The sequence below is a fragment of the Eleginops maclovinus genome, chromosome 9 (assembly GCF_036324505.1).
Source record: "Eleginops maclovinus isolate JMC-PN-2008 ecotype Puerto Natales chromosome 9, JC_Emac_rtc_rv5, whole genome shotgun sequence".
Lineage (NCBI taxonomy): Eukaryota > Metazoa > Chordata > Actinopteri > Perciformes > Eleginopidae > Eleginops > Eleginops maclovinus.
In genome coordinates, this window is record NC_086357.1 from 17,721,947 (window position 1) to 17,853,792 (window position 131,846).

General features: G+C 40.7%; 5 protein-coding genes across 18 annotated transcripts; 1 reads left to right on the top strand and 4 right to left on the bottom strand.

Annotated features, from left to right (window-relative positions):
• Positions 1-28,844: 28,844 nt before the first annotated feature.
• Positions 28,845-64,667, bottom strand: opa1 (OPA1 mitochondrial dynamin like GTPase). 6 transcript variants are annotated; one of them, XM_063891532.1, is made up of 31 exons: positions 64,465-64,667; positions 63,015-63,339; positions 62,712-62,808; positions 62,388-62,495; positions 61,239-61,292; positions 59,497-59,579; positions 57,539-57,694; positions 55,513-55,566; positions 55,225-55,329; positions 54,904-54,990; positions 54,664-54,777; positions 54,418-54,498; positions 54,247-54,321; positions 54,073-54,144; positions 53,794-53,893; positions 53,462-53,592; positions 52,982-53,054; positions 52,631-52,703; positions 52,430-52,545; positions 51,509-51,573; positions 51,273-51,349; positions 50,154-50,319; positions 49,809-49,961; positions 49,006-49,114; positions 48,348-48,427; positions 47,963-48,103; positions 47,614-47,730; positions 47,411-47,504; positions 46,791-46,901; positions 31,191-31,264; positions 28,845-30,988 (listed from the first exon to the last, which is right to left on the bottom strand). In XM_063891532.1, exons 1-30 carry the CDS (start codon positions 64,557-64,559, stop codon positions 31,200-31,202), a joined length of 3,177 nt encoding a protein of 1,058 aa, XP_063747602.1. In that variant the 5' UTR covers positions 64,560-64,667; the 3' UTR covers positions 28,845-30,988; positions 31,191-31,199. The 6 variants fall into 6 exon arrangements, with proteins under 6 accessions (XP_063747602.1, XP_063747603.1, XP_063747604.1 ...); XM_063891533.1 differs by lacking the exon at positions 61,239-61,292; XM_063891534.1 differs by lacking the exon at positions 57,539-57,694.
• Positions 64,668-65,628: 961 nt separating this feature from the next.
• Positions 65,629-95,406, bottom strand: atp13a3 (ATPase 13A3). 2 transcript variants are annotated; one of them, XM_063890912.1, is made up of 34 exons: positions 95,122-95,402; positions 87,726-87,806; positions 84,186-84,272; positions 83,915-84,088; positions 82,880-83,095; positions 82,575-82,645; positions 82,222-82,305; positions 81,973-82,042; positions 81,320-81,454; positions 80,946-81,018; positions 80,045-80,176; positions 79,716-79,898; positions 79,206-79,363; positions 78,465-78,653; positions 78,192-78,253; positions 77,875-78,025; positions 77,546-77,665; positions 77,235-77,252; positions 76,896-77,049; positions 76,659-76,779; positions 76,442-76,566; positions 75,766-75,926; positions 75,438-75,566; positions 75,060-75,139; positions 74,814-74,856; positions 74,619-74,728; positions 74,110-74,206; positions 73,951-74,023; positions 73,644-73,821; positions 73,341-73,519; positions 73,155-73,243; positions 72,877-72,957; positions 72,118-72,210; positions 65,629-70,554 (listed from the first exon to the last, which is right to left on the bottom strand). In XM_063890912.1, the coding sequence occupies exons 3-34, from the start codon at positions 84,234-84,236 to the stop codon at positions 70,357-70,359; spliced, it is 3,798 nt and encodes a 1,265-aa protein (XP_063746982.1). In that variant the 5' UTR covers positions 84,237-84,272; positions 87,726-87,806; positions 95,122-95,402; the 3' UTR covers positions 65,629-70,356. The 2 variants fall into 2 exon arrangements, with proteins under 2 accessions (XP_063746982.1, XP_063746983.1); XM_063890913.1 differs by lacking the exon at positions 72,118-72,210 and having other exon boundaries at positions 95,122-95,406.
• Positions 95,407-98,096: 2,690 nt separating this feature from the next.
• On the bottom strand, positions 98,097-104,729 carry tmem44 (transmembrane protein 44). Of its 7 annotated transcripts, none has more exons than XM_063890917.1 (11): positions 104,456-104,729; positions 104,252-104,378; positions 104,081-104,171; positions 103,686-103,840; positions 103,161-103,247; positions 102,895-103,065; positions 102,154-102,315; positions 101,851-101,919; positions 101,650-101,743; positions 98,464-98,517; positions 98,216-98,364 (listed from the first exon to the last, which is right to left on the bottom strand). In XM_063890917.1, exons 1-10 carry the CDS (start codon positions 104,638-104,640, stop codon positions 98,492-98,494), a joined length of 1,167 nt encoding a protein of 388 aa, XP_063746987.1. In that variant the 5' UTR covers positions 104,641-104,729; the 3' UTR covers positions 98,216-98,364; positions 98,464-98,491. The 7 variants fall into 7 exon arrangements, 6 of the variants coding, with proteins under 6 accessions (XP_063746984.1, XP_063746989.1, XP_063746987.1 ...); XM_063890916.1 differs by having other exon boundaries at positions 101,609-101,743; XR_010166409.1 differs by having other exon boundaries at positions 98,275-98,364; positions 101,580-101,743.
• Positions 104,730-105,369: 640 nt separating this feature from the next.
• On the bottom strand, positions 105,370-113,837 carry lsg1 (large 60S subunit nuclear export GTPase 1). Its single transcript, XM_063891344.1, has 14 exons — positions 113,595-113,837; positions 113,043-113,169; positions 112,522-112,642; positions 112,351-112,437; positions 112,068-112,154; positions 111,897-111,957; positions 109,833-110,009; positions 109,047-109,416; positions 108,454-108,554; positions 108,204-108,351; positions 107,493-107,612; positions 107,124-107,203; positions 106,421-106,594; positions 105,370-106,312 (listed from the first exon to the last, which is right to left on the bottom strand). The coding sequence occupies exons 1-14, from the start codon at positions 113,691-113,693 to the stop codon at positions 106,133-106,135; spliced, it is 1,932 nt and encodes a 643-aa protein (XP_063747414.1). The 5' UTR covers positions 113,694-113,837; the 3' UTR covers positions 105,370-106,132.
• Positions 113,838-114,834: 997 nt separating this feature from the next.
• fam43a (family with sequence similarity 43 member A) lies at positions 114,835-116,804 on the top strand. 2 transcript variants are annotated; one of them, XM_063891341.1, is made up of 2 exons: positions 114,835-114,926; positions 115,025-116,804. In XM_063891341.1, exon 2 carries the CDS (start codon positions 115,061-115,063, stop codon positions 116,099-116,101), a length of 1,041 nt encoding a protein of 346 aa, XP_063747411.1. In that variant the 5' UTR covers positions 114,835-114,926; positions 115,025-115,060; the 3' UTR covers positions 116,102-116,804. The 2 variants fall into 2 exon arrangements, with proteins under 2 accessions (XP_063747411.1, XP_063747413.1); XM_063891343.1 differs by having other exon boundaries at positions 114,854-114,926; positions 115,028-116,804.
• The last annotated feature ends 15,042 nt before the right edge of the window (positions 116,805-131,846 follow it).

The following is a 131,846-nucleotide window of genomic DNA, read 5'->3' on the forward strand; positions in this document are numbered from 1 at the left end:
ATGAAAAGCGCCGCAGCGGTGGTGGCCCCAGTCCTCAGGAGCAATGCCTGGCTGGAGCTTATTTTGGTTGGGCTTGCCCAAATAAACAAACCAGGACCTCGAAGCCGCAGCTGTGGGCCTCTCCCTGGCTGACCTCCTCTCCTGTGACTCTTCCACTCACAGAGAGAGAAAACAAGTGAGGGAGAAAGAGACAGCTAGCCCCAGCCAAAGCCTGCAGAGGTTAGAAGGGCCAAACGCTGCTTATTATCAGAGTCAGGTCTTTCCCACGCCTGCAGGCCTCGTGTGTGCAGCCGGCGGCATGCCTTCTTGCCAGAAAGTGTTTAGCTAACTCATCTCCAGTCATCCCACTGAGGGCGGGGGGGTGAGGTTTGGTTTCTCACTGTTTGACAGAGAGGAAGGTTTATTCAGCAAGTTTCTGAGCGAAGACTGTGAGGTTTAAATCCAAGAGGCTGATAGGAATGCAGATCCCCTTTCTTCTTTTAACCTGCTGCTCTCAGAAAGGATGAGAGTGTGAATTTGGAGTTTGACAGTTGAGTAAATTGGACTAATGGTCTGAGCATGCTGGGATGAAGGTCACATTGTGCCTGTTCCTATAGCCCTGCTTATGGGAAAAAGAGTACAAACTGCTCCCTTGTTATAAGAAAGGGCGACATGCTCTTAAGAAAATAAACCCACAAGTTGGCGTGACATTTTTAGGAGGTGACCAAAGTATACCAGTTCAATATTTATTGAACTCTGGTCCAATTACATTAAAAAATGGCATTCATACAAATCACAGAAATGTAGCTATTAGGTTTGACAAACAACAAAACAAAAACACTGTATATTGTTTTATCAAAGGTTTGCATCTATACTCTTCTTTATTTTGATGGCAACTGCTTAAACAAATCTGCTGATGACAGTACAAAGATACAGCCAAAAGTTTCTAAACAAGTAAGTTTGTTGACCTTGTAACATTTTTTATATAGAAGAAGCTCCAAATATTTGGATGCAACAGCTGTTGTATTGTAGTTTTTTGAAATGAATTGTGCTACTAGTGTCCCACCCACAATTCAAAACACCCACGGGCACCCCATGAATTCCTCCTACATACAAACCCTCTACCTCCTACAAGTGTGTCCGTCCACACAAACGCCCACACAAACACATCCATCAACTCCAATGAATGCTCAATCACCCACCTAGTACCTCCTACACGCACAAACACACACACCGACTCATTTTCCAACAAATACAACCGCAGCCCAGACCCTCCTACACACAGACACATACACTCACACACTCTTTACCCCCTGCGTTGCTCTGTTTGCACGGTCAGCTTAATGCAGGGCTGAGTCAGCAATTGCCCATTGGTTTGAGTATGGGGGGGCCTGCAGCCTCTCCAGGAGCACAGTGGAGAAGGAGGGAAGAGGAGGGCAGCCTCTGGAGGGGACAGATGGGCAGAGAGTTCCTGGGCAGGTAGTCATCCCCAGAATGTGGGGGCGTCTTAGGGGGGTCTTGCTAGGAGCTGAATGGCCTTTAAATGCCCCCCACCAACACCCACGGAGAGCATCTAGAGGGGGGCTATTGTCACTAAAGACTCAGCCTCACTCCTCCTCCTGCTCCCCTTCCCCCTCTTTATGCTGAGTGGGTGCATCATGGGGAGATCACCGCCCACAAACACACCTGCAGGAATGCACAGAAATGAATATGTAGTGTGTCAGCAAATGGACATCTGTTATGAGGAGACACACGGCTGTCCTCAGTGAATATGAATGACATTGCTCAAATATTCCAACCGAATTAAATGGATTTAGTAGTTTTTCACTAAAACACAACATATTGTGTTTATTACCTGCCAGGCCCAGATCCAGCTCCATAACTGACACTATAGAGCTGGTTTTAATTCATACCAGACTCCCAGCGACCTGAGCCACCGCAGAATTTAAGAAAATAATTGAAGCCAGAAATGAAAAGGTTCAGCAATGAAGCAGAAAGAGAGCGTCAGAAGCTTGGGAGAAAGTTGTGAATGGGCATTAAATCTTCAGTCCCTTATTCTGTCAACACCGCCACAACCAAAAAGCCACGTCAAAAATTGCACACAAGCTTCAGCTAGCAGGCAATTACAGAGTGGGGTCTATGAGTGACGCCTGTGTAGGACTGGCTGGCACTCCTCACTTCACAGAGGTACCTACAATTTACAGCACAGGGTTTATTTAAAGATGAACCACAGTCCAAGAGCCGGTATCACTCCCAGGGCCTGCTTTTTCCCGCTTGTCATTTAAATAAATATAATAATTCAGGCTCAAATTGCTGTAGTCTTATTAACCAATGAGTGATAGACTGAGAGAGCAAAAGCAAGCAACTGAACCGCTGAGAGGTTGAGAGGACTCCACAGAGGAGGAGAAGGTAGATAAAGGTTGTGTTTGCCAGGGACTCTGTCTGGGCTCAGTGGCGGGCCTGATGGCATCGTGTCAGTGTCATTACGTGGGTGTGTGTTGAGGAGCGGTTTCAGCCCAGACGGACGAGACACACACATTCAAACGCTTGTCAGAAGGCCACCCACGCCTGACATCGGGAGAGTGCCAGGCCCTGACACACGGAGCGTGGTGAGGTGACAAGTTCATCAAGACGGATGGAGGCCTCCTTGCCACATGTCAGTCACCATCTCTCACAATCTTATCTCACCGAACCCCCCCCCCCCCCTCTCTCCCCATCTCATCTGAATATGCTAAACCAATCGTTTGTGTCTGATGAACACAGTGTAACCTCAGGACTAATGTATCTTCTAAAGAATGTATAGCGGTTTTTAAACTGCATTAATGATGAATAGATGACCTCCCTGGAGTATTTTATCTAATCGAGATGATGATAGAAAGATCTTATGGGTATAATTTTATTCTGTATTATTTACCGTAACATCAGCAAGACTCATTTTTCATGTTTAAGAAACTTCAAGCGAAGCCCAGATGTGGATACAGTGCCAGTGGTTTATATTGCCAAGTGTTGGTAATTTATTCCCCCCCAGACCCCTCTTCTCATCAGAAGCAACAACTGTGGACTGACAGGTCTCCCTCCAAATGTTCCTTGTGGTTTCTCTTGGGGTCTAAGACCCCATGCAAATGCTTAATCACCTAACTTTACTGTGTGTCCCAAATGGCAAAGTAAACAAAACACACACTTGAGCAGGCGTCTTAAACAAGCTGAGGAGTGTAGGAGGTTTCCAGAAATAAACCAGAGCATGCAGTAAAATTGCAGCTGAGGGAGGGTCAAGTGTGCCAGATTTCAAAGGCAACCCATAAAAAGACACAATCTGGTTTTCACATTTAAAAAAAGGAGGCAAATGTGGCTGAGATATCATGCCACCGACATTTCCAGGGAGGGGTGCTTTTGCCAGGCTCACTGTAACTCAATCTCTGTTCATGCGTGGGGGATTTATAGCTGTTGTTAAATCAGCAGTTCCTAATCCTGTGCCAGTGAAACTAAAATGATAAAGGTTTCCATTCCCAGGACTAACTAGAGCATCTGATTTTGATGAATTTCATATTTCAAAAGGGGAGAAATGTGAGCAATCATTTGTTGACATGGTGACATTTTATTTGGGTCTTGATGTCTGAGAGTTTACGAACCACGCACAGCCATCTATAGCACTCATATCATGTTCTAACATATTATTTCCCAAGTAACCATCTGTGCCTTCACATCATCAGTTCCTTTCCCTCACATCAGTGTAAGGACTCAGGACACCTCACATCGTTGTCCAGTGCTCGTACACTTGCCATCCATCTCACTGGCCGTCTATGAGACAAAGCAACACACCAAACGGGATAATCCCTTGTCAACATGTTGCTGATCCTAGGATTGGGCTGCCCTTGGGCCCTGATCTCCCCTCTGCCTCCCACCTTCCTTCATCACTGGGTCCCTCAGGCCGACATGGGCCCTGACAAAGCCCTAATCCATCACCTCCTGTCAGGGAAGGCAGCACCGCAACACCCCCCCTCATGGGCCAGCATTAGCCTAATCCACTGGGCCGAGGATCCATGAGAATGGAGCACCCACATGGCTTCACCCCGGTTCTGTTTACTCGTCCCATCTGAGTCAACACACACCCCAAGAGCCACAGAAAAGAGGGGCACACCATGAAGCCCCTGCACCTATCCTGAACTGCCCACTACATCCTGAGGAGGCCTTACCTTTGGTGGTGGTGCAGTGTGTCTGTCTGGAAGGCCTCTGGTGTGGTAATGTAATCCCTGGAGCAAACACAGGCCTCCTCACATCTGAAGGGTGTAGCTTGATGTGGATGCCTCCATCAAGGGGACAAGCACACTTTAAAGAGGACTGTACATGCCTGTGAATTGACAGCAAAGGGTTCATAGGCTTGAGGGTGCACTTCACACTGTATACATTTGAATAGCACACACAGCTAATGGTAGTTGCAGGGCAGAGACATCAGAGTGAAAGGGAAATTACATTTGTACTATCAAAGCGGTGTGTCAGCAGCAAATAGCTAAAATGCCTCAGCGTTTGCAAACAGACTTTTGCAGAGAGCTGTTCAACAAATGTTTGCTACAAAGAAGTTCTACTTTTGTTTTTCTCTTTGTGGCAGCTTTCCGTCCCAAAACAAGGTACAACTCACACATTAATGTAAGCGTGCAAGATAACAACTCACAACGATGCTTTTATTTTGAGCTGAAACTCCGACACTCTCAACTTACTGGTTGTGATTACTTTTGAACCAAACTTTACATCAACCGTGTTTGCTGAATGTTTGTTCTGATGTTGTTCTCTTTACATTCATGCATACATGGTGTTACTTGCTGACCGCCCCCACACAGCTCTGTTTGGGAGGGCTACTTCCATTCATCGGTGCCGGGCTGCTTCCGCTCAGTTTATGCAGAGTTTCAGTGAAGATGCAGAGCCAACACTTCCCTCTTGTGGTGGAGGATTGAACAGCAGGATCAATTCTACAGGCTCTAGTGGGAGGATCACTTTTAGACGACTCTCCATATTACATACTCACTCCGTGTAACAAAATGATATTGTTCTGAACGTATACCAATTCATAGATGCCCAGATATATAAACTATCATCTTAATTAAGTTATTGTGTCACTTTGTGAATTACAAATAAAATCATCTCCACTTGTTGAACCTTTCCATTTCTATGCCATGTCATGCTCTTTTTGCTTTTGCAGCAGTTAATTCATTAGGTGAAACAATATCTTGTTGCCTCTGTTGAAACATGTATACGTTTAATGAACTTTTGACATATCAAATTAAAGTTGCAAAAAGAAGATCACACAAAAATGTCCATAGTGTTGGTTGGAGTTTAAAGTTATTGCTCTCATATAGAAAACACCCTATAAGTTCAACACATAAAGTTAAATAAAAGAAAAAGAATAATATTTGTGGGAAATATAGTAATGTTACTCCAAAAGACAATTAATCTGTTAAAGGACTTCAAATATTCGGACTAGACTTGATCTTTTTAAAATAGTTCAGTTTTATGAGACTTTCTCAAGAACTATTTAGATTCAAGTTCTGAGGAAAACCCATATGTTGAGGATTCTGGGGTGATTTTTTGAGCATTAATTGATGAATCACTTGTTTCTTAAAATGGTGATAACATATAAGTCATGGAAGAACTTAACACATCTGAAGACTTAACAAAATGTGTGCTGTTTTGTTGAACTTTTACCAAAATCCAATCTGAATCGACCACAGTTCCTGGTGAAAGCTGGGCCTGATGCACTCAGTAAACATTCCAGGTGAAGAGGAAAAACACCACTGAGCCCGGAGGTGTGGGAGCCACGTGCGGAGAGACCTGCATGACTCGTCCCTTCTCTCCTTCCATGCTTGAGTTACCTCCTCTGTCTCCAGTTATCCCAAACCTATGTGATGAGCGCATGTCCCTGAGGGCCAGAGTTTCAGATTCTCTGCCTCATATATTGTCTGGCCTGAGATGAACAGACAAGGAATTCTGGCAGGCGATAGAGTTATTCTTCCTAAAGGGGAGAGGGAGCTGCTATTGGGATATTTCAGGATCTCCTAGGGCTTTGTTGGCATCCCGTACGGCTTTGTTATATGCTCCAGTGGGGAATTAGGGGATATTCGAGGGGAATCCTGTGCTGCGGGTGGGGTGGGATATACTTGGCAGTAAAATATACAAGGAAATGTGCATTTGATTTGTGTTGAGAGTACAAGGTTGTTTTAGTTTTATGGTTAAGTTCAGGGGTTTCTTTTTTATATAATTTTGAAATATGCTTTTCATTCCAAGAATATTTTAACAACGTAGGTTTGTTATCATCAGCCTGACGGTGTACCTAAAAAGCCAATGTTAACAAGTGTAATTAAATTCATTGAAGTTCATGAAATTAACAAAAAGACTCAAAAACAGCATTGTGAAATAATTTAGATAGATTTAAATTGACATACTGAAAGAAAGTAGAAGCATTGGGCTGTATTAAAACTTTCAATAACAGTTTCTACTCCAAAGCTTTTACGACTCAGTCACCCTACCCTTCAGGGAGCTGCAGGCTGAATACACAACTTGGCCTTAGTGTGCTTCCTCTGCAGAGCCTTTTTTATTTGTGATGCAGCAGGCCGCTCAAACCTTCTGCCTCTCAGCTGCTCCCTGCACCCTGCACCACCTCGGCTGGTGAACAGACAGCAGCTACATTAAGCCCCTCTGCCCCAAAGCACTTTCACCTGCCGAGTAAAGGCTGGCCGGATAATACGGGATCACCTTGCACCGCCTGCAGCTCCACTGAACACACGGCCCACAGATGAGCTGCTGCCTGACAGACAGTCAGAGAGACAGAGTGTGTGAGGCGTGTTTGAATGATATGTGAGAATACTCTCATAGTTATTTCTTAGTTTCTTAGTGCCAGCTTGATGGATGGAGTCCAGTGTCCTTTTCACTGTGGTTCAATGTTCGCAGGAATTTTCCTATTAAGTAACCTGCTCAACTGCCCTAAATTACTTCATAGACTAAGCTGCCCTTGTCTTCACTTTAATCTAGCCTTTAAAGTCTCTAATCATTATTATGGCACTCCCAGGCTCAATGAAAGCAATAGAAACATAAAGCCGCTCTCAGCAAGCTAGCACAACACTCTAGGCCAGCGCCACTCTGGCCTTTGTGGGCTTTTGGATTATAGATTCATTTTTGCAGGACGTGTGGTCAAATTCGTCCCTGGGAAAAGTCCTCAGTATTCCTTCCTTTCATCTCAGTCTCATTTTCAGGGTATCTAATGGTCATAATCGAGGCGGCCATGCTGGGTATGTGTTTGAAGGAGCGGTCAAGGAGCCCCTAATCCCCTCATACACAGTTTGTAGTGGCGGCCCCCAATACAAGAGCTGATTTTGTTGCCTAACGCCAAGAGAGAGCCATGTGGATTTGAGTTTTTTGGTCTTATGAATACACACACCCACCCACTTACACACACATACACACAAAGGCACAATTACTCTGGTGGGAATCCTGGGATTCCTGGCAGACGGACATTTCAATGCAGAATTGAATTCATAGAAACAAAACCTCATCGAGAAGGACGGGAGACATTTTCAAGCAAGTTGATAGTTTCATCTATTCTTTGTTAGACAATTTAGTGTCAACTGTTATAGCACAAAACAGACAAGCGATAAGAGGTCAGTATTCAAAGAATTCCAAAACAAATTTGAAGTACAAATTATTTTTGGAAACCATCACAACAAGTTGGTACACTTTAATTTGTGCGTCATTATACCTTCACTCCATTTTGCATAGTTATTACTTTTATTTTCTAACACTTAAAGTACATCCTGTTGCAAAGACCTAAGTACCTTTATTTAACGTAAAATATCTAAATGCTTCCTCTTCTGTTGTGCATGAAAAACCCAATTACATACGCTTTGAAATGTAAATCAGTTCAGCTACATTTGACTTTTTTTCTGTGTAATAAATCAGCAAAGGCAGTAACTGAAACTGACGAGCCTCAGCAAAGTTTTGTCAACCAGTTATTATTTGTCTCCCTCAACGCATGCCTTTACTCTCCCCTGACACTAATGAAATGTTTCAGGCATATAATACTCATTGAAAACAACAACAGTTATGCTCTCCTTTACGATCAACAGAGGCTCTTTAGCTGTTCAGCAGATTACCGAAGTCAAGTGTGTTATAGTTCTCAGCCCCAATGACCACTCCTCTCCCAGTGAGAGAGACGCACAAAACAGGAGTGAAGATGCTCTCTCAAGCTGCCGGTAGGACCCTCACTGCTAAATGCTGGGGCCCCTCTTCAGACAGATAGCAGCAGGATGTCTGTCTCCAAACCCCCCCTGTGATCAAGTTCATTCTCTCACCAGCACCTGACCCCTCGGCTGGACGGCCTGTCACTCACAGCGAGTGAAAAAAGATGGAATTCTTGGGGGTATTGTGTCAACCAGGAGAGGTGAGGATAGAGAAGGAATATTTTGAGAATGTAAATGGAGTGGATGCTGGATGAACAGATTGTTTACATTTGTAAATGTAACAATCAGAATTAGAAAACCTTTATTCGTCCCAGAGCAGAAAAATGTTCATCATTAGAGCAAAGGGGAGAGTAGAGATAAAGACAAATCAAAATTATAATATAACAAAGAGACAAGTGCAGCTTAATTAAATCAAAATCAAATGAGTACACATCCAAGGTAGAAAGAAAAGAGGTAGAAGCATTCTAAAAAGTAAGTGGAACATGTGAATGTGGTGATGTAGCAGCCAAGCTCAGTCTTCTCTCCAATTTGGAGACCAAAAATGCACTTGTCGAAACCTCTGGGGTAGGATCCTGCACCCCAACAACCCCCTAAACCCTCCTCAGCTTCACATGTTTCTCCCACTTCCCGTGTCCCCATGTCTGAGCGTCCTGTGGGGCTGCAGGTTTCTGGTCCAGCAGCCTAGGACAAGGCCACCATTAACTGCAGGGCTGTGCAGAGGGCACGTGGGACAAAAGGCCCAACACGCTGTCCCTGCCCTCAAACAAGGCCTGAAACAAATGTTACAGGGCTGCTGCAGAAGGGAATCATCCGGCCGGTGTCACTGAATACATTTACCTACCTCAGAGCCCATTCAGCCCCGTGCTTTGTTTTAGCCCTGGAAGAAGGGAGGGCGTGAATGAAGGGGCGGGGACGGGGGGATCTCAGTGTGTGCAATGCGAGAAAAACGCAAGGAGGGAGGAAGGGAAGTGGACGAATGAAATGAACGAAAGAGACTCCAGGTTTCCACAGTGACCGACTGAGCCCTGAAAACACCACAGTGTTTGTGAGGGATGAGAGGAGGTCGTGTGTGTGTGTGTGTGTGTGTGTGTGTGTGTGTGTGTGTGTGTGTGTGTGTGTGTGTGTGTGTGTGTGTGTGTGTGTGTGTGTGTGTGTGTGTGTGTGTGTGTGTGTGTGTTCTCCCCCCACAAGGACGCCAGGAGGTCTTGTTGATTGTTGTGTTTTGTTTTTCTTTTGGCCTCCTGCTCCCTTTTCTATTCTTTTGTCTCTGCTATCCTTCCTGGGGTCTTTTTAGACTAATTGGAGACCTGGAGAGCAGAGCAAACTCCAGACAAGACATTTTCTAAGCTCCTCGACTCCAGTTTGGTCAAATAATTAACAGCAAGAGAGATGCATTCGGTCAACAGGAGTGGAAGTCACTAAGTCGGATTGCGGGTCTGAGTGGCTTGCTGTTGTCTTTTTAAAGTGTTTGACTTCAATTTAAATTCCTCACAAACACAACAGGAAAGACCGGAGTGTTCCAGAAGATAAGACCATGAATTAGTATCAACTGCACATTCAAAGCTTTGCTATGTTTGAGTTGGTTTTAGGAGGCTTGTAGATTATAAATGGTTAAAACAAGATGCAAAGTTTGGGTTCCAAAATACTGAGCAGAAGAATCACTGTGGTTGTTCAAAATGCAGCCAGCCTCATTAAATAAATCACTTCTTCATTTTCAAAGGTTTTTACTTTTCTGGATCTTTGTAAGATGGTATTACTTGTGAAGCAGTGAGTATGTGTTATATTTCAAGTGGGCGATATTTTTCTAAATACACTTCATTGAAAGTCTTGACTATAGCTCAATACCAGAATGTGTATTGTCAATGACGTAACACAAAAACAAAACTGAATATTTTCAAACTTTTTTTATTATATGTTTTCCAGGATGCACAAGATTATTATAATTGATTAATAATCTGATTTTTTCTCAATTAATTGATGAACCAATTGCGTTTAAATGTCAGAAAGTAATGGAGAATCTAGTCAGTGTACTAAGGCCAACTTGTAAATGGGGATTTTTTACCTAACCGACAGTCTAAAATGAATTTAGACTAATTTTAATCAAAATTATATAAAACCCAGAAAAGTGAATGATCTCGTGTCTAGAATTTAGTTTGAAAGATAACATAAACATGTTTGCTATTGATTTTCTCTGAATTGATATTTCATCAACTAATCAAATTATCTTATATCCTCCTCAATCTCTAATATTTTATAGGTACATTTTCAATTTCACAAAGGTGGGTACAGTTTCTGTACAATCTGGACTACAGTACATTGACATTTGAAGAAAAATGAATAAATTGTACTAAAAGTTATTCACAAATGTCCACTGTGTGCACACCTCCCTCTAATATAAAACTTTGAAACTCATCCCCCCAACAAAAAGTAATTAGTGTGTAATTTCTCCCATAATCCCTTCAACTAATCTCCTCCAATCCACTGGGTTTGATTCAGTCATCTTTTCTCTCATATTCTAATCCATTTTGCCTTTGAGTTTTTGTGTGAGTTTCAGCCACCCCACTCACAAAGAGCAGTCACCGAGCTATGACATTAAAGGTATTGTTGAGCAGGCCTCGGCCCAACAGCCCCTTATATGGGCTCACTGTGCAAGGAAGTGCATGTTTCCAACCATGTTGTCAAGGGGATGAACACACACACACACACACACACACACACACACACACACACACACACACACACACACACACACACACACACACACACACACACACACACACACACACACACACACACACACACACACACACACACACAAGCACACAGCTGCCTCCCCCTTCATCAGCCTCCCCTTGTACTGATTTTAGCTGACATAAATTCATTCTTTTGTGAGGGACATGCTGGTTTGTCTCCCACCATGTAGCTGCTTTCATCACCTGAACGTTAAAATATGAACCAGGAAACTCTGTGTTTGTAATATAAGGGAATGGCCTGGGGATGAGGAGAAAGACTCGTGTGTAACTCAGGCCGTGCCACCACAAACTGCCAGCGCTATTCATCAGGACTTTCTTGGGAGTGACAGATGAGAAGCAGAGCTAACTGCAGCGTAGGCCTAAACATGACCTCGGGAAATCCCCGACTGTAACCTCACATACACATATACTGTATATTATCTGGTAACTGTTCATGGGAACATGTATACACGGTGCAACATGTTCAAGCACTCAGTGAGAACCCACACAAGCATGTGTGCAAATTAAGTCAAGTTATTAAAGCACTATGCCTGACTAAATGTTGTTCTTTTTATTATTTTTTTCCATACCACTATGATAAGAAACTTTTTATTGAAAATAACAGAAGTTTTTTCTACAAAATGGTAGCAATTAGAAACATGGTTTGTACTGCGAAAATATGTTCACTGTGCAACCCATACTCATTCCCAGGTCGTCAATGCAGACCCTTCACATCAAACCAGCTGGCATTTCAATAGACAGGCAAAAGGCCCTCTTTGTGCTGGGGGGATTTTAAAGTCCACATTGGTAGAAATATCAAAACCTTGTCACATAAAGCTATGGGTAGGTGGAGTAAGTGGGACAATTCCTATTGTTATTTAGGTAAACAGAACCTTTAATGTCAGATGACATCATATACAGAAACTCTTCCAAGTTCATGACTCTTATTTGAAACTGTGGTATGTATCAATCTGTCTCTCTGGCTGTCACTGTTAATATCGCTTCCTTTCCAACTCTGGTTTTCTCTCCATCTCTGTCTCCCAGTCTCAGTCTGCATCTAACCTGTCTGCCACTGCCTCAGATCAACAAAGCGATAAGTTTGCCATACATTCATCACAGGGATATGTTAAAATAGGAGTCCTATTGTTGCACGAGCCGACTTCAAATCTCCATGCTGGCTAATTGAGTTTGTCTATGAAGCGTTTATTCACTGTCAGACGTATGACAAGAGAAGAGAGCCAAGTCCTCCCTCGTCAATCTTTCCCCAAAGTCAACACTGAGCCAGACATGCACGCACACGCACAGAAACACACTACACACTACAATACAGCGCCGAGGGGTCTGGGACATCCCGCAGACAGCATCCTGTTCCTAGTGAATGGCTCTTGTGTCACAAAGGACAATTTGGCCAGCTACCTGCGTGGGATCTGAATGGCTCCCTGACTGACTTGTAGCCTCAGGTTTTTGTGTTTTGTTTTGGGAACGTCTCCCTTATTCCCTCTCCTCCTCCCTCACTCGCTCTCTTTTCTTTCTCCTCATCTCAAGTGGTCTGCAGAGGGTGTCCTGGGAACCTGGCTGGCTGCCCTGCTGTCAACTCGCCCCCCTAACACTGCACCACCACCATCCCCTCAGGATGGACCCCAAGAATTAGCCCTTATTAGCCCACTGTCTGACACCCAGTCAGGACCGTCACTGACATGCACACAATGACATATAGAGCACACACATTAACACACGGGCAACTGACATGCAAATACACATTGAAATTAAGACACACACACACACACACACACACACACACACACACACACACACACACACACACACACACACACACACACACACACACACACACACACACACATACACGGATAAACACACACTGCAGACAATGCAGAGCCGCAACAACAAGTATGCCAGAGAAAGGCCAAGAGGCATGTGAAAAGAACAATTTACCAGTTCTCAACTGCACAATCAGAAAGAAAGACACATACACAAAGGCTCAAATTAAAAAGCACCATTTAGTCAGATAAAGCTATTGTGAATGTTGGTATCTATTTATCTAAAAAAACAAAACAGGAAATGATAAAAGGATGATACAAAATGAAAAGCATTACATAAGGGTATTGCAGACCGTGACACACTCCCCACTAGCTCTCTGTCCTGTGTGTGTGATGATAAAGAATCTGGTGTTCATCGACAGCCCTGACTCTATATATAGGAAGCAAACAAATTCCAGCCAAAGGCAGTGGAAGAGGCAGACAGTAATTCTGGGATATGCTAACTATATTAAGGAGCACTGACAGGAGCTATGTATTTGTTTTGATGTTGAGTTACAATATCAACAAACCTTCTGAAAAAAAAACCCTCCACCAAACTGAAACACAATGGCATGTGTTTCTGTGGTCGTTTGTATTTATATATCCAATGAACTGCACACAATTGGTGGCTTGTGGGTTAGCTTAATCACTTAAAACTTGCATGCAGTATTATGAAAGAAAGAAACACAGTCAATACGTTTTGTTGTGTTATATTTAGGGTTAGGTTTTGTGTGTGTGTGTGTGTGTGTGTGTGTGTGTGTGTGTGTGTGTGTGTGTGTGTGTGTGTGTGTGTGTGTGTGTGTGTGTGTGTGTGTGTGTGTGTGGTGGCAGGCAGCAATTCCCCCCTGAGGATCCTCGCTCATTACCCAGAGGTCACAGCCCACGCTTGGCCACTTCCTGCCTGACCTCACTCCAGAGAGCAGAGCATGCTGGGCTGTGGATCACACGTGCTGGTCACAAACAATCCTACTTCCTGTCCCAGTTTGGGTTAGAGACACATGCAGAGAAATAGTGGGGAGAGAGAGTCCTGGCTTGTATCTGCCACTTGCTGTGCTCACTTCCTCCATTCTCACGCTCCCTCTCTGTCTCTGTCTCTTACTCATTAGCCTCCTGACTATTCACCCCAGCCCAGCCCCAGCACTGGGAACAAAATACTCACAGGCCATCTTGTTCCAAACTTCCTCCCACACTACTCTGCATAAAGACATGAGTCATGTGGGCTTGAATCAAGTTTGAAAAAATAGATTTTTGGGACCTTCTCAGTGTATTGGGGGAACATTTGAACTGAGGACAATAATAAAGCCTTTGTTCTGTTATTGTTTGATCTAGAGGTAGCAACTTTTCTTATGATCACCACCAAACATGAAAAGAGGGGCTGCCATATTACAATAAACTGACCTCCTTAGGACACAATGGTCATCAAGCAATGTACCAGAAAACATATAAAGCTATATAAAGAAATCAATGTGTGTATGCTTGTATAACAGTCTGACTAATACTGGATTTCAGGCCAATACCAATTTTGGTACATGAAAGAAATACACTATCAGCTTATTTATTTATTGTAACAATTGTGACTATTATATGTGATAAGCCAGAGAATAAATGTGTCAGTGCTCTCTGGTGAAAAAGTACAGCAACACAATTTATGAATAACTCCTCATACTTGCGGATGATGAGGAAGAAAAGCCAAAATATCAGCCACATTCTGAAATGAAGGAACTGTAAGACAAGCACGCTTTAAGAGATGAAACACTGATATTGAGCTCTTTCCACCTATTAATTTATTTCAAAAGTGTCCTGATCTTTATTATAGCTTTCTTCTCTGGTATGAATCACCTTAAAGCCAATGAATTTCATGTCTAAATCAAGAATCTTGCCTCATAAACATTGTCTTCTTACTCTCCCTTGCATTAAATCTTGACTTTAAAAACATATAGATCTCCCATACACTCACTTCACCTCCAAAACTTTAGATCTATAGCATCTGTCACTTTATAAGTGTTAGCCGACCTGTGTATTGAGCATCCAGAAAGGACCTCAGCTGAAAAGCCGGGTAAAATGAAGACTGATGTGCTGAATAGCATCTCAGGACATCTTATTGATGCCAGATGGGCTGTGTGAGCTCTAGATTGGCCCCAAGAAAGAGACCTTGCACAAACATTATTGTTTACTAGAGCTGAGCCATTGTTGGTCGGGCGTCTGTCGCTAACATACCAGCAGCCTGCCAAATTAAATGCAGCGCCAGGGGTGCTGCTATACCCTCAGTTTCATGGCTCCTTAGCTTGACCACAAGCCTTTTTACCATTGGTCAGTGGCCGCCACAATGACTCTCCAGGAGACTGACCCCCTGACTCACCACAGGGAGCCCAGCCAGACCTGAGCGGGGTCATGGCAGTAGAGGCTTGTGGTCGGGGGGCACCATGCTGCTGTGGAGGCTTGTCCAGGGGTGTTGACTCTGGGTTCTGACCCTGTCCCGCTCCCCTCCTGTGGGGTCAGGCCCAGACCTCAGAAGACCGAGGTCTCCTGCAGAGAACAGGGGATGAGCAGCTATTCACTGGAGCTGAACCAGGAGCTGTGTCCGGCTCAGCCCTGACCACCGGGGACCGAGCAGGTCAGCGGGCCAGACTCCTGCTGCTGGCCACAGATCAGAGAATGAAAGTAACCACGCTCATTAGGGAAGGCATTCTGCTCTGGAGATATGTGTGAAAAGTCCCAATTAGCTGGAATTAGGTTGCATGCTGCAGTGACGCCCTAATTTATCATATTGATCAGACTCCTGGTGTTCAATCCAATTATGTATGCTCATCAAGGCGCGATGATGAGGAGAAGCATAACCCATGCAGCACTAACGCTAAAAATATCACAGATTGTGATTCCCCCTGAGATTACACATGCAACTATATCACACGATTTGAAGTGGATGCTGCAAACATTTACATGTAAAAAAAAAACAGGTACACTTATGCACAAACACAAATCCCCCTGAGGACCTCCAGTGAGGCGGCATGTAGGGTCAGGTCTGATACAATCTCTCAGGGTGATGGATGAGACCACCCCCTCTATCTGTTTGTTGTCTCAGATCACACCTTGGGCCTGATTTTATTTCCTGAGGATGACATTGTATACTGGTTGGGTATTTTATGAGGTTTTCCAGTTTAGAAAGTGACCCAAACTGTGACAAAACCTGTTGCTTTTATCATTACACTGGAGGAATTAGTGTCGGTGCTTCTAATATAATGATATTATGCATCAGCTATGATTCTACAATATTGGTGAAAATCCCAGTGTCATCTACACAAATCAAATTGCGATCTACATTTATGCTATGACTTAATAAACAAGACAAGGAGTCCATAGCCATGCTAGTGGCTATGCTACTGTAAATGCTAAGATCAGCAGGCTATATAACATACAGGTAAGGTTCAACATTCTCAACATCTTAGTTTAAGGTTTTCACATGCTGCTATTCCTTTGCTTTACTTTTATGCAGCTATTAGTAAAAGTAAAAACAAAGCATTTGACAGATAAAACAGTCTTGATGAAGCTGCTAGACAGAAAATAAGGGGATCCACAAAGGGAGTGAAATTCATTCTGTGTTACTCATTGAACTCCATCAAACAGATGCAATGACGTTTTACTCAGAATCATTCATGTCATTGCAATCAATTGTACAGTTGTTGAGATATTTCGCAAAGTGGTGAACTGATCTTACAACAGATCCATATTACCATCCCTAGAGTACACAACAAAAAACAATACCTAGCCAACAAAGGGCCCAAGCCAAGCAGTACCCACATCATGCACCTCTTGTTTTCAATGCTGAACTGAGAGAAAAAGTGCAGAGGTCAGAAGGTGAAATGATAACATACACCGACAGGTTGCGCCTTGTCCGAAAAGACACCCCACAATGTCTGTCTCCCCCTCATCCATCCACCTATCCATCCACCAAACCACACATCCATCTCTCTCTGTCGACAGTTTGTGACGGAGCTCTGGCTTAGAGAGGAAACCCCTGTCAAGATAGGGTCCTTATCACGACCAGGTCGGCCCCTCCTGTTCCTATCATCCATCAGACGGGCAGCCACCTGGATGACTGCTGACCCTCGCTACAACCTGATTGGACAGCCAGGAAGAGAGGACACACAGGAGTGGAAGAGATAAGATAACAAGTCTGAGCACATTCTTGTAATTCAGCATGTTTTCTTCATGACGAAGCGAGAATCTATGCTTTTCCTATCCTTCATAATAATTCCTTCATATTACTCCATAAATAACATTAAAAAGGGAGGAATGATTACCAACCAACCAGAAAGCAAATTCTCCTCTTAAGTTCAAGTCAATCTGGCCTCTTAAAGCCGCCCTGAACTGTGGTTATATGACCAGTAGATGTGTGGAAAGCCATTAGACCTCTTCAGTGACACAACCCCATTCTCTTACCCTACTCCTCTTCACCTCCTCCTCCTATTCTGTTTGTTTTGCTTGTATTAGTACCCCAGAGGACCGAATTATGGATCAACGGAGGAACATCCATCTCCATCTCGCTTAGCCTCCCGCTCGTGCTAAAATAAGTGGCCAATTAACTTAGCGGCGACTGTGTGTGAGTGTCCCCATTTGACTGTAGATTAATGACCGGCCTGCGCTTTCCCTCCCCAGGCCCATCTATCAGAACCAGCAACTAGGTCACATGATGATTAAACGTCCAGACCGCCACCACGTCCTCCTGGGGAACAGGTCCCAGCATGGCTGTGGGCAATTGGATTTAATTGCTCGCCTTCCTCTTGACTGTGAGAGGAAAAAAGACAACTCCATTGGCAGGTCCTATTAGCCTGTGAGGCAACAAGAGCTGAGGAGTCTGGGATGTCACACATCCTGTGAGTATAGGTTTGAAGAGGACTTGACGTCCACTTCATTTAAAGATACCCACTTAGTTGCCATTGGACTTTTCTAAGACACACTGCAGTCTCTTCTTATGATGATATAGGATATTTGACAACCTATGAGGAGTTCATACCGAGAGTGAGGATGACTTTTTCCAATTTGGGGGTCATTTTTTAATGATTTTGGCCATAATTTCTGTTTAAAGACAGGAAGTTAGTTGCTAGTATCCTAGAATATTGCTAAAGAAGTTAAACACCCATGTTAACCAACCTTAAACAAAAAGGAAAAGTTACCTAAACTGTCTGTTAGAAACATCCACCACAGTTAAGACACTGATTCCATTGTGTTTGGTGTCATTTTGACCAATCATACCATAGATGGAATCACTTTTGACCCTCTAGAGAAAAGTACCGTTGGTAATCTGGCTAAACTTTTGTTTTTTTAGGACCTAGTCTGTTTCTCTGACTACCATTGTTGTGGTGGCATTTTAGCAATGTCACCACTCCTGATGTCAGTAATTACTTTAGGGAGGAGAGTGTTATGGCAAAAGGTGGGCCAAAACTGTGTGAATAAATCATTTGACATTATATTAAATCTCAAGGATCACTTATTTTCTACAAAGCTTTCATCTCACACGCTCAATGTCTTTATCATTTGAAGGAGTTGGCTAACTTCAATTCAATAAATATGGTACTTCAGTCACATTATAACAGGTGGTTGTTCAATGGGTTGAGATTACTCACTTTCAAGATCCAAATAATTTATGAGCTTCATATTCCTGTTAGAAATAATGGTATTGTCAGTATTCATTGCCTTATAATGTTGATTCTTGGGAACAAACCCCTACTATCAGCTCTCTTTTCTTCCATGAAGCCACCAAATGTATTTAAAAATGTTAATACCACAAGCTTATCAACAGAGAATTATACGCTCCTCAGTAATACGATCATCTTTGCTGAAGTGTCTTAGAGGGTAGTACTTCCGTGGCCCTGCTTGCTCCCACACCACTTCATCCCCCTGACCACTTCATTGATCAGTATTAGTTTGGATGCAAATGTGATTAGTGCTTGTAGGTTAGTGAGCAATGCTTGATGAAATTAGTCTGGCAGACGGTTGTAATGGAATTAGCGAGTTTGGATCAGTCTCTAAAAGCGGCCCGAGGACATTAGCTGCTTTGAAAGATGAAGTGAATCAGGAGTCTGGCATCGTCCTTTCTATCAGCCACTAATTGACCCCTGAGTCAACAAGTGGAGCTGTTTGGAGTGTGTGTATGTGTGTGTGTGTGTGTGTGTGTGTGTGTGTGTGTGTGTGTGTGTGTGTGTGTGTGTGTGTGTGTGTGTGTGTGTGTGTGTGTGTGTGTGTGTGTGTGTGTGTGTGTGTGTGTGTGTGTGATGGCTAACCTGGAGGGCACGTTGGACTCCTGAAATACAACTGAAATTATTTCAATCACCACCCACACATTTTTGGGACATTTACAGCAAATGTATTTAGAGGTGGAATTGAACTTGAATTGATCTGATTTCGAGGGGATTTTGGTTCTTTTGAACTATGAAAGACCAATAATGCTGTTTATTAACAAATTAATTCCTAATCTGTACCATCAAGCATAGCTTTTAACTCGTTTTTTTGCCACGGAAATCAGCAAACGTAGCAGTACAAATGAAGATGAGACAGGTTTTATACGGGAGAAGTTTCTTGCATTTCCCTCTGTTGCTGTTTGAATTACACCAAAAGAGTCCACAGCATTTTACTCCATTTGAACCGCTTGCAAGTTCATACAAGAACTCAGAGAACACAAAGAAAGTAAGTAAAGTGAATGAGTGATGGGAAAAGTTATGAAGATGCAAAACACGTGTTGGACTATTGGTAAAGCTGGCAAAATGGCATCACCATATCAGTTCTGTGGACGGTAAGGAAACAAGAAAGCACTTTCAGGTAAAACGGATGCCCTTGTAAATCCACAGAATATGATTGATAACAAGATAAGGCTCCTGCTATGTAATCTTAAGGTTGGTAAGAGGTTCAATAGACCAAAAACAAAACTGTCTGATATATTTTTAAATGTGACATTCTAAATGATCAGTTGATGCTTTTATTCAGACCAATGTCATCCTTTGCCGATCACCTCAGAAGATCTTGAAGCGACTGAGTGCTCGCCATGCAGAGCTTGCCCGAGTGAAGGAGGGTATCGATGGCATTTGAAAGGCAACAGAGCGCTGCGGCCAGTCTGACCCTGTCCTGCCCTGGCCTTTCAGCGCCGGGCCTTTCAGACGCAGCTGGACAATACCGACTGTTCTCCGGCCTTCAACTGGCCTCTGAGCCGATTAGGAACCGGACCTGCCACGGAGAAAACAGACCACTGGCCTGACACCACCCACATCCAATAACACCCACCCCTTACTGCGCTCCTAAAGGGGCCAAGGTCAGCGGCCAAGCTGACCTCTGATCTCCCGCCATGTTTGGACACGTCCACAAACAATGCGAGGCCCAAGGCAGCTGATTAGAATATGGAGGGGATCAAAGAGGGCAAGAGGGCTACGGACTGTTGCAGGCAGTCGTTTGTGTGTGCATACATGTGTGTGTGTGTGTGTGCATGTATGTTGTTGGCATGGCGACCTGGTCAGTGACTGTCAGACCACCGGACCTTCCCTGAAACCCCCAGCCCTCCCCCAGATGTGCAGCTCTTGTCCCAGGTCTCTTTGTTGGGAGCCAGGAGGGAGGAATTACACCAGGGATGATCCCGCATTACTGGGCCGGCCTGCCTTTCAGGTTGGGCTTAGTTTTGTTAGCTGGGTCTGGTCTTATCCTCCTCCCAGTGTTGCCATCACAGAGCTGATCCCTTTGATGTCCTCATACACTGACCACCACAACGCAACATGACACATTTTGTCCCTTATAAAAAAAAGTGGGCAACACAGAGGATGAAACAACTGTGGTTATAAGATGAGGCATTCCAATGTTATATGAGGATAAACATGACCACTGCATATACTGTGAATAAAACAATGCTGATTAGAGAAAAATGCACGTCTTTATATTATTTGTTATAAAAATCTATTTTCCAAATGATGTATAAGATGATCTTTAGAGCAGTGTGTCAAAACAAATGAAGCTGAACCTATTACAGAAGGGTTGGTTCACAGTGTAAAGGTTCTTCAGTCTTAAGTAGCTCCAATGACACTGGTTCTGTTAAGACGTGTTTTTGTGTGACATATTTTCAAGAAGAAAGCAGAAAATCCAAGAGGAATTATATATTTTTTTTTAGTCTTACTTTAACTACTTTTTTATTTTCAGACCTCAGTTAATATTTATGCTTTCTGATCTGTGATTTTTGATTGAACTAGTAAAGCATTTTCAATGTAATTGTATTTATAATGGCTTTAATACTAGATAGCATAAACATTTACTTATATGCTGCGTACCCCATGTCATCAGTCCATAAGCGTTTCAAGTTTGTTATGTTATCCAAGCAATAATGGCTTTACGCTTGTTTTATCCCAATTAACCTGTGCTCACTTGATTTTTTGGGTGATAAATTGTCAAAGTGTTGAATCATGCCTTAACACCTTGAATTATGTCCTTTTCTCCTTCCAATACCACATCTGCTTATCCCCGTCTCTCTTCTTTTACTTCAATAAATCTACATTACTGAGATGTGCTTTTAAAGCTCCTATACAGCTTTATTTATTTTGTGACCTTCCCTGTAGCCCACCATAAAACAGCACACTTTAAGGAGCTAAATGAACAGAGATGCTGCTGCTCGTCTTTAGCTCCCCCTGCATCCTGCAGCTGTTCTGCCCATTTGGACTGTATTAACCTGCGACCCACAACTAACCCCTCACCTCCCAGCTGCGTGTGTGCGTGTGTGTGTGTGTGTGTGTGTGTGTGTGTGTGTGTGTGTGTAGTGAGAAGCCTTGTGTATGACCAGTGGTCCATACCTATTCCACTGTGCACAGCCGTAGGGTTTGTGGATGTGTATGTTGCTATGTGTGTTTGTGTGTGTGTCTTGGCGGTGCAGGAATGGCCGGGGGTCTCGCTCTGACGCCCCTGTGTGTACTCATTCAGCACAGAGGTTGTGTGTCAGGGGTCGAAGGGTCTTCGGGGGGGGGAAGATAGTGATGACTCAGGGGGGAGCGAGGGGGTCGGAGGTGGGGTGGTGCACATGCCCCAAAGGTAGGTAGACCGACTTAATTGGCCTCTGGAGACTTCAGGGACTTCAGGGGTGTGTGTCTGCCGCGAGTGTGTTAACCTATGTGAGTGTGTCTGTATGTGAAAATACATTTGCTGTATTTTTATGTGATGAGGATGAGGATGATGATGATCATGATGATGATGATGATGATGATGATTTAAGAAAGAAGGATGATAACACACCCAAAGTCGTGAATTTCACACAAAAATTAAATATGACGCTTTGTTGTTTAGTTTTTTGAGACATGAGTTTTACATTCAACACGGTTAAAAGATTTATTTTATATTAATAGTTTTTACAAATATTTAAATCTAAACATTAAAGTCTGTCTTCTTGAAATGTGTGTTAGCATGTGTGTGTTTTTTGGCGCCACCCTTGTGAAATTGCTTTTATATGTTGTATGTCTTCTGTCTCATTTGTCACTCAGAATGGGCGATCAAACTAGATTCTACCCTGGGGATTGATAAAGTTATATAAACTAATCTAATATAAGTCTGAAAAACTTGAAAGGGACACAGGCAAATGAGAACAAAAAAAACCAGTTCTGAAGTAAATAAAGATCACACACTTTTCAGTCACTTGTAACTTGGCAAAAGAAATAAAAAACATGAAGAGGAAATTATAGAGCAAGGTGATTCATTTGTAAGAGCGTGTCTCCACTTCCTTATCCTCAAATAGCAATGGAAGCTGGCCTGTGCTCGTGTGTGAGAGATAAAAGACTCAACGTATACATTTCTTCTTTACGTTCTTTATCTCTTCTGTTTGGGAGAGCTATTGGCCCGTGTCTGTTTGTCTGTGTGTCTGTGTGTGTGTGTGTGTGTACGTAGGTTGCCATGAGCCTATTTGCTCAGGGACAGTCAGTCTTGTGCCCTGTGACCAGATTATTCACCAATAAAGTCCTGCCATTATTTATCTTCCTCCTCTTAAAGGGACGAGCCACGTCTGCCTGATGAAAGGCTGCAGAGTGCCTGTTTCACTCGAAGCTGGAGAGACGACTACGACTACAGTCACTGAGTGTTGGCAGAGCAAACATTCCTGAGCACCCAGGATCAAACACACACACACACACACACACACACACACACACACACACACACACACACACACACACACACACACACACACACACACACACACACACACACACACACACACACACACACACACACACACACACACACACACACACACACACACACACACACACACACACACACACACACACACACAATGTGGAGGGAAGACACACACATATAGCCAGGCCATAGTTCTGAGAGGCACTTAAACACACACAAACACCACCAATGGGAATTAAAGATAATTATTGATAAAAGAGACACATCTAATTGTATTTAGTATGTGCTGTATACTCATTTTCACATATAGCATAGTTTCTTTTTTCAGACCCTTAACAAGACATGAACATAGTTAGTTAGTCAACCTGACTGATTTATAAACTGAAATAAGTTAACCAGTGATGACTGTTATAGTGTTATTAAAAGTTTGATACAATACACACACACACACACACACACACACACACACACACACACACACACACACACACACACACACACACACACACACACACACACACACACACACACACACACACACACACACACACACACACACACACACACACACACACTCCTCACAAACGGTGGTGAATCTGTTCTCCGGCAACAGCCAAACACTCAGTGGGCAGCAGAGGAACCTTGACTGACTGCTTCAATATTTGCTGGTCCAGAGAGAAGGCGTGTGGAGGCTGCAGGGGTCAGAGGTCAGCGGGGCGAAGCGGTGTCCTTTCAGGCCGGCACGACTGACCAGCAGGTGAACAAACAGAGAGACTGCAGCAGGGGAGGAGCACCATGATGATATGATAGGATGGCAGAGATGGATTTAGCTTTTGAAGTCTGGCTTAGTTTTAAAATATGTACGGATGAACAAAAAGGAAAAAAAGCTTACGATCTGAGGTTTTTAGAAAGACAGCTGGCAAAAGTCTGTGACCATTGACACTGGGGGACAGAAACATAGTTTAACTAATTTCATGGCTGTTCATTCATGTTCACTTCTCTGTCTGATAGATTTCTTCATCAGTAATCAGTACAAGAGATTTTTTTACATAACTTGTATTGGGCAATTTTCCTAAACTTGTTCATGTTCGTCTTTTAGTTCTTATTGAATTAACATCTTCTTATCTTATTTTCAACTCCTATTTGTGCAAAGGTCATGTGAAAGAATAAAAATGGTTTTGTGAAGCAAATGTGCAAGAATTCCTGACGACACTGAATATGTAACGTGGCAATTCCCTTGTCTCAATCTGATGTGGTTTCAAGCGGGTTGAAATGGATTTATTCTGGGAAAACACCAAGCTATTCATTTAGATAAGCCTGTTTTACTATTTGAGTCCAAAAACACATGTAAAACAGGCATGTTAGAAAATGCAAATCAAATTAAGAATATAAGCTCAGTGAAAATGAGATCAGGACTTCCTGAAAAGAGACAAAGCTCACAACTTGATCACTTTACCAGGCTCGTTGTCATTTCTGCAACACTCATTGCCCCCTAATGCGACACCGCCTCGTCTCAAACATTCACACTCAGGCTCTCTGTGTTTGCTTTTGGTTTTAACGCCTGCTAAGATACTATTGACGGTCAGTCAAGTAATGTCACCAGACCGTTTTTGGTCCAGCCTCACTACAGCACTTAGGCGATGAAAGCCCGGTCCTCAGCGTCCCCCATCCTGCAACAAGTGCAGCCCCCTGTCAGCACCACTCTGCAGCAGCAGATCAGCCTGACTGACGTAAGTAGTGTGGACAGATACAATTTCAGCCTGGCAACACAGCCAGGATCTGGCAACCCATCTCTGTGTTTACCTAAAGGCTAAGGCAGCTGAGCCCAGACCTCACCTGCTGGCCTCACTGGTTGCCATGAATGCTCACATAATCCCACTAAGTCCATGCAAACCCAAAGCCACTTCTTGTGCTAAAAACTGAGAGACCCTCCCACTCACTAATACTTTCACTCGATTAAGAAACAGTTTGTGCGACGATCAGTTTTTCCATGGCAACTTTGCACAACTCCATTCTGCAGAGAACATTTCCCACCCCTCAGTTGTTACACACACATCCCTTTTCCTTTATTCACCCTCTGTTACAGCATATTATTACTCAAGTCACACTTTACCCGTCATCTTGGGGAGGCCGGAATGCCTCATATTGAGTTGCTCTGAGTGTTACAGTCCTCGTGATAGTGTGCGCACAAGGGCTCAATTCTTTTAGCAGGCTACACTGTTCTTGCAGGTTTACAAAACATTTAAGTGGCCGTGTTTCTGACGACATTTAACTGTTAAACCAAGTCAGAGTGAACCAGCTTTTGTTGTTTTGTGCTTTTATTTTTCTTTGTGCTAAACTCTGTATGCTACCACATGTTTAACTGAGCTGTTGTGAGGGAAAATAAGGGGAGAGGGAGGGAAAAGGCTCTTCTTTTTGGTATAAAAGTCTTGAAGGAGAGTTGGTTAAAAAAAAAGAAAAGCCATATAATAGGACCAAATATATTATATATAGCCCAGAACGACACTATTTTACTGACAAGCGGACCAAATATTGTCAAAAGGCTAAAATATTGTCTGTTTTGACATTAAAATGTTGTAGTTATAATCTGTAGTCAGTGGCCTTTCCTCGTGTGTAAAAACGATATATGTAGGGATACATTTAGTAGTCTAGTTTGGTATTTGGGAGAAATACGTTTTTACAGCTTCACAATTATACAAACAGTGATTCTGATATAAGGCAAATCCTTTAATGTGCTATTTTAACAAGCAGTATGATGAAAGTCAAGCTCTTGTGATTTCTGTTGTGTTGGGGGCGACCCCATGTGTGAGCAGACACCCTGAACCATGTGGGATTAGTAAGAATATCTAGATCCACCATCAGGGATTTATTAATGGGGCCTGTTTTCTTTTTACAATGGGATGATTCATTTATGACGTCCCGTGCCGTGAGACGGTGAGGTCATATTCTGGATTCCTTCAGGGTGAACGTCACTTGAATGGTGAGAACATGCAGTGGGCCACCCCTGTGGAAACACACACACACACACACACACACACACACACACACACACACACACACACACACACACACACACACACACACACACACACACACACACACACACACACACACACACACACACACACACACACACACACACACACACACACACACAAACAGATACAGGACCACCACAGGATTCACACGGTCGAGCCTCCTTCAATTCCTGAAATTGAAGCACTAAGTACTGCCATAATTTATAGCTCACACAGAATAAGAAGAGGGGTGTGTGTGTGTGTGTGTGTGTGTGTGTGTGTGTGTGTGTGTGTGTGTGTGTGTGTGTGTGTGTGTTGGGACTGTGACAAGAAAGGTCAGTGACCTCTGTGACTTGGCTAAAATCCCCATGGGCCTAATTCAGCGTTGGAATGGACCCCACAGTGCAATGGGAAGATGCCTCTAACATAATGAACACAAAGGCCAATTGTGACTCTATTCTCTACAGGGCAGAAAGCAGCGGGCCCCGGGGACAGTAGAAGGTTTTGTTGGATGAAACGGAGAAGGAAGCCTGTTGCTCCAACAAGCTTCTGATAAGATTCATCAGCAATGACTCAACGCTGGCAGTTTGTCTCCCAGGGCGCACAGTGTTAGATTTACATCCACTGTTTCTGTACTGGTTGACTGAAGGGCTGATAAGTGACTCTCAGAGGCCAAATAAGTGTCTTTTATGTGTTTTAGTGTCTCCTTAAAGAATATCATTCCTGTAATGTCAATATTTGTTAAGGTCCGTGAAACTGGTCCACTCTGGGATCAAGTGCCCTTTCTTTAACTGTCATAAATAAAAACAGCCCAATGCATCATGGTCCTTCAGTGGTCGTTTCAACAACAAGGAGTGTGTTTACTGCCACGGCATGCAAAATAATAATTAGAAAGCAAAGCAGGACAAAAGTCTTCAAAGCTCCGTAAACGAGCTTCTCAGCTTAAGTGTGTTTGATGAAATAGAAAAGGTATGCAAAGGTAAACACTTAAAAAGGAAGACACTGTTTAATCAGAACCGTTTAAAATAACAGGGTTTCAGTGAAAATGCATTTAGTTAGCATACAATCAAATTTTGAAAAAGAAAACTAAATTCACTTCAATCCATCAAGGCTTTTCTGGGTTTCTGCATTTTTTGCAACAACATTAGAAAATCAAAATATTCTTCATAAATTCAATGTAACAGGGGGGAGATATTGATTGAAAAATGATTATTTTGGCAGATTCAGATTTTCTGCAATGTTGCACATAGGTGTGCTTTCACCAATTTAGAGGTATATATATTAACCCATTTTTTAAAAATTACATTGTTATTACTTTGTGATTTATTAACTGATCTTTAAAGTGCACTTTAAACTGTGATAATTGCCCACCTGGAGATGCTTTAAAGCTCCTCTGCAGTGACAACCAGCCAATGTGTCGCCGTCAGCTAATGAACACGAACATTAATATGGTTGCCATAATCTCGGCCTCTCCCACAGCCTCAGCAAACAGCTCGATAACAGAGGAGACAGAAAGATGAGAACAAAGGCAGTGTCGCCAACAAGAAGGCAAACAAATGCTAACACTGCTGCTACCGCCGAAAAACGCCCATCCCACAATTTATTGCCCCTTTCTAACACTTATTCAACGTTTTCATCATATACCGACCAGCCACACCCCCTGCCAAAAGACCCAGAATGTGTCTGTGTGATGAGGTGGGGGATTAAAAAAACGAAGCAACAAGATCGACCCTTTCTTTTTCTCAAGAAAGACTAGAAATGAAGCTTTGTGCACGTCCGCTGCTGTGGCACATTTGAAAAGTCTGGCCTGGCAGCTTTTGTGTCACCGACATAATGGGGATTGAGGGAAAACACAAACTGAACCACTGTGCCGTTGTGGCGCTGGCTATTAGTCAACGTGATGGCCTTTGCAGATGCTAATGGTGTATAGTGTGTCCTGGCCGGCCTCCCTCCTCCCAGAACGTGGCTATCTGATAGCACAAAGGCCTTCTGCTGGAGGTTGACTTTTCCCCCTTTCTTTTGACGGCTGCTACAGAGTCATTAGGTCTTTTTTCACTCCCCTTCCCTTATTTTTGAGAAACCAGGGGATATAATAGCCGCAGAGAAAGTTGACGTGAGGCAGTTATCTCCATGTGTAAAGCCTCAGGTGATGGTAGTAAGGTTGAGGCCTCTATAACCACCCCTCCCCACTGTGCTTTGCTTGGAGCAATGTGGAGATGTAGTAACAACCAGGCTCTTGTGAAAGAAGAGAGGATGCCTAGGAGTGTAGGACCTCTGGACTCTGACTTATTAATCAGTCAGGCCCTCAGCTGCCTCTCCATCGCTGCTGCCTCGGGCTGCGACGTGTCTTCAGCCTGCTTGGGCTGGAGATAACTGCCTGCAGAGTCAAATACTCTGAGGGTTTTCCCAGACCTCGGGCAGAGGCCTCATCACATGAGCACACAGGTCACTGCATCCAGCTGAAGGAGCAGAGCACAACACAACTCTCAAAGGATGCTGCAAAGGTGATAGCCCTTTAACTTTTGTATTCATTTAACTAAACATTTATTGAATCCATTGCCTTTACTTTGCACAGAAATCCATCATTCCCAAAGGATGATCTGCAATATTTGAAGATCTCTTAATCGTTATTCTACACAGGGATACTCAACCTGCTTTGCCTGGGGGATACTTCAGCAACATGACAGGAGGCCAGGGAGAACACAAGTAACATTAAGGGATTAGCAAAGATTATGATGTCCAAATTTGATAACCAATTACTAAATACATCCCATCAGCTTGAGCTCTTTATTTAGTGCCAATTAGCAACGGTTAGCATACCGATACAATATTTTTTTACTGAGCTGGAAACAATGATTCGTAAGGTCAATAAAGATCACTACCGTGGATAGAAGCTTGAAAAGAACTAATAAATAAACTTAATGAAATTGTTTAGTGATCTTCATGTCAACATTTTATTTGAGTGTTCTCAGAGGGTAAAGGTGAGTGGACAAAATTAAACTGAGAGCAACTTCAAATGTGCAAATACATCCAACACTGATGGAACATGAAAAAGCTCATTTTTATTTATGTCAACTTTATTTTTAAACACAAATTTAATAAATAAAGCACATCTGATGGGGTACACCATGCAAACATTACTTTCTACAACATAAAACTTTTTTTTTGAACCAACTCACTGTTTCTGTTACACAAGTTGCTCACTCCGCATACACGTGCTGTACATGATAGTAGCTCCAAGACTCTCCATTAGCTTTTCCTGTACAGAATGCATGGCCTATTATATAATATATATACCCATATACACATGAATGAGTGGATAGGGTTAACACAGTCCCTCACCCTTTTTTCAATCAAACTTCAGATACGTTTTCAAGCTAGGAGGAGTGAGTGGATGCCAAGGTGGGAGATGGAAAGAGTCAGGATAGACCTAATGATGGAGGAACATGGGAGAAAAGGGGTTTCAGGTGAGAAAGAAGCAGATACTTCTGGCCCTGGACAATGACTGGAAGAATAAATGAGCATTTACTTTCAGTTTATAATTACCCAACAGCAGGTTAGATAATTTCCTTGTCCTAACGTTGAGTACAATTCCAGTTCATTTACAAATGGAGACAATTATTTCCCTTGGTTTTGAGGTGTTTGAGCTTATCCATGAAGCAGCTATGGGAATAAGATCCTAATGACCATTCAGTCACAGTCAGGAGAGAATAAGTGGATAAATACAAGTGCACCTGCACTGTGTACATGATCATAGGCATAACTGCTCTGAATATAAACAAAGGAAATCAAACCTGGTGGAGATTGGAAACCATTGAGACACCCAAACTTCCCCTGCGTAACTCGACTGACTAATGATGATATAGTGGAAAGAGTAAAGCCCAGGTCAAACGTTCGGACGTAAAAACTGACAGATAATGCCATAGCTTCTGAAAGTCCAATTGAATGTACCTCTAAACTGGATCAGAATTTATTTTGTATGACATCTTTAACCAATGATGCAATGACTCTTTTTAGTATTGATGTCTGCAGCACCTAAGTTAACTAACTGGAAGCATCCACTATTGAATGGTGGATTATACTTTAATCCTTTACGAGTGTTTACTAATTTCCTTGTTTTGGAAAATGAAGTATGAGCTGACAGTTGCAACATAGGAAGAATGTTAATGTACAATGATGGAAACACCACACACACACTGCGACAAGGACAGAAATAAAAGGTGGCATGAAGGGAGGATTGTGTGTATTTGGCAGACATATATACATAGTAATGTCAAATAAACCCCATCAATTCAAAATAATAAGAAACATATCTACACATTATATTGTTTCCAACACCTGTAGAGTTGGTAGTATCCTGTTTGTTGTTGTGGTGTTACAATGGAGAGTTTTGGCGGAAGGGAAACTAAATATTTAACCAATAATGACTTTTATTTTATTTTGAGAATATGTGCTGAAACTTAACACCGTCTCATTGAGGGGAGAGATGGAGCATAAATGTGGAGCATAGCTGCAGCTTGGAGGGATAAATTAAGTGCTATGGATCAGTGCAACTAAACAATACTTGTAAATGCTAAATAGGCGAATTCTTTTGTACCAGGAAGGGATCTTGTGCATCACTGGTGTTTCTTTGAAGATAGATCAGTGAAGACATGAACACAGACACGTTCAGCTAAAGAAAACTGGGGAGATTAACACGTACACAATCCTCATTTATTGAAAATGAGAGGTCTGATGTCTGATAACACTGTGCATGCTTCTCACTTTCCTCCTGATCTGACTCTGTTTGGGGCTCCTGTGCAGAGCCCCCCCCCCCTTTTCACCCAGGACAGTTTGCAAGAGATCAAGAAAATGGAAAATCAAGGTGAAAGCTCGAAAACGGTTTCCTTTAGTTCAGGTCCATCTTTCAATCAGCATCAAAGGGGAACAGCACGCCAAAGATGGGGAATTAAAATCAGGTGAGTGGTGTGGTCAGGCTCGGCGGGTGATGACGGTCATTTACACATTTAGTTGTCTTCATTCAGTGCATTTATCTGCTGTGATCAAATCCAGAACTTTGAATAGTTCTGCAAGAGAAAAAGAGAGGTGGAAAAATAGATCAGATTGACACAAAAAATACAGTCACCATTTTACCAATGACAGTGTTGATTTAGGATCTTTATAAAAATACCTTTAATATTTACTATTACTTTACCATTGTTCAATTCATTACTGATCATTACTTATCTATTTTTAGGTACGTTTTTCTCTACAGCCCGAGACAAATACCTGGTTCTCTTATTTTTCCTTGTGAAGAGCTTCGATGAAGGCTTCAAGTTTCTCCTGGATCTCACGGACTTTCTCTGCAGAAAAACACACAAAGTATATGGTTAGTCAAACCCTGGATAAATAAACACACCAAATACAAAAGGTTATGAGAATAGAAACAACGTCAATGAATGAATGCATCCTACATAAATTGGCTATCATTTTAACAATGAGTATAATGTTAATGGAATCCAGCTTAACTTGTGAAAGAAGGAAAAGGAGTGTTCATTTGTACTATTATCTGATGTTAAATAGTCTAAACAAAGTGATTGATTAACTGAAAAAGAAGTTATATACACATCAACTATAACTGACAGATACAAACAGAAAATGAATCGACACAAAAACAACGTCTGACATCCTGTAAGCTATTTTTCAAGATTACAAAGTACTAATTATTAATAAAAAGGAAAACAATTGACAGATTAATGGTTAATTGGTATGATTGATAGTTGCAGGTCTAACCATTTCCAATGATTTATCAAGCATCAACTCATTTCTTTCAAACAATCAGCAATTTTTTTTTTCTTTAGGCAAGTCACTCAATAAAGTACTAAATAAAGCAAGGTGGGCAGCAGGTTATACATCTGCTCTTTAAACTCAAAACAATACTCCCTTCCCTAGGCTATTGTACTGCAGGCAGAAATTCCGTCACACTTTTCACCAAAACAGCAGATGGTCCCTTCTGACAGTGACAGCCAAACCTCAAGGCGGACCACCTTCACACATCTGATGATGAAGGCCTGTGTACCCTTTCCAAGTTAGCATAGACCACATCAAAGCTCACCCTCCCCTCCTCATGGTATGTACCTCACGGGCACATTGCTAATGGACACAGGGAGATACCATAACAACATCTCACATGAAAGGGGGGAATCTACTGGAAAAACAATCATTCACTTCTTTTCTTGACTTCACTCCCATTGTCCGGAGACTACCAAAGACGAGCAGTCCATCCACCCAACGTGTACTATCACACGAGATGAGCGAGCCATCTAAAGCAGTCTTAATCGCTGATTAAACAGTGGCTGGAGGAAGTCTGTGGGCCCACACAGAGAAAAGGCTTGCAGTGCCAGCTGCACCTCTAGGCCTGGCTGGCTCTGCAGCTTCCCCGTCACCCGCACTAATCTGTCTGGATCTCCCCCAAGCACAAACTCAAACACCGACTCTGAAAAACAAACTAGCACTTCTCTATCTTGATCAATCAGCCACACGAGATCCATAGGCGACCTATTGTTAGTTATTGAGGAGGCCCAATGAAAACACAGCTTTAAAATAGACTGGCCCGTTTTCAGCGAGATAAATCATTGTGGTTTGGACCTCAGCGCTACAGTGTCCTAAGTGTCCATTTCAGGTCGGCACAAAGGTGATAACTGTGAGCGTGCTTGAGAGTGAAACTAAATATGGTACTGAGGGGCTTGTGTGCAGCCCTCTTTTGATGGAACACGGCTGCTGAGGTATCCTTTTCCTGATGGATGAAAAGCACACGGTTGTTCGGAGGGATGCAGGCACACCCCCACACACGTCCTGAAACACTAGTGGAGCTGGACACAGGCACACAGATATATCCTCTCACAGGTAGGCCGAACTGCCAGAAAAGCTCTGAAACACACGCAGACAAAAATGCCAATGTCTCCAAAAGCAGCTCGAGCTGTGCAGTCAAGCCACCTCCACCTCTTTTCACCTTGCTACACACTCAACGCTGGCAGGTGGCAAGAAAAAAAATCCCCCGCCTTTGATACTCGGTTAACACGCTCAGGCGAAATGGCAGGGCGTCAGGTGGAGATTACAACACCTAATGGAGGCATTAAGGGGGCCTGTCGAGGGGCATGCTGACAAGTCACTGCAGCAGGTGTGGGGTTGAATGAAACATAACCCTGCAGTGTGCCATTCCAACACTCAGCCCACCGCAGGGCACGGCTCAAAGGAAGCTGACAGAGTTCAGCCGTGTGGGCTGCGTGCCCTGACCACAGAACAACACAGCTCAATCCAAGCCAATCAGAGCAGGATTACCAACATCTGTCCGACCTGAAGAGAAAGAGTTGTGTGGTACGGGGGCAGGTGTGGATTTTTGGTTGGTGTGGGGAAAGGAGGGTACTGACTGTCAGATCATCAAAACACGGGAAATCCCCAGTCTCAGGCTTCAAAGCTTCTGAGTGGGTTTAGATGTGGCTGGTGATAAGGTGCTCTATGCAGCCGCAGTACTTCACATGCAGACCGCTTAACCAGGGTCAAACATTAAGGACCCTGCCAACATTTGGGCAGAGACACCAAGCTCTGCTTAATCACCTGGGGCAGCAGCAGTTAGATCAGAGGGATTTTGATAAGAAAGATACCATTTTAAATTCCCCAGATTGGCTGGGATAGTGTACCGCGGGAACCTGAAAATCACTCTATTCAGCAAACCATTCAATCTGAGTTGTGCTGGCAGCTATTGTAAAGAAAGGTAAAAACTAATTGTATATGCCCTAAAATCAAATGTCACTCATGTCTCTCAGAAGGCATTACACTGCACAATGTATGACAGCTTTTAAACATCTTGAGCCATCAGGTTGACTGAAGTACTGCAGGAAAAAACATGTACATTTCAATGATTTCTTTGGAAGGGAGAAGCCAAAGAAAGGCCAACAGAATGAAAATATACTGGAGTTATGATTACCATTTTTACAACATTTTAGTGTAACTTCAAAAGTGTAATATTATAAAAACAGTCATTAAAAAGCAAAGACAATCAATTATAATAAAACAAGGTAATATATAAAAGACATTAATAGAAATTACAGTGCGGTGTAATACTTGAACTAAAAGCTGCGGCAAAAAGAAACACGTTTTGAGCTTGCATTTAAAAGTTATGTTATGTTTCTGGTAAGAAAGGTATTAACAAGAAGCGCAGCCATATTTCCTGATACGCAATTAAGCTTGAGTTCAACATGCCGCTGGCTACCTGTGTCATCAGAGTTTCAGCAGGATGTTCTGAATAGAGAAGATAAACCTAGCTTAGGACAGAAAAAGCCTTCCCGTACAGCGGGATGCTTAATGACTTTGAAATGAGCCCTCACTGGCTTCCAGGAGCCCAGGGGGCCAGTGAATGTGAATGGTGTCTTTCAGAAAAGCCAATATTCTCTGGATGAAAACTGTGAGAAACAGATATTTATTTCCCCCACACCATCTGTTTGTCACCAAAAGACAGCAGCCAGAGGAAGAAAAGGCCACAACAAGGCTTTCTTTTCTCTGTCCTGTGGAAAAGCAACAAAAAAACAGTGGACAGAGTCACCATTGCCTGTTGCTCACTGAGCAGTGGGAGTAGCAATCTAAAACTCCATTTAGGCTCCTGTTTACCTAAGAGATGAGCCCCAAAACACAGTCATTCAACCGCTCACCCCTTTATCTGGTCATGAATATTCCCATAATCCTCTGGCCTCTATCCCAGAGGCCCCTTCTTTAAGATGCTGGGTGATTTGGGGTTGGCGAGGATGGAGGGACTCTTGCCCATTGAGAGGAAGAGAGGGGAGCTTTCCCCCCCAAATTCCCTCTTTCAGGGCCTTCTCTCGGCTGATCTCCACATGAAATGATATCTCATTCACTCTCACTCTGTCGAGTCTCCTAAGCTTGCTGCGGCCGAAGCACTGGCAGAAGGAGGGCTGAGCCACAAAGCCTTTAATTGACCTGTAATTACACTGTGAAACTGCGTGGCCCTGCTGGACGAGTAGCCAGCACAGAGGAGAGAGGGAACAGAGGAGAGGAAGAAAGAAAGAAAGAGAGATAGAAGAAAACTAATCCTCTTACTTTGGGAGATAGCCACTCTCCTGTAGAGAAAGGATAGGTGTTATGAAAAAGTGGCAACAGAAAGGTTTTAGCGGGTGAAGTCTGGTCCCAAGGTTGAGGCTACTTTTGCACGCCGACCTCAAAGTTTTCTACTAAAAAACGAGCAGCGCCTCCCAGCATGGTCACCTGAGAGAGCGAGGCTGAAGGCTTGGGACCTGTCATCATTCAGGAACAAACATTCGTATATTTAATGACTACAGGATCACAGTGTAGGTGGGGACACTGAACATTTTTTAAGGCTCTGCTGTTTCCCCCTTTGAAAGCCAATCTCTTAATGTAACAAACAGAAAAGCCTATTTCCTCAGCGTGCTGCTTGATTTGTCACTAAATCTGGATTGCAATGCTATAAAACTAGGCCACGGGAGACATGGAAGTCGACGGCCCAAACGCCATGTCAGTGACAGAGCAATGAATCAGCCCTCGCACTCACGGCTCTTATCTAGAAAACAGATGCCTGGAGTGAGCAGCCCGACCTGGGGAGAGACATGCGTTGGTCTGAACAGGTCAAAGTCTGGGGTCAGTCAGAGGGCAAGCGAAACAAAAAACAGCAAAATGCAGAGAAGAATCCTTTGAAAGAGCCAGGTGACGACTGCCATTAGGCTACGTGGCGCGGGTGTTATTGATAAGCACTGCTTGTGGCTTTGAAGGGTCAGACGAAGATTTTAGTACAGGGGTAATAAAGCTAAAGATAGTGCTGACTTCATTTGGGAGACGATTGCCTTAATTTAAGGAAGGAGCTCTAACAGTGAGTGTAAATAATGATGAATCCACTCTGAAACATCATCCCAACACAGCAGCAAATACTTCCAGTACGCATTCATAAAATTGAACAGGTCTGGGATGGTAAGTCCCCTTTGACTCTTGGTGTAACTCAGGGGCCTGAAGTTTTCCAAGACTCACTTTGAACAGTGAAATGGATCCCTGTGCTGCGGCTAAGTGGCAATCAATCTCAAGTAGTCACATGGGCCTGGGGATGAGAGTCTGACAAGTCTGGTTTAAAACTGAGATCCTTCCATAATCTCTCAGACATACTTCCCTTTGCTGAATCTACCACAGGTGTGTTGACCGAGCGAGAGAGAACAAAACAAACACACTCAAGTTAGGAAGGGCACGCACACATCCAGCCAGTGTTGATACCTGGGCCTTAATGAAAAGGATCCGATTTTAATCACCTTCTCCCAGTCCCTTCTTGACATGGCACTGACCCCTAAACCAGCCGATCAAACGAGACGACAGAGAGAGATAAGACAGGCTGGCTCTCCTCTTCCCTCTGCTGCCCTCAGGTAAATACATGTTCCCAGCTGCCCTGGACCCCACACACCGTCACAACCATATAACGCTGAAGAGACAGCAAACGCACCTGGAACTCCTTTGAGCCTTTAGCAGAGGCCTGTTCAGGCCCATAGGCTCGAATCACCGGACCACAGGCGTTTTACTCGTAAAAGGCCACAAAGTAGGTCTCACGCTTCAAAAATTGCTATGGTATCTTATAAAGCTCACACCAGAGAATGAATTCTTTTTCGTGATCTTAAAGCTCAAATATGCCAACATAAAGAAAATGTAATAACCTACACACGCTCTGCTTTTTTACTTGTAGTGGCTTATTTATTTCTGATTCATTTAATGTTTCAACATTCCCTCAGTAGAGACCTTTGACTTTGACAATTTTGCTTTGAGAGGCATACAGGAAATATATTTAATGGAAAAAAAAGGTAATTAAAAGTAAAATGTGTCCTCTGAGTATATTCTTAGCCACAGAAATCAATAAACAAGATTTAAAATACTATATGTTAATGAGACTACTATACATCAGAATGAGGGTTAAACTAACCACCTAGGGCAGTATCGTCATGACAAAAATATTCCAACCTACAGTTACATTTTTCCCCCACCTGTCACAGAAAGCAGGTTTTACTATTACCTCATCTTAAGCAGCATCTGATGTCAGACCTGTGCATGTGTGAGAGTGACAGGAGGATGAGTGGGAATGGGTCCCCGGTGGCCACACTGTGCTGGAAAGATGAACAGAAGCACACAGCTTTTCCTCTTTTCTATTTTCCCACACTCGGTTTTTCTTTCTCTCTCTCCCTGAGGAGAGTGAAATATTGCTTCACATTATTCTTTATAGTTTACTTCTTTATCACTTCCATTATTGCCTGTTGCTTGGTTGTCATCTAAAAACACAAACCTCTCTCTCCTGAGTTTGTAAAGAGGGGATTCAGCTGCAGATGGATTTCAGCCAACTAAACCTGACTGCGACCACTGGTAATGTTGTCTAAGTGTTATCAGCTTTAATGTTAGGCATTAGCTGGATGTTTGAAGGAGTTGGGGACCCTGATGTACAAACACAGTGTGTGTCAAACACAGTTTTATTACTGTACTATGGTTTCTCAAATGTAACTACTATACAAAAAAAACCCTTAATACTTCACTAAGCCTACTGGATAGCTGTGGACATGTCCCTGTTCCTGACATGACAGGAAGACGGATGTACAGGAGTGACAAAAGGAAGCGAAACAGACGGGAGGGATTAAGGTGGGAGAGATGGATGATGGGAAAGTGGAAAGAGACGAGGGTCAGGACTTTTTTAAACGAGGCCAGGTGTCTTGGTTGGAGCATTGATGGAGTGAGGAAGGAGGAAGACAAGCAGAGGTGATAACAGTTGTTTTTTGTTTCAACAGTTTAAATGAAAAATTGACATTATATAAAAAAGTGCAAAATACATTAAGAAAGGGGAGCTAAAAGGGACACAAAGAAGAGTGAAACAACGAAGGGTCACTCTTTTTTCTTTGTCTCACTCTTCTGCCACATGCTTAACATCAGTCATTCCTTCTCGTGAGTTGAGAGAGGGACAAAGTTAAAAATAAGAGATGCTCAGAAATGTGAGGCACTACGCAAAGGTGGAGAGAAGAGCCAGCATGACTTGTGTGAAAACAGAAACAAGCAGACAGCTGGAGCAAGACAGGGTCAAAAGCTAGATGTTGAAGCTAAATGGTTAATTGGTCAAAATTGAATGCAGTTTTTAAAGGAAAACACCCTGGATGATCAAATTAGAACCTAATTGAGACTATATGTGCAGTACCAAAACATGGGCAGCCAGAAATATTAAGCATCCTACTGTAGTGAACCAGATACAATTAGTAGTTGACGCAGTGCAAAGCTGTCATGGGATGCTGTGTGAAATTATCAAAAGACATTTACAGATGTTGTGGGGTGCCTTGTGACAGAAATGCCTGTGAACTTCGGAAGTCACTTTCACAGAACATTAACGGATAAGATTAGATAGAACGCCGCTTCAAATATGATAGTGTTATGACAACTGTGGATCTACTGTCTGTGTACTTGATGCTCCCGGGGAGAAAGGGATCGTTTGGCAGCAACTCTTCAGCCGGAGATTTCCTCCACCGTGAGAAAAAAACAAACCAAAGTTGTACCAAGAATAAGGCTCCCTGGTTAACAGAGAGCGGCACTGTTTGTGTCTATTTAAGTCAGAGACAAAAAGAAGGGGATTTAGTGTTCTAGAAAAAGCAAGAAAGGTAAGAAGACAAATAGACAAAAATGAGATATAGAAGCAAGTGCAAGCATTAGAGAGTGATGTGGAGTAGTAACAACAGACAAAAGTGCAAATGGACAAACAAAACAACTACAGGAAGTAATACAAATTTATAAAAGGTCAAAAGAGATCAGCAAGGGCAAAACTCCCAATGTGCCAAAGAGCAGACAGTATGCCCACTATCTCCCTGCACATATCCACCCCCTCAGTCCAGGGTGCAGACCAGTTGACTCAGGGAGAGGCTACAATGATACACACTTTGTTCACTTGTGGCTCTCAATCAGTACCAAGGTGGCATTTTGATCCCTGGAAAGGAAAAAAAACATTGCTTTGGATGGTGAAATGTATGCTTTCAAAAATGCTGATGTGTGTGTTTCAAGCTACAGACACACAAACATAGGATGATAACACCCAACAGAAATGTTAAAAGCTAAGTAAAGTCTATATGGCTAAATGGCTGATTAAAAGTACAACGGTATTAAATAGCTGCTCAGATTTGAGGGTCCCTGGCTTTGGGGAGTAACAATAATAATTTACATATTGTGACCACGCAGGCAAATGTGCACACAACACCTTAGGAGGATACGTCATCCGTCAGAGAGGAGCACTTCTCATTGAGCGCTCACTAATCACTGTGGAGGAAGCTGCTCAGAGCAGGAGGGGAGGGGGGTAGATGAAAGAGAGAGAAGTGAGCGTGAGGCTGAGAGGGCATTCCGGGGAGCAAGCCCAGGCAACCAGAGCTTTATAGATTTCTGCTTCCACACAAGTGAAAGAACCGGGAGAAAGTGACTGCATGTGCAAACATGCAAACACTTCACACTTTACCAGTGTTCTCGAGACCACCTTCTGTTGACTACTCCTAAATCCTAAACACTAAAACAAAAAGCTAAAAATCCTTCCTTTCTACAATCTCTGATATATCAGGGTCACTACATTTGATTAGGGTGTTTGGGTCTTAGTTTAAAATATGGTCTTCCAGAAACCAGCAAAGAGTGAAACTGAAGGATTGGATTGTAAAATGCTTTCATTCTGGCATACTGGAGGAAATGTACTTTCCAGGATGTTTCAATAGTAATACAACACTTACTCAGTCACAACCATCCACAAACCTCTCTCTGAATAAACTGTCATACACATCTTTAAGTGGACAAAAATATTCGTGCTTCTCGTTCTCTTCGATTGGCCAGTTTCTAGCTCTGTAAAAAATACCTAGTGCCAGGTAAATGGAAATCAGTTCACAAACCTAATCTTAAAATGCCATGATTTATTTGATCACAGATAGAAACCTTCAGAAACAAATTAACAAATAGGTAAAAATGTCTCACTTGCATGCTTAAAAAAACATTTCCCCTCAAAAGATTAAAAGTACAACACCATACACAAGTACATGCACATGTAGAAACACACACACACACAATATATACTATGTATTTACTCTGCTAATGTCTCTGTTAACCTCTTTCCCATGACTAAACTACTGAGCCCACTTTACAATGAACGAATGTGTCAATAAGAGCCATAGTGTGTGTGTGTGTGAGTGTGTGTGTGTGTGTGTGTGTGTGTGTGTGTGTGTGTGTGTGTGTGTGTGTGTGTGTGTGTGTGTGTGTGTGTGTGTCAGCCAGTGCACTGTACACACGCTCTTTATCAAGCTGACATGACGGATATAAAAAGCCACCATGAGTGGAGTGACAGCCGGGAACCACTTCTTACCCTTCATGGGCGGCAATTAAAGTGTCAGAGGAGAAGGTGGAGCGGAGGAAAGAAAGTATTACTGCAGTTTCATAGCACATTTTCAAAAACTGTAACCAAAGTCAAAGGATGTAGATCACTGAGAAATATGGCCAGTATTAAATAATAAGGGGAGAATTAAAAATGAAATACTGAAAGTACCAAATTGCTTTAAATACCATGAGCCTTATGTCTTAATACCAGCTCATTTAAAGGGGATCTGAACGTTAGAAATGACAAATGCTGTGTATTACATAAGCAACACCGTGCAGTCATGATTTATTTTAAGAGTAAGTTGTCTCAAAACTCACATTATCAAATATGAAATCCAACACTTCATAACAAAGTAGTAATTCTGGAGACACACTGTGAACTTTCTCAAATCAGATATCTCAGTACTTTTTTCCACTACACACACAACAATTTCTATGAAGTGCAATAGAGCAGCCAGGAGACATCCCAGTGGACTCCTTTGCTTGAACATTAGGACTGGGCTTTGCTCCAGAGACGGCACTGTGCCATACAGCTGGTCTGGCACACGCTGGCTGACGCACGCAAACACACACACACACACACACACACACACACACACACACACACACACACACACACACACACACACACACACACACACACACACACACACACACACACACACACACACACACACACACACACACACACACACACACACACACACACACACACACACACACACACACACACACACACACACACACACACACACACACACACACACACACACACACACACACACACACACACACACACACACACACACACACACACACACACACACACACACACACACACACACACACACACACACACACACACACACACACACACACACACACACACACACACACACACAGTGCTTTCACGCTCTCACTGAGGCCCACACCTGACCTGTGTTTGTAACCTGAGCAATGCTGAGCCTGCCTGCGAGTCAGGGCAAATACAGCTTAACAACCAACAGCCCCTGGGAGCACATTTCTGCCTTTGTTAAGTGTGTTTATCCTTTCTCCTACCTCGTATCTACCCCTCTTTTCCCTCCTCTCTTCCCCCCTTTTCCTTTAGTACAGGTTGTGAGGTGAAGGTGGGGTATTAACTCTGTTTCTCATTGGGTTTTTTTGTTTCCTCTATCAGAGAGATGGGGTCAGTCGGACAGAATTTGACAGCGAAAAAAGTGAAAGAGATCCTGAGAGATGGAGAGGTGGAAGAGAAAGCTGGCTAGATCAAGTAGCCTGTGGTATTAGCTGGCTGACCTGTAGGGTCAGGCCACAGTTTGGGCCTGAGGCAATCTGACCCGCTGCCTTTTAACAGGATGGAGAATGAGGGTGGAACAGGAGCTCTGAGGAATGATGATGATTTCATAATGCATCGAGTAAGGTTGCTTCATGGACAGACACAAATTCCTTTTTCCTGAAAAACATCGCAAGGCTGGAAACAGGTGTGTGGATCCCATCATGTGACCTAAACACCCAACACCAATATCATTTTACTCACTAATTTAATATGCATATTTTTAACAGGTTGGTACTGACGTTGATAACATATTTATTTTAACTGAAATTAATTAAGATTAGGAATAAACGTTATGGATCATTTTCAGCCATCAAGGCTAATTATTTTTCACTTCACAAAGATCTTAAGACGAGCTAAGATCTTTTGAGCAAATATGGATTATTTAATAATGCACAGCTCCAATCTTACTAAATCTGACAGGCTATAAACTGACATAAAAAAATACAACAATGACGTTTTAAATGTTCTTTTTTTTTACAGTAAATTTAATTGTGTTGTCTTTTTCTATCTAATAATTAGATAGAAAAAGACAACACAGAGCAGATCAATTAGATTCCCCCCCCCCATATTGATCTTGCTTCCCTCGGTTGAATGCTTGCTGACAGACAAAATGTGTTTTAGAAAACTATCTAGTTTATAAACTATCAATTCCTGATAATACATAATGCACACAATGCTTATTATCCTTCCAGACACCTTTAATCAGAGTAGCTAAAACATGCGTGTCAATGCATTTTAACAAATGAGGATTAACCCTGCAAGAAGTCTTTGAGAGACGTTTTAAGAGCACCACAAGTGAATACGTTTCTGCGGATAAAACATTTGGGTATGAACTTGTTAGTTCACAAGACTTTTGGCCCTCAGAAACTAGGAAAGCTTTGTGCTTTGAGGCGTGTCACTGAGTCAGCCCATCAGCCATGCAGTTCAGTCTAGACTGACGGACCCATAGACCCACGCCCACACACATGGGTCGAGGCTGCATTACTCAGTAAGGTCTGCTTTAAGTGTCAGACAGTTAACGAACCATATCCTATACTCACCCACTAACTCGCCTCGACAGATTGACAAAGCTAAAACTCTTGACATGTATTTTTCTTGGTAAAACGAATAAAAAAAAACTGCCATAAGCATAAAATTAGGGCTTAGTGATGCAGGAAAGCTTGGGGGCATATTAGCAGGCTATATTGCAGGTATACGTTACAACAAAATAATACAATTTTGTATTTTTCGGGGCATTTTCATGCAGTTGCTGAAGAATAAACAGTAGAGACAGAGAGGAAATGAGGGGAGGGAGACAGATGGAAAAACATGCAACAAATGTCCCGAGCCCAGGGCGATCCAGGAAGGTTGTGGTTCAGCGCCTTAAACCCCTAGAGCACCAGGGCGCCTAGAATCATTAGGTTAGTTTTACCATTGCTACACTTTACATATTACATATTTTCTTAAGCTCTGATTTCAGTTCCTTAGAGTTTTAAATCACGCAACCATTGTAGAGGAACAGGAATATTTCTAAACGGCCATGACAGGATGCAGATGCAGAACCCAAAAGGCTCTTTCTGCTGCATAAACAATGGAATTGGTCAAACAAATAACATGAGACAGTACATCAGCGCTTTAGAGGGAATTGTCCACTGCCAAAATTGGGTCAAACCAGCTTTAAATGAATTATTGCAGCCTATATCACAAATGTTTTGGGATTGGCTTGTGTTTGCAAGGCCAGGCAGGTCTTGGCATTTCTAGAAGTGTGTGGACTGGACAGATTATTTGTGTGTGTGTGTTGTCCCCTCTGCCATAGGTGGGTGTCACAGAAAACATGACTCCACTGCAGCAGAAATGAATACAGTCCCAAAAATGTGTGTTTGAATCTCTTTTTCTTGTTTCTCTCCATGTAGTTTGATGCATGTGTATAGGTATGGTTGGGGAAATGCGCGCGTGCGTGCGTGCGTCTGGGAATGCTTGTCTACTTGATCAAACAATACGGTTTGTATCCTGTTCCTACATGATCAGGAAACACTTGTGTTTTTACTGGTAATAATGTAGGGAAAAGTCAATGAAGGTGTGTGTGTGTGTGTGTTTTCTCAAGGTGATAACTGAATCTTGGTCAACCAAACCGAACACAGATTGACCAACCATTGTCATTCATTTGTGTGTGTTTTTATAACATTAGTCCCCTATCAGCAGTAAGTCCTCGTAGCGACAGGAAACAAAAGGCATTGTGTGCACGTGTTAAAGTTTAGATAAATGTAGAGCACTCTTAAAGGGTTAATGTTTGATTGGTGTTACTGGGGCCTCAAACACTTCAAGTAGACTCTTTATAGAGAAGCCAAGAATATCTGACAGCAGCAAACAGCACAATGAGGTTTTTAAAGCCAGAGGGCAGAACACCTTGAACTAATGTCTGCCACTTCATCCACAGGATCAGTAATATCACTGATATAGTCATAAGGTCAGGATACATGGAAGAAGCAAGAACCGTCATTTAAAAATGTTTTAAGCACTTACTATGTCATTTGAAATAAAATGTAACATTAAAATCAAGTGACTTTTGCTGATTGACATATCTAATGAAACGTCTTAAAGATTTGGTTAAAGGAAACTTTCATAGGTTAGTAATTTTTGTCTGTAAAAAGACACAGTAATTCTAGCCGAGTCCAAAACAGACCAGAGTTTATTTTTTCTAGAATCATGCGTAATATATATATATTTTTTAAAACAGCATTAATCTGCATCTTTATTTCAAGGCACTCACAATCTTTTACATAAGATGAATTAACACAAATAAGATTACGTTCAGGAAAGGTGATCAAACACTACTGGTAAAAATCTGTTTTTCTGTAAAATCCTTTTTGTGTGCAATTGAGGTTGACGGATTTGCACCTAAATAATATAAAAAACAATACATATTCATAAATCATATTTTTAGTGAACCCTTATTAGTGTATTTAAGACTTTTCTATATTCTTTATTCCATAACATTTTGCTCATGCAGTCATTTAATCTTACAATACCACCCTTTGTTGGTGTAAGTGACGGAGTAGTGTTGTGTGCAACATTCCGGTAGGTGTGTGTAAATATTGCTTGCCAGTGTGTATGCCTTTGTGGTAACAGGAACTATTATAATTCAAGTGTGTGTGTGTCATACAGAAAGTTCAGGAAAGGCTGAAAGACTTGCATGCTCCTTTGTAAATACAGAGTTTGCTTAGCAAGCAAAAGTTTTTCTGAAAAATACGAAAGATGACTCAACCCCCCATTGTACTGTTAACACAAGCCCTTAGCAAGCAGACGGGTAAAAAATTAACAGAGGGCCTACCACCAGGAAATGTTCTTCCAAAAAACCTACCAACAGTGTGGAAATAGTTAATGCACACAGTATAGATTAGATTAGATGCTGAGGATTTCACCCTCTTTAATTGTCACACATACATGCACACAGCACACTGTGACAGTTGGTCTCTGCTTTTAACCCGTCCCAGTATTAGGAGCAGTGGGCAGCTATTGTACAGCGCCTCACAATTGTACCAACGCTACATTCATTGCATACCTAAATACATTCTTTTCAATGTAAATGAGCCACACTTCTGCACATTTACAGTCGCTAGAAACACAAGTTTACCAAAGATCATGGTCAGGGGTAAGAAGAAGATGAAATATCTGGTTCAACAGCCTCTCCACAGAGAGTTTTGTCTGGAATCATGCACCAACTGGGAAGATAAGGCAAGAAATGACCATGGGTAGCACTCCCAACCACTGCTATAAGGGGGTGCAAACCAGCAGTGGGCCTCAATCAACCCCCTGTGGATAAATCAAGATTTCCAGATCCACAGAAACACCAGCCACAGGTCTGTTTGTGAGCTGGCTGCACAGCACAAGACATGACTAATAGTCAACAACCAAAGGGGTAGTTACTGATGCCAACAAAAAGAAAACTCTTCTCCATCCGTCTCTGGTTAACATTAACGGCAGAGTGGAGGTCTGACTCATGAGCATGCATGCATGCATCTGCAGTATTGTGTGCCTGGGTCTGCTCCATGACATTTGAAAAGACGAGTATTTTCCAAATTACGATTCATTTTCAACAAAAGTGCTTTCTAAGAAGTTTAATAAAACAAACCTAATTCATGTTGCCAAAACAACAACAAATAAGGGGGAGCCAGCAGGCCCTTATTTGAAAAATAACTGTCACTCATTTAAAGTTGGGTATCTGATTTTCAAAAGGATCAGAGATTTTTGTCTTGCAAAATCAAGAAAGTATAATTATATTCACATCTGCATTGTGTATGCGTTTCAGAAAGGAAGTTTGATGGACAACTCAGAGACAGAGAGCAGGTCTGGGCTTGCTCTTAGGCATGTGGGCACTTGTGCTGCTTTTAATCAGCAGGGTTGTGTTAACAGAGCAGCCGATGGCTCAACCTGACAGGCCGACAGCCAGCACACTGCTGCTACCGTTGAGGCTGACACACTCCTCCTCACTCACACACCCCAATTTAGGGCTCAAAATATTAAGTGAGATCATATATTTTCGTGTAAAAATGATTTCATCACAAAGACGCATCTCAAGGATAAGCATATAGGGATAAACATGTTGGGGTTAGGCTTTAATATAGCAGGAGAAAGATAAATAAAGGTCAACATTGTTACACCGCTCCTTCGCCTTAATGAAACCAGTGTCGACCAGTTTACCCAACCCCGTTCACAAAGCGGCAGCATTACTGCTTTTATCATACGGTTTTCCCAAGTGTCTGAGAGAAGGGCAACTGTAAATCCACCCTAAAAAGAAGCTTAAAAAGGTAAATAGTCAGTTCAAGCTATTTTAACTTGCCTGCCCTGTATCAGTTAGCTGCTTTAACTGATCAAATACAGCTACATCAGACTGGAAAATGCATTACCTTTAGCACTACTGCCACCTACTGACCTCTTTAGGATTCAACCAAACAGGAGTACAGAGCTATTTTTACTAAACCACCCACAAGTTGAGGTAGTCAAGCATTTCCGATGCACTGGGGTCTAGTAGTGTGGGTCACTGTTATGATCCCTTCAATAACCAAGAGAACCAACTAAAAGTGATAAACAGCCTCCTTACTCAACTGTACGCTTTTGTTATTATTTAACAATCATATGTGTCTTACTGAGATCCTCGGCCAGCTGGACTCTGCGGCCGGTGATGAGGTGTGTCTTCCTCTCCTGGTCTTCTCCAAAGTCATCCAGAACTTCCTTCACATTTTTCTCCAATCGACGCACTGAGAAGGACACACACACACACACACACACACACACACACACACACACACACACACACACACACACACACACACACACACACATCAATATTTAATCAATGAGCATCAACCATGCATCCAATTTTTCAAACTATTGTTGAGTTATACAATCAAAACATTTTACGATCGTTAAAATGGTTGCGAGATGAATTGTCTATTCCAACTTTAGTTTTTTATTTTTATGGAATGGTTATCAGAGAATTGTTATGGATCCTGGGTCCTAGATCCTACAATATATCACAAAGATCAGGCTAGCTGTAAGACCATATTTGAATCAGTTAAAATGATATGTATTTTACTGAAAAACATCAAGAAATGTAGCAATGACTTGAAAGCATTTTGGAACTGCTCAGGAGAAAAGTACTGGTAGCCAAAGTCAACTACATGAAGATTACCCACAGTTTATCCAAAATAATACAGATTTTCCGCTTTAAATTATGGATATCTTATTTTCAATTCCCAATCGTTACCCTCAGTGTTGGTGAGCTGCTGTCGGAGAGTGTTGCCTGTGATGACCAGCATTCTCTGGATCCTCCAGAACAGAACCACATCATTGCACTCCAACTGGGGAAAATAAACATGCAGGCACAGAGTTAAGCTTTTTTACACATTGACATTAAATATATCTGAGGGTCAGTAGGAAAAAAAAGGCTAAGTTAAACTCTTTCCTTACCTCAGAGTCAACAAAGTGTCTCTGGTAGTAGTAGAACCCTCTCTTGCAGAGGTTACAGTGAGACAGCGCCTTCTGCAGGAAGTGTCGGCGATACAGCTGATGCCACGTGTCTTTGATCTGAACAGGTCAGAAGATCAGTAATTAAGCAGTTAATGGATGCTAATTAAAAGGGGCACAACACTATTCATGCTACAGCTAGAAAGATATCAACCTGTGTGGAAATTAGCAAAGACAAAGTCGCAAACAAACCCCAATAAACGGAGGAATAACAACAAGCCTTAATATTTCTGCTAACCAGCTCAACATTAACATATTCGCCCACTATCTTATTTAAACGTTTTGATCTCACCAGCACAGGGTCGACTTCAACAGATCGTGCCTCCAGGTTCTTCCTCACTGTGGTGACCTCGTCGTTGGCCAAATACGCTGTGTGTTCATCGTGCAGCTTCAGCAGGCGCTCCAGCTCGTTTTTCGTTTCATTACGAATGTGCTGCGAAGTTGAACGAAAAAGGAAGTGAGCGCCGTCCTTGAGATGGTGAATGGGTTTTAAGATATTGATGATTATTTCCTGTACTGTGTGTAAATAAGGAACAGCTCACGAAAAAGGAATACTTGAATTTAACTACTATTATACCAATTTTACAAATGCTTCAGAATCTTTCCAATTTAAGGTTTTTGTGGTGCCTCTTAAAATTAGTTAACCAGGAATTTGGGGAGACCCCTCGGACTCTGACCTGATCTGGAGTGCGATTCGTCCAGTTCAACCATCTCTGCCTCCAGCCTGGACCCACCATATCTCTGATTACTGAATCAGCTACAAGAAGAGAGGGGAAGAAAAGAGAAAGAAAAGACATATTAAAAGAGATATCATGTATGTTTTGATTATGCTCCTTACCCTAGCAGCCCCTTTCTACCCACAGTATTTCAAACAACCATGGGATCGTCTGTCATGAGTATATGTGGCACCACAGAAGCAAAGCTCTAACTGTGAGAGAGTAGAGCAGACTAGACAAGATATCACATAAGCATGAACACTTCTCACAAGCTGTACTCTTCCTAATGTGTGTCGGCTACTTGTTTAATTCTTTAATACAATGTTTCACAACAAGCGTAAGAATTTGTGCTGTAATATAAATGGATCTGGCATGACTGTTTGAACGCTAACCTTGTATTGTATTTGGGAGGAAAATGTATAAAAAAGGGCCAGCCAGGCGGAGAAGGCGCTGAACGTGGCTGCTACTTCAGCAGTTCCACTCACTGATGTGAAACTGTGTTATACTTAGTCAACTGATCTTCAAAACAACATAAGGCAGGTTATGAGTTGTTTAAGACAATGATGGGAGTCAGATGTTGGCTAAGTGACACTGTATGAAGTCCTCATGGCTAACGTACTGTCTTTGAGGCGTGACTGCAGGGTTTCCTCCATGAACTGGATGGCTGCATCCCACTGGGGCTTGTCTGTGATGGAGCGGTCTTCGAGGGCATTGTGCTGGATCACCCTCTGACACACATACAAAAGGAAAACACATGTTGAGCTTCAAAGTAATTACTGATGCATATTAAGTGTGTTTTGTTTTATGGTGTCTTAGTCCAATGTCAAATGTCTTAATTAGTCTTTTATCGTATTTCGTTTGGTGATTTTAGTATCACCTTAGTCAAAGACACCGTCACTCTTTTGGTGCAGCTTTAGTCATTCAAAACTGTTGAAATTTTAGTCTTAATTCATCAGATTACTTTGTAGATTTCAATAAATGTCATTTAGCCCAAAAGTCACTTCATTTGATATCCTAAGCCTTTGATTTTGTTAACTTTAATTAAATTAGGTTAGTACTCCTAACATAACACAAATGTGCTGCATTGAAAAAAACACTATCATATTTAGTCTCATCTTTTTTTGTCCATGAAAATAAAAAGAGATTTTGGTAAAGTTTACATTTTTTAAAATACATTTCAGAATGTCTTTCCATCTAAAGCATATATATTGTTTTGTAGATGAGAATATGTAGTCATATTACACATAAACTAAATGAACACAGGTATTATTATGTCCTATACCAGATGTGCAAATTGGGTATTGGCATCCTTTTTGCACGATCTATTTCTTCATTTTATTGAGCATGAGGATGAAATTGTGTCTGCTTTAGGAAGTGTAAGATCGACCTGCGTGCGCTCTGAGTGGATAACGGTGTGTTTACCAGGCTGTCCATGGCCCTCTCATTCCACTTGTGCCTCTTGATGCTCTCGTCTTTCACAGCTTCCTTCAACTTGTCAAAGATGTCGTCTTGGTCTTTGCCTTTGTATTCAGCCATAAAGCGGGCAAACTCTTCCTGCAGGGTCTCCCAGGCAACCTAACGGAAGTCCAAGTATAGAGGGGAAAGAGAAGGCTCATATTACCAGAAAGCCATTGCCTGGTTGAATATTTCTTACATTTCTGATCTCTGTGGTTAGTAGATGGAACCAATATTCATAGGTACATTTCAATGCTTATATTACAATATTATGATCAGTAAAATGCCGAAGGATCAGACTGAAGACGTTACCTCCAGTGCTTTGTATGGAAGCTGCTTGTCGGTCCACTGCTTGAGCTTGATGTCGACGGTGGTGTTAAAGGTACCTGAGTCCATCGTTTGGGCTGCAGGCAGGTAGATGTTCTCAATCACATGAGTGGAGACACGTTCCCACAGCTTCTTCTGCAAGATGGCCTCCCTGGGAGAGAAGTGCACATTTTGAGCAACTGGAGGGAACCAGATATCTCTTCATTGGCATCTCTAGCTATTCTGACTCTGGTTCTCCGTGTTCTGCCTTCTGGTGACATGCTTAAGGTGCCACAACCATACCGTAGAATCATGATTCTTTTCAGATTTAGATTTGAGAAGAATCTAACAAGCAGGTGTGTCTGTAACAAAATTGCTTCCAGGTGTCCTGTTCAGTAGAGTGACCCGGTTGGGTAAGAAACAATGAGTGAAGAGGGGTCGCTGCTTTCACTTGTGAAGTCAGTGCTGCTGCAATTACACTTGACTGTAGATTCCAATACAGCTCCAGTCTGACCCTGTTAGCGGCTAACAGCCTCCACACTCTCGCTCTTCCTCTCCAGGGGTCCGCGACAATGGAACAAAACCCTAACTAAAGTCCTCCTGAGAGCAGACCATGGCTGTGCCTCTCTCATTTATCATAAGCGACGGTCATATTTCATTAGGGCTCCCCTTTTGTTCAGGCTAGCTTTCCTCAGTGTCAATAAGCGTTATCTCCAATAGTGTAGGCTGGCTGCTGGCTGGTTAACAGGGCCACTCCTGTTCCCGTCCGTGGGCCATTCATCAGAGTATTGATCTGGGAAACTGATGGCACACACACTGGGGAAGGTCACAACACCTTGCATACATCTCATTTAGCAAGGTTTTCCTCATCGGGGTGAGGTATAACTATATATTCATGCAAAGATAAATGACCCCAGAAAAATAGCTCTGCACTCATGTCTGGCTGAGTCCTGGAGGAGTGCAAATGCATGATCTTATAGACTTTCATCAATGTCCGGGTTCCACACAATTCAGTCCTTATTAGGGTGCAGCTCATTAAGATAAATATCCTACATAGAGTAGATAAAACATTAAAAAAAATAGGGAGCATAAGTTTCATTAGATATTAGCTTATTAATTACTTACCAGTGCTGTGGGGTCACTTGACTCAAACTAATGACTTCATCCAAAATTTCATTTTTGGCCTTTTCGAATAGTTCATTCTGCAAAAAAAAAGAATTTCATTCTAAGTGTCAGATCTTGAAAAGCTTGAACAGCGTGCAACAGTCGTTTTATAATATATTGTTTTGTGTTATATCTTTCGTTTCTTCCAAAGAGCGCCACCAATTGTTGTTGTTAATGTTGCTGTTCGTGTCCCTCACCCTGTCCAGCTCTCTCAGGCGAGGGTAGTTGTTCTTCCATTCTGTCTCCAGGTTGAAGCGGGATGCTGGGGTTGGGAGAGACATTGAACTTAAATGTCTGGAAGAAAACTTCTATCCTGCACATTTATATTGTTTTTTCCCATCTGATGTTCTGCTTCATCAAAAGGTCATTCTCTATAGTCAAAAGGCAATGACCATACAGGGATTCTTTTGTTTTGTCTAGGTATGATATAAAGGCAGCTTTCAGCCTGCAAATAGTGCCTATCCTTTAAGAGAAGTGGGTGATGAATTTGCACACTCACTGTCTTAACTGGTCCCTCAGGAGGAGAGGGGATGGGTTTAATCACACACTCTTTATCAAAAGTCAGAGTGTTAGTTCTCTTTTTATGCATGCACACAGAGACACACATACACCAGGACTGCTGTCCCTCTCCACCGCTCCCTATGCACAGTGGAGATTAGCCTAATTGCTGGTTGGAGGGGCCACAGTGACGCCAAGCATGGAGGACAGAGGCCGGCTGTTTGTGATTTGATGGGCTATAGATCGATACGCCACACAATGGGCCTATGGGAACTGCAGTCTCACCGCCATAAATCTCCTGTGCGTTTAGCAATGGGTTCGAGATTGTCTAGACTAATTGCAGTTGGAAGTCAGGACTGAAAGAGTGGGAACGTGTGGCAGGGCGGGCAGAGTAAGGTCAATACGAGGCGCTAAGAGAAGAGGAGAGGAGAGGAGAAGTAGCACCTGTTCCATGTCCAGTTAATGAGGATCAAATTCTGTCCATTCACACGTTTAAACATGCCAGGGACTGTAAAATACATTGATATCAACATCCACTCAATAACACAAAAAAAAGGAATACAGTATGAATCAGTTAACCCTCCCAGGGAGAAAGGCTAGTCCTGCAAGTGCAGTCCTACCTTTGAAGACGTCCGCCTGCTGCTCCACAGACTCTCTGACCATCTTCCAGAAGCAGTCAGAGACGGCCAGACTCAAGTTCTTCGTGGTCACCTGGTGGGCCTTCAGCATGCCGTCCCTAGTTGCATAAATATATTAATCATCAGCTTTAAATGAATTCCTCAGATGAAGCACTGATGTTTGGTGGATCACATGAGACTTACTTTAGTAATCTGGAGTTCTGGAAGAAGTCTTCCTCGTAATCTTTGATGGAGTCGATGCTTTCACCGCTGCTCCCTGCACACAGGAAGAAGGTAAATGACAATTCAGATAATGTGGGTTCTCATACATGTAAAAATATGTTATTACAGTACGAGTGCTACATAATTCAGGTTAAAGTGGGTCAAATGTCCTACAATATGCTGTAAAACAAATCAACCTCCACCTCGCTCCATGATAATCACAGTCGGTGTTTAAAATAAAACCAAGTTTAGACGTCACCATGACCTGAAAATCCTGATGAAATATTGAGTTATTAAATGTAGCATGATGGATAACTCAGTAGAAGATGGTACCTTTTCCTGTCACCACTGCAAAGTAGCCCAGGGCCTTCATTGGAAACAGCTTCCCTTCCACTATTTGCTGGATCTGAAAATAGTCAAAAGTAGAAATGTAAACAGAGGACTTAAATTCAAAGTCTACTCAGTTTCTGTAAAATCAGCTCATTGAGGGACCCTCCCGTTAGAATAGAGGTGCTGAGCTCCCTCTTGTGGAGCAGCTGCATATAGCAGACACTTTATAATCAGATTGCAACTGTTTTGAAGCAGCTGCTCTACTCACTATTTCTGCAACCTTGATGCTATTCAACTATGGATAATACAAATTATGATTGATTTCTATGACCTCTACGTAGTGACTGAACTGTGGAAAAGAAAGCAGGTAAACATTGCAAGTAGCATTTATAAGTGACAAGGCACAAGCTGCAGATATATCCTTTAGATTTAAAAGAAACATTGCTGCTGCTTTGTTTTTTTTGGATAGTTAATCCATCTTACTCTGTTCGGGCTGGCCAGGTTCTTCTCAGCCAAGTCCACCTTGGTCAGCACAAATATGGTCCTCTTCCCCTGGGGGTCCATCTGGCTAACCAGGTCTGTTACAATGCTCCTCTCTGCATCCACACTGCCATCTGGAGCGAGACAAGGAGAGCACAGGAGATATAATGGTGATCTACGCAGTTTCTCGAAGCCAAAGGAGCGTAACTGTGTGTAATCAGTGCGAGCTGTCATATTATAAATAATACTCTTATTCGCCCAACATGACATAGCTCTTAAGCCTCTTTGGCTCCAAGCCCTGATTGCAGTAACTGAATAGTATAGTGATGGCTCACCCTGAATACAGAGGATGATCGCATTGGGGTTCTGCATGTAGGCCCTGCTGATGCTGAAGATAGTGTCCTTAGTATCTGATGCCATGCCTGCAGTCACAGTCTGAGAAACAAAAATTAGAACATTTAAACACTGTATTCTATCACCGTATTTATAAAGACAAGTTCGGTCTACTGGCTTTGATGATACAAGAACATATAGAAATGATGTTTAAAAACACACTGAAAGTAGACAAATTCGTAAACATTCCCATCCTTATTAAAGTAATAATGTATACTCACGCTGATGACTCCTGGTAAGTCAACAAGCACCATCCTCTGGATGCCGGGGCCTTTGACACTCAAGGATATTGTCTGCCATGCAAAATAAATAAATGAATTTCAATGAAATATAAAAGACTCAAATCAGAACGTACCAGCTTTGTTTTCCATCCTAATGGATGTATTATATCTCACCTCACAGCTGACAGTCTGTCCTGCCTTCACACTCTTCCTCATCCTCAGCTCAATCTCGTGCCTCAGAGCAGCCAGCTGCAAGAAAAGAGAAAGAGACACCAGATGTAAATGAGTTAAAATGAGTAAGAAGGAGCTAAAATGAATAAAAGTTAGATGGAATTAATGACTTACGTCTTCCTCCTTAGTAAGATCAAACTCTCGGCCACTGTCCTTAAACATGGCCACGTGGTGGGGGCCTTCGCTGAGTGTTACCTGTAATAAAAAGTATTTAGAAGTATTACCAAAATCCATCCAAACTGAACATTTTCTTTTAACAAAATACCTCGATTCTGCCCCAAAATGGTTGTTGAATCCTATAACTCTTATTAACTTAAGAGTAAATATTACACAAACATCAGCCAGTTTATTTCTCTATACCTTGACGGGAGAGCGCGTCATCATCTCTCCTGAGCCGCGGGGAAAGATCCTGGCCTGAGCGATCATCTCCAGCACGCTAGTCTTTCCAGCACTCTGATCCCCGACCACAACCACCTGAAACACAAGAGGAGGAAATGGATGAGGTTTGGAAATAGTAGGCAGACAAAGGACAGGGGACTTGGCTTTGATAAAAAAGTACATTTCCTATGAGCAGTAGAAGTACATTTCACTGCTCCTTACCCGGGGCAGATGGTCCTGAGTGTTGTAGTTGGCATCGTAGTCTGACAAGATGTCCAGGACTTCAGAATACAAGTCAATAAGAGATTTCTACATGAGGGGAGACAATAGCAACAAATGTTATGGATTTGTACATTAACAGTGTAAGTACTTTTATCCAGAGTGACAATGATGTCAAGAAATATCTAAAGCAAAATAAGGGACAGGAAACAGCAGTATAATAGACCAGAACAATCTTAATCATTTAAGTACAAGTTTAATAACGTAATCCAAAACAATTCCAAGCCTAACAGGGACACTTTAATGTTCATATGTGCAACCCACCTTCACTTTCCTTTGGTGGATCCCCTTATCATCTTTTTGCAGCACCACCTTCCTTAACTCTTTATTCTCCTTCTCCAGTCTCTCCAGCATGCGTTGATATTTTAGCTACGGGATAAACCGTAAACAACCACAATCAGGTACACTTACAATGTAAAAGGGCATGTCTATTTCAAAAGCAACTTCATTTTTTGACTTTTTGGCCATGTTTTGTCAATTTCACGATTCCAACAATTGGAAACATTCCTCTGTTCCTGTTAGATTCGATCAAAGTTACAGAATCTACTGTACCTGTGTTCGGAGCAGTTCTTCTTGAAGTTGATCAAACTTTTCTTTGTCTGATGGCTAAAGGTTAAAGTAGAAAAGATAGAAAAAAAGAACAGCAACAAATTGAGTGAATTTTCTTTTTGTTTTGAAAATAAGGGCCCCCCGTGCTCTCACTGAGCAAGCATGAAATCCCACCAGCACCACGAAGGTTCATTATGTGCACACTGTTTTACAGAAAGAACCAGAGTTAACAGTCAAATTATTGCATAAAGGAAGGAACAAAAATGTAGATTTCAGGCAAACACTATTCATTCTGGTATTCCTTTTGTGCGATCAACAAGCTGTTATAACCAAGCAGGCACAAATCATCAGAGAGAGCCCTGGAAAACAGCTGATTTAAATATCAAAATCATTTTGTCATTACACATTGATTTTTCGTGAATAGGCAAACCTCATTTGATTGTGTATTTGTTATACTTCAAACAGATTGTTAGAATGAGAGACAGGACAGAAAGCAGGAGACACAGCAAACATGAACAAATGGGACTGGCAGCAGAAAAAAGGGGAATTTTGAAAAACAAACAAAACTTCTCTGAACTATTTGTACTTTATAAAACAAAAGATCATTTTCTTTCGAGCAATATTTAACAGCAGTATTAAATTGTTCTGAAATATCATAATTAAGACACTTATTTAGTCATTAAAACAAACTGCTCATAAGCTTGATGCATCTACCTTGTTAGTCAACTCTCTAATGATATCACACATATCTGATATCTTCGATAAATGCAGCTCACACCATGCAGCTGGTCTCCACTCCACTCCATGCAGTGTGTCCGTACATTAATGGAGTGCTGCTGATGATTATCCGGCCATTTGCATGAGAGTGAGACTGAGCTACGTCCCTGGGCTGTTGGAACCAAGCTATGGAGGACCATGCATGCCTTCTCCACAACCGACGCTTAGCCTGACACACTATGGGGTGATACATGGGGGCTACTGTTGGGTGTTGTAGGGGACAGACTGTAGTATTGAAAGGCCAATTTGCCTGTACTACAAATATAAAAAATGATCAAATATATTATAAACATTAAGGTCATTGCTTTAAGAACAGGGCTAGACACGATCACCTGTATATAATGCAATCCAATGCACTAACAATGCACTAAATACATCGAGTCAGAGACTTGTGATTTATGGTGGTGGATTCCACCCTAACATGTTGACGTCGATGTGTTTATTGCATGGCCACAGCACTGGAATGCATTCATGTTAATGAATTCTTTTGCAGCTGTTCATGTTGTTGTGTCTACCATGCCCTGTGTGTTAGAGAGTAACAGCACTGATGCTAGAATTTGGATTTTCAATTATTGTATGAAAGAGGTTTAGTCAATTAATATAATTGTCAGAGCAAATTAACATAAGCTGAAACTCTTGTGTTTTCCAACCTGCAGTAGCTTAATTTCTCCTCTTGCAGAAGAATTTGTATGTATGTCAGTGCAATGTGACAACACAACGTGCAACAGAGCACTCTTGTGAGCACATCCACTCACACAATCGGTGATGAAGGTGCAACAGACGTGAACCCATTTGTGCCCAAACACTAAATTTAGGAGGATAGGACACAAGATTTGTTCTGAAATATGGTACAAACATACTTTGGGAACTTACAGTACAGCTTTGAAATGAGTTCACGTTAAATATTACACTTAATAATGGCCATGGTTCCGAAGGCTATATAAAAAGATCGGAAAGGCTAACAGATTTGTAAACGTCTTCAGATTAAGACAAGCATCTTTTTTCTAACAGAAAGTCAAACTTCCAATTGAGGGCAAAAATGGGTTAAACCTTTACCACAGAGGATGATAAATACTTATTTTCAGACTCATGTTAAATTACTCAATTACTTGTCTATGTGGCTGGTTGATAAAAATGATCCCAGAATGTAAATACAGTATCATTGAATTGTATTTCTGATTCTTCTCTGCAGCTGTGGCCTTTAGGAGAGTTTGGTGGGAGAGGGCAGATCTAAGTGGAGTGGGACCTTCACCTTGCGCTTCTGTTGAGGGGGGCTGGGGTTCGGAGGCGGACTGGGAGCAGGCTGTGGCGGTGGGGGGCGCGCAATATTGGCTGCTGCGGCCCGCCGGACCTCCTCCTCGTGCCGCTGGATCTGCTGCTGAATTAGAATGAGCTCGCCCAGCAGACCCTGCTGGGGTACGTCATAATGAGAGACATGTAGGAGCAGCAACAAACACAACAACCAGCTGCTGGGCTCAGCCATACGGGCTAATGCTGCATCGCATCACTGGGCTACAACAAAGGAAACCTGGAGAATGATGGCTCAGTCGAGGCTCAAATTTAACAGAATCAAGCTTTGGCTTTTTTAATCTTGCAACCATCATCACTGCTACCGAACAAAGTCATTCTCTCTCAAACAATAAGGGGAGATGCCAGACTGAAGGCGGAGGAGGGGACTTGTACTACGACCTGCACTTCTCAGCAAGCGGCAACAACAGTGACTCTTCCCCTCGCCATCAAGCACCCCTGTGGACTGATGTGTTTTAAACTTTTAACCACACAACGCTACGTTCGTACTTAAACTCAGGATTATGGAGTAAGAGATTGGAAATTCAGGTTTCATTGTAAAGTTCAGACAACAATGTTTGCGTGTGCTACAACACAGTGATGTTAGGTGGTTCTGAACATCATCGTCCTGATGATGCTGAACATGATGATTAAAATAAGCAAAGCCGGCGCTGGAAAACAGCGATCAAGGCAAAGCACAAAGCGTACAGTATAGCAGGTGAAATCTACATGAGTCCCCAACATGACATCATAATTTAACTTAGTGTGGCCTGTGATTCTGTCTGCTCTGTGAAAGGCAGAGAGCATATTTTATCAATGTAATTTGAATACAAACATTAACTTCTTGTGTTTCATGTGTGCTCATGTTGGAGACTGTGATTACAGATGGAAAGCAGGAAGAAGGAAAGGAAATACTTTTTTTGTATCGCAGTTCCTCATAATATTTGTTGTCAAACCATCTTGTTTTCATTGTTAAAACTTTATCCATACAGTGACAAAATGACACATGAAAACACAACAACAAAACAGAGGGACACTGAAACGGGTCACTAATTGGAAAAGAACAAAACACAAGATGAGCGAGAGACAGAGAGGATAACAGCGATGAAAACAAATGTGCATACGAGTTCTGTCAATGTGCTGCAAAACATAAAGCTAGAAAAATGAATGCTCTCCATGAATGTCATTTCTGGAACAGTCACGATGCATGGCAAGTGATAAAGGCTTTTCGGTAGCAATGATAAATATTAAAGCGCATTTACTCCAAGCGTCTACAGAAGGATGACCATAAGATGTTCACATTATCTTAATAATAATGAATCCTGCCAGCATGTGAAACTCACTATTCACATTCAGGAACTGATTGAATCAAAACGCACTCAAAAGGGTAACATTTCCCAACATCCCAAAAAGATATGCCTCCACACTGTCTGCTTTTAAATCACTTCTTAAAACCCATCTCTTCTCCTTAGCATTTTGACATCTTGTAGATTGTTGCTTTTATTGCTTTTAAATTGTCTATTCTTTTTACTTGTACTTGTTTTATGGTGTGTGAGCAGAGCTGTGGGATGTTTGAATGTTTGTTTATTTGACTGTACAGCACTTTGGTCTGGAGGTTGTAAAGCTGTATTGTATTGTATATGCCACTTGTATTAACAGTTCTCTGTGATCGCATACATAAATCTAATTATGACTGTGTTTAAGAGCAACTTATGTGAAGCCATGAGTAGTGACACATCAGTGGTGCCTCAGGGCCCTGAATTCTATGATTTATCAACGATTCTTTGACACGATTTTGATTCACCACTAGCTCTCTTGCCTCTGAAGTGAAGATTAGCTAGGTCCAGAGAGGAGCTTATTGAAACGGAGCAGTGGCAGAGTACAGAGGGCAAAGCTAAGTGTCCACAGGTTTAAGAAACTTGCCTTTTTATATTGCTTGTCGCTGCCATCTTGCGAGGCTGCAGCAGAAGAGTCTGTGGCCTTTAGTGGAGGATCGCCAGTCGTTTCTAAAGAGAAACAACATCACAGAAACAGGTTACTTGTGAAAATGAACATTTGACTATACGGTGTTGAATATAAACAAGAGAAAAGTATCCCCATAGCTAAAAGATGCCAGAAAGCTATTGTTTAAAGCATGCGTTATATGTAGAGAAATAAAAACCAGCGTGATTACATTTCAAATGCTTGGAAAATATTGCACTGATTTAAACATTTATCTAACAAAAATATATAATGTACATAAATAACAACTCAAAGCACAAAGACAATGACCTGTTGATCAGTTGATAATATATATTTTGTTATTATTGAAGTATTTGTGTGGATTATGTGAAGAAATCATGGCTAGTAATGTATTAAGTAAGCAGAAAAGCTGTCTACAGAAGACTTTGTGTGCTTGGTGTTCTTCAAGGGACTCTTCTCCTTCAAAGGTTTACAGTACTAGTTATAGCTGGTTAAATTTAGGTTTACGGTTGGACATTTTGTATTTCGTATATCAACTTTGTTTAAAACTTATATTTTTATGATGTGAACAGCATGCCGTTATTGCCATGCAAAACGCAAACTCAGCAAAATAAATGAGGCACGTGTTTACAGAGGCTGTGACTCAAAAGTAACATTAAGTATACTTAATATATATCAAAACATTAAATCGGTCATAGAAAAGGTATTTCCCTTAAGCTGGAAAAAGGGTGTGAGCCAGGAACTCCTTTGCTGATTTTATGACTCACAGCAAAGGCATTGTCCCATCTGACACGGTGTCTGTCAAAATTTGACAGACATGGTCCTTCTATATACAACTGTACATGACAGTAACACACTTATGGGTTTTATTATGATTATTATATTTTCCAAAATGATTTAAGATAATAAGCATGTGTCAATATCTTGACATCATCTGATGTTCTATGTAAAATGTATTTTGCGTGCATTTTCCAAACATTTGAGTAGAAATAACTGAAAGCAGAGCGAGCTCACCCCAAAGAACAGTAGAATAGTTAATGCGAGTGTTGTTAAAGAGAGCAGCCCATACAGGCCAGGGGAGAGAGGGTGGAAGTCAAAGGAGGCAAAAACCACAAAAGTAGGACAAAGTACAGCCAAGGACAGTCGGGTTAAAGAGTCAGAAGGGAAGAGGGGGACAAACTAAATGCAAACACACTGGATCTGCATTTAAGTGCTTTTCAGAACAGGAAGAAACATTTACTATTATGGCATGTCATTGCCACTATTTAACACGTTAAAGTGACTGCACTTGTGCTTATGTATGACGACGGGAATATAAACTGATAAGTTCTCTAAGGATTTTGAAAGAGTTCAGAAAGGAGAGACACATAAAGAGTGACTGACACTGATTCAGTAAACAGATTTGAGCCACAGTGTTAAATTGGTTGTCTGCATTAATAAGAATATTTTTTCACCATCCTAGTGACAGGTGATACATTTCACTGAATACAGAACCTGTGTAAACCATGAACACTGTCATTGTTGACAGCAGCACTGGTCTGCGACCTGGAAGCCAGCATCCTGGATGAAGCTCTGCTACCGCCTTTACAGCCGAACCATGGCAAGCAGGAACTCACAACCAAGCCAATTTTGTGGCAAGGTGGTGATCAAACAGCGAGAGAGAGAAAGGAGGAGCAGAGCTACAGAGAGCTGGGTTTACACACCTAACAACAGATGCAGACCAGAAGCTCCTTTGACTTCACTACCCAAACTCACACCTGTAAAGAATGTGGAGGAGGACAGGAGGGATGGGGAGGAGGAGAAAGGAAGAACAACACAAGATAAAAATCATAAAAGACAGAAGCAGAAGGATGGTGGTCAAAGCAGGGACACGGCTAAATGATGTGTATTCAAATCAAGCTGCTGAGTGAAGCAGTCACTGAATGAAACATTAGTAAGCACAAACCAAACTGGGTCTGGCCTCAAAAGAGAGGTTACCTTTACTCGCTAGTGGTCTATAGGAAGAATAAAATGTCTTTGTCTATGTTTCATTATGACCACTTCTTTAACCATACCTTATGGAATAAATCCTTTTGGCTGAATTCACAAAAAACTTCATTTAAGTCTGGTTTTAAATTAGAATAACTAATAGCAGTCTTGGATATATGATGTATTTTTTTAAACTCTTAACAATAAAACAAAAAAGAAAATGGCCAAATTGCCAAGAAATCTCAAGGTTTTTTTTCAACTGACATGGTCATGAGTGGATCATTTCATTCTGAAAGATTCTTCTATTTAGTTTGGATATGCGTGTCATTGTGAGGCAAGAGCAAATTAAATCAGAACCAGCACTGCAATAGAAAGCACACTACACAGGACTGCCCAGCCATGTGCACCACGTCCCATTAGAATCAATTACTATAAGCAACACTACAATATTTTTTATGATTGTCTACAAAACCCATTGGTTATAGGTTAGTTGGTGTAGGAGGCTTCTTTGTCAGATTATTTAAGCAACCACAACCATAGGGAGATAGACTATCGCAGAAAAAGCAGTAAATTAGTGGATAAAGCGGGATAAGTCCACATATTGTTTATAACTCTATTATCTCAATCTGCTAAGGCCACTTTGAGGTAGGTGAAAACCCATACACCACAATTTTATCAAAGCATAAGGCACCAAAATGTACTATTATATATATATATATATAAATAAAAGTACAGACCAATGCAAATGTAAGACAGAATTAAGCTTAGGTACAATTACAGTTGTTTTCCTTTGAAACCTCTCTGATATACTTTGATGTTGTCGAAAAACATGATTCATCATCATGATGAAATAACTTCATGAAGACATATTTTTATTTACTCACCTGAGGACAAGAGGCTTTTGAGGAAAGTGAAGTTCTCGCCTATCTTGTCGAGGTCAGGTAGAAGTTTGGCTATTTCCTCAATCTCTGGTAGAGCTTTGGCCAGTTTATCTGTGGATAAGAGAAAAAATATGGCAGGTGAAAAAAGACTTTAGAGTTTGGCAGTCTTATCTCATGATACATTATGGAGCAGTTAGGTTGTATTTATAATGTAACAAAAATGGTCTCTGTTTTTGCAACTACAATGAGGGATTCTTTACAATGAAAACAATATATGGCTATTCAACACATGTTTTTGGATAGGACGATAAAACTAACAACACTTACCAAGATCAATTTGTTCACTCAGTTCCCAGACAAAATCGGGAATGACCCAGTTGTATTCACTAAAATCAGGAAGACTGTCCTTCCACTCCTCATAAGTCTGGAGATCAAATGACAAGCTTATGTTATTTTCATGAATGAATTGTTTTCCTGTATGGTTTCATACTGCAATTACAGCTAGTGAAGGCTGTCTGTTTTTCACTTCGCACACAAGTTGACAAATCTCTTATGCAAAGATGCAATGACTGAGAACTAAAAACTAGTTCATGATAAAGAACATTTTAGGTAGAAACACTCGATACTGACCTTTTTAGCAGTGTAACCTCCTCCCACTGCCGACCCGAGCAGAATGTATCGGAGCTTCAGTAGTCGGGCAGCGAGACTGGCCACCCAGAAGTTGCGCTTCTGCTGGTGGCCACGGCCCCCAGACCCTGGGGGAGGCTTGGGAGGCCGCATGGGCAACCGTGACAGGGAGGTAAAATAGCGCGCTGCTGTGCGATGAGGGGGCCGCTGGGGATTGCCGTTTCCAGAGTAGCGGTGGTGGATGGCACGGGACAGAGGGTGCAGCTTCTGCAGCGGTACTCGAAATCTCACCCCCATGTTGGTGGAGACCAGGTTCCTGCAGGCCATGCTGAGAAGACAAAAATATAAACAAAAAAATGACATCCCAAGTTATACTTGCAAATCACATTCTAGTTCCAAGAGAATATTTTACAAAAGAAAATTGTGATATTTTGGAACAAGATACTGTTATCAGTAGTACGTTATGAAACAACGTAGTAACAGTAGATGTAGCAGTGGTAAGATTAGGAAAATATAACACTATACACTAAAAGTTCTTAATTTCCATTCTGAATCCCATCATCAGTCTTAAAGTAGTGAATTTAACCAGCCTATGGAATACTGTGACAGAGAGTAGCAACTGGTAAGTGCCATGTAGTGCAGAGTTAAGTGAATGTTGATAACAGGGAGCTTATCTTTGTTCCCAGGGTGCTATGTGGCCCTGCTCAATATCTATCTATCACGACACATGTAAAAGGGTTTTGTATTCCATGTGCAATGTAAGTTTCCCTGGGTCAATATCTTAAAATCATCCACCTGCACCTAAAGGCCTACTGATGTTAGACTCCTTAAATCCTAAAATACGCCCTCTAACGTGCAGGCAAGACAGACTATCATGGCTGAATTCATCTTTAAAATTGTAAATTATCTTTGACACGTCCATCTCCATCTGTTATTTGAACTGCGAACTAGTTCTTACAATGTTAGTTAATAACATATGACGTGAGAACACAGGGATGACCCCAAGTAACAACGTTTAATGTCAGCAATAGACATTCAATAACACCCTGCAAAATCCATTTAGTTGTAGGTATAATACCAACATAATCTTAGCTCAGCAACCCGTTATAAACGCATGTCACTCACAGTCTTTAAATCCATATATGTGTAGACTCAGAAGGATAAACCACACCACCCTAACACCGGGTTAGCTAGCTTCGTTAACTTGCAAACATTAAGCAGCGTAAAATCCACACTAGCGGCATATGTAGCTTATTAATAATAGTGACAGATGTTCCTATGAATAAGTTAATTAGTATGTAGTTAGCGAGACGACATGTATGTACACAAAGCAGGTAGCTAGCTTCGCTGTCCTCTCAGCTGTCAAAATGACCAGCTAGCAGCTGTGTGTGCTTTCCTTCTACACAGCTAACACACTTAGCTTAGCTTTTACCTTTATTAAATGTGAACTTACCAGGCAGCTTTATCCCCGACACGTAGCATGGTGCTGTTATCAACAGCGGGTAAACACAAATCTGTCTCAAAATCACTCTTTAAGCACGCTTTCATTCATCTTTCCAAATGGTACACATTTGCTTGCCTGATATGGAAGCCAGTTAGCTCTTTAGCTAACAAGGACACAGCAAGACTGACAGTCCACTTCCTGTACACGGTGCTACATTCAAGTCAGTACTGACAGAAAACGTATCAGTGAAAGAGTTCCTATGTTCATGAGTGTTCGGTAATGCTTGCTAAATTGTTGCCAACATTAGGGTAATCATGGCTTACTGTCACCCACATAAATACAAATATGGGGGTCCAAAATACACACCATTTTGCATTTGCATGGGAAATACAGATAACATTCAGATAAAATGTCATTTGAATAAACAGGTGCAGTTTTGACTAGTTGTGGATTAAATGTCAATTTAAAGACATATGCAAATTTGAATGATGATGATGTAAAATATGTGATTTTAAAACGTCTTTGATTGGTACTTGTGGCATAGGCAAGATGTTGCATGTCTCAGATTTAAGGATTTAATGCAAACTACATGTCTCTGTACTTAAAAATGAATGCAAACACAAGTAAGGAATAAAAGCAAAATCTAATCTGTGAATATCGCAATTTCTGGGGCTAAATTCTCGAATGTCCTCTATTTAAGAATGGATGCATAAAGATGGGCCCGTAACATTTCTAAGACTCCAGATTGCCTGAATTCGGAGAAAAACGCCTGCATAACCTATGATTCCCAGCATCCAATTATCCATTATTAGCCACCTAGTTGTTTACTGGTAAATTTAGCAAAACATATCTTGTAACTACATCACATTACCAGGTACTACACGCAATTAAAGGACCCAAATAAAAGCCTCAAAAAATACTTAAGTGCAAGTCATAAACAGGGTTGTTTATTTAAATTTTGAAAGGTGGTGAGTAAAAGTAGCAGAAAATGAAAATATTAGAATATTGAACATGAATCCCAAAAGTGTACAATTGTCTGTAAAGTAGCCTACTTGAGTAAATGTAATTAGTTGCATTCACCACTTATAAATATATACTTTGCTGTAGCTCCTGCAGTATAATGGTATCTCATTAATGTACACAAGACACAAATTACTCGTACACAGGCAGAAGTCCGTTTTGAGAACATTTATTGAAAAGAAAGAAGTCAAGATCAATCTGAAATACAATCTTCGGGGAGAAAAAAATTAAAATAAATAAAAAATAAATTATTAAGTACAAAATGGTCAAAAAAATGTACATATCTCGGCAATAATAATAATTAAAAAAAACATTTACCCCAGATGAGCCTCGTGTTGAGGTGCGGAAAATGGAAATTGAATGCACATTAGATAAACTGTACTGAAAGAGCGGACATAGAGATGGACCTCAATAAAAGTTTGCAGTATTTTTTTATTCAGTTTGGGTTTCAACTTTTATTATTTTCTTTATAATTGGAAATAGACACATTTCCCTGAGGAAACATCCACATGAGTCTTCATACAGTATACTCTGTGGCTGACTCAATCTAAATGCCATTTGATGGTTTGTTTAAAATACATGATGCGAATAGGAGTCCAAGTGTCAACATTCGGTATATGTTGTACCTTTAGAAGAGCATAGAGGTTTCAGCATAGAAGCCATTGCTGTATAAGAATAAAAGGCAAAACTGTAGCGTAGATCACAAGCAGTACTAGTATTTACACTTTGCACCTCACAAAATTGTTACATTTTCTGTATGAAGGTGCACAGGTATGACTCAGCTCAATCACTTAGGCCCTAGCAGCAATATAGTAACTTCTACAATAGACAGCTGATATAGAGCAACAATGCACATTCTGTTTGCCAATTACATTTTAATGTTACATGGATGAAAATGATCTTTAAAAAATAAGGAAAGAAATACGTTCATTGGATGATCAAACAGTAAACTAACAAGATTGTCAGGTGTTCTAATTTGCTGATGAGCACGAAATACACCACAACAGTTTAATTCCCTTCTTGTGTCAGGTCCTTAAATGTATACAAAGCAACTAGAGAAAACAGAAGGAAGGGAAAAAGTAAATGTTCTTTAAAGAATCTGCAGAGATAAATGTTTCTACAAAGGACTCTTTCTTTAAGCGTTAAACTCTAAAGTAGACGTGTGCTGCTTTCTATTTTAACCAAGACTTAAGTTCCCCTATCATACTTCACATTAAATGATTCAAATTGTGAAATAAATGCCCAGAATTCATGCCCAAAAAAAGAATAAAGCTAATACAACTCCAAAGCAAAATTTAAAACTAAAACAAATCAAAGACAGTACAAATCATAAGTAGACAGACAACTGATTTAACACAGTACCAAAATAGTAGAAAAACACACCAGCCCTTTGATAATCCAAAACCAAACATTTATATAACTAAATATGTTGTACTTGTAAGCGCACACTAGAAATGAGCATCTCATATATACAGATAGAATCCAACATCTCTATTATTATTATTATCATTATTATTATTATCACCTTTTTAAGTCAACTTTTCTGCTCAAACAAATCAGTTTTGACAGGAGTGAACACAATCTATACTTTCTTCTTTTTCTTTTTAAATAAGCAATACAAATATAATGAAAAGTCTTTGGAAAAATAATCAATAACCATCGTATCGCAATACAATACATTTTGTTTGTTTTATACAACATTCAGTTTTAGCCTCAGTAGGTATCCAAGAAAAAATTAAATAAAACCCTGAACGGAAATATAAAACAGAGAAAACCACTGATTATCCAGAGGCATAGCAACACACGTTGTTGACAACATATCAGTCTTTCTGCAAATTGGCACAAGAATGTCCATTTGAGCCTTTGATGCATTTTTACCAGTTTCACCTACAGTACTATATATACAGGTATATACTCCCCCTCACACTGACAATGTACCCACTAAATCCTATAACAAAATACTCTTTCATCATTAAACAATATATCTGTGAAAATTAAAAGCACACATTTGAGCTTGTCGTAAAAAATTATGGATCCCAACTTTCATGTGCATTTGTAGTATTACAAGCATCTCCATAGACAATGGCTTTTAGGAACTGCGCAGACTTGTTATTTGGGATATTGAGGAAATCTGTTGATCCGTCTTCGCTTCAAAGTGATACTCCACCCTAAACCTGCTTTTTGAGAATCAAACACTTTCTCTTGTGGCTTTAAAGGTTGCCCTAAAGGTTTTGTTTCTCCTCCAAGTAGCTGTGGTCAGCTATTATTCAACTAATTAAAGTATAGTCATTTCCAATGCTACCAGTTTTATTGCTGAATAAAGCAGCAAAATGCTTACAGTTCCGACGATGTAAATAGTTTTAAATTAGTGTGCGATTATTGTAATCTTCAAATAAATGTAGTCAGGTTCACATTGAAGAAGAAGCAACCCACTGATATAGCCACCTTCAGGATGCACAAGGAGTGAGTGTTTGTTACTCAACTAGATTTTTGCGAGTATCCCATTCAAGATCAAAGTTAAATCAGTGAACATAAAAAAATAGCCCTTAACTCTGCAGGTAGCCAATGTGTAATACATGAATTAATGTGTATATGGTTGAATACAGCATCCACCATTAACTTCTTTTGTTGTTGCATGGATGTTTGAATGTGCTGCAAACTGAGAAGATGAAAATGCCTTGCCCTAAATTACAACCACACTTTTAAATCAGTCTTCCATAGGAAGAAATGTAATTTTTATAGAAAATAAATGCAAGTCGCACTGCTGGCTTTCTGAGCCAATCTGGGTCATTGGTTTTGTAGATGTAGGTTGCTCAGATTTTTATGGTCTCATGCATGTGCACTATTCATGATAACCAACCAAATTCATGCTGTTCATGTGCAGATTCATTTGATACACAGATGTTAATGTTAATACTCCTTATTTGTTTACAGTAATGCTGTGTCTGCAGTAATATTTGTAGTATTGCAACCATCAAGTCTTAAACTCGATCGATAGGAAGCTGGCATTATGCGAGTTTTGTTGTGTTTTCAGTCTCAGTCTGATGACAGAACATAGTTCATAGATACAAAATTAAGTGTTGAACCGTGCTAGTGGCTCGAGAGTAAAACACAGAAGGGTTGGCTGATGCCACATTTATACCACTACTGGGGCAAATGTGTGGCCTAAGGAGAACGGCAGAAAAATATACCTTTGAGAATGGTATGCCTACACAATATGCAAGTATAACACGATAACATTTAATATGCTAGCATGCTTTGTTAGAAAAGAACAGTTGAGGTTGTGGAGAATTCAGTTATTAGATTCAGGAACAATAACCGTTGGTGCACTTACATGCATTGAAAAGCGCAAATGAAATGTATTCATTTGTTACAGTCGGGTGTTTTATGCAATTTCTACTGTTCGACATAATACATATTTTTATCAAAGCTCCTTAACGTGAACTGAGAAACTGCCAAAGCAATGAAAATCCTACAGGCTGAAATGTCTTAACAGTTTATGAAACTTCTGGGTGAATTATGAGGAAAATACAACCTTAGATTGTTTTCTGAGGTTCATACCTTTCTAGTTGCAATCATCAATCTGATGTATAATGTGCTGTAGTTTGTGAAAAAGGCTTGCCATTTTAAAATCACACTTTCCCTAATGGTTCCTTACTTTAAACCCTTAACAAGTTCTACATGTCATGAGGGTTTAAAATAAAGGTGGCCGGGTACAACAGCAACATTTTCTGGACATGCAACATTATGGATGATGACTAAATATACACAAATGTAATGTCTCTGGTCAGCCCTGAAAAAATAAAACATTTTCAGACCTCTTGTGCAGTTTCCAAATCTAAAATATAATCCCCATATAATTGTCTATACTTTTTAGACCTTTACCATTGACAGACAATCAACATATTCTTTGCGTTTGTCTTTAAATAGGAATATGCCTGAGGTGTGCAATTGATCAAAAACTTGAACGAAGCTGATTTAAATCTGCTACAACTCACAGTGAGAATTGACTTTGTGATTTCTTGTCTCAAGTTAATGATTTCATGCATCCCTGGGGGTTCATGGTAAGCATTAAAGCTTTCCTTTTGGTTATGGTTCATTGCCCTCTAATAAGTGCATACCAGGTGGTAATGCCAGCTCATTAAAATGTCTAAATACAAATGATATAGGCTAGCTGTAAAACACCACTACATAGTAGCAATTGGAGGCTGTTCTACCCGCAACAGGTTAACCTTGTGAAACAGGTAACTGTGTGGGCATCCTACAAAGTGAGGTCATGGCTGCTGTGAATTAAAACGTGCAGAGTAGACTTAAAAATAATCAATAATGTAACCGCTGTTTACGTAAGAGTAGGTCTCACTTTAGAGGGCCAAAGTACAACTTAGCACCTGTTGATAAATATAATATACTTCTACTTGTTTTTTTATGATAGTTCCCAAAGGTTTTGAAGATGCCCTTTCAGACGCTAGCTCTGGACTGGACTTGGAAGTCGATTTGAAAAGGCCAAAGCTATATTAGACCCAGCCTCGGCTGTATGCTGCTCAGACATTGCAATAAGGAAAGAGAAGCACATTAATATTACTGATGTTTAAATAACAAGCAAGAGAGACCTGAGAGAGTGCAAGTGGTTTAACCGGCGAGAGCAAGGGCGTTGAGAGAAGTGACACTTTGTTTTGTAGTCATGTGCGATCCTAAGGTTTTGCAGCAATGTCTCCTGAACTACAGCATGAGACTCAAGTCGCTGTGAACCGGAACAACAAGCAACCTTACTGTGACGGTTTCATTTTAATAAGTTAAAAGGTGCATTCACTGAACGCGCCTAATATGCATACACTTTTCCTGTAGGTCATGTACTGTATATAGTAGAAACTGTGGGGGGTGCTAGGAGTTTTTCATGATTTGATAGGTGGAGCCATTTTCCGGGAGGGACTTGGCTTCAGTGGTTGTAGTTGGCTTTGGAGGCCAGTCAGGGTCCACCCTGAGCTCCTGGGCCAGATGCATGTAGCGAGCCTTGGGTGTCATCTTGCTCGGGCAGCACAGCCGGGTCAGACACTTGTAGGCTCGCAGGTCCATAGCACCCTGAAAATACCACAACCCCAATAAACAAATAAATAAAACAAAAATACCAGGGAAAGAAGGAACGGGAGGAATGAGAGATTCCTTTTTTGCTCAGGTTTTCTAAAACTCTTTTTGTGACCAATGCACATCTGACAATATCATGCTAATGCAATCATTGCATGCGAAATATTGAACTGGAGAGAAGCCATTTGCGTTAAACGCAGGCACATTTCTTTACATTTATAACTTGCAACGAGTAATTATGCATGCAGGTCATTCCAAACAAAATTCAGCATGATAATAGTTTAAAGGAGTTGGCAGCAGACGGCTTAATGACTGAGCCTACTCCCTGAAAACAAGCTCATGGAGTCAAAGATCAAACAAACAAAAAAAGGACTTCACAACAGATCTTTACAGGTTCAAATGTTCTCCTTAAGCTTACATATTGGAAAAGACATTCAACGCTAGCCGGCTTGGATTTTAAAAATACTGTACTTGAGACCTAGCCTGGCTATACCAGCCTACATACTTCCGCCCAATATCATTTTGCTCCTGTAAGTGAGACTGGGCAAGAACTCAATAAGTACGATTACTGGAACTCAGAATTCTATCAGACCAATCAGCAAACAGGGGGAGGGGTTGAGAACGATTACGTCGAAGTTGGTGCCGAGTTTGAATTGTAGTCTAGTCTGTAGTTCAACAATGGCAACGGAGGAAGAGACGCTACTAGCTATCCGCCTTCCTTGTTTTCAAATAATCGACATATGTCGTTGACAGCCATTTTGACAGCCACGCTCGCAGGTAGCGATTTGTTTACTACTGTGAAAGCGGAAGTAGGAAGCGCCAGATCAGAGCCTGCCCTTCGGCACATAACATACGTCATTACCAAACGTTAGTGATTGGTTAAGGGAACTCCAATGATTTTAAACTCCAGACAAGTTTCCACCCATTACAGTAATCCAAATCCAATGACACTGTTCCAGACTGTATGCCGGAGAAAATCAAAGTCAAACAGGCTGGTATTACCAGGCTACTTGAGATCTACTGTAAACTAAAAGTGCAGCAAATGGGCTCAGTGGGGCCTTTACCAGATTGCCAACGGGGTTAAAGGCCTTCAGCTCGGCAGTTCTATGGTGGTTGTTAAAGTGGTAAGAGCATTACTCGTTTACTTAATAATCAGGCTGTAAACCAATGCTTTGTGTTCATAAACTTTTTATCTCAATTTTAATAAAGTAACTACCGTGGCTCTAAGTTTGAAAATAGCATTAAGTTTCACCTTATTTTCAGTAGAATACTTGAGTTTAAAAGCAGTTATGAAGTATATCTCAAACACAGAGTCGGAGCATAGAATAGTTTAAAGTGAAACTGCGACTGTTATTAAGCCATGAACAGCAGGCCCTTCGGAGGGTAACGAGAGGACAGGTCAGAATGAGACTGACGTCTCGCACATGCAGATCTTGGTTAGAAGTAACAAGAGAAAGGTATGCTCTGTTACATTAGAGAAGGAAGTTGAAACAGAGAGAGGGAACACCACACAAGAGGAAAATGAATGGGCGATAGAAGAAGGTTTCAGATTTTCCCAACCTGTGGTGTCGGGGCAACAGGAGTGACGCCAAAGCTGCCCTGTTTGTCTCGGCTGAACACAAGCTTCCATAAGACGATGTCAAGGACGAAGGTCTATGGAATAGCGCAGTGGGCAGGGGAAAGAATTAAAGAGAGGCTAATTTGATTCCTCATATCATCTGCATTGTCTTTTGCACAGTGTTCTCAAATTATTTTTGCAGACCCACAATTAATAAAAGCTCATGTGTGGTTACTTTTCTCTTCCATCAAAAGGTGTGTTAATTATTACATGTGATGTTAAAATTGAGTGAAACACATTAGTAAGATAAGCATAGATACTATTGTCACTAAAAACTGAAAAAACACTCCTTAGGAAATAGCATCATCATGTGACGTATGCATAGGCAGTCATCTTAAAGGGAACAGTAATGCTGCTCCTATGAGCAGGGGCAAGCTAGCAATAGATCTCAATTTTCATGCGTAGGCACAGCTATTTTTTTATCTTAAAGAGCATCTAACTATCCCGAGACACCTGCTTTGATGATTTTCAAAAGCACAACAAGTATTTCACCAAAAACTGATCAGATTGTTGATTATTACAGATACCTTAGTTTGTCTATTTAATACGAAGAACACTTTACAAAATGAATTCTTTTCACAACACAGGATTCATCCTGCAGTCCAGCTAAATGAGACAAATATGAGCACACTGCAAGAAAAAACAAAAGCTGAACATGAGAAAAAAACATCAACAGAAACCATGTGAAGTGTGTGTCTTACCTCCACCAACACAGACACTGCAGCATTGACTAAGATGAGGATGAAGAGCTTTACCCTCCAGTCGAACGGGACACAAACAATCTGTACACAGAGAGAGAAAACAAATACTCTACTATTTACAAGGAGCCTTGTTTTCCGGCTTTATGTTCCTGAAAAACTTCTTCATTAACTTACAGAGTAGGACTTGATATGATTTCGCAATTATAAAAGTATAGAGCTTGCCATGAAAAAACAAAATACAGCAAGCAATATATTTCTTGTGTTTGACATCTTCTTACCTCTAGAAAATCGTCAATGGCTTTTACAGGGTAGAACATGATGAACAGCAGAAAAACATACAGAGTCAAGGCAGACAGCACAAAAGGCCCTAGGGAGAGAACACGCAAGCACAAACACATTTATAACATATAACAGTAACTTTGCAACTATTTTAGGACAGATTTAATAGGAAGTAGGTTTCTTACAATTCTTGTAGCTAGGCTGCCTGAAAGGTTTGCCCTTCGAGAAAACGATGGCAACAACGAGATACTGGAAGGAGGAGACATAGAAGAGGCTGGTGTTCTCGTAGTTCTGGATGTTGTGGTCGTCAATTTCAGTTTCGTTGTGGTCAGACATGTTAATATGTGATGAGTTGTTGCAGGCACTGGGCGAGAGGGGAGAGCGATTTGAAACAATCAAACAACATGTTCAGTCTGTGGTTACAATACATTAACATTGATGTTATTTTTCTTTTGTGAGGTACATCGACAGGGACAGCGGGAACTCACTCTGTGAACGGCTTCCACACTGTGTACCACGGCTGCTGTCGGACCCAAAGGAATGTAACGGTCTGGAAGCCCAAGCAGATGAGGATCTGGGTCAGTACGGAGAACAGCAGAGGCCCTGAGATCAAACCAGACGGGGGACGACGAGACACCAGGTCTTTCCACGCTGGGTTCAGACTCACTGAAGAGAAGCAGAAAGTACATGATGAAGATGTGCAGGGTGGGTGAGGAGAAGAGGCAGAAAGTAAGATATAGGTTAAGAAAAAGAAAAGGGAACGCATAACATTATCCTTATAAATATTATACTTACTAGTAAAGACAATAAGAAGGATGATGGCTATATCGATGAAGAGGAACTGGAAGTCTCCAAGGTTACTGAGGATCTAAGAAAGAAAAAAGGACAGATGAGGGACGGGATTTCTAATGTTTCCCCTCAGCTACCATTAATTGTGAAAGCAGCATTACGTACAGAGTAGAGGAGAGTGACACTGATGTACTGGATGATGCTGTAGAGGGCCATGAACTTGAACACACAGAAGGAGGTAATGAGAGCGGCACGCCCCTCCCTGTAAATGCAAACAAACATTGTGTCATCTCTCCGTACAACATAGAAGGTTACAGTATGACATGTGGCATACAAAAACAACCTGATATGAAAAGCCTTTTCAGCACTGTGAATAGGTCCAAATAAGGTGGATTCTAAAAGCATGGGTTGGTTTTTCCTGTGTTAAAGAATAAGAATTGAACCCCTTTTGAAGATAAATACATAAAACACATAATAACCTGCTGAATCAATAGCACTTTTCAATCAGTATATTAAGCGTTAATGCATCATTACCGGCCCATCTAAAGAGCATGTAACGACAACTACATTGTCCATCTTGGTGCTTTTGAGGTGAGACTTCACTTTAGCTCTTCATATTTTCTGTGCCATTTATCTTTTTTATTGTGTGGCAAAAGAAGGAAAGAAAGACAGACCTGATGAGGCTTGGGACACAGGAGATGTTCGGGGTCTTCGAGGTGAAGGGAGAAGCTACAGAGGCTTCGAGCTCCGACAGGGAGATGCCACCATGAGCCCTCTTCAGAGCCTGAGTGAGAAATATAAATGTCAAATCAATAAATGTCAACCCCTTTTTGTTAGATTAATAGTTACTTTAAATTTCATGTACATACCCCGCAGTCGTTTGCTCCATCGCCACACATCCCAACAAAGTAGCTAGGAGCAGATAAAGAAGAACAGTGACTCTGTGTTCAATGTTAACACTTTCTGATCAACAGAAACAATAAAAATCATCCATACCGATTCTATGATGTTTAATTTAATCATTTTATTTTGTAGATGAAATACTTCTCTAAACTTTGGAGGACTTGTCTAAGTATTTCCCATTGCTACATCATGTGTTGGGCATTAACACTCACTCTACACCCTGCAGCGCCTCAATGAGTTGAGTTTTCTGGTCCGGGGCCATTCTTGCAAACACTGTCCCATGTAGCACCAGCTGCGAAGCAAAACACATGATCATATCAAAAGAAGGATTAGGGATCACAGAGGTAGGTCAAACAACAGCATAAAAAATGTAAACATGTATTTATCGTGTGAATTTGCCAATACAAGTTTCATATTCTGAAAGCAAAGACTTTATTTAAAATCAGACAAAACACCTGAACCCCGAAAAACGATCCACGTCCATCTGGAAATGAGCCGTTGCGACTTCCGACTGAATCGATAGAGCGGGTCAAATTTCTACTCCAGTTACAGGTAAGGCATAAGTGACTCTCATTTAAGAGACCTCATACCTTTTGAAGCATGTCAGGGAAATGTTCAGAGATGACGGCAAAGGATTTTCCATTCATAGCAAAGTGGTACAGCTCCTGTTTCTTGGGCTCATCTATGTGACACACATCATCCAGAGTGATGTTCACTTCCTGTTGGTAAAAAAGAAGCATCAATTAGAGCCAAACAAGTATAACACATCAATAAAAGATGGCCTCAAAACATTAGAGGTGAATCAATTTATAAGGGGGTATTAACCTCAATAAAGAAAGTTATATGTAGCGAAAGATCCTATTATCCTTTAGTTTACTCATTATTCACTATGTACAAATGTATTCTTGTTAGCCTCACCTCCAGGTGAGGTGTTTTGCTCGGCTTGTCTGCGTATCTCCAGGTTATCTTGGCGGCTTGTCCATCATGTGGAGGGAGGGCATCGGCTATGATGACTGTGTCTTGGGGAGGAATCATTCCACAGTCCCGGGCCACAGAGATGGCTGTCAGCATGTTGTCACCTGAATGTGAATACAGCACACATTTACAAACAAACAATTGTACTGAATGTGCTGGGACATTTGAATAGTAAAAGGACGAAGACTTGTTCTGAAACGATGCCTAATAGTGTTAGACATGATACACTCATGAATTACAAAATGTATTTTCAGCTTCACTGTCCTTCCTTCTATGAACAGTAAAGCAACTTTTGGAAGACGGATGATAAGGTAAAGATTATGCAAGGAAGTAAAAAAAATCTACTGGTGGACATCGGAGTTTGTGCCAGTTACAGAGCACAGCAGAGATAAATTATACATTGAGATTATAGGTACAGCAGATTAAATACTGGAACAGTTAAATATTTGGGTGCCAATACGCAGGATTACCAAACTCAATCTGCTGCCCGTACCCAAAAAATGTGTGCACACTTTTTTCCATTTGCATATTTGTATGCATTCTCTTTTGTTACTAGAATGATGCCTTTAATGGTTTTAATAAATTCTGTGCAAATGTGTGTATGTGTGCATGGCCTCACCAGTAACCATGACAGTGCGGATGCTGGCTTGGTGGAGGTCCTGCAGCACTGCTGGGGTTTCTGCCTTCAGCTTGTTCTGCATGATGATCAGACCCAGGAACTCCATGTTTGCCTCGATGTGATCCCTATTTCCAACAGAAAGTAGAACATATTTGTATTGATGAATAAGTGTAAAATGAAGGTCAAAGGTAATCTTAACAATAACGTAATAATCTACCTGCTGATGTTCTGGACTTTGTGCCAGTTGAGTTTGGATTCAAGTCGTCGATGAGCCAGAGCTATGACTCTGAAACCCTCCTTGGTGTAGCCCTCTAAAACATCTGCAAAGTTTTCTGGCACTGCAAAGACACAGTAACATTTATGAAGTGAGTTGAGTTAGAGACAGTAGTTACGTTCTCTCTAGTTGAGGTAATACATTATTTAGTGAGTTAGTTACAATAACTTTGCGCCTCACCTGTCTCTTTCTTGCAGAGACTGGCCACTACCTCGGGCGCTCCCTTCATGTAGGCATCCATACGTTTCTCCCCCAGCAGACGAGCCACCACACACATCCTCTGGAGGGCTGAGGAAAAGGGAAACTGGCGCACGATACCTATCTCATACGCTGACTGCACACCCACACAAAAACAAATACAATACTTATTAATAATGTCAAACAGAACAAGAAAATGAAAAAGAATACGTCTATCTTGGAAAATGCTAATAAATTAAAATATATATATATATGGAAAAGTCTTTTGAATACAGCGGGGAAAAAAAGGAACATGATATTTTTAGATAAGAGGTAACTCACCGAAAGCTCATACAGCTCCTACAATTGGAAAAGAGCAGAGTGGGATGAGTCCATGAGAACACAATATGTCAAAACAACAAATTAACTCATAGAAATGTTTCTGTTGTTGTTCTATGATGGCAAAATAAAAATGCTGGTTTTTAATTATACCCAAAATACTTTGAGCAAGACAAACTTTTATCACATGTACAAGGCTATCTATTAAAAAGGCAGAGATAAAAAAAAAAAAGACCACACTCAAGCTACCATTTTTTATAAAATGTTAGACATTGAGGGACTGTGTTCATCTTTCTGTGCGTTACATTTCGTACCATGTCCTGCTCTGGTGTTACGGCGGGCTCTGGGGGCAGCAGCTGTTTTGGGGGTTTAACCACAGTGGGCATGATACGGTTGTGGAGAGCAGTTTCCTCCTCAGTGGCCTCCTCCAGGATCTGTGCAGACAAAAGTTTATTTAAAAAAAAAAAGAGAGATGAGGACAAATTCTGTCTTAAAGATATATTTTTAAGTTCAGCCTGCCAAAAAATTCCCCCAAAAGTCTATTTGCCTTCATATACCTTTTGAAGGGTGCTATGACTAATCTCATTCACACTGCCTTGCCCTGACCATCATCATGCTTTTGGATAGATACAGAACCACTCACCCAGCCTGTGGCCTCAAACATTTTAAGGTCCAGCGGGTCTCCGGACAGCTGGCCCTCTATTTTGGTGAGAGAGTGGCAGGTGGCCATACATGCCACAAACTGGGACTTGACCAGATTTTCCTTGTATGCATTTTCCTCTGACAGGTGGAAACTGGAGAGGCAGAAGAAAAAAGCATGCAAGTAACCTTCAGAAAAACCAGTACAGGTGGATTCTGAATCCTCTCACCAGGATAACGGTAAGGGTTTGATTATTTGGGGTGTAGCTGAAATGCAATGAAAGAGTGGCAGTTACATGTTAGATAACCAGACCAGCTTACCTGCCGTTCTCTACCCTCTGAACTCCCCATAGGTCTAATCCATCTTCTGTCAGAGTTCCAGTCTGTAAGCAGAAAGAAGGTATAATATTGAGTTAGATTGAATCAAATCAAATTTAAGAAAACAAATGAAAAGAACTACAGTAGAGGTACAAAAATCTTTCTATTTCTTCAGATGTTTCTTTTCAGGATGGTACTTTTCTAGTTGATGTGTAAAGTTAGAGCTGAGTGCTTGAAGAGCAAAAACACCAATCATTCAAACTTAGAAGTACTCACCTTGTCAAAGCAGACCAGATTGATTTGACCGCAGATGTTGATCCTTTGTGGGCTGATGCAAAAAATGCCCAGGTTTTTGAGGCGTCGCTGGGCATACACAATGCCAGCTGTCATGGCGGCTGGCAGCGCCGGGGGCACAGTAATGGTGATGATGTCTAGAGACTCAATAATAATGGTTTTAGCTGGCACCTGGGGGAGGGCACAGAGGACAGAGTCAGCACACTTTGAAATGTTTGATTATCACCTTGATCAGAAAACTACTACAGATATAAATCAACAGTCACTGCAAGATCTCAAAATGAGTGATCCTCTTAGGCTGATACTTATTCTGCAAAAACTCTGCCGTCATGCAACAAACGATAGAGGGACAGGAAAACTAATGTCTCAAAACATTCATGTTTCACACAACACAGCGATTCAGAAATATATTCAAATGCTGTTTGTTGTTGAGCACAATGTGGCTCAAAGGCAATGAAGGGCTTCAACACAAGACATGCATTTTTAGACTTATCAGATGACAAGAAGTTTTAGTTAATGCCCCTAGCGGGCAAAATAATATCTTTATTTCAGTTGTAACTTCAGCCACAGTGGGGGGGATTTACCAGGCAGCTCACAACAGTGATCGTGGGCTTTCTTTATTTAACAGAGCCAGTGAATTTTCTATAGGAAATGATAAGATTTCCTGGCAGTTGCCCTTTCATTTTCACCCACTCTTTTAGTTCTCTAACACACAATGCTTACCTCGTTCATGATGCTGAGGACGATGGAGTAGACAAAGCCAATTCCAGCTATAGCCACCAGACACAAGAGGAAGAGGTAGGCATCTCGGTAAAGCTTGAAGTCGGTAGGTTTTGGGTAAAGGATGGAGCGCACCAGCTGGCCTTTGGCTGTGCTGAAGCCTGGGTAAAGACGTTTCCAAATATTCAAATCTCGCACTCCTTTCAGACAGGGCTCATGTCTCTTAACTGTGACGAACAAGGATTAAACTGCAAAGCACCTAATAAGTTGGCACCCTCGATAGAAGGGATATTTCTGACAATAAATGAAACTGAGCATGTAGAGATGCAACTTTCATAAAGCAGGTAGTGTCTCTTAATGAAACATTTAAAATCACTTGAATATCTCACTGTTTCAGTACCAACATTTCTACAACAAACATATGGGATAATTTAGACCAATTAACAGTCTCTACATTATACTTCTAAATACACATCCACAGACACCCACACACACATACACGCACACACCTACCTGTGCGGACCACCACAGCCTTGACCAGGTCACCTGTGTAGAAGCGGGTCTGGATGACGTGGGTGCCACAGAAGAGTGTGTGTCTCTTATGCCCCTCTGTGTTGTAAGCACTGTCATTATCCTCCCCCCTCTCCCCAGGCAATGGGTCTGGTAGGTTTGTCTTTGTCACAGGAACGCTCTCACCTAATTAGAGGTTAGATGTGAGATATTAGCACTGGCAGCTGGAACATTAACAGGAAGAGCTTTTATAGAGTCTCCTGTGGTCGGTTGTTAAGCCAACAGCCTCGCTCTCTCCTGAGTTACTTCAATTTTCAGATGTCGCCTCTAACCTGTGAGCATGCTTTCATTGACGATGCAGGTGCCGCTGACCAGCACGGCGTCACATGGCATAATGGTCCCATTGCTGGGGATGACCATCACATCACCGGGCACCAGATCAGTAGACAAAATCTCTTCGATTTCTGTCAGGGAGGGGGGTGCAATGGAGGAGAGGAGAAAGTAAATGTGTGCATTGAATTCAGACAAGTGGAGTGTGGAGTAAAACAAATAGAAGACAGTAAAATGATGAGTGTGGAGGAAGGTGAAAAGTGTAATTCAACAACAGCAGATGGAGGATGTGGGGGGTGGGGAGTGGGATTTTGTGTCAGAGCCCCGGAGCCTTGTTCATCTCTCATTACTCGTGCCTAGAAAGGCAGCAGGAAAAAGCTGAGGCATCACAAGAAGGGGCCAGTGCAGTAAATGGATGCATGGATAAAAGTATAAGAATGTACAAACTCCCGGGGCAATGTTTCCAACTGATTCTGCGCATGATTCTAATTTTGTCCCTGGGCCAACCCATTTGAATTGGCTACAGCTAATAAAGACACCTGATGAGAATGTGAAGGCTCATGCATCCATTCTGCAGATAGTATAACCCACACAGACTTATAATATTCTGTGCACAACGATTAAAGAGTGCTTATACATGAATGCATATGCTTTGCCCGCTATCCAACATAAAACGTCTCTTTTTAATTCTACATTGCCCCATCCTAGCATCCACCTTGAACACAGCCAATGCAGGGTGACCGTGTAATTGAGTCTGGGCTAGCAGCTAAGCAGAACAAAAGTCTACTGTGAGATTTGGTTTGGAGAGATATAGAACATAACATGCTGTGTACTACTATTAAAATGTACTACTATGCAACAAACAACAGAAGTAGAAAAAGAGGAAATCAGAAATGTACAAACCATTGTTGGCTCGGCATACAGACACACGGACAATACTGTGGGTTGCAACCATATCGTGGAGCATGATGTATTGCTGGAATAAAAGAACAAAGAGAGTTTAGATATCTTCTTGATTCCCATATTTACCCAAGTTAAATTATGTAGCCAGATTGCCATGAAATGTGGTATTCTTATCCAGTGTATCAAATTTCATGACAATCTGCTCAGTAGTTGTTAAGGTATCTTGCCAAAGTGTTAGTAGATATGGATGGACTGACAAACTAATAGACAAACAAACAGAGAAGGACCAGTTGCAAAAAACAAGCATAAGCATAAAGCACATAAATGTCATTACTGTAAGGTCACATAAAAGTCCCAACATTTGTGGAGCTCACCTTTTTAATGGTGTACAGAGAGGTAGCTATGGATATGATCGACATGAAAAGGATGGCCACAGCATAATAGTAATACTCATCGGCACTCCATAGGATCACACTGAAGAGCTGGAAGATGTAGAAAGGGTTTAAGACCTGCAGGAGGGAGACAGAGATTAGCGAAGTTGTTCAAAGACAGAGATAATTAAGATCTTCTTTGACAACAAGAGGATTAAAATACTTAGTCAAGTTCACAACATGTCTATATTTATTTTTGTAGCTTTCGATATGTTACATGCTGTACACATGTTTGGTATGTAAGGGAATGAGATGTCCCATCTTTGTTCATTGTGTTGTCCTGCATGGGGCGCTAGTGTAGTATTTATCAACGTACCTTGTACTTACTGAAACTACACTCGTCTTACAGAAATACAGTCAGTAGGTATCCAAAACAAGAAGAATGCACATAACTTGAAAGGTGCATCTACTAGCTGGGGAAATATTGGTTAGTGTGGTTTTTAATTGTTAAAAGGGACTGAAATGCAGAGATAACATCACAACATTGTAACTTTGATATCTGGGCACACAAAAGTTGACAAGGGGTCTTTAATTCAAGACAATTCAAACTTCAAGTCAAAGACGTGCTGCCTGTGTGAAGGAAAACTGGGCCCTACCTCTTTGATAAGCAGCTTGAAAACAGAAGGCACTTTCACTGCAATTTCATTCACTCCGAAGAACAGTCTCCTGACAAGAGGTGAAAGAGACATTAATGAGCAAAGTGTTGCACAGCAACAGCACCTTTTTATGAAAACATAACCACAGACACACACACGCACACAAACATAGAAATATGTTGGCTCTATAAAGTAAAAACCTATCTACAGTTAGTTTGTGCCACCTGTCCTTCAGACAGGTGATGTTACCTGTACTCCTGCTGGTTCCTGGTCAGGCCTGCACTGTGCTCCGAGTGGAGGGTGGAGCAGCTGACCTGCAAATCCTCCAGGCCGCTACAGGGTCATATCGGTCAAAGCAGGGGGGGCAAGGTCAAGACTTTTAATTACACATAATGGTACTAGCAATGCAACTCTAATATTTACTGCGATTGTAAAAGGTTAATTTATTTCTCTTTACAAGTTAAAACAGTTACAGATGAAGTTATTATTAATCTGCTTTCAATTTAGCTTCCTCTAAGGGAGGATTTCAGCAGCAGTAGCGCCTACAAACTGGAATTAAAAAATGGCCATAACATTTCTGTAGATGTCCAAAGAATGCTTACGTTAAAACATCAAAGTTCTGCACCTCGTCGCTCCAATAATACGTTGTGCTATGGAAGGTAAAGTAGCGGATCTGAGGGAAATACAAGAGGGAGGAGGAGGGAAAAGGGATACATGTTACTTTTACATGATTGCTTTTCACATACTTGTAAGCAATAAGCAAATGTGCATGGAAGAGAAGGGTAAGGCAGAATTCAGTTTCTTTGATTAACTGTGGAAAAAGTGTTTGGCAGCCAGTGTATGGTTTCCATCATTGGTGTGTTCAGCATGTGTGTAAACACTGCATACTGGGGAGAAGGGAGCCTACCTGTGTGGGCTGGTAGTCGGCATATATTCTGAAGAGCTCCTGATCGGGGTCGCAATCGGAGGGGTGGGTGGTGTGTCCGTTGGCCAGAGGGGGGGAGGAGAAGGGACAGGAGGGAGAGGAAGGGGAGGTGGTCTGGGTCTCCAGGCTGTGGAAGGGGTTCCTCCCCGGGGCCAGCATCACTCGTACCCTGGCCAGGAACCAGCGCCGGAACTCATCCTAGTCAGACAAAAACAAGCTAAGCTAGCTTGTTCTAATGGACTTTTTATTACAAATGTACCAAAAGACTTTTCTGCTGAACTTAGTTCATATAATATATTAACAGGAAATAAAAAGGCAAGCACATTCAAAAGAGACACAGCGAGAAAGGAATAACACAAATGCCACACATGGGTGTTATGAACACATGGTTTGACACATGGCAAATTATATGTGCTTTTCTGCTGGTGTGACTCTCAGTAGGAATCAGTCAGGCTCTATTTACTCTGCTTAGACAACATACAGCTCCGGAAAAAATTAAGAGACCATTCCACATTTTCCTTAATTCTCAATCTCGACATGTATGGCAGCCATTCCAGTGTCTGTTGATATCCAACACAGAGAAATGGTGTCAGTAGTTTATGGAATACAATAATAAAAATAAAATATCATGTAACTCAAAGACATACCAATGAATAGTGAAACCAGAAAAACTGATAATGCTGAAGTGGTCTCTTCATTTTTTCCAGGGCTGTACTATGTATATGTTGTATTCAGTCACAGCTTTAAAAGCTGAGGTTTAACTCTTCTGCCAAACCGCAAGATACTGTAATATTTAAAATAACAGATGTATGATAAAAATAATAAATCAATGAATGATGAATAAATAAAATGATAAATAAAACACGTGCAATTCCTAAAAGAGACCACTTATTTTCTACACAGCCTAAGCTCTTTTATACCAACACTTACATATCAGAAGGACTGAAACAAAAACAACAGAAATATCTAAGTATTTGTATGTTATTTCTAACTGTCGCAGCTGTGCATTCTACCTACCGTGGAGCGCATCAATACCACTTCGGCATCGCGGGCTGTGGTGCGGGTGCAGGTGGATTTGACGCACCACTCTGGCATCCAGTAGAGCAGCAGGAGGAGGAAGCCCCCTGTACACAGCACCCCGAGGCCCACGAGGGCCAGCCGCCAACGACACAGACGGTAGCCCTGCAGCTCCTATAGGGTGGAGGGAGAAGATGGGAGCAGTCTGATCAGTAAGAAAATCACTAATTCTCAAATTGTTACAAATGTAAAATGATATGGAGCACCGTACCATCTCCTCCTCTTCCCCTTTGTTGAGGACCTTCAGGTCTTCTTTCTCCATGCTGCACAACAGTTTGCCAAGCCCCTCCTTTAGTCACTGCAAATACAACAGACAAAATGTCAGAGTGGACGGTCTGGGAAAACATATTGGCTCATCAACCGCAAATCAAAACAGCGGCTCCACACGACAGACATCCAAAGCTGCGTCACAAGATGATAAGTGAGTTTTGTGTGGAAATGCTCGGTATTTCGTGTTTGATATCATGAAGCAAAGGAAAAACTCCAGATAATCATTTGCTTGTTTTTATTTGATGCAGTCATCTAAATCATGCATTCACTACAAATAACTCCATAGTTGAGGTTTAGGAGCTGAAAGGATTGAGGACCATCACTGTTCGCAATTAACATTAATTCTGGAATTAAAATCTAGTAGTACATCCATCCATACATAATTAATGTCCATGTCTTGTACAATAAGCCAACAACGTTGTTATCTTGACAAGCGTAGTCAACGTAAAAATATATTAATACAGTGTCCTTGTTTACACCGAACTGTTGGATTGACAGGTTGGTCATCAGTGGGTTCTGATAACACCTAGGCCCGGTGTTCACAGTCTATCATATCCAGGGGGGGTTACTGATACCTCCTCTCTCGTTCCATGCAGGCACCCATCTGTTAATGTATTTAAAACATTCACAAACTTTTCCCCATGCACACCCTACGCTATCTTTTGAATGGTTGTTGAAAGCACTTATCAATACTAAGTAATCTATTATACAAACCAAGTTATCTATTACCTACAGCAGATTGCATGCAGACAAGTGTCTTGTGATAAGAGAGAATCTCCTGTAAATAGAGGAAGAGTTAAGAGTCAAAGAGTCAATTGTCCACACAATGCAAGTGTCTGTCCACAAGAGAGCCAATTGGCTAAAGGTCGGAAAAATGTCTTATCCCACTATAAAAGTCTTTAAGCAGTGAAAATAAGTCCGTAGGTATATCAGAAACTAGTGAATGCATCGAACCAATCTTTCTCAAAGCCTTAGGAATGAGGAATCTATTCCAGTCTTTTGTTTTGCCTATATCTATGTGAATAACAAGCATACGTTTTCTAACAGACAAATACATGTTATAAGAAACAGAGTGAGAAGGGATCAATATGCTTTTTTTACCCACCAATTCCACTTATTTAACCAAAGTAGAACTCTTTAACGGTCTATGAAGAAAGAGCTATATCACAGGAGGGTATTAGCGTCTGAGGACACAAATTGCAGGAAGGCTGGCAAAGGTCAATAGTTCATTTGAGCACATGGGAACTGCTCAAACTACAAGAATGCACAGCACTTCACAGAGAGCTGCTAATTGTCCAAAACTTAAGTTCACTTCCAACAATTTTTAACCCACCCACACACAGAACAACTGAGTCATCACCCTATTCCCTCCTCCCAGTTGTTTCCAAGGAGCAGGCAGATAAGATGCCAAGGAGGGCACACTGTCTCTTTAAAAATGTATATTTAATGCTGCGCTTATGAAAACTCAGAAGAGCATCTACGACCAAAATATGTTTAATCTCTTACCAGTTGTGTTATAGACAAACTTTCTATTAACAAGCCTCATGCACAGTTTTATACAGGGAGATCCAGTGAATCTGAATGTGTGTGGGGGCAAATTGTGCAAGAGAGGTTAATTAGGCTACTGGCTTCAAGGTCAGGAGTTGCTAATCAATTAGGGACACTGTGGATTTCACTTGGGCTTCTGGGAGAAGTGGGGATATCTCAGCCAGGGCTTAAAACTGCCAACACTTCCTGGTTCTGGATGTTGTGTTTTTTTATTTAAATCAGTACAGTACAGAAAGTGTGGTTTTGGTGTTATTAATAGTGTCACATGAAGCCTCTCCTGTCCGTCCGTCCCTATTTGTTGACCTAGGGCAAGGTTCAGATACACCCACCAGATATATGCATGTATTGAATGCTAGGAATACTTTTTAAGTATTCAAATGTTGATAGCAGGATTGTGATCTTGTAAATATTGCTTTAGTTTTCCGGATGAATTCTGATCTAAAGCCAATATAAATGTACTAATGATTTGAATAAAGTTTGCAGCCATAAACATCATACAGACATTCATGCTATGAATAGAAACATGCAAATTCAGACAAAACGTTTTTCAGGGTTAGTTCCATCTAGGTAGTGTTACGATATGCCGATATTGACAATAACAGTAATAGTTTAAAAACTAAATATTGTTATCATGTTAATCATACATGTATAATTAAAGTTCTTTAATGATTTCAGTTCTGTAAGTATTCTTTAAATGCTGTAAAAATATTGGTGTTGTGAGATGTTTTGGCCATGACAATTGTGTAGTGTATTGCGACATCCCTACTTCCAAACTATTATATTATTATAATATATTCTGCCTTTCTGCCTGCTATAGTTCTCTGCCTTTACAGTACAACTGAACAAAAAATGCTGGCAGTAAGCACCAGTTTCCCTAATACATGTTTAAGAAAGTAAAGCTACATTCTCCATTGAGAAACAAAGGTCATTCTCTGAGCTGTGACTTTGATGTAAAGAAGAAAGAAATGCAAAAACCACACAAAGTGACACAAACACAGGGAGAGTAAGAACATACAGACCATGGTTTCCCCATGGACAGGTGCCCATAGGGTCACCCTGCTACAGCCCCAAGCTGAAACCCCCACTGATCCTGTACCACTGCCCCCCTCACTCTGATGTTAACTGCCAGCTACACCCAGGTGGACTTTTTCCCTGGCATACAGCGGGATATTTTGCTTAGGACCAAGCCCTTCCTAGTATTTTACAATAGCAGCCCCCCGGCCGGCACTATGCAGAGGGTGCAGTGCAACGAGAACAATCCCTCCCCAAAACCTGCTATGACTGGAAATACCTAGAGCAGTGCATCATGCACACACTCACTCTTTCACAAGATTGTTGTCCTGCCATGGTGATGCACAGAAAGCCCTCAAAAGGGTTTAAATGTACTAAGGTTATGGTTACTCTCACCAAAAAGTGTTACATAATCTGTTAAGTTTGAATCATTACAAAAAAGACAGAGGGTAGTGACCTTAGAAATCATTCAGTGTCCAATAATAACAGGCTCCAAACAGACAGGAGGCCAGAGTTGGCACTTTGTTGCAGAGGAGCCGGACATTGGAACCCTGTTTATGGCTTAGGTAGTGTTACACTTTAACTCACGTTGGAGACGGATACAATTATACTTTCATTTATTTGAGTTTGTGCTAAAGCGGCAGGATAGGGTACTGTCGCAAAACACGGCTGTAAGAAATGCAATCATAGTTTACATCACAGAAAAAATATGACTAAATAACATTTGTTGTTAAAACAGATAACAAGAAACAACCTTCCCTAGTCTTTTAAAATACTAAAATCCCAAATCCTTGAATGAACCCTCACATGCAACAGGACTGTCTGTTTAATTGTTCCTTTCAACAATGTTTAGACAGTAAGGATCGACTCTTCCAGGCTCCAGACGAAGCGTAATAAAAACAGGTTCGTAGTTGGTTCCTACCTTGAGAGCCAGGGACACGATGCCCCAGGCGGTTCTCCTCCCTGCAGTTAGCTTGCTCTCTCAACACAGCAACCTGGAACCCTGTGGGAAAAAAAACCACGAATGTAATTTACGAAGCACGGTTTTCCCAAACTTCTGTTATTTTGTCTAAATGAACTGTGATTTCGCTGGGAAGACACAAAACAGTAACATATCCCAAGGGGAAAAACAATAATGGTTGTGAGCTTCTGTAGAACAATTACCAGGTGATGTAATGGCACATTCCAAGGTGTTCTCTGGTTAACTGTGTTGAAAAGTATTTAATGTATGCACTTAGCAAGTCCTTTATCAAACAACTGAAAATCATTTGGTTGCACCCACAGGTAGCAACAAGTTCTTGTATTATTATTAAAAAAAGAAGTTTCTATATATGTCATTCAGAATATTATTATACTTGCAAACAACTACTTGCTATGTTAACAGTGGAGGAAGTGATCCTCAGCAGAGAATGAAGTCAAACTCTTGAGTTTGTGATACAATCTGAGCTTGTCTGGCATGCATGTAAGGGCATGCGAGGCCCTGTGTGTGTGTCCCACTGGCTAGCTTATTGCTGCTGCTCTTCGCGGGCTCATACAGCAGATAAAACTGATAGTGTGTCCAGACCCATGCGGCTTTGTTGCAGAAAGGTAACTGCCACTATCCGGTTCTCCCTTAGGTTTATTAACACTATTGGCTCTGTCAGGATTTTTGCTGACGTCCGCACTGTTGGCACAGTAAATTGCTATATGCTGGATTAGCCTTAGCTGAACTGAATATGCTTTGTATTTTAAATTGAGCCCTTAAATAGAAATGGGTGAAAAGTCTGAAATTAAGTCTGAAAACTGTCAGCATCATTAAATAACCCACAGGGCAGTTCAGGTACCAATACCAAGTCTGTGTACTATAGTAGATTTTTAGACACACTATACCCTGACCTGGACTATATCACACAAAAAGGGTCCAATTCTCTTCCTGTATTCCTGAAGACTTTTGGCCCTTCGTTTTATGTTTTATTCCTAGTAATTGTTTTGCACTTACTTCCCCTGTGAATTGTAAGATAATAAGCAATGCCTTAAGCAAATAATCATGGCCTCATACTGAAATAGCCGCAATATATGGAAGAACTGTCAGGTGATTCCTCCTGACTCACATCCACTCACAACAACTCTTGTTGTTTCTGTCCTTTCCCAATGCCAATGCCATAATATGATACATAATGATGACAGGAGAGACCACTGTAGTTACTGGGATATAGAGGACCCTCATGGGGCCTCTAACAGTCAGCATGACTTCACAGATATTTATAGAGTCCTCCAGCCCTTCCTAAAGCCACATTGTTGTCTCTCATTTGATTAGTCTGCTATTGTATTAATAAGCAATGCTGGCTTTGGAGAAAAGAAACATGAAGCAGCTGTTGTTCTTTTTCAAACTACAAGATTAAACATGACGATCATCAGAGTTCCTGTAAAGGTATTGTAAATTGTGAGTGCATGTTTATCAATTCTCAACAGAGGTCAAAACATGAACAGCTATGAGTTTAAAAGCAGATCTGATTCTATCATTAGGCACAGCTTTTATACAGACCAATCACATGTATTATGATATAATTAACTCTGGACAAATTATTTATTTATTTGAATGTACTATTGAGCTGTCTTGCTCCATATCATCAACTGCTTTCAACCAACAGTCAAACATTCATTATCATTTGCAAATCGAGCGTTGCCAGTGTTTTAACAGCTGTGGAATTAGTGAAACAACAAAAAAAATGGATTTCCAAAATAATTAAGTCTATTAAATTCTGAAAAATTACAGAAGCGCAAAATCACAAAAAACCCAGGTCAAGGATGGGTGACGTAAAAACAAAAATGACATTATGATATTACTGATAGTTTAACTTAGTCAAAAAGAGTCATGATACCCTCAACAGTAGCATAAACATACGGTCATGCTTCGCGTCCAATGCTTGCACGGTATGAGGGACGTAAAACAAAGTGTCTCAATATTGTTTCGCAACAAATATTATCAGTACAAATTTGATGTGAGGCTGAGCCTATTGTGGCAATAGGCACTTAACATGTATTTTACAATACACAGAAATTGAGAAAGGCAAAACTATACAAATAAATATCTCCAGTACAGCTGAGAGTGGACCTATTATCCTTTCCCTTTCTGTCCTCTTATTCAACACACCGACAGAAAGGAAAAAGTGAACAATGAGCCATGACCTAATGACACAAGTCTATAATTCATGGAAGCATTTGAAGGAAAAAGTGTTTTGTTGCCATCATGCTCCGAACTCAATGTGCTTTCTTTATCACTTCCCCTCCTACTCTCGGGGTATTATAGCCAAGCTTTGTTTCCCGTCAAGGGCCAATCAAGCTGTTTATCACTGTGACCACTGGCCTTACTAAGAATCTAGGAGTATCTGCCCTCCCTGGGGTCTGGACAACCAGGTTTAAGAACCAACCATCACTGATAACATCATTACTTTAACAATTGCATCTTAAAAGAATTGCCTAAAAAGAAAACATACATTTAAGAGCATTTATATTTAAATCTATTCATAGAGCACTCATATAGCAAGGCAACAACTACAACTTAAATAATCAGCAGAGTGAAAAAAACAACAGGAAGACAGAATTAAATTCTTTCTTGCTTCTAAAACTCCCAACTCAGTTCAAGCTTAACGAAGAATGATTTAGCTAGAAAAACTCACCAATAGATTCAGGAAACATCCACACCTCTTACTAATAATCCAAAGCACAAGCCTCAAAATTAATTGTAGTCAGGTATGTTTTGAGAGGACATACACCCACTTTAAAATCACAGCCAAGTGAGAAGAATGGCTGATCTAACGGGCTAATATGACCGATGCAGAGGAAAGGGGAGTTAACAGGGATGAGATCAGGGAGCAGAGGAGGACAAAAAAACAGATCTAAAGAGTCTGTATGTGAACTCCACTCCTGCGGAGGTAGAGCTGGGAAAACAGCAATAATCCTACAGATCAAAAGTTTTAAGTCAGACCACATGCTCTTGGATTAACATTGGCATTGCTTTACGTCAATGAAAAAGTGCTGATACCAATTTGAGAAAAATTCAAACACCATGTGTGAGAAATATTATTTTCAATAGGTTAAATTATTCAGTTTCTTTATTATTAAACGAAGTTGCTAATGTCAGATCTTTGCGCAAAAACTAGATGAAAGGTCAGATGAAGTTCGTAACAGTCATACATACTAGAAATAATGAATAAATACAATTCAAACCATTTCTCACCGCCTCAATAAAACACGCATCTTAACCATTTGATTCACCATCTAGCCCCACAAAAACATCAAGACAACCACTGTGTGACTCAGGGTGCAAGAAGTGTGTGGCTACGTCACAGTTGTAATGCCAGATGGATTAGTGGTGTCAATTCTAATGTTGTTGTCATCTCTTTTCTGATCCCATCATCATCATCATCAGAAGCATTTTAAGGAGAGAACAATTGAGAGCTGTGTCCTGATCTTTTTGTCAAACATTCTTAAAATAGCTTCTCATGTGTTTGAGCAGCAGTCAACAGTGTGGCACAAAAACTGCCAACGATGGTCCTCTATACATGATGTCAGCCAACAGCACCTGACAACCAAGAGCAAGTCATTCAGTTAGTTAAGACTTTCTTGGCTGCATCCCTGAAGACTAAAAGCTGATTTGTAAGGGATTAAAAGCTCCAATTGTAAGAGCCAGACTATGTAAAGAATTTGAAGCACTCAGTAAAATCTTTAATTCAATTATGAAAAAGGACTACCTGAGTAGCCGGACAGTGCCGATTAGCACTATGATTAAATCATCAAGGCAATTTCGATCAGTGTTGAACTCAGTCCATCTGCAATGCCCGATTTCCTCATCTAATTCCACAATTCTATTCCCAAGTTTGCGTTACGGTGTTCAATTTCACAGTTTTATTTTCAGTTCAAGTGATGGAGGCCGCTGGTTTGTCCTGGTGTTGTTGGAGGCAAACCACTAGACTGGCACTAGAAAGATATGTTTCTCTATCACGCTGCTGTGGGAATCCCAAACCAAACAGTGTTATGCTGCTGACAGGACTTTTACCATGTCAGGATATTTCTCACCTCCACTCTGAACCAACACTGGCAGGCCTTCCATCCCAGGCTGCTTTCTCAAAGCTCCCCTGTGAAAAGCCTTGAGGCATTGACTCAAAGGCCAGTGGAATATTGGCGCCTAAATGCGTCTTTGGACAAGTTCTCTCACAGATAGGAAGACATTTCAAAGGTGAAAAGGGCAAGTTCAATTCCTTGATTATAGGAATCCAAACACAAAAACAATAGGTGAAAGCTTTGCTGTTGACTGGCGGCTTTGGACTGTTTGGATTGTTAGATATGAATCCCGTCTCTTTACGTCTGTTAATTTGTCTATTGGTACTGGGTGGTTTTTGTCTGTTGTGTGTGTTTGTTTTACTGTAAAAGAAAAAATCAAAATAAAGTAAAAAAATTGTAATGGCCCAAGTAGTCCTAAAACAAACCCAAAGCATAAATACAGAGAGTTTGTCTAAGTTCCAATTTGGCAAATAACAAGTAGACTTAATTCTGATAAAGTAGGAGAGTTGCAGTGATTAGTTGATAATTATTAGATCAAATTGGGATTCAGTTGATGGTCTGCTTTACAAAAAGTCTGAAATGAGAGGACTCTTTACTCGCCAGTTAGCCTTATATCTGAATGCTGCAAACACGGCTAGAGTTTATCAATAATGCCGCCTCAAAAATATTGTAAATTCTACTTAGTAAGTATCGACCAACCAGTTTACAAGTTTCAGTTTATGTCATCCCTGTCATTATGTCGATCCTTACTCCAAGTGGATGTCCGTGCCATATTTGGAGATATAAAAAAATAAGCAGGTCTCTTTGAAGAAGTTAAATATTACATGTCACCTCTGAGATATAAAGGGTTTAGTGAAAGTTGCACCAGGGTAATTGTGTGAAGATTGTTCCTTTGGACCGCAAGAACCACAATAAAACACTATATGTGTAAATGTCATTGCTTCCACTCAAAGGTCACATTTTGATTAAAGCCACACACTAATTATTGAATTGAATTGTCTCTGTTAATGTATTCAGAACAGACAATAAATGCAACGGAAAACTGCAGGATACACAAATGAACCTGACCATTTTTATATTAATTAGTGTTGGCGATGACAAGCCAAATCCCTTTCCGGTACTTTGTTAACTGAAACGGGTTTGGTATGCCAGGTGTGCTGATATACACATAGACAGCATGCAGCCAAAGTAAGTAAAAATGACACTCCAAAAACAAATCCAAATCAACAACAGTTATATTACACAAGTATTTACAAAATAAGAACAACCTGTTCCCTTTGCGTTGCCCACACTTAAATCCTCACAAGGGTTGCCTGAAGTCAATTAAAACTCAATGGAAATAACTGTTGTATAGTTAAGAGTGAAGATTGTTTTAGAATAACTAAACCTGCCTCTAAGATGAAAGGTTACTGATAAGTCAATTGTCTTGTTAAATATGTAAACAATCCCTGCAAGAATACAAAAAGGGTACTGGATGTTCATTCAAAGTAAGGCCAATGACAACAAAATGGAAAGGCAAAAAGTGAAACGAGACAGCAATAAGGCTACAAAAAATGCATTGTTTTAAAAAGTCTACTAAGAGGCCTAACGAACCTTTGGATAAGCTACTGTAAAAGGATCAGAGATGTATGCATAGGACCCCGGTGCTTCTCCAGCCAAAGTTGAACATAACTCACATGATATCTCGGCTACCGTTAGAAGGCTTGTGGGATGTTCAGAAATAAAATGTTGTGAGAATGTCACAGTCAAGACCACAAATCAATTTGCTAATTTGTGGCAAGACACTCTTGGTTCCCATGGAATTTGACATTAAAAGTCTTTGAGGCCAGAAGTGCAAAACGAAGACCTGTACACAAGCCACATGGTGACGTTTTCACAATTTGTAAACATAATGCACATTTTCAAAATCCTTTGTTCTAATTTTAAAAATGTTGCTCCGTCATAATCTTTTCTATCCTAAATTAACTTCCAGTATACAGCTTTGATGCTACATTGGGATTTCTTCTTTTTGACCCTTTGCTGACTAGCTTTGACTTGCATGCATTCAGGTAGCTAGTCTATATAATGCAGCACCTAATAAACAGTGACAGCTGTCTCCTCATGACAAAAGGATGTGTGCACACTGTTAAGGTTCCACAAATACAGTGTATTCCTCTTTCTCTATTCTCAATTAACCTGCAGGATTTTCCTGAGGCAAGAGGGAAAGAGATAAAAAGGCATTTCTTGAAGAGGGAGTGATCAATGCATGAAAAAAAAAACAGTGTTTCAAGACATTTACATAGTTTGCTTAGGTTTCATACAGTTTGATTTACATTTTGGAGAGCAGTGTCAATACTTTTGCTGTTGCAAAAGTATGTCCAAGGAAGGATCAGATTTATGCTTTTGAATTAAATGAACTCTCAAAAGAGATGATGTTGTCAAGTGTTTATTTTCATGGTAAAACAAGGACATAGTACTTACAAGCAGTGTTTGGTTTTTCAAATGACATGATCTTATTACCTGAATTCCTGGCAAATGTTTACTATAAGATGGTTTCCCTGTGTATGGTACATCATTGACTGTAATATCATTACAGACTTTGTTTTATTATAACTGCTTCCAAAAGAAGCCTGTCGTTAAAGACACTGACACATTACAGCTGTTTCCCTTCAACAATTACTCATCACCCATATCCTTCTCCATCTGACATTCCCTGTGAGAACATGTGTCATTCCCTTTTTTCCTATGTCGTTTCAGGGTCTCCGTTAAATAATAAAAAAAGAACTAACTGCCTACAATAAATGAGAAGTAAGTCCAGTAACTGTTAGCAACAACCCCCCAACGGAAGAACACTCAGTCTTAAGCCAATTAGGACCAAGAAACACTCTTACAATCACCGCTGTGTCATGTGTTACTGTCATATATCTACGTTGTAAGAAAATGTGTGTTTTATCTTTCACTATGTAATATTTGCGACAGACCTGATAACACTGATTAGCGATTATGCTGACAACCACCCATGGCTTCAAGACATCGTTGGCTAGATGGCTAACGTTAGCCGTTATCCATTGTTAGCCTGCTGCTTAATACTACTCTAACAAGCTCCACATGTTTTTCCCTGCTTATTTTCCTTTCAGTTTCAGAACCTCTTTAAGATGAATAGAGTTATAATATGAAGACAGGCCAGATTTTCCGGAAACGCATCAGCTAGCGTTAGCTTTTCCCCTCCAACTGCAGCTAGCCACATGGGTGATGATGACAGCGATGAAGGCAAATATATTCTGAGACACACTCACCCAGAACCACCGGGACACTCTGAAGATCACCTCCGAGTCATGGTGAGACGAGAGGAGCTGTTATCTGAAGGAAAACGTCGTTGAAGATAAAGAGGGACTAGGTTTAGTAGAAAAATGTTGTCGCAACAGCCGGGCTACAGAGCGGAGGGCTGCTGTGTTGACAGCTCAGTGGGACAGACTGAGTACTACAACCGTGATGAACTGGCCTGAACTGGCTGTCTGACGGCAGGAAGTGACTTCACTGGGGGGAACAAGGTGGAGAGCGCAACCGTCACCATGTAGTAAATGTCATTACAGCAGTAAGAGGGAAGCGTTTTGTATTCACTTGAGAAAAGATCAATGCACGAAACATAAGGTTGCGTGGCTTTGCTGATTTCTGAGCGACATAGTGTTAAAGTCTGTGTGTGTAGCTAGCACATGGTGTGATGTCATGGCCTAAAGTGTGGAGCCATGTGTTGATAGACCACATAAGAGCAATTTGTTTTGAATATATAAAAGTTATTCTGGGTGATTTAAGGATATTTAACCCAAATACAAGTTTATATTGCTTTTTGATCATGCTTAAGTGATTTTGAGGTAGATAATTACGATAGTTCACAATCACCCAATCGCAGTTCATGTTGCAACTTTCCCCAGGTTGAGGTTGCACATCTGACCTTTTTCCATCCAAATGTATATTGTGAACAATGTGTCTGATATATTCATCTTGGTCGCATACTAACACTGGTAAGGTAACAATGAAGGTATTATTTATTCTTTGTATGATCAGTGACAAAAATAATACATTTACCATTTTTTCCAATTTTTCCAATATTAAAATAAATTCAAGGAAGGCTAGATTACCAAATGTGCAAAGCAGGCATTAGCTCTAAGTGCAAATACTTGAGTAGGCTATTTATTGAAGTGTCAAAATAGTGGAGTCCCCCTTTTACAAAAGTCTTACTCAACTTATAATCTAAGTATTCAGTAACAACTTAAGTATTTGTTAATTCTTTCTATTTATTGCTCGCACATTCACTGCAACCATTCAGTATTTTGTGTCACTCCTGAACATTTCCCTCTCTCCCTGCTCCCCCGTGTGAGGTGAACAAAATGTCCTGCGGGCTCAAATCATCCAAGGTCTTCCATGTCCTCTTCAGTGAGGCGATCAGTGACGCATGGGCCAAGAAAAACAGAAAAGGCTGTTCCCCACTGCAGCTTCAGATGTGCTAATCCATCCTCTTCATCACTTCTGCAAACAGAATTCCATCTTTTAATGTTGGACACTCAGTTTGTTTTCCTTTGGCCCAGTCTCAAAGGGACAATGATGAAGCCCAGAGATAGAGCAATGCTAGCTCAGCACTCATCATGACATCAGACAGCTTAGTACAAACATGCACATTTTAGTTTATTGAAACTGTTTGGAAATTTACAGATAAGTCTTTTTTTTAAGGTCCATTTCCATGCAGGTTAATAGCTTAAGTTTTTAACCAAAAAGATTAAACTTTTACAAAATATTGACCCAAGTGAAGTTGAGGAAACATCTTTTGCAATCTGAGTTCCAGTTAAACAGCCACTATGTGAGTAATCATTGATCTTATTCTGCATTTTAGATGCCAGGCTTCTTACCCGAGCTGCACACATGTGATACATTCCTATCCATTATCAACACTACATTGGCCTAAGCAGCAGGATGCATCGCAAGGCATTTCTATGAGGGCTGAGTAATCACATCCCAAATGAATTAAAACAAAAATAAATATGTTTGAAGCACTGAATTAGTTTAGGAGGTCAAAGGTATTTCCACTAGCAGTAAGGGTGTACAGTATGATTAAATCATCACAATATTTAAAGGGATTTCATGATATGTATACAAAACCACAGAATGAAGACCTGATCTGCAAAAAAAAAAAAAAAAACTCCTGTTTCAAATCATTAACGTAATCATTCACAAAAACTGATAGAACAATATGAAATCATACCATCTTGACCCTAGGGAGGTGTTCCAGGCACGTCCAGCTGGGAAGAGACCGAGGGGTAGACCTAGGACCAGGTGGAGGGATTATATCTCTTCGCTGGCCTGGGAGCGCCTTGGAATTCCCCAGTCAGAGCTGGTTGATGTGGCCAGGGAAAGGAAAATTTGGGGCTCTCTGCTGGAGCTGTTACCTCCGCGACCCTGACGGAAAAGATGGATGGATGGATGGACCATCTTGACATAGATAACCATAAGTAAACAATATTATTGAACTATCTCCCAGCCCAACCTATCATGTCATATCTACACACCAAACAAGCATTGAGTGACATTAATTTCTTTAACTGATTTCAGCAATTGCTGTTAAACTTCATTAGTTGTTTCCCAGTCATTTGTCTGAGACAAATGACTGGGCATATCACAAAGGCATATCACTTTGGGAAATGTAACAGGGAGGAGTAAAATGTGCTCCATAACTTTGCTCTAATCTGTGTATTGTTCTGTTATCAGTTTTAGGAAGTCCCTTCAGTTAAAAATGGCCTGGTCTGTTGCTCCAGCATCATCGTCTAAAGACCAAGAGCAGGCAGATGGAGCTCTGAGGGATGATGGAGAGGACGGGGGAGCCATGGCCGTCTAGTCTGGTGCCTATCTGCTCTGAGGGGCCTTTTCCCAGTCCAGCCCTGATACCCCGGGGCGACTAGCAAAATACAGGATATGACCCAATAACCCTGCAAGGCAGCAGGGTCGCAATATTGTTTTATTAGGGAAATACTTTTTCTCAGTTCTCAGAAGGCTTTATGAATGTTGTCAAGACAGAGCTTTGACTAAGTTAAGCCACAAGCTTTAGTTAAAGGTAAAGTTATAGCTATATTTAAGAGACAATACAGCACAATGCAAAATCCCCAACCACATGACCTGCAATTTTAATCATCATTTACCAACAGTGGGTATGTTCAGTTGATGAGAAATGTATCGTTTATTTCACACACATCAGCTAAAGTAAAACAAGACAGATAACAGGTCATTGTCCACACTTTTTATTTCCCCTTAAATAAATGCGTCAGATGTGTTTCACATTAGTAACTGATAATGAAATTATTATTTTGTCAAAGTTGCATATCATTCTCATTTCTACAAGACGGACATTTCTGTGGGAATCCAAACATGGCACAGGTGCAGAAGTTAAAGGGTTTGGGGTTTGTTGGCCTTTCTTGAGTCTGAAACTCTTCTCCCTCCTGTTGATTTACTGTTGATTCTCTCCACGGGGGATTTGCCTCTTCAAAATCCCACTGAAAAATACAGACCAGTCAAAATATTATGATGGAGAATTCAAGATGAAGCATTATGATGTGTCATATTTTACAATGGTTAGATAAGACTCATCATACCTTGGAAGCGTACTAACCACCCCTGTAGCTATTCATGTGCAATTAAATCTTGTGCTGCAAAACATAAATAAATGGATAGGTTTTTATTTGCGTAGCTATCAGACTGCTCTTTATAACAGGGAATTGAAAGCTACCAGACACTATTGACCAAAACACTATTGACAAAAACACAAATCTTTCACCAAAAAGGCAATCTGACAGCAAGTATTAAAGCAGGATAATATTCTAAATAGGGCTCATTATGTAGTTTTTTTTCAAAAGGCCATTTAATTTTCTTTAATTATGGCTATAATATGTTTGCTGCTGCACCCATCCACATCAGCACATTATTTAGCTTTTTTGCCTGTCCTCCTGTCTGATCCTCTAAGCTGGGAGTGTGTGGACTTTCAGCTATTGTATGTTATACACAGACTATAGACAGGTACCTCAAACAACCCATACATCCAAACTATCCCTTTGGGGCCTCAACAGTGATACTTTTTTGGTAACAGATCATGTCTCATAGTAGTTTGAGAGTAGTTCGCTCACACCATCTCTGTATGCAAGCTGCGAATACATTCCATTAGGCACTTATTTGTCTTGCTTTATCATTTCTGGAGTACATAAATACTTGTGGTTACTTCAGATCCAGATCCTTAACCCATTTAATACTGTTCATTTGTAATGTCAGAGGTCCTTTTTCATGACTCATGTTGTGTAAGAGCATCAGTAAAATGTCAAGAATGCAAAATGCCTAAACTTGCTCACACACAGAGTTAGATCCTGGCCAGCAGGCATCACACGGGAGTCCATAAACATCTCCCAAAATAGCTGCGAGGGTAACACTGGCCCCCTATAGACAAGCAACTATTTTGCACCACTTCCTAGGCAGACAGGCCCAACCCAGTGCTGGTCTTTAATCAAATATCCTTTACAGGAGAACAATTGGGCCACAAAGCAAATCTCAAACAATTCTCTTACCCTTGCTGTACCCCTCAGCACTCCCCCCCCTTTCCCCTCACCTCCACCTCAGCGCAAAACTGGCGCTCAGCAGAAATGTACAAGAAAACACACGGCACAATAGACAATTCACGCTGTTGGGCGCAGTGAACTCTGACTGCTCTCTGTATGCATAAAGCACACTGCAGAAACTTGTGTGTGGTTTTAGCATGATCTGCAATTATGTTGATTTCATGAGAAGCAGACAACTTTTTTATTCATGTTATCTGTATTTACATCTAAAGTTGTTCCCTAGCACTTGATCTGTTCTTTCTGTCCACGGCTGGCTTTTTTACAGTTGGATGACCTCTGCATTTTATGTAGTGGAAAAGTTCTTCAAACAAATATAAAGCGGCAGTTTTCAAAGAGCAGATTTGGATTCATCTGTAGTTTTGTGTTGGAGATTACACATTAGACACTGTGGAAATCAACTTTCCATTAAATCACCAAGTAAACAGCTTCTGTTAATAATAACCAGCAAGTGGAAAACTTGCCAGAAAGGGAGGGGTCAATCTATGAATGTACCAGTTGTCTTTGTTTTGAAAAACCTCAGACTAGTGATTTGTTTGCCACTGATCAGAAAAGATTAGCATTATATCAGGAGTTTACAGATTTGGTATTATAGCCTTGCAGACTAATGTAAGCTGCACCCAAAACAATGATTATTTAGAAGCTCCTGAATTTTTCCGGGAAACAAACCTCCACCATCGTGAGAGTTTAGATTACATTAAGGTGCAGAGGAGGAGTTTTCATACAGCCAGATACAGCTGCCACATACAACATAACCACATAATACAAAAACCTTTGTTAAAGACCTCTTACTTCTCTTAAATGTACTAAGGTTATTTGCGTCATTTACTTTTTCCTGTTTTGTAAATGGTATCAAGATGCAATTGTTTGCCCTGACACCATTTGCCTTTGTTTCTGATTAAATTACATCCTCCAATCTTGGTTTTCCAAAGCAGAACAGTAGGGGAGTTTCTCTTGTGGCTTGAGTGCCTGAAAAAGAACAGCCAGTAATTTCACCCTCCCTGCAAACTCAAACTTTGCCTTCTAAAAGAGTGGAGTTTGGGTAAATGTGAGCTGTCGTCTATATCAAGTCAGATTTGTTGCAGAAATTATACACAGAAGAATAAATCCACTTTCTTCCCCCTTTACTTCAAATCTCCATTGAAACACATACTGTGCTTTTCACAAATATACACTTATGCCCACAAACCCTCACACACACAGAAACGGGTCTCTCCAAAGAGTTGGACACATCAATCCAACAATAGTATGCTGACTGTTGCTGTCTAACAAGAACCCCTGATGACTGTCTGACTCACTTCCCTCAGTCACATGTGAAAGCACAAAGCTTGATGTCCAGCAACACAAGCTGCTGACCTCCCCTGACAGTTACGTCTTATTATGACTAACCACTTGACGTTTCACTTGCTCATGAAATTAATTAGGCATTTAATCTAATGTTATTTTATCTAATCTAATCTCAATTGGACAGCCCTTAAATAGCTACTAAAAGTATCTAGGGCAACCCTTTTAGTAGGCCAATAACGATGTTTTGACTTTAACCTCTTCTTGAACTTCCGGGCTGTGCTTTGCATAAGCCCATATAAAAAGGCAATAAAATAAACAGATTCATCAATAACGGCAATAGCGATATTGCACAGCATTTGAACACCCTGCTGTATTCATTTATGCTGTCACAGTAGTCATGCAACACACAGTATTACTAATTGTTGTCGCCCCCCAGTGGCACATAATGATAATTACACTTAAAAGCTTGGGTCTGAGTTTCTAAAGGTTTTCAGCATCCACAATTGCTGAAATATTGCAGAAATATTATAAATGTAACACTGTACATTTGACATTGTTTTCACAAGTGTACCTTTTGAAAACAGGAAATAATAATAAAATAATAATAATAATAATAATAATAATAATAATAATAATAATAATAATAATAATAATAATAATAATAATGGGTGAAATATTACAGGCAGAACATTTAATCAGAGGGTTTCAACTTTGCTTATGCAGTTGCTGGCTACAGTGTCAGTGTTAGTATTTTGCAATTCTTTTAGACCTGTGCTCTGACTGAATAGCTTAAGTTTGTAAGAAGATGTCATGCTGCTCACCAACATGGCTACACAGGGTTCCAACCCACCTCCAGGTCAGAGCTGACTGGGGAAGAGTCACAAGATGTACCTGAGGAGCAGAAACTGTCGCCCCCGATCACTCGCAGTGTCCTGTTGAGAGGCAGGTCCTTCACCTCGGACAACGTCACTTTCTGCAGGCAGGTCTGCAAAACAAAAAGAAACATATTCCACTGCAAGAATGACCTGTGATGGAGGTGCAAAACATATGCAGTGGGCTGGGAGTCTGTTCCACAGCAGATTATTCGCTTACTTTTTCTGCAGGTTGAAGAGTGACATCCATATAACGGCCCATCTCAATCATCTTCTGAACAGTTTTTGTCTTTGAATAAAGTTGTAGAGAATCATTCTCAAACCAGAAAACAGCATTGGCATTGATTTTATGAAACTGACTCAAAACTTGTGTTCGACTTTTATGCACATTCGAGATGGAACATCCACACAATTAATGAGTGTAGTGGCACAATTAGTAGAATACAATATTGTCATTGTTTATATAAAACAATCAGTTAAATATTTATGTACTAAGTAAGTCTTGTAATGTTGTTAAACATACTTTTGTCCTTCCTGAAAAATGAACGTGCTGTTTTCTTTGTGTCTTCATGACAGCGTTATCCTCAGTGTGGATGCCTGAGCCTCCTAAAAGGCTCTCTCTGTCTGGAGAAAAATGTACAAGCTGCCGTATCGTTCCTCTCTTCCACAAGTGGATGACAAGTATCTGAAGTTAGATTTAAGGTCAACAGAACCCACCTGGTTGAAAATCACTTCAATTCACATACATTAAAGCAATTCAAGACATCATTTATACTACATCTCACTAACTGTAGTGCATTTATTCCCCAGATATCTAACAGTGTGGGCAGTAACGTTTTATTGGAGATTTATCTAAATGTTCTTTTTCTATTTAGTTATGGTGTCTATCACTGCTTTTGCTTCAAAAATGACCAGAGAAAGTTCAGAACTTGGAAAAGCTGAGTAAATATTGTGAATCCAACCAGAAACCATCTGCAATGTTGTGGCCAATGTCCTGGTTAAAACCTTTTCAGGAGTGTTTCTCTGGTGTGTAGCCATAAACAGAACCTTTTTGCACATGTCTGCACATTTCTGCATAATCCTACGGCTTCCAACTTCTTTTATAAAGTTATTTTATATGTGTGTTCTATTCTATATTGATGATTATTGTACAGTGCTCTTTTACTTTTATAGATTTGTTTATCGATTTTTCCTTTGTACGTGAAAACCTACAGACTGATAGTAAGCAAGTAGGATGCTATCACACTTCGATTTATGAGGATACAAGAAGGTCCAGGGTGAAGCAGCATATTGCCGACAGCAGCCAAGGCATGACCCTTAAAAGAAACCCAAACTGAGTGCTGTAGAGGAGTATGACCGTAGCATACAGGGCACCAGCCATTGAGCACAGCAGCCCAGAGAAGATGTGGGCACAGGTCAACATCTCTCCTCTGTACTAAAGGGAGAACGTTTAAGAGAGATTTAACACTGGGACAATTTTCTGAATGCAAGAGAAAGAAATGCTCTGACACCTTGTGTACTGTCACTTACTGTTCTACAGAGTGCAGGGAACCTGGAGGTACAGGCGATGACAAAAGACAGCAGGCCAAGTATGTAACCCAGGATTTCAGTGTTGTCCTGATGAGACAGTTTTAGGTTATAATTTGTAAAAAAAAAAAAAACAATACAAGGTAAAGATAGTGTGAGTAAAAGGTAAATGTTAATTGTAAAATTAATAAACTGGCAATGTGTTCAGTACATTCTTCCAGTCACTACAACTGTTAACGTATTTGTCTATGGAACTAGACTAGTGCTCCAACAATTGTGTATTGCTATTGCAAAATTGTTTAAGTAATCTTTCATGCGAAAATGGAAGAAACTGCCCCCTTAATATCAGATTGATGCCACGTTTGTCAGTTTAAATCATAATAAAGTAAATACATCTTGTTTTGGACTGACAAAACAAGACATTTTTATAACATTACATTATATTTGAGAAACTAGATTGACATGTTTCACAATTTCACAACAAATAAGTTGCAACCACAACTAGCCAGCATGGTGGGATGTGCTTACTTGGAAGGTGGCATGCATCAGTCTCCTGCCGCTAAGATGCCCGTCTACAGAGTCGGGGACCCTAGACTTCAGAAAACCACCAGCAACCACCATCAGTACACACACTGCCAGGAGGTGCTGCCTCCTCCGCCCCCTTATCATCCTCAGCCTCTTCTCTGAGAGAGAACATAGGCACAAAAGGAGATGTTTGCATTTGGTCTCAATTGTAACACTCGGTCTATTCATGTCTTTGGTTATCTGTAGAGTGTCTCTGATAAGTCTCCTAACTGTTTTGCCTAAAATGTGTGGGCCTGGGTACTTATACTACCTTACTCCATTCTGTTTGAATGGTGAACAGTGTCTGGGAATTATAAAGTTTGCATTATTGTTGCGATAAGGTAATTCTCTTTGCGTACCTGCCTTTGAGTTCCAACATAGGAGCACAGGTAAGCAGCAAGAAATACAACTGACAGCATCCATAGAAGCCGCAAAAGCACCCAACAAAATCTAAAAGAGGGAGCAAAAGAGAAAGAAAGTATAAACCAATACATGAAAAAGATCATGATACGGTAACTTGACAATTTTACCTGAATATAAAGCTGCCTGGACAGAATGGCTCCACTTGTGCTACACAGGTTACCGAGGAGGCTGTAAAGGAAAATGATGGTTTCTCCCGGATTTCGCACACGAAATGTGCACCTCTGATATACGAGCCTTAAAAAGTTAACACGGTTTTAGTGGTAGAACCTTTGAACATTACAATAACTAGAACAAATGCAAGCATTACTTACAGAATGCATGATAGCAGTAAAAGCAGCGCAGATAGAGAGCTCAGACCGATGGGGACGCAAAGTTTGTCAGCGGCACGAGAGAAACAGGTGGTGACTGCATCGACGCAAAATTCAACCAAATTAAAAAGAAACAAGTTTGGATTCCCTCCGGACTGGCCATCTAGGGTCAATATACGCGGTTCCATATTAATTACAAATATGTTTACGTCTTGTGTTACTAGAAAACAACTAATTCATGCAGCACCTGTGCAGCCATGCAGCCCAGCGCACAGGAGCACAGTGGCCGGTTTATTTTAGGGAGGAGCTCACCTGAGATTTATTTTGAAACTGTACATCAGAATGTCCTGATATTATCTGAGTGGCTAGTTGGGGTGGTAGTCAATTATAGTTAATTTTATTATTTTGTACATATTTCTGAATTTAAGCTCCAGTATGTATGAATATTTTAGGTATATTTTTAGGTAAGTTTAAGGTAGTTGTTATTGACAAGTAAGAGTAAGCGCTTTTATTTTGAAGGCAGTTTTTACAGGCCTCTACCGTAATGCATAGGATATACGCGCACCGGGGCTGACTTGACCTGTTTTCCGAAGTGGAGGCTGGCTTGACTGCAGTTGGAAAAGTACCTACAGCAGTCTCACTTTTGAAGGTCAATATTAAACTAATGAATCCATTAAAAAAATAAACAAAGGGTGTTTCTATCATTTAGTTGAATGATTGAAAGATTGATTGAAGATCAATCCGTGTCATTGTTGAATGAAATGATCTTAGTTCTTCCTTTTAACAATAGCTAAGACCACTTTGTTCATCAGATAACAAAATCAGCACTGTGAACTTCACTATAATAATATGGGTTGCTTGATTCCATTTAAAAGAAATCAACAAAACTACTAAAACATTCAAATAAAGTATAGATGTTATAGGTTTACCAGCTCTTTATTTTCCAACAATCAATTCAACACATTTTTAATTTCCCGAGTTTGGGTGAACTTCATTCACAAGATATGATCCTGTTTACATTAGTCATTTCATTATATGCAGATGTTAAAATATTGATTTGTGTACATTTGTATACTACTAAACTACAGTAAATATAGCTTTTGTATACATGAACCCCCAAAATGAATCCATAAACCCTTGTAGGTAAGAAGTATTTTCCAAACATTGCACTGTGAAGCATTCAATAGATAAGCTAATTGAAAAGATTAAAGAATTGAAACATGAAAACTTTGGATTTATTGTTTTTTCTATTTGAGTTACATTTATCACAACTGTGTATGGATAAAAGCATAATCTGGAATACAGACATTTACCTGGGTAATAAAGACTTTGTGATGAGTCTTTGGATCACCTTCTAAATACAAAGTGAAAAATTCCAACCTCAGTGATGTTGAGTCCCTTTCCGAACACTGTGGTGAGATCTGTTGTACAACTACTGATTCAGATGATGGAATGCATTGCACCAATATGATCTTAACAGATTATCTGTTACACCTCAGTAGTTAACATAGAGACCGTCTGACATTTCCATAACCAAATAATTAAATGGCCTTCATCTACCGTCAGATACTGCTCAAACATTAATTCCTTTGGAATTACATCAGGTGAACTGCAGTTAAGGGTTTTTACATTCCCACTGAAATGATCTGTCATTAAAAGTGCTTTTATTTCAGATCCTGGTCAGGCTTCCAGATGCCTGTTAAGACGCCGTACTTTCTCCTTCTTGTTTTTATTGCCGTGTTTTTTCCAGGGTTTTCCCTCTACCATCTCTGATCCAGCTTTTGGTGGAGGGACAGGTCCGCTGCCGACCTTGTAGCCCATTACAGACTGAACCCCCTTAGAGAGTGCCCGCACATTTGCCTGGAGATGGAGATCAATACCCATTAGCTTCACACATTTGTTATTTTATGAGAAATAGTGACAACTATGGAGGCATTTCATAACACAAAGACGTTATCTGAACTGTACCTGATGGAAGAAGTTTTTGTCAACAACATTTTCAATCCTCTTGATTTTGTGGTTGCCCGTTTTTGTGGAAGAGAGCTCACTGAAGTCTACGTCTGTTTTCAGGAACTTGCTGTGCTGCGGCTGGAAGTCTTCAGGATTAATGTGTGGTGGAGGATGGCAGTACAGAAGCTTTCCCTGCATGGAGTCAACATTGTTAGGAAAAAGGGTCTATTCAGGATGCACACATTATAATTTCAATGATATAATTTCATAAAAACAGCTACTCCATTGTGCAGCAAAGGCACAAGGTGCTGTCTTGTTTTAAACAAAGAAGAAGCACAGTGGTATCATAATTATTTTAGGTAATGCTGCAGGTGGATGGAAAATACATGTGGCAAATATTGAATCAAAAGGGACCGTGAACTCCAACCAAAAAATGTTTTCTCTTACCGTAGTGCTACTTAATATCATCGATTGTTTTGTGTGAGTTGCAGAGTGTTGGGGATATCAGGCGTAAAGATATCTGCCCGTTTTTCAATATAAAGGAATTCGATTAATTGAAGCTTGTGATGCTAAAAACGCCCCAAAAAAAACATTAAAAGAACTCCACAGCAGTTCATGTTGGAACTATTTTAAAGAGACCGTCTACAGATTCTGGTGGATAAAATCAGTCAACAGCCTAGCAACTATCATCTTTCAGTTCTGACTGAGGTCTGGCACTTACATTGACAAAATCCTTCAGGATGTAGCGGGCTGATCTGGACTGATCAGGCTGTCCATGCGCCGTCATGAAGCCTCTCATGACTGTAACAGAGGGAAAAATAATGATAATTATTATTCAGCTCTTGTGTAAATGCAGAGTTTACAATAACATTTCTTTAAAAGTTATGATATATTCAACAAAAAAAACTACATTAAAGAAAAAAGCGAACATTAAGTGGGTTAATACAGCATACATCTACGAAAAGAATCGTAATATTAGATATAAAAGATGAACTAGATGGGTGACTATCATAGCTCATTTTCATAAAGTACTTCCTTGGCCTGTTAATATATTCTCTGTACAAATATAATAAATATCTGGCAGTCTTACATCCATAAGCCATGAGCAGCTCCTCAGAGGAAGGGAAACGGTCGGGGTCTTCGTCTTCTCGTGGTCGGATGATGTTGAAGCCGTAGGTTCCTTCCATCACATGGCGAGGGATTGCTTGACATATGTGAAAAAATTGTCAAGGACTTTACCAAGACTAAAGAAAGTCTAAAAGTTGGAAAACGCTGTGAGCTTCATGATTACTTTAAACATCAACATACTGTTTAATTGTTGTTTCCATTAAAGTAAATAAAAATCACTGTTCACTGAGTAGGCTTCGCCATGAGGTGAGGTAAGTTGATTAATCAATAGCCAAAAAACACGCAATATTGTGATTTATATAGTTATCAATAATATTATAATACAAGTTTGTGAACATATAACGCCCCCCCCCCTAAGTTAGCAAAGTGTTCATTGTCAGAACATAACCTACTTTAAATACACAACATACTCCAGACAATGATTACATCTTGCATTTAAAACAAACCACCAAGTTTCCATTAAACCCCTTTGGTTACCGCTAAAGAAAAAGACTGGTTCTCCCACTCCTGCAAACAATTCTTGGACAGGCTTTTAACTCAATTCCCATCATGAGAATGTGCTCTTGCAGGTTATAAGCGCAACATAGACATGTGAAGCTAATTAACACTTTTTTTCCTAAAAGAAAAAGCTGATTCCGGATCTTGCGGTTGCTGCGCTACAATCACAAAAAGGATATATGTGAGATTGCAGGGACGTGATCTCTCATCTGGTCGATGGGCAGGATCCCAGAGCAGATCATCTCAGCTTTAGTAGAAACAAAGGAGGGCATGACCAGACCCGGGCAATCACAGAGGCACAGGCCCGGCTCCACATACAGAGTCTGTTATACAAGAAAGGCAAAAAAATAAATAACCCGTCATTAAACTCTCTGTTAAATCAATGCCTGAATTAATATTCATAGGTTTTAGGAGTAGTCTTGTACCTGAAAGTGCTTCGTGTGTCCAGGAGTGGCTGAGACGGACACCTTCTTGTTCCTGAAGATAGTGTTGATGGTGGAGCTCTTTCCCACATTTGGATACCAACCTGTTGAATTCATACATATAGTCAATCCTCACAAGGTGACTTGGTAACAGCATGTCAGAATTACCCCCATGTTACCATGAATTCTTTACATTTAGGGCAGTACAAAAAAGTTAGAAAATGTATCTTAATTGAAGTATATGGCACCAAACCTTAGAAACAAATCTGTATACAAACTTCTAACCAACGGGTGCATAATAACTCAACTTAAAAAACTTGCACATATATAGTTTTTTTCTTGCGTATGGTTGCTACCATACTTGCTGCTCAGGTATGGGAAGTAGCAAGTATTCAAGTTGATAAATGAGACTTTTATTATTGTATTATCCTGTGAATTGTAGGAGGCACCCATTTTCTTCAACTCTTTAACACTTTATGTGATTCTTCATTCAGCATGGAAAAACACAAAAAGGTTTATACAAATCCAAGGCAACACAGGGGTGAGTAATTGATCAATAATAAGTTGTCATTTTGCATATGTTTGAGACTTTTCACTCACCAGTCCCACTGTCAGTTCTGCTTCTTTACACCTGGTCCCGTTGTGAACAGACTTAAACGTGGCGAGCAGCTCATCCTTATGCAGCAGACGGCTTGAGTTGTGGAAGGAGGATTTGCTGGATGAACCAGAAGTTTCTTCCTCTTCTTCATCTTCTGAGCATGTGTCCCAGTCCTCCTCCTGTACAGTTATCTTTTCCCGCTGATCTTCATCTGCACCACTCTCTTCTACCTCGTCATCCTCCTCCTCACCAGCTGTCTTCATCTCCTCTTCTCCAGCTGCCCCTTTCTGGGTGAAGTTTTCATTGTCTGGCTCTTCTTCATCTTCTGGGTCACTCTCTTCACACTCTGGAGCCTCCACTTCTAGGCCCTGTTTTGCAAGTTAACACAGAGTTTAATTCTGAAAATATTTTATTAATAATCTGCAAAAATATAATCTAGATTAAATTGAATCTGTGACCCTTAAATGCATTCTGTGTCACCCAAAAACCCAAATATATTTTAACAATAATTAAAAAATAGTAGAATGAATGGAAGCTAACTTTTTTTTAAAAATGTTTAAGAAAATGTATTTTAACAAATCATTTACAATAAAAATACTTAAGGTAGTAGCAAGTCTGATATGCTAAAAAGCCTTACTCACATTTGCAAACATCTGAAATTAACTTTTTACATTGAACTTCCCAAGATGAAGATCTACACCGTTAGTTGCTCCCAATAAATGTAAAAGATTGCATTAACAAAGACATTAAAATAAACATGGTACAGCTTCTGAAAGCTCCTAACCTTCTCCTCTGCCTCCAGTCGTTCGCTCTCAGCAAGGGCTGACCAGAAAACGGCCCTCAGCCCTTGTTTCTGGAAGTACGTGGCCCAGGCTCGCCTCTGCTGTCTGGTCAGCAGGTCAGCCTTATTCACCAGCACCATATTCACCTTATGCTCTGACACTTCCTTTACATACAACTCCTGGCAACACAAAAAAAAAAGTGTCATATGTTTAGTTCACCTTTGTACAGTTGTTCTCGTCTGTTGAATGGATTTTATTGGCAATGTACAATTAGTAAAAATTTAAAAGTAATCAATATGAAAGATAACAGCTCAAAATAAATCAATTCTCTACAAGAGAACCAACAGTATAATGGTGTCAGAAACCCATCATTAAGATTATGAATGTGTACCCTAAAGCAGTAATAACAGACATGAAAAACCATAGACTGTATATATAGATGGACAGAGTGGCTCCATTCAGCTGTGTTCTATAGAATTGAAGCAACCGAGGCGACGCCATCTTTGAAAATTTGGAGCCAGTTCGAAGTACGCTTGCGCAGTAGAATCTGAAGCATGCGCAGTGAAGAGGAGGTCGCGATCAGACCCGCCCACTCATCGAGTGAAACACGCCCCTTATCGAGTGAAACACGCCCCCTTCTCCGTCCGTTCCCCACCACACACACATTCACATTCGTTCAGTCAGTCATTGTACGACATTCATTTGACTAGGCTATGCCTTTAATAAACTAGCAGAATGCCGAGGTACTCGGTAGCATAACGTTAGCGAAGTTAAACCGCCTTCATAGCGAAAACAGCTGTCATAACGTTAACATTAAATCTCATTAAATGTTACCAAGAACTGTTAATGTTAAAGTTTGAAATCCTTCACGTACACGGCTTCGTCTAAGAACTATCACACCATCGTTACATAAAATAAACTGACAATATACTGACAATGATTAGACTAGTTCTATCTTTAAATTAATAATGCATAGTACCGCTGAATGCTGAGGTAAATTAACCTGGTAATGTAACGTAACAGATTGCCAACTAGATCGCTATTCCTGGCACAATGTCAAATAAGATACATAAATAATAACAATAATAACCATCCTTCTACCTAATGTCACTAAGAATAATGTTATTTGTTAATTTCACCTCATGTATTTCACAGAGCACGTCAAACACCCTCATCGCAAAGCCAGCTGTGACAGCTGTCATTAAATATTCAGCCTAGAATATTTAAACGTTAACGTTAACTTTTTTCTCATTAGAAATCTCGATGTTTCGAGCGTCTTCAACATACAAATCTATCTGTTTTTCGTTGGTATATGACCATAATCCTTTCAAGGATGTCCGAAAATCTATAGATTACTGTCAAATTAAGTTAACTTTCTAACGTTAGCGGCTAAGCTATCGCTACCGTCATTTTAATGAGTTCGCTAGCTAATATTAAGTTAATATTCACTTACCGAAAAAACTGCACAGAGCTCCCCTGAGATGGCCTGTTAGTACAATCAACAGCACAACACGACATGACTGTCAATATATAAATGTAAAGTAATAACAGCAAATAAAACAAATATGAGTTGCCTGACAAAAGAACACCACTACAGCCGAGCCTACAGCTACTCTGAATGAAATGAAATGTTGAAGGAGGTTGCAAGCGGCTGCACTGTCAATCAAAGTGTAACCACGCCCCTTTTATATTTATTAAAATAACATTAAAGAAAATAATTTCTCGGGAAAAAGAAAAATGGTGTGATGTGAAGCACCTTGAAAGCTATTTTTTCGAATAAAAAGTTGTGGATGCAAAATTTGTTTTAGGTGAGAAAAGTGACATAGAAAGTTGGTTACTTGCCCATTGAAAATACATGGGAATGGGCGGAGCTACGCATTGTACTGCAGCCAGCCACCAGGGGGCTCTGGACTAGCGCTTGCTTCACTTTTAACGGACGAACCTCTGTCCATCTATATATACAGTCTATGTGAAAAACATGTTTAGTCACAGTTGCGTTGCATCGTGCATACGTAGTGATCACACTATCCATTTTAAGTTAAAACAGTTCAACCAAATCCACTTACCAGGTCAGCACTTCTGAACAGCAAAGGATTTCTGCCATCAACAATCTGAACAACGACATCACTACAAGAAAAAAGAAAAACAGTTCAGCCTAATGTTTCAAACAAAGGAAACACATTCCTCATTAAAGACAGGATAATGTGACTGTTGTACACAGCTCTTGTTTAGTTTACCTCCTCTCGATCACTCTCCACAGTTGTCTCCAGAACTCCAGGTTCCTCTCAAATGGGGTGAGAAATAACTTCTGCTCCTCTTCAAGACTTTAGCAGAAACACTTGCAGTTAGATTTGTCAAATTGACAATCAAACGGTTGTATAACCGCGTATTACACATGCTGTACGGACAGTGTTTGTACACAATTTCTTAAACAATATACACAAAACAATGACACCACTGTTTATAATAAAACAATAATTGTTAGAGCAAATGTTACTGATTTATTATTATTTTACACACTGTGCAAGCTTTCGTCTCCACTCCAAGAAGCTGTCTTTCTCTGCTTGTTGAAGTTCTACAGCACTGGTGCCTTCATCCCAGTGGGGGCTTTAAATTGGGAGAGAGATATGACAAAATGTTAATATGCCAAAAGGAATTCCTAAAAATAATGTGGCAGAATGTTTTTCTTACCGTCGAGGAATTCTGAGGAAATGTTGGTTCTCTTCATGCAGCTGCTTCAGCCTAATTCTCTCCTGAGCTGTTATCAAGCCTGCTCTCGCTTCCACTGGCACAAACTTGATGTTGAGTTTCTCTAAGAAAGCAGACAACAATGGCATCACAAGACAAATAACTACTGGATGACAAAGGAACAGTTAAGCAAAAATACATTTGAGCACTGTCAATGCCAACCTTATTGAGAATACAGAAACCGTTTATCAATGAAGCTCTAAGGCACTGTGACTGGCCAGGCCATGTGCTCAATAATAAGACTATTAGGGACATGAGCAATAAGTCCATTTCAACAACTTTAAATTTAGTTTCGGAGCATTTTATTAATTATTTAATCTGGGTGCAGCTTGATGCAGCTTGAATGGCATATATTGCACTACAAGTACTTTGTAATGCTTATTAAGTAAAGGTTATTGACAGTCTTTGACCACAACATACATCCGATTCCGAAGAATACATGCGTTTATTGAAGTAATACTAACCTGCAACAAACTCTGTTCCTGCCAACTCTGCAGTGGCCAGAAAATCATCCATTGAACTCTGTTCTGTCACCGACTGCAGGTTCAGCCGACCCCAGTCGTAGCCATCATTCAGCTCACTTGTGTGGATCTGCAAAGGTGAGAAAAGGGTCAAATAAAGGTTACAGGGATAGATTATAGAGCAGCATCCAAAGGCATTTATTACAGCAGCAGCCTGAGCACACTATTATGCTTGGGGCCACAGTTGGACGCAAACAGACATGGTAAGGGAATTTAATGTCTAATTTATCTCCAAGCCAAATTCCTCAAAGGGTTGTGTTTATTACGAACAGGTGTATATAGTGGTACTATACATAAAAGATATTCAAAGCATCGATAAAATCATAGTCCTTAAGTTTGTTTGGCGCAAGCAACAACCCATGTTCGTCAGATCTATTGACCGTGGCAGTTCAAACTGGGCCAGCAGTGAAGTTAATAAAATATCATGTACAGCGATATATCCTGGATAACTTGATAAAGCTTGTTTAATATAGGCTATTTATTGCCATGACATACCCAAGAGTCGCCTCTCTTGTTTCCTCGGCCTGCCTGCAGCCTTTCCTTTATCAGAGCTCTGCCCAGGACTCCTGCTCCTCCTGCTTTCTTCTTACCCATACTAAATTCTGATTTTATGTAATATAATATATAGCGAACAAAGCTGTAAGTTAAGGTATCGAGAGGGTGGAAAATGCTATCTCCAGCTAGCTACTCTGCCCCATGTGCACGACGTTGTTGTCGTGATAACCGGAAGTGGGATAAACCAATCAAGCCTCATACCCTGATCTCAAATACTAGGAGATATTTATTAATATATTGTATTTAAGCAATAATACATATGCATACCACATCTGGATATTAAAAAAATACATATATTGGAATTAAACTAATTTATCTTTATGTTAGCGTTTACTTTGGCGTAAATATGGTACAGTCCACTTTTTTTTTTGGTCCAGCTCTTAAAAGTGCCCTGAAGAAAACAGGACAGTGGCGGTCTTCGTTCCTCATGCCTCATGCCTTACTTGAAATAATAATACAAACGTATAAAATAAACAGAATGCACCCCCTATTAATAAAATAGATTGCAATCAACAAATGAAAAGTCATTGTTGCTCAAGGTAACAAATAAATCTTCTTCAATCATCACACGAGATTAACAGGTCTACGCATTTCGGCTGCGAACCAGAAGATGGCAGCATAAAACAGCAGCATGAGAATATGTATATCATGTCTCGTGTTTATCGTGTGACTTTTTCAGTACTTTGCCAGTATTTCCTCTTAATTACTTTATCGTATGCACAAAAAAAGTACACATAAATTGTATGTGAAAACTTCATTGGTAATAAACCTATTTTGATAATTATTCATTAATACGGCAAAAAATAGACTATGCTTATTCTTAAAATCTCTATATTATCACCCAATCAATATTTTGGGAGTTTTTGGTAAAAAACTATATATTTAGACTTATTTAGACACATCTACATAATAATACCCAGATATTTATTAGCATTCTATGTTCCCCTTTGTATATCTGGTTAGAGGCTATTGTTATGCTACATGTTGTAAAAAATGATTACCCCAAAAATATTTAAATAGTTTTTATAATTTAGTTGGCGCTCCAGTCATTTGGAGAAAAAAGGTCAAACGTGAATGTTTATATAAAAAACAAGAAGTTTATTTTCTTTTGGTTCAGCCCCCCTCTCCCCTACAGTCTCCCTGAAATGGTTTCTCCCTGTATATAGTCTGAAAAGATCGTCCTTCAGCATCAGACTGGTTTCAAAACTGCGAAAATAGAAGACAGGGAGACACCACAATGGACACAAGCTCTTTAGAGGTAGAACAGATGAAGTACGATGTATTTTCGTTCAGTTCTCACAGAGTAGCGTAGCTCATACACTTCTTGGATTTAGCAGTTAATCAAAAGTGTATTCTTTTTTTCCCCTCAGTAGACTTTGTTGCTGTTGACTGGAAACAGCAATACAATGCTGCCTTGGAAGAAGAATAAGTTCGACTTGATCGAGGAAGACAAGCAGTCCAAGCAGAAGGGATATGCGGTGAGCCTCAACTACTCTGCGCTCACCTCCTTCGCCAAGTCCTGCCCCGAGAGCGCACTCAACAGGGTGGGCAGCATGTTCAAGTCAAAGAGGAAAAAGGTGAAGATCACCAGCGAGGACCCGACTTACACGGTGCTATACCTGGGGAATGCCACCACCATCCAGTCCAAAGGGGACGGCTGCACGGACGTGGCTGTGAGCAAGATCTGGGGCAAAAGTGAAATGGGCAAGAACGGCACCAAGATGAGGCTGACCATCAGCTCGCAGGGCATCCGGATGGTGCATGTGGACGACAAAGCCAGGAGGCCGGGACACTTGTACTTGCTACACCGGATAACATACTGCGTTGCGGACCCGAGGCTACCCAAGATTTTCGCCTGGGTTTACAGGCACGAAATGAAGCACAAGGCGGTGATGCTGCGCTGTCACGCAGTGCTGGTGTCCAAGCCGGAGAAGGCAAAAGCCATGGCGCTGCTGCTGTACCAGACGTCGGCCACGGCCCTGGCTGAGTTCAAAAGACTAAAGCGAAGGGACGATGCCAGGCACCAGCAGCAGCAGCTCATAGGGGAACAGACCATCCCGTTGGTCCCCATCAGGAAGCTGCTGAACGGACAGTGCTACTACAAACCCCCAGTGGAGCGCAGCCGGAGCGCGCCCAAACTGGGCTCTATCACAGAGGACTTAGTCGGGGAGGAGGAGGAGGAGAAAGCGATGCACTTTGAGTGTGAGGACATTCTGGACACGGACGATGATTGTGTTGCTAACGGTAAACAGGAATTGACTCAGATTATTAATGACCTGGGGGAGATGAGCATAGGAAACGACCTGCAGACTCTGAAAGCTGACCTCAGAGTCACCAGACTTCTCTCTGGAGAGAGCACGGGCAGCGAGTCCTCCATAGAGAGCAACCAGGAGCCCCCTCATCTCACTAATGGCTTTGAGGAGGTAAAGGTGCAGGAAATCGCCTGACATTTTTAAGGTATTTCTGGGCGCCTCTCCTATGTTGAACCATGTCTCCACAAGAAACATTTATCCTGTCCTTGTTTTGGAGAGTGTTTGTCTCATCTGGTGCCTACTCGACTAAAGCTCTGGGACAGTTACAGCACATGGACGCACAATAAGGCTACTGAATCATATTTTAACATTGTGTCAACCTATATATAAAAACAAAAAAGAAAAACAAGTGCATGCCCATTTGAGAGATGAAACGACAAATTCCAAGTGCGCCCCAGGACGCACTGCACTAATTTAATCTGTTTTATTTAAAAGGATCTGTGTATCCTCAAGCTTGTTTACCTAACTTTTCTCTCTTTTGCAAATTGCGTTTTTCTGTTGAAAGATGCTCCTCACGTCTGGTTCTTTTCCTAAGTGGTTCAGTGGGTCTTAACAGGCATCCTTAATTTTCCTGTCAGGGCGCTGTTGTTACTGCCTGTTCATTTACTTTATTTTGCACTGTTGTGGAAGTATTATGTTGACTTCATGTACTTAATGTTTGTTGGTATGTTGCCTAAAACATCAATGTTTTATCTTTGCTGTGCAAAAGAAACACACCTTTATGTATTGAGATGTAAAGTAAGATGTTTAAAGTATAAATATGTTATTTTTTAAAGAAAAATGTGGTTTGTTATGTGAACCTCATAGACTTATCAATAAAAAAGAAAATTATATGAAACTGTTGAACTTTATGTGTAGACTTTTGTTGTGTTAGGCTTTTTGTTTCCTCTTTTGCAATATGAGTGGGGATTTACCTCTAGAGTCTCAAATTCAGGTCAGATTTGCAGCGTGAAAATCGTCACATGGAGGCAGTAAACACAGAAATATGTTTCTCAGCTGCATGGACTACAGGTATCATCATATGATTATTTATTTATTGAATAGTGTTGGCTGGAAATGTGTCCCTTTTCGCCAAATTGTTTTCAGGGAAAAGGCTGTTGAAGTTATTCAATTAAGATACTGAAGGCCATTCATTCTCCTTGACCTCAGGGAAGCCAGGACACACAGGAGGAAGTCACAACAAGCAAGCTATTAGAACATCACATGGGTCATTTAATGGCAAGACGGCTGAACCCCAGATGCCTTTAACAACATACTGACTGTTTTCTTTTATCTTCTAATATGTGCGTTTTCCTTTTGTGAGACAGGGAGTCTCTCAAGGGCAAAAACAAGTGCTGTTTAATCCACATAGGCTACTGTGATATTGTATAGAATATATGCAAAGTCAGCCAGTACATTTCTTTTACATATTTAATCAGAACAAGGTTTTTGGAGAAAAGTTGGAGGAACAATTTGATAATTCATGATTTTGTAAGAAACTAATCATTTTTAATGGAGGACTTTACAGTGCATATTCATGAGTTAAGAGCAGACCGGGATATCCTATTATTAATCAATCATTATGTAATGATTAGTTTAACAGTTCACACAATGACAAAACACTACATTTCATTATATTGGCATAAGCCTATGTATTGAACTAGTACCATTCAAGCCTAAATTAGATGTTTGGGTGACTTACTACCCTTCCAATACATGCAATAGAGTTGTGTTGTACCATAAAACAGTTGTGACTTACAGTTAAAAATGTCAAAAACGGTAATATTCACAGCCATAAATATGTGAACATCATTTCAGCACATAGATCATCCTGGTAACTGGTCAAAAATGGGTGTAACGAAGTGTCATTCAAAACTAGATAGATAGAATCGGAGGATGAAACCCTCTTTATTAGTCACATGCATGCACACAGCAGAGCACACACAGTGAAATTGGTCCTCTGCATTTAACCCATCCTAGTACTAGGAGCAGTGGGCAGCTATTGTGCAGCGCCCGGGGAGCAATGGGGAGGGGGGATTGGAGATGTCCAGTGCCTTGCTCAAGGGCACCACAGCAGGGCCTAGGAGGTGAACTGGGACCTCTCCAAGTAGCAGTCCACTTTCCATATTTCAAGTCTGTTCGGGGACTTGAACCGGCGACCCTACGATTCCCAGTCCAAGCCCCTACTGACTTGGCCACTGCTGGACTGCTGCATTAGAAGTGTTGTGAATTCACAAAAATATAAGTTAATGAAGGGAAGTTACACATCAGGTTACTTCATTCTATTTAGGCATGCTATCTGATAACTACAGTGGCAAAGAGGCAGATAAACTCTCATCATGGGATATGTGTTGAGCGGAGGTTTTGACTTTGCAGCAGTGAAACAAATTCCCTTGCTGCTGTAAAAGTAGAATAACTGCCACTGTCACTTCCCTTCCAACAACGGAAGGGATGGCCAACGACCTACGCCTACCAAACAGTTGTTACCAGTCATATAAAACAGTATCAATGTATGTTAATCTTTGGAGTCATGAATCTGTCTGCCAAGGCCACACCCCGAAAGCCCACAGCATTAGGGCTGCAACTTTTTATTATTTTCTCGAAAAAAAGAGAAAAGCAAGAAATCTCCAAATTTCAAAGACGGTTTAGCATGTAGAACTACTATAATGATTTGTTGATTATCAAAATAGTTGATAATTCATTTTCTATCAGCTAATTGATCTGTTAACTAATGCTTGCAGCTCTACACAGCATGCACGGGTGCTCCACCAGCCGAGAGCCGGGCAAATTGTCATTTACACCACTTGCAGTGATGCTGCACAATAACAGGGGCTGAATAAGACACGAGGAGACAGATAACAGGTTCCCTGCTGCACAGAGGAGGTGGATGGATATGGGGATTGATATCTGCACAGACAGTGATTCACCAGCAGACACAATCGCATCGGCCATGTTGAGGTATACACTGAAAACAAAAACTATTCCCACCATGGCTTTAATATGAGATCGGCAGATAGAAGGTTAATGTATTTCAGGCAGCGGTCCGCCAGTCCTATAAAAAGCTTCACAGCAGCTCATTATGAATTGATGTGCCATCAAGAGACCAAACACACACACACACACACACACACACACACACACACACACACACACACACACACACACACACACACACACACACACACACACACACACACACACACACACACACACTCGTTGATGTATTTTCCTGATGTGGTGTGATGCCTTGCAGGGGTTGCCGTTATACTGTAAAGAAAATATGACATCATCAGAATGTGCCCTGCTCAATGTAATTAGTGGACATCCAGAACTTTTACCACATACAAGTATAGACAGAGCCACAGGGGATTTGTCTGCAATTTTTGCTTTTCACAGCTGCTTAATGAATTTATATTCCAATATTTCTGCCTGACCTACATTTTGCAAACAGCGTGTCTCATGTCCCACCTTTGCAAAAGCAATCATGGCTTTGGACTATCTTCCCGGCATACCTGAATATAGGCCACAGGTGCGCCTGACCACTCACATGATGACAGGATTGAAAGTGTTTGTTGACAACAAGTGGTCGTAAAACATATGTCAATCTGCCAAGGGAGAGAGTAGAGGTCCATGCTGATAAGAGAGAAGAATTCTTTATTTTTCTTGTACATTCACCTTTGCTTTTGCTTTTCTCTCAAACAAATCCGCCGGTGTTTTCCTGACTTATTGTAAGGCATGTTGAAGTCAGAGGGAAAGATGCTACTTATGTAGATATGCAGATATTTGTCCATTATTAAAACATATATTGTGTATTTCTTAAGATTTTAAAGGTATCAAAAAATACAAACCATGCAGATTGACTTATATTGCTTACATAACCACATTAAACCTGCAACAAATGATTAATTTATTGTGTAGTCCCCTGATTAATTGTCTAGAAGTTATACAAACTAATGACTAATCATGAAATAATGGCCAATAAATTCTACTTTCCTTGAAATCATGCTTGTTTTGTCGTACCACAGTCCAGAGTCATATACAGCAAATCTTGGCATTTAGAAGTTGAACAATTGAAAATAAATTAATTGAAATTTGTTACTATATTCACACAAATCACAGATCTTGCAATAGACAAGCGTGTCCTGATACACGTACGTACATTCTCCTTTGCAAAAAACAGCAACAACAATATTATGTCTAATGGCGACCAGGCCAGCTTGACATCCTCATTTTCCAGGAATGGATGGATGGGGGACTTGATGCTTGAGCGTTACCTGTTAGAAAACTATATGAGACAAATACAAATTTAATAAAGATTTAGTGAAAAGAGGCGGACAGTAAAACCAAATGATGAATAGAAAACCAAATGATGAATAAACCCAAGGGAAATGTTAAGCTGGCAGCCCTTGTACTGTCTGACACCCAAGCAGAAGAGCAGAGTTGTTTAATTATGTGCTGGTAGAACGCAGCTGCAGGCCATCGATGTACCACACTATCACCAGCACCAGCCAGATACGCCAAGGCAGAAAAACTGTTCGTCTATAATGCATGAGGAGGGCTGGGTAAGCAGCAGAGCGTTAGTTAGGGTGCCCGGATCTGATTACACCAGCAGAACGATGAAGTGAGAGAATGAATCAGAGCATGGAGAGATGGTGACCTTCTCTTGTCTGTGGAAACATACAAAACAAATCTCTAGGAATAGTAGCAGAGAGAAACATGTCCCAGCTTGCCCTCAGTTCGTAATTAGATGCTTTACGTAGACAGTAACTCAATATTTGACGCAGGTGAGGAGGAGCTGGATACAACACTACTATTTGTAGCATGAAGGTGTAATTAACACCCAACTCAAATACAGCAACAACCACTGAGGGTCCTTTTACTCACACCATAGAATTAAAAGTGCTGAAGAACGTATCTAGTTGTGGTGAACTTTGTTGGCCTTTTCTCTTGGAGGATGGTTGATTTTTGATTTGTGCTTCACAGGAAGGCAGTGTCAGATGATGTCAGTGTCAGAGTCCACTCACGACTTTACCAGGTCGCTGCGAATGTGAGAAAGACAGAGACAGACAGACAGTGAGGGACGGAAAGAAATCCATTACGGTGCCATCCTCAGCTCTCATTAGTCTGCATCTGACAGCTGTCCTCCTGGAGCTGCATAAATGTGTGTGTGTGTCTTTGCATGCAAATCCACTATATGTGTACATACAAGTCACTTTCATGCCCAACTGTATTCATTTTATGTGTCGCGTCCTTTAAGGGGCTGCTCTGACTGAAGTGCAGAATTGACTTAGCAAAAAATACATGCTTTAATGAATTATTGAGAAACTATATCCATCAAAACGGACAGTGTCTGAAAATTCAGATAGATGTCAGTGATTTTCTTCAGCCAGTTGGGTTATATAATCTAAGATGAACAACTTGGATGTGGAGACAAGGAGTCTACGGCCATGCTGGGAGCTGTGAGGCTGGGAAAGGCACAGAGTTGCTTTAAGCTAAATGTTATCACGAGCATGCTAAAATGCTCATTTTGTAATTACAATGATCTGATGTCTACTAAATAGTTTGTGCCATGCTAACAATCTTGGTTTAGCCTGTTAGTGTGTTAATATTGTCTTTTTAGCATAAAACAACTTGGACCAATGAGATGTCACGTTTGTAGATGTTTAGTCAAAATTCAAAGGATAAGTACATTCCATTCCACCATAGGATCTTTTTTTTTTAAGAAAAGAAATCTAGCGTAGGCTTATTAATGGCAAGAGACAAATACTTTTTTTTTTATCAGGTTTTAGTTATTTATTTCTTTTGTTTATTTGCAGGAACAGTGCACATTATTAAACACTGTTGTAAATGCACCAGGGTTAGCCAAGGGCCTTCTTTTTTATCCAAAGTCCCTGGATTGATATTGTACGGTCACCCTAAAAACAAATAATATTGATGACAACATATGTTCTTGGTCAATTTAAAATATAAACGTTTTACTCAAGAAAGTAGCAGTTGGCTGTCAAACTGTTGAAGCATGGGATGGTCAAAATACATAATATGAAAACTACACAACCAAAAGATGCACATGATTGACATTTTACCTTTCCTCTGTTTCAAACTGGGATGGGCTCATAACAACAAACGGTCATGTTCTTTTTTTTGCTTCCGGGTGAATAAACCATCACCGGACTTGTAGTGCCATGTTGGTGTTGATGTTTATTGTGCAAGACAAGAGATGTAGTTCATGAGAAGAAATAACATTATTAAAAGGTATTATTGAACTTTATGTTAGTTTCGCCCAAGCTAGGATCATAAACTTGCCTTGACGACATACACATTTGCAGGTACTGCAGAATATTTCATCACTGTGCACTCAGTCATTTCAGCTCCGGACAAAAGTCCAACCTAGAATTTCCCCCGTCAATCATACATGCTCAGTGTCTCATGAGACACTTCTCAGTCGGCGTCCATACAGTCTGCTCATGTAATGAGCCATGTCTGTGTCTATGGGCAAAGCCCCATGAGGCCTTGAAACTCGAGATATTGCAGTGTCCCATTCAGCCACCGCATCTCTTGTTTTCCACTTGCTAGGACACAAAAGCTCTGCCCCTGGAGGGCCATAGATTTCAGCAGGGTTATTTTGGTCTTTCCGCTCATGGGTAGGAAATGGAATAATAACAGAGGGGAGAAAGAAAATCACGGTGTGACTCTCAGACAGACTTTCTTTTTGAAGAGAGTGCAGAATCCATAATGGGATCCTCATTCTGTAAGGAATTGGGATGCTTTTTGTATTTTGAATGAAATAACCATTAGCATGTTTTGTAAATGGGGAGAGTTGAGGGACATCTATGCCCCCAAACAATTGCTTCCCTTTTCACCTATTGGACAGTGCAGCAGTGAAAAGTGAAAGTAGGTTTTAAGCCTCTTTATTTCATACTGTGGCCTACTTGTCAGATCCAACCACATACTGTATGAGGAAACCATGGTGAAATCCACATGTGCAATTTCCTGTTTCAAATACAGACAGGAAACAGATGCGATGTCCAACACCTCAGTTCATAGGCATTTCCCATAGGAGGTGTCTGTGTGTGTGTGTGTGTGTGTGTGTGTGTGTGTGTGTGTGTGTGTGTGTGTGTGTGTGTGTGTGTGTGTGTGTGTGTGTGTGTGTGTGTGTGTGTGTGTGTGTGTGTGTGTGTGTGTGTGTGTGTGTGTGTTGGTGCTCTTATCTGCTGACAGAAAAGCTTGGTGCACCAGAAGCTGGATCTGAGGTGCAAATACAAGTATATTCCCAATATAAACTGAAAAAAACCCCTGCTGGGAATGTTTGCATCACTATAAAAAATTGTACGTATGTTTATCTGCTTTTTCTAGCTGTGGTTTAATGAGCCTGTCTGTTATTTGCATGCATGAGCATTTTTTATGCATGCTGCAATTCGTGCTCAAAGCGTTTTGAGTTTTGACACTAAGGTTATTATTAAATATAATTACTTTTTCCATTGACCACTGCAGTTAGATCAATGCTCTGCAGGGCATTGTGTCAGTGTGTAACTGTGCTCGACTCATAGCATTTTGCCAGCATGTCATCAGACGTCATCCATGAAAAATGTATTTATAGGTGTTGAGCTTTAATCCCAGCTTAACGCTTATCAATAGATGGCGTGGTCATGAGAATGCTGTCAAATTTGCACTTACTAGATGACAAAATGTTGTCATTAAATAAACATTGAGAGGCTGTTTTACTGTTGCCATACTCCTCATATACAACATACTTTTATGTGTATATGTTACAGTACTGCTTAGTAGTCCATGGTAGGGAAAACCCCAAAAGTCAAGTTTCCAAATTCTGAGGTTTTTTTCCATGAAATGGCTTTATAAGCTTATAGTGCATCGCATAATCTTTCCCTTGGTGAATTAAATAACAATTTGAACATCTTTTAACGTGGCAACAAAAACTTTAGACACATAAAAATGCAGAAAAAGGCTTACCCATGTATCCCAATTATCCATAATGGGTCAGAAGTACCATAAAGAATATAGGATGGAGACACTGACCATAGACAATTGAGGGTAGCCTCAGTAGAAGTGGTAACAAGATTGTTAGTGTTGCCTTTCTTTTTTCAAGTCCACCACATGGCATTGGCTGTGTCAGACAAGCAAGTTTTCAAATATGGTAAAAACTGTAGGCCCTGGCCGTGGCGCAACTGGCTGGGGCCGTGGTCCTTTCCGGATCCCACCCCGACTCTCTCCCCCAGTTTCCTGTCACTTTCCACTGTCCTATCCGATTAAAGGCAAAAAGCCCCCCCCAAAAAAAGTAAAAAAACCCCAAAACTGTAAATCCAGTTTCACTCAGTTGCCGGTTTATAATTATTGCATTTTTCTCAGAATATTGTTAGCATTTTGTCCAACTTGTGTATATCAAAAAGGGTATAGGCTAAATGCTTGGTTTTGTAGGATGAAATGAATTAATTTCAGATCTGTTATTTTGTTGCTGCATTTTCCTTATGTACCAGCATTGTGTGCGTATTTACAACTGGATTTTTTCTATATTCAGTAGGCTTTGTTGAGTCATTTTTGCAGCGCACATTCCTTTATTGGCCACATCCCTTTTGAGCACCTTCCCAATGCTGAGCTTTTTAGTTGTGCCATTATAAGTTTATACTGTTGAGGTGATTGATTCCAAGGTTCAACCCCTATCAGGAGGTTTCAGAAGAGCTGAACATCAGAAGTTACTGCATGAAAAGAGCAAAGCAGCATTCATGCGTCTGTGTTTCTCCGCTTAAGGCAGACTATCCAAACCACATGTCTCCCTACGAGGAGAATTTAAGAATCCAGCAATGTTTATCAGTTGTTGCTTTGTCTAAGAGCCACTCCTTAAATTCACACTAAAATGAGAAAAAGAGAAGTATAGGTTAAATTTGGCTGTAGGGTGTTATATAATGCAAGTTTCTCATTGAGTCACTGAGGGAGTGTACCCAATCAGCATAGAGCCTGCATGACTAACTGACAGGAACTGTGGTAGTCTTGCGGTGGCTTAAATACATATCAAGATATTTGAAACAGTGCAGAGCTGTTATTTTTACAGCTATAACAGTAGACTAAGTAAACTGTTTTTGAAGCATGAATGCATTTGACAGACCTGAGCAGACTGGTATGGTGAAGGCTCTGTGCCAGCATGTTCCCTTCCTGCAGTGTATGCTGTTCCTAAAACCAAAGTGCTGTGAGAGGCTTTCAACAACCACAACAATGCTGCAAAACCAAGTCACTGCTGAGGTACTTCAAACAGATGATGCAACATGGCTCCAATGGACGGGTACTGCTTAACCTTCATTGAACTCAAAACTTAAGACATACTAATTTAGCTTTTTTGAATCCGGTTTACAAATTACTACACAGCATTCAACTGTCTAGTAAGAAGTGAAAGCTTGTCTCAAGAAATTATATTTATGTTGGGTTGTTTTTTTGCTTGCTGCGAGTATTCACTGCGCTGATGAAATATTAACATAAATAGACACATTTTCCATCAACATTTTGTTATTGTGGGGGAATTCACCGTTCTGGGCAGGATTTCAGATAATGTCTTGAATTATAATGGGAAAAAGCCAAGGCTTTACAACTAAACCATAGAATTAAGGACACAGAGCTCAGGGACGAACATGAATCACCTGCGGAGGCCGAACAAAAATGTTTTAAAAAGAAAGCTGACAAAGGAAGGTCAAAGGTCACTGGAAGAATGTCATTGGCATGGGTTTGTTAACATCTTGTTTGAGTAAGAAAGTATGTGTGTATGTGTATGTATGTGTACGTGTACGTATATGTGTACGTGTTTGTGTACGTATACCTGTTTGTGTACGTGTATCTGATGTGTATGTGTATGTGTATGTGTATGTGTGTGTGTATGTGTGTGTGTGTATGTGTATGTGTATGTGTATGTGTATGTATCTGTATATGTAAATGTAAATGTACATACACACATACTTTCTTACAGTATATGCTTGTGAAAACACATACATTTATGTTAAGGTATGTATAGATATTTATAATTGTATATTGTTTTCATGCTAGGTTTTGTATAGGCATCATGAAGTTTCATCATTTGAAATATATTTTCTTTTCTGTCAACATGAACTAATTATTATAAATATTAAAAATATAAATATTTTTAAATTATATATATGTTAAGGAATGAATAAATCAAACAACAAGGAGCTATACGTAAGGATACTTGAATTGCATAAACGCCATACAGTATATCCCATGCAAAAATATTTTAGATAAAACTTTTATTTTTTTTACTTCCTTCAAATCATAATGCATCATCCCCTCATGTCTTTTCTAAGGTTGAAGAATCAGTGTTCTCAGTGCGCAGCATCGCGGTGCTTCATCAGTGGTGTCAACATTTCCCCGGCCATGTGCGACTGCCTGTTCAGGATTTAGCCAGATGGCAGCTCATCTCCTCCAAGCCTCTTAAAGCTTCTTAAGACACAGGCCACGAGCTCTATCATAACAACAGAGCAACCTTGCTGGACGTCCACTGCCAGACTGTAATTTCACCCCCCTCACAATGTTGTCTCCATGGAATTAGCATGTCATCTGGGCTAATGAGCCACAGACCGTCTAGGAAACCCACAGTGCCAGCGGCTGTTGCTATGCCCATTTTTACGCCTGTCTCACCTGCAGCAGATCTTTAAGTGACAGATATTTTTTGTCAATTTTGTTTTGTTATTATTTCTCCTACTGTATGTATAGCTTTAAAAAAACCAAACATTTTAGTAAGGTCTTTATTGGTGTTTGAGTCTAGTCAGGGTTGTTATTCTGTGAAGCCAATAACAACGTTTTTTTTTCAGCTTATCCCCCTGTTACTGTTGCCAAGAACATAAAAATACATCAGTTCCTGTTCAACAGAGGATTGGACCTGGTAAAGGGCTACCTTATTTTGTGTGCTTACACCAGCAAGATTTCATGAAACTTTGTAATATATTAACTATTAGCAGATTTAGCTTTTCTAAAAATATTACTGATTAGAGAAAGCAAACTCAGCAGTCATCATTGGAATAGGTACTTATAGTCTGCCAGTTTATATCTGTGGGCTCATTTAAAATGCTTTTAGTTGCTTTTGGTTTATCTTTCTTGAATTTATATTTGGTGCCAAATAAGCATGTAGCACTGAATGGGATGTTGTGTGTCTGGTTGGTGCCATGCCCTAATAATTAAAAGCAAATAACACACAGTCTGATTCAAGTCAAGGCAAGTTTATTTATATAGCGCCTATTGCTCAAGGCAATTACAAGTGCTTTACATAAAACACCAATGAGACATATAAAAAGCAAGCATGCACACCGGACAAACAACCATATCCCTCACAGAGCACGCTCATTAAAAAAAACATTAAAAAAGCAGAAATGTACCAACACACACACAAACTTAAACAAGATGTCACCTCTGTATTACAAAAATAATGTTCGTAAGTCAGAGGGAGAAACATATTTTTTCTGTTACAGGAATGATGAAAACTCACTCTATTGTTTCGCAGAACAGACAAACTATATCAAAACAACATTGTTGAGCTGACACCGTTTTTTTTTTTGGACATCAAAAGTTTGTGTGTGTGTGTGTGTGTGTGTGTGTGTGTGTGTGTGTGTGTGTGTGTGTGTGCGTGCACTGAGTTATGCGCATTTGTGTGAAAATATGCGATAACAAACATGCCAATGACATTCTTGCAGTGACCTTTGACTTCCCTTTGACGTTCCTTTCTTGTTTTTGTGTCAAGCCGCTGCAGATGACTCGTGTTTGTCCCAGAGCCCCCGAATGTAAAGGCAATGAGAGAAGTCCCTAAATCAACAATACATCTATTCTGTGATTTACATTAAAGCTGTTAATGTTGCTGTTATGGCTTTACATCCTGGTTAAAGGGAAGGACTGTTGTATTCTGGCGGCAACAACGATGTTAGTGATATGAGTGTAGAAGAGCTGACTTCCTATGCTGCTTCACTCTCAAGATAACGTCTATAAAAGCTTTATTTGCCCACAGCTGAGCCAACAAATGTGCAGTAATAATTTTATTTGTGCAAGATTTACCTGCTTACACTGAAGAAAAACATTTTTCAAGAGCTTACTGTCAAAAAGAGACGACAGTCATTTAATAAAAGTGGGACGCTGACTTTGACAAAATAGGTGCAGAAGAAAAGTGAAACTGTTGTAGCTATATTCTGTCTAAGATTTATGCTTGGAAAGTAGAATAACACTTGCTAACTGATCTATATTGAGAGTTCAGTTATATTGTTTTTTATAAGTGTCAAACAGTTGCCATAAAGTCAGGTTTGTCTTTGTCTTCCAACTTGTTTTCTTCTTTATTTGTCTTTCATATAAAGCCTGTCTGCCTCAAACATGAATTCTTTCTTCCTCCTCCTTCTCTCCTTCTATTCTCTAAGTTAATTGTCTCCCATCCTGTGTCTCAGATCCCGTAAATCAGAGTTTTCATCACAGTTTCATCACAGTCACAACAACAACAGGCTGTGTGTGTGTGTGTGTGTGTGTGTGTGTGTGTGTGTGTGTGTGCTTGTTACAAGTTTCCATACAGGACGACGAAGGGAGAGTGGCAGTTTTGCAGTTTCGGAGAGCAAGCCTTCGTCATTTCCTTCCCGTTTCCTTCATTTAATTCTCCATTCCCTGCTGCAAGCTGCCCCCTCTTTCCTCCACCTGCACACACACACACACACACACACACACACACACACACACACACACACACACACACACACACACACACACACACACACACACACACACACACACACACACACACACACACACACACACACACACACACACACACACACACACACACACACACACACACATATACAAATCTGACACACACATATACAAATCTGACACACACAAGAACACTAAAATGTTTTCATGCACATGCTTTTGAGCACACACAAAAGAAGTATATGCAGGTGTATTTACAGGTTTGTTAAAAAAACAAACAACAGTTAACAGCCCGGCACAAATGCTCATGTGCTTGTATGGATGCAAAAATGAAAGTTTTACAGACTGATTTGGTTATATGTCTTTTTGTACTTTTGTGTTTGTAGCTTTGTCATAAATTTTCAGCTGAAGCAGATAGAATCAGAATCAGAATACCTTTAATAGTCCCACAGTGGGGAAATTTGCAGAATATTAGTTGCATTTTATATAGTTTTCATTAAATGAGTTTTCTTAAAAGCACAACTGCTTATATTGTTAAAATGTATGCACATATGTGTGCCATTACTCATTTCTATTCAGCACATCATTTTCAATGATGCAGCAATGCAGACTTTCAGGTGTGACGGCTCATTCAAATGGGAGTCAGCAGGTCTAAACAGATGCTTCTCTTCAATACTCAAGCAATAAGAAGGTCCTCGTTAATATGGATATTGGCACCATGGTGACTGAGAGATGCCGTCAGAATAAGCATGTTTAATAACAGGAAAGTTGTTTGAGGTTGTGTACACTACCCTTCATAATATGGAAGGAGTTTACTGGACAGTACAGACCATGTGAGCAGGGTTTGAAACCCCATCAGTTCGCTTAATTCACATACAACATGGTGCTGATCAGACGTGGGAAAGCAGAGGAGTTGCGGTGCGCTGGACTGGATACAAAGGATCAGCACATCGCTCTGTAATCTTTCAGCTTATGAAAATGAAATTGACAGATACCATTGTTTGCTCTAATAAGCAAATCTCTCTAACTCTGTGCGACAGGAATGCACCCAGTCAGGATCCTTGTGATTAAATGGAATTGTTCTTGAACACTGCGAGTGTGCATACTTTACAAACCAAGGGTGAAAGGGACATAGCTTTGTGTGACTGTGTGTTTGTGTTTTTAGGAGCTTGCTCTGTGAAAAGAATCCAGCGCAGATAAAATAATAAACAACCTGCATTTATACTGTACCGTAGCACTACTCCAGATCGTTTTTTGTTTTGAAGAAGTAAAGGAAACTTAACATTGAACATATGTGCAAAGTCAATGCAACAAGAAACATTGCAAATGTTTAGATATTGCCTCAAGTATTTAGTAACTTCCGGCAGCACAAAGGACATGTCATTTGATTTTCTCTGCAATATTGTAAACTGATGTGCTGGAACAAAAAATCTGCAACACAGAGGCTGGGGACTTTTATAGCATCTTCCTCTACCTCATTTCTTCTCAGCGCTCTCTCTGTCTATAATAAAGGCTTAAGATTAAACGTCAACATGGCTAAACTATGCTGTGACTTGGTGTGCAGGCAGGCCATATAAAACACTGAGAGCCTGAGAAACTGAACTCCCCAGTGAGACGAGTTGAAGCGGGGGCTGGAGGTTACGGGGGCCGTGATGGATTCCTCTGGGTTTTGTTCCCATCATCACCAGAAGAGTCACGTGCCTCCAGCCTCCTGTCTAACCTGTCCACCTCGACACAGCAAAGCAGACAGGAATTCAATGCCGCTTATATCTGGCTTCTCTGAAGACTTTGGAATTCCTCCAATCGCTGGAGAGAAAGGGAGATGAAAGAAGAAAAAATGAGAGAGAAGTTCAAAGAGAGGGAGGAGAGAGAGGTTGGGACTGGAGGAGCAAGAGACCTTCAGAGACTGGTCCACAGAGAAAAAGAAGTTAAAGGATCTGACAGCATCTTCTCTCCTCCTGTGTGTTCTCTGTTTAGTTAGATTACAGAAATCCAAACAGATCTGAAATGAGTATATACAGTTTACTGTCATGAAGCGCTGAAACACTAAATGTATGACACTGCTTACAGTGTTACAGTGTTGTTGTTGTTGTTGTGGAGTGACAGAGGGGTGCAATAGGTTTTCCTAGGGTTCATAAAAAAAGCATGCTGACGTAACTCAATCAAAATGGAGAGAGAAAAGGAAAAACTGGAGCCACAGGATCATGTAGAAATTCTCAACAAATGTTCTTTTTTCTACATATAGATATCCATGTATATTTTAAGGGGACATATACACTTTATGAAGGCTTTCTTTACTTTAAGCTGCAACTTCCTGCATGTTGCCACTCTCTGCATCTGTGAACAGTCTACAGAATGATGCTGAAGGCTTGTGTGACAATCTGTGTATATGGATAAAGCATTGTGAAACTTAGAAGGGAAGCACCTGGCTAAGCGTGATGCAAGGGGCCTTCTCGTTTGATTCCAACGTGTGAAAAATAGAAACTGAAAGCGAAATGTTACTTTCCCTGTCATCACCTAATTTGCTTTGTGATCATGAATATATAATGTCCAATATGTTGAGTTAAGATGCAGTCAGTTAAAAGATTATTTCATTGTATCTTACATTTTTTGGCAATGTTACAAAACTTTATTGTTAAGCTCATTCATACTGGTATCTAACTAGTTAAATAGTTTCAGTCTTTTTCTGCAGAGGTTATAAAGTAAAAGCTATTATAATTTCTGATGCAGTACAATTCTAACTCACATTCCATTTGTTGTGCTCCAGACATAAAACCGAAACAATCTTTGAAACATACCAGAGCGGCTTCAGGAACAATGAACTTTTTACTGTGGGTAAGCCACAAACCTCACTGTGATCTAACCTTACCCTGGTGCAAAAAGAACATCCGCAATGAAACACTATGTTGATATGAAGTAAAAAAAATATGATGCTTTTCTTTTTGGATTTGTATTTTTGACATTGGCTTCTGTCATTGATTGGTTATCACTGACAAATGTTTTGGGTACATTTTTTTTAGCTGACTCCCACAAAGGTATAGTAGTTTTAGTAAAACACCATGTTTTGCCCTTGCTTTGAGTCTATGAGTATGGTTGCATTTCTCCAATCTTTCCACAAATCCCTGATCTGTACCTGTGACGGTTTTGTGGAGCTGACTGGAAGACTTCGGTTCAAGTGAGGCTCTCTCAGCATGAAAGATGTGAGCCT

Bases quoted from the DNA above. Each gene is read 5' to 3' on its own strand.
- opa1 (XM_063891532.1), bottom strand. From the start codon at position 64,559: ATGAAAGCGTGCTTAAAGAGTGATTTTGAGACAGATTTGTGTTTACCC. The intron at 53,593-53,793 runs GTGAGCCATCAC...GTCTCGCTCCAG, and splicing joins GATCATCCTCTGTATTCAGG to ATGGCAGTGTGGATGCAGAG. The intron at 47,505-47,613 runs GTAAGGAAAGAG...TATTTTCCCCAG, and splicing joins GACACTTTGTTGACTCTGAG to TTGGAGTGCAATGATGTGGT.
- atp13a3 (XM_063890912.1), bottom strand. From the start codon at position 84,236: ATGGAGAAAGAAGACCTGAAGGTCCTCAACAAAGGGGAAGAGGAGGAG. The intron at 81,455-81,972 runs GTAGGGCCCAGT...TCCCTCCTGCAG, and splicing joins TCAAGCTGCTTATCAAAGAG to GTCTTAAACCCTTTCTACAT. The intron at 73,520-73,643 runs GTGAGTTCCCGC...CCTCTCGCCCAG, and splicing joins GTGTGGAAGCCGTTCACAGA to TGCCTGCAACAACTCATCAC.
- tmem44 (XM_063890914.1), bottom strand. From the start codon at position 104,640: ATGGAACCGCGTATATTGACCCTAGATGGCCAGTCCGGAGGGAATCCA. The intron at 103,841-104,080 runs GTACGCAAAGAG...GTTCTCTCTCAG, and splicing joins ATGTTGGAACTCAAAGGCAG to AGAAGAGGCTGAGGATGATA. The intron at 103,066-103,160 runs GTAAGTGACAGT...TTCTCCCTTTAG, and splicing joins TCCCTGCACTCTGTAGAACA to TACAGAGGAGAGATGTTGAC.
- lsg1 (XM_063891344.1), bottom strand. From the start codon at position 113,693: ATGGGTAAGAAGAAAGCAGGAGGAGCAGGAGTCCTGGGCAGAGCTCTG. The intron at 106,595-107,123 runs GTAAGTGCCAGA...GACTCCATGCAG, and splicing joins TCCTGAAGGATTTTGTCAAT to GGAAAGCTTCTGTACTGCCA. The intron at 106,313-106,420 runs GTACAGTTCAGA...CTCCATCTCCAG, and splicing joins ACAAAAACTTCTTCCATCAG to GCAAATGTGCGGGCACTCTC.
- fam43a (XM_063891341.1), top strand. From the start codon at position 115,061: ATGCTGCCTTGGAAGAAGAATAAGTTCGACTTGATCGAGGAAGACAAG.